Consider the following 115881-nt stretch of genomic DNA (forward strand, 5'->3'; position numbering starts at 1 on the left):
AGTAACAAGGATGACTCCCTGCTGTCCCCTAATCTGCACATCTTTAGAAAGTGGAAGGAAACCACTGAAGACAAGGAGAGAACATACAAACTCCACACACACTCGTAATGCTTCTTTAATGGCAGATTGTGTTTCTTTACTGGGTTGTAGTTCATTGTAGAACTATTACTTGATGAAGCACCATTTCATTTTATGATTGGTTATTTTCATATGAAACTTCCTAATACATGGAAAAAGATGCAAATCTTTAATGTATTGTATTCTACCTAGCAGGACACTAATAGTGTAAGATAACCTGGGGCCTCATGTATAAAGCTATGCATAGAATTTGCACTATAACATGGCGTAAGCACAAAAGCCGAAATGTGCTTACGCACAGAAAAATCCAGATGCAGGAATCTGTGTGTACTCCAACTTCCACATTCTTCCACTACATAAATCCTGGTCAGCGTGAAAAGTAACGCTCGTGCACGCGCCTTATGTCCTGCTCCAACTCCTCCCAGAATTACGCCTCTTTGAATATGCAAATCAATATAAATCGCCCTTAAGCTCAGCCTTCTGTGAAAAGACAATGGGAAAAGCACGGGGGAAAATATAAGAATTTCAGCAAATACCAAGTGGAGGCAAAGAAAAACATACTATTTGTTCAAATAAACCGTGGTATAATCAACAAAAGGAAGTTGATCGAATGACACAGCGTGTTGGAAGCTCACGTTCACAAAGTCGCACAGTGCCAAAATAAAAAAGAAGTCACATATCAAAGTCACCAGGAAAAGGCAAGTTGTAGCCCACCGTCTGATATTAGGGTACATATAAAAAAATAGGCACACAGTGGGAAAAAAGCACGAAATGTCAACTTCAATCTCGAAATTTCCACTTTAATCATGTAGTTTATTTTGTCATTAAAGTAGAACATTATAAACGTCATCTTAAAATTGTTTAATTAACCAGTTTCTCAAATCACATTATAGTTAAAGTAGCACGTTAAATGCTTTGTTTTGTATGTGATCTTCTATGTGCTCTATGTGTGTGAATCACTACTTGCTTCTTAAACTGGCTCTCTTCCTCCGACTGGACACCGAATCCATTACATTCGTGATATTACAGCTCTCTGAATGACTAAAATACTGAGATGTATACGTGATGTCATTTTCATGATGATAGGAGTTAAAGCACGTTATTAAACATGGGTTTCACGGTGCAGTGATTGTGTGCGACCTTCAATGAAATTATTTATTGTAGCAGTACTCATGGGCGGCTCTAGGCAGAGAAAGAATCGGTGGCCCCTTTGTCCGCCAATGTCAATATGGTATCTTATGCACGGTGGATGGCCATGTCCGTCACGAACACTGCATAGCCGCCTCGTGCTCATGACACAAGCATTTAACTTTTGTCGAAATTTGCCGCTGCGTTTTTAGCAGAGTCGTTATTTTCTCTTTCTGTTTTATATTCAGTATACAGTAATCCCTCGCTATATCGCGCTTCGACTTCTGCGGCTTCACTCTATCGCGGATTTTAAATGTAAGCACATCTAAATATATATCACGGATTTTTCGCTGGTTCGCCGCTTTCTGCGGACAATGGGTCTTTTAATTTAGGTTACATGCTTCCTCAGTTTGATTGCCCAGTTGATTTCATACAAGGGACGCTATTGGCGGATGGCTTAGAAGCTACCCAATCAGAGCATGTATTACATATTAACTAAAACTCCTCAATGCTAAAAGATATGCTTCCCGCGTGGCGCTTGTTTTGTTTGCTTCTTTCACTCTCTCTGCCTGACGGAGGGGGTGTGAGCAGAGGGGGCTGTTTGCACAGTGGCTGTTTGCCTAGAAGATAGGACGCTCCTCAACAAAATGCCGCTTTATCACGGTGCTTCTGTATACTTAAAAGTACGTATTGATTTTTTGATTGTTTGCTTTTCTTAGCGAGCACTCTCTCTGACATTATCTGCTCTTCACGGTGCTCCTTTGAAGATAAGATATGTTTGCATCCTTTTAAATTGTGAGAAAGAACTGCCATCTCTGTCTTGTAATGAAGCACAGTTTAAACGTTTGACTAAAGGGTGTTATTTCATGTCTAGAGGGCTCTAATAATGTTAACAGTTTATAAGGGCTTAAAATATATAAAAATAACCATACAAACATATGGTTTCTACTTCGCGGAAATTCATTTATCGCGGCAGAGTCTGGAACGGATTAACCGCGATAAACGAGGGTTGACTGTATATTGGTGTGGCCGACCCTGCAGTCCTTGCTTTTCTTTCTCCAAGTAACCGATCGCCACACAATCAGCTCTGTAATAGACGTTAAGCCATCTGTAAGCTTAGATTGCCGATTCTTCAAAACGTTTAAGGAACATTGAACTATCTTCGTAGTACATGTTTAATTATTGTATCCTTCACCCCAGTCTCAGTGAAAAATATGGATTATTGAAATGAAGTTAAAGTTTTACCTGTGTAATATAATAAACATATTTTGCTGCATTTCATCTTAAAAATTATATCATCATCATATGTAAATACGCGCTTTATAAAGTGGCTCAGGTTGTACAATATTATAACTGTAGTGCAAGTTTACAGTGAGGTGATTGTACTTATAAGTACAAACAGTTCTACAAGGTGCAATTGATTGACTACATTTAAAGTTCTTGGGATGAAACTGTTTCTGAACCACGAAGTCCGTACAGGAAAGGCTTTGAAACGTTTTGCCGTGGCTGAGGTAGCGTGTGCTTGATTCTGTATACCGATAATTCTCTTTCCGAACAGCTCCTGCTGTGATTCACACTCAGATACAGTGATATAAATACTCCGAGTGGTGCAGTGAGAGTAATATGGAAAAAGATGATCCGCTGTGGCAACTCCTAACAGGAGCAGCTGAAAGAAGAAGAAGATGGTGCAGTGAGAGTAACAACGCTAAAGCAGTTATGGTATTTGAAAAACTATGGCTATTCCCTGGGCCATTACATTGTTACAAGTAAATTACAATCAGATGCATTACACTAATAAACAATATGCAGTTAGTTTCAGTGTATTTTTAAAGCCGCGTCAGGAAAATAAAGAGTAACAATACAGGAACAGTAGCAATGCTTTGACGCTGGGTGCCGCCAGTCTGCAAAACCGAGTGGAGAACTTGCGTACTACAAGGTATGAGGTACCGTGGAAAAGTGCGTGGCTTTACGCCAAGTGTAGGTTTTATACATCGCGATTTGAACGTGGAAAAGTTCTTACGCAACATTTCTTTGCGTAGGCACCGTTTATACATGAGGCCCCTGGTCTTAGTCTGTATTATTGTATACATCAAGATTCCTTTTAATATCATGAAGCCATCATTATTTCACAAATCTGTTACCATCTATTCTTGGTTATTTACTCTGCCTGTTGCTGATCTAAATAAATAAAGGGTTCTTTCTGGAACCTTCACGTGGATGGGTCTTTCGGGACAGAAAAATGGTTCCCCTCAAGTACCACTCTGGCACCTTTACTTTTAAGAACTCGGGATACGACCACTGGTATCCTTAATGTTAGGCAGCAGGGCTACCACTGTGCCACCATGCTGCCCACCAGTCATGAGATGACACACTTAACTCATATACTGTAGGTATTGCTGTACCGGCTTCGCTAAACGGTGCACTCTCTATCACAATATATACATTATTTTTGGAGAACATGGAAAATAATAAAAATGATTAGCTTTTAAATGACAAAACTCACAAAATTGGTATAAAAATACATTTTAATATGAAACAATAGAAAACGAAACTATCCCGTCAATCTTAACCAAGCACGCTTCTCGTGGCAACTTCAAACAGCCTAGCAGGCTAAGACTGACGGTGTAAACTTAAATGACTTTTAACAGACTTTTCGACTGATTCCTAGAAAAATTGATTAAAGTTTGCATGGCATAATCAGCAGAGGCGGGTAGCAACGAGTTACATTTACACCATTACATTTACTTGAGTAACTTTTTTTTATAAAATGTACTTCAAAGAGTAGTTTTACTGCACCATACTTTTTACTTTTACTTGAGTACATTTATGAAGAAGAAACGCTACTCTTACTCCGCTACATTGGGCCACACTAGAATCGTTACTTTTTTTACTATATTTTTGCTATAGAGAAGTCACCAGTGGATCTACTTCATGACTGTTTCACCAATCAGACATAGCAACAATAATCACATGGCTCTGTTTCACCAATCAGATGTTGCAATGGTAATCACATGGATCCGTTTCACCAATCAGATGTAGCCATGCAGTCACATGACCACACACAAACTGTGGCAGCATAGCGGCACAAACTGCTCACAGACAGCGGACAGGGAAAGAAAGAATACATGAAAATGAGAGCCAACTGCTGCTGAAGCTTAACCATCACTTCACTGAGTGAAGAACAAGGACGTTTTAACACAACATGCACAGACACAGACAGTCAAGTTAAAGTGAGACTTCTTGATCGCGCACAAGCTGCCTTGTTCTAATGTTATTTTCTATCAGCTGTGCTGTTTGGAGGGCATGTGAATATGCAGTATCATACTGTCAGTGTACAGGAGATCTCGTCACTGTAAGTACTTTGCACTGCTCAGACATTCATGTTACCTATTGTAAGTATCAGCTTCAAATGCTTTGTTATGAAAAACTGAGATTTGGAACTCTGTGTTATTTGTGCGTCTTTATTTTGTAAAGATATTTATTTTTACTCATTTTTTATTTTATTATTTAGAAATAACAGAATTTGCACATTATTTTATATTTTTGTCTGTCTTATTAAAACATTTCTAAAAAATAAGTAACTTATTATGATCAAACAGTTACTCAATACTTGAGTAGTCTTTTCACCAAATACTGTTTTACTCTTACTTGAGTAATTTTTTGGATGACTACTTTTTTCGTCTACTTGAGTAATATTATTTTGAAGTAACGCTACTCTTACTTGAGTACAAGTTTTAGCTACTCTACCCACCTCTGATAATCAGTATTTATGCTGTAGCGCCCCATGGGTCCGGACCTCATGAGGGTGTGACCTCCGGGTCTTTTCAATACAATTATTAGGAAGTAATGGGCAACGACCCTGTCATACATATGTGGAGAAGGGAGCAAAAAAGTGTAACTTACAACATAGCTAATACTCCAATAGCAATAATAAGCTTCATACTGGCATAGCATATACGACACTGATGTGGTAAAGTGAAATTGAATCATCAACACGCCATCAGGACTGCAACGTCACATTCAGAATGTACTGCTTATACTCGCTCCTAGTATGAGCATCTGGGCTTACATTTAAAGTTGCGTTAAAACTTAAGAAAGCTCTTCCTCTGTTGTTTGCCTTCATTAATGACCAGATAATATTACTCTACACATTTGATATACGATGGACGTTCAAAAAGTTTCCGCACAATTTTTTAAAACTCTGTTTATTAAAGACTTAAAAAACAAATGACATCACTTTTCTACCTTGTCACCTTCGTTTGTGATGCAGTTTTCCCAGCGTCGTACAAATTTTTAATACCCAATTACTACTCCTCCCACTTTCACCGTTTCCAACAAAAATATAAAACTGCAGAAACTTTTTCAATGTCCCTCGTAACTGCATTTTTACCGTCGCGACTTTCCTATAGCACCGCTCCGATACTTCTCTCTCTCTCTCTCTTTCTTTATGGTGGTATATATATGCACTGGGTTCGTAATGCTATATCCTTTATATAGTAGTTAAGGTCGCTTGTAAATTAACGAGTGGTTCTCAAAATCACCCCCAAAACTAAAGTTGTATTTAAAACGAGCCACTATTTATATTTAACTTCATTCTTTATACTTTGCTTGCAATGCTATCTCAGAAAGACAGACGTTACCTTAACTAGATCACAGAAAACATTGACACTGTTATTTGAGCAGCATGATCAAGAACAATAATATTACTATTACTACTACTGCTACTACGAAACTAATAATACTAACTCTAATACTACTACTGCTACTACTACTACTTCTACTGCTACTAATACTAATAATACTAACTCTAATACTACTACTACTAATAATAATGCTGACTCTAATACTTCTACTACTATTACTACTAAAAATACTAACTCTAATATTACTACTACTGCTACTACTACTACTTCTACTGCTACTAATACTACTACTACTACTAATAATAATAACAGATCGATGTTCTGATATAAACAAATCAACACAATATTTAGAAAATATATGGATGGATAATGTAGGCTATAGCTTTTTGCAAAAGGTGCCCTTTCCATGTTTAACATCCATCCATCCATTATCCAACCCGTTATGTCCTAACTACAGGGTCACGGGGGTCTTCTGGAGCCAATCCCAGCCAACACAGGACACAAGGCAGGAACTAAACCCCGGGCAGGGTGCCAGCCCACCGCAGTAAAGCTGAATTGAATTATTTTTAAACCCCTCCTGTGTTTTATCAGTTACAGCAGCTGTGCCTTTCCCGTGTTATTACTTACTTCAAATGCCATTTGACTGCAGGTTGATAAATTTGGTTCTTTACAATAATAATCTGCAGATAATAATGTCCAATTAATTCAGTCTTATACTCTATGTGCTTACATAATTGCTTCCCCATTTATTTCTAGAAAACGGACTCTTTTTGTACTTTATTAATTAACGTACCTCAAGCACCAGGGGCCTCATGTATAACGGCGTGTGAACTCGCACTATAACATGGCGTAAGCACAAAGCCGAAATGTGCTTACGCACAGAAAAATCCAGATGCAGGAATCTGTGCGTACTCAAACTTCCACGTTCTTCCGCTACATAAATCCCGATCAGCGTGAAAACTAACGCTCGTGCATGCGCATTATGTAACGCCCCAAATCCTCCCAGAATTACGCCTCTTTGAATATGCAAATCAATATAAATCGCCCTTAAGAGCAGCCTTCTGTGAAAAGACAATGGGAAAAGCACGGGGAAAATATAAGAATTTCAGCGAATACCAAGTGGAGGCAAAGGAAAAACATACTATTTGTTCAAATAAACCGTGGTATAATCAACAAAAGGAAGTTGATCGAGTGACATAGCATGTTGGAGAAACATGAAAGCTCACATCCACAAAATCGCACAGTGCCGGAAATAAAAAAGAAGTCACATATCAAAGTCGCCGTGAAAAGAAGAGTTGTAAGCCCACTGTCTGAGTGTCATATGAAAGTTTATTAGGGTACAGAGAATAAAGGCACACAGTGAAGAAAAAGCACGAAATGTCCACTTCAATCTCGACATTTCCACTTTAATCACGTAGTTTATTTTGTCATTAAAGTAGAACATCATAAAATTCATCTTAAAATTGTTTAATTAACCAGTTTCTCAAATCACATTATAGTTAAAGTAGCACGTTAAATGAATAACTAAAATACTGAGATGTATACTTGATATCATTTTCATGATGATAGGAGTTAAAGCACGTTATTAAACATGTTTCACTTCGATGAAATAATTTATTGCAGCAGTACTCAGGGGCAGCTCTAAGCTTGTGGTGGCACTGGGTAGAGGAAGAATCGGTGGCTCCTTCGCCCGCCAATGCCAGTAAAGTATCTTATGCACGGTGGATGGCCACGTATGTTGCAGACACTAGCCGCCTCGTGCTCATGACACAAGCATTTAACTTTTGCCGAAATTTGTCGCTGCTTTTAGCTGTGTTGTTATTTTATCTTTCTGTTTTATATTCAATATATATTGGCGTAGCCGTCACTGCAGTCAGTGCTTTTCTTTTCCCAAGTAACCGATCGCCACACAATCAGCTCTGTAATAGAAGTTAAGCCATCTGTAAGCTTAGCGCCGATTCTTCAAAACGTTTAAAGAACATTGAAATATCTTCGTAGTACATGTTTAATTATTCTATCCTTAAAGACACTCCCAGTGAAGAATATAGATTATTTAAATGAAGTTAAAGTTTTATGTGTATAATTTAACAAACATATTTTGCTGCATTTCACCTTGCTGCAATGATATCGTCATCATATGTAAATACGCGCTTTATAAATTGGCTCAGGTTGTGCGATATTATAAGTATAGTGCAAGTTTACAGTGCGGTGATTGTACTTATAAGTCCTAACAGATCTACAAGGAGCAATTGATTGAGTGCATTTAAAGTTCTTGGGATTAAACTGTTTCTGAACCGCGAGGTCCGTACAGGAAAGGCTTTAAAACATTTTGCCGTGGCAGAGACAGCGTGTGCTTAATGCCGTATACCGATAATTCTCTTTCCGATCAGCTCCTGCTATGATTCACACTCAAATACAGTGATATAAATACTCCGAGTGGTGCAGTGAGAGTAATATGGAAAAAGATGATCCGCTGTGGCAACTCCTAACAGGAGGAGCTGAAAGAAGAAGAAGAAGAAGAAAATGAAGAAGAAGAAGAAGAAGAAGAAGAAGAAGAAGAAGAAGAAGGTGAAGTGAGAGTAACAACGCTAAAGCAGTTATGGCATTTGGAATACTATGGCTGTTCCCTGGACCATTATATTGTTACGAGTTAATTACATTCAGATGCATTACACTAATAAACAATATGCAGTTAGTTTCAGTTTATTTATAAAGCCGCGTCATGAAAATAATGAGTAATCACACAAGAAGAGTAGCACTGCTTTGACGCTGGGTGCCGCCAGTTTGCAAAACCGAGCAGAAAACTTGCGTACGACAAGGTATGAGGTACCTTGGAAAAGTGCGTGGCTTTACGCCAAGTGTAGGTTTTATACATCGCGATTTGAACGTGGAAAAGTTCTTACGCAACATTTCTGTGCGTACGCACCGTTTATACATGAGGCCCCAGGAGAGAGCCCTGCTCATTGAGCTGTTGGCACGTGTGCTCTGCTGAGTGAGTGGCTGTCAGACGACTAAAAGAGGAAAATTTACAAAACATACAAGTTGAAGCATCTGCTCTCATGGTGAAAGTGAAGTAGTTAACTCATTTCTAGTTGAAGTCGCACAGAACATAGCTCTGTTTTAAAATAGAGGAGTTTACAAATTCACCAATGCTTTTCAATGGGACATTCTGAAATTTTAAAACGTCATACAGCGCAATCTGTTTGAGAAATCTGAATGAAAATTGAAGTGTTTTTACAAATTTTATTGAACAATATATATGCCATTTCTCAAAACAACTGTTCCACATGGAGCCGTGTTGTTTTATGTTGCCAGACACTCAGATATTCATGTGCTATCGTAATAAGTGCTTTGTGAGTTATAAGTTAACACATCTAAAATGGAAAGGTGAGGGATTTTTTTGTATTGTTTGTATTTGTAAATATTTTTCTAATATAATAATGTAAGTATATGTATAATCATAATGTTTGAATAAAAATACATTTAGTAGTATTTATTAGAACAGTACACAGAGCTTTACCAATAAGAATGATAAGAATAAGGTTAACTGAACTGAATAAATGGACTGAGCAGAAGAAGCGAGCAGACTGTTGACTTGCTACTAAAGTATAATGGAGTTTTCTCAGGTTTATCCAGCAGGTTTCAGGAACTGAAAGTAAAACTGAAAAAGTTTAAAAGAAACAGTGGTGAGGAGTAAAATCAGCTGAGCTGGTTAGTGTTTTATCAATACTAATAAAAGGCAAAGCCCTCACTGACTGACTGACTCGCTCCTCGCTCATTACTAATTCTCCAACTTCCCATGTAGGTAGAAAGCTGATATTTGTCAGGCTTATTCCTTACAGCTTACTTACAAAAGTTAAGCAGGTTTCATTTTAAAATTCTACACATTTCGGTCATAACGGTCAACAACGTCCGCCATGTTAAACTTTCTTATTTATATCCCCATCTTCAGGAAATTTAGTATGCGGCTTCCCTGCGCTAACCGATACCGATGTACGTACTTATTTCGGTGGTATGACGCCACTGTTGGCCGCCATATTGAACTTTCCAATGGTCTTTGTTACTTATGGGCCCATCTTCAAGAAATTTGGTACGCGGGTTCCCAACGCTAACTGAATCCTACTTACGTACATATATATGTCCATAGACTGCAGCTCTGTCGCCGTGTGAGAGTTTTTATTCCTCGCATCCCCGTTATACCCTCTGATCCCCATTTCATTTCAAACGCCTCCAATTTCCAGTAGGGCTCTGCTTCGCAATGACAATTAATAAGTCTCAGGGACAGACCCTACAAAAGGTTGGCATTGATTTGAGGCAAGATTACTGTTCACATGGCCAACTGTACATTGCATGCTCAAGAGTAAGCTCAGCGCACAGCTTGGTCATATTGCAACCGGAGGGCCGAACTGACAACGAGGTATACAAAGAGATCCTTAACAAATAATTATTGGTATATTTTCTCTCAGTTTAAAAAGTTTTACTTTTCTTCTTAATAAAAATTTTAAAGCAGTACTTCGCCACTGTGATGTGAGGATATTTTGCTAGTAGTAAATAAAGTGAAGTTCTGTATTTGAATACATTCTTGTTCATCATGGCACTGAAGAGTAGCAATGAGTTGCATGTTTATGAAACAACTGAGGAGGACATTAGCGACTACTATGACTTCTACTTTCCCTACTACTACTACTAATAATAATAATATTAATATTGATTTTATGATTACTACCACTACTACTGTTTCTATAACTATTACTACTAGCATTACTACAATTACAACTACTTCTACTAAACCAAGAACTACTACTACTGCAACTACTATTAGTATAAAAATAATTCTATTGCTACAGGAACAACTACTACAATGCCAACAACAAATACTGCTACTACTACTACTATATTACAGCTAATACTACCATTTTTAATTATAATAAAACTAATACTTTTTGTACTACTACATCTGATGCTAATACTAATACTACACAATTGCTTCTACTACTAGAAATACTAATACTCCCCTTTATCTACTGCTACTAATATTACTTTGACTGCTACTACTTCTAATACTAATACTTTTATTACTACTTCCACTATCACTACAGCTAATGCTAAGACTGAATCTACTACAGTAACTCTAAGTTGGCAGAGGTTTTATGTGTGCCACTGTGATCTTTGAGGGTTTTTCTTACACGTTATTTTATTTACAATGGGAATCCAAACGAGAGAGTGAATCTGACAAGGAGATGAGATGAGGCACGTGATACACAATGCTGAAGTGCTAATGTGGCCTGCTAGGTTCTGATCAGTACTATGGCAAGAGTCATAATGGTCGGTGTCAGCTACTTCAGTGCTTTACAAACTGATACTGCCAAGCAAACAACCGCTGCAGTAACCTCCCCATGTTGGAAGGTTGCAGGTTCAAAGGGAAAGCATAAAAACTCAAACAACTGTATGGAACCCCAGAGCTCACCTACAGACGGATGGAAGACATCGCTCCTGCCTGTGTTTAGGACAAAAATTCTTTCCAGCACGCTGTCTCGATGTTGGACAAGTACCAATTGCAATAAACTCTGACTGCATCTGCTGTGGCCAAGTATAGCTCTTCTTTGACTATCATTTTATTGTGAGTGTTTAACCGATATTAAACAGAAGCTAAAGTATAAACTTCTATTACTGTTACTGACTCTTTCTTCTATTTAGAATCACCGCTGTACTTCTGTGAAATGATCTAAGATATATGTTAGTTCAGTCAAGTCTGCAATAACTAACTAACCTGCAAGATACACTAAAATACTACTGCTATTAGTAATACAACTATTAATAATACTACTAATTCTACAACTGTCACTACACTGGTTGCCTGTGTCATTCAGGATTGACTTTAAAATACTGCTTATGGTTTATAAAGCCTCAAATAATCTTGCTCCATCTTATATATCGGAATGCCTGACACGTTATATTCCAAATTGTAACCTTAGATCTTCAAATGAGTGTCTCCTTATAATTCCAAAACCTAAACTTAAAAGAAGTGGTGAGGCAGGTGGCCTTCTGCTGTTATGCACCTAAAATCTGGAATAGCCTGCCAATAGGAATTCGCCAGGCTGATACAGTGGAGCACTTTAAGACACTGCTGAAAACACATTACTTTAACATGGCCTTCTCATAGCTTCACTTTAACTTAATACTGATACTCTGTATGTTCAATTCATCACAATAACTATTCATAGTGGCTCTAAAATCCATACTGACCCCTACTCTCTCTTCTGTTTCTTTTTCCGATTTCTTTGTGGTGGCGGCCTGCGCCACCACCACCTACTCAAAGCATCCTGATGCACCAACATTGATGGACTGAAAGCCAGAGTCTACGTGACCATCATCATCAGGTCCTTCCATGAAAACCCTAAATACAAAGAGGACTGTTTGACTTATGTTAGGTAGATTGCCCAGAGGGGACTGGGCGGTCTCTTGGTCTGGAAGCCCTACAGATTTTATTTATTTTTTTTTTTTTCTCCAGCCTTTGGAGTTTTTTTTTTGTTTTTTCTGTCCACCCTGGCCATTGGACCTTACTTATTCTATGTTAATTAATGTTGACTTATATTTATTTTTTATTGTGTCTTCTATTTTTCTATTCATTTTGTAAAGCACTTTGAGCTACATTTTTTTGTATGAATATGTGCTATATAAATAAATGTTGATTGATTGATTGATTGAACTAATAATACTATCTCCACTGCTAATATTACTTATACTACACCTAATACTAGTTCTATTATGAAAAACAGTAATACTACTACAAGCACTACTACTACTACTGTGTTTCCCCACAAATAAGACCTACTTTGAAAATAAGCCCTAGCATAATTTTCAGGCTGCTCTGTTATATAAACCCTACCCCAAAAATACAGTAAGCCCTCGTCAAGATCGCCAGCTGAAAAGTAAGGCGCCTAAGGCCAGGTTTATACTTCATGCGATGTGACGTGTGTGCCTGAAACATCCAGTAAATTCCGAGGACACCTTGCCACAATATCTCTGAAAAGGATTTTTGATGCTTCGGGGAAGAGCCCATCCAGCAGCATCGGCACAAGACAGAAACTAAATCTCAGGACAGGGCAACAGCTCATCGTAAAGTGAACTCAAGCTCACACATACACTGCCGTCATTGTACCTTCACCAAATCCCCAAACCTTCATGTCTTATGATGGAAAACTGAGCACACTGTGGAGACCCAGCCGGAAAACTAGCAAACTCCAGGCAGGGATCACAAGGGGACGTGACTCCCTACGAGACAGCAGCGCTACCGCTCTGCCACCATTGCACCCCATATGTGTAACTGTTAGCAGTATTCATTATTTGAACAAAGTTAACAATTTATCTGTAAAATGTATCATACATACTTTTAATGTGCAGAGAGCTGGAATATTATAAATTGAATGTGTTCTGTGTGGCGATGCTGCTTGCCGCTGCTGTCAGGTCAGGAGGAAGCCCCAGAAGCAAGTAGTGATTTAATAAGTGCGTCGGTTTTAAGATGACGTTTACGACAGTCAGCTTTAATGACAAAGTAAACTATGAGGTTAAAGTGGACTCTTCAAGTTTAAAGCTGAAATTTCCACTCTAATCAATAAATAGAAATTTTCATTATGTCCTTATTTTTTTTTCTTTGTGGCTTCAATACGCCGCCGTACATTCTGATGGTATTGTGAAGGTGTGGAAAAAAAAAACGATGGCACAGAAGGTGGTATGTGAGACTTTTAAAATATATCATGTCATTACTTTGAGAAATATGAAATGCTTGAATATCAAAGCAGTACAAATGCATTTGTTTGTCGGCATTTTGCTTCACCACATTGAGCCATTCATCAAACATCAAACATCGAAGTACGCACATCAATCCTGGAGGATCCGAAAAGTGGCTGAAGTAGCAAGAAATTCAGGCTGAAATTCAGGGTTTGAATGTTGAGATTTATGACGATATGAAGATGACATGACTGTATTTGGATAAATGCGTATTGTTGTACATGAATATATGTAAGATATCCCCTGAAAATAAACACAAGTGCATCTTTGGGAGTAAAAATTAATAGAAGATCCTTTCTTATTTTCAGGCAAACACAGTACTACAACTAATACTGCTACTATGACAACTACTACTACAAATAATAGTAATAATAATTATAAAATGGCTATTACTACTGCTAATATTTTTACTACTACTGTTACTAATATTAACACAACTTGTACTGCTACAACAAAAACTACTACTACTACTACTACTAATAATAATAACAATAGTAATACTGCTACAGCGATTAAATCTACTACTACTACTACTACTACTACTAATAATAATAATAATAATGCTACTAATGTTGATACTTTTGCAACTAGTTTTATGAATATTAATACAACTGGTACTGCTGCAACAAAAAACTACTACTATTACTACTACTAATAACAACAGTAATACTGCTACAGCTATTAAAACTTCTACTACTACTGTTACTACTACTACTAATAATAATAATAATATGGCTGCTACTGTTGATACTTTTGCAACTAGTTTTATGAATATTAACACAACCGGTACTGCTGCACCAAAAAACTACTACTATCACTAATAACAATAGTAATACTGCTACAGCTATTAATACTACTACTTCTACTACTACTACTACTACTACTACTACTAATAATAATAATAATATGGCTTCTAATGTTGATACTTTTGCAACTAGTTTTATGAATATTAACATAACCGGTCCTGCTGCAACAAAAAACTACTACTACTACTATTACTACTACTAATAACAATAGTAATACTGCTACAGCTATTAATACTACTACTTCTACTTCTACTACTACTACTACTACTACTACTACTACTACAACAGCTACTACTATTACTACAAATGCTACTACTACTACTAATAATAATAAGGCTACTACTACTAATATTTTTACTACTACTGTTTCTATATATATGCAGAGACATTGAGGTGTGTTTGATTCTCCTTAAAATCAGGTCTTAGGATCAATACTGTTTAGAATTAAAAGCTTTCTTTTACTCTTTGAATAACTTTAATGTTATTAAATGAATGCCATATTTGCCCCATTGTGTGTGTGAGTTGCACTTGCGCCCAGTCCTGGTCTTGTTCCTGCCTTGCTCCCGGTACTTGCTGGGACAGTCTTCAACTACACTGCAGGCCTACACAGGATAAGCAGGTTAAGAAATTAACAGACAGATGGATGGATGGAATTCACAAACCAGACCAGCAGCAGTGCTAAATGTAATAAAGCCAAGTTTCTCATACATGTCAAATTAAGTAGGCTTGAGAATTTTATGTAAAGTAGAAACATTAAATTTATTCAGCCAAATGTGATATCCTAATATACCTTAGCTGTAACTCTTCAGTTGAAGTTTTATTTTTCAAATTAATATTTTTCACTGAATTGCGAAATGGGTTTTAAAAGTATAATTTCAGGTACATTGTATTAAAAGTCTCCACAGCTCAATGGTGCTAATATTATTTTGTGAAACATACATATTTTGTATATCTGAATAAAGCGTGACATTTTCTATTTTGGTCAGTTTATGCTGTAGATCCATAACCAAGTCAAGTCAAATTGGGGAGCATCCACTGGTACAGCGCATTGCCAGAGCCACCACACGACAAACAACTTGGGATCCTGGTTGGCAACCCCCAGGCAGACACACAGTCCAGTCCTACCTTCTGGAAATGATCTTCTATCTACTGTAGTCAGATGTTAAGTGGGCGACCCCTTGGTCTGGTCCAGCCACTTGGGTCCCCAACAATAAGGATCACCCTCGGGTGACACATGTAGTGCCATAACTGACTCTTCCTCACAATGGAGGTAATGTGCCTCATTCAGGATTCTGTGAGCAACACAAAGTCAAATCAGCCGTACCCAAGGATTCTCCGGAGAGATACAGTAATGAAGGAGTTCAGTCTTCATCTCAAGTTACTGGATAGCATCCATGTCTCTCAACCATATAGCAAGTCAAGAAGCACCAGGACTCAGAAGACTTGGACCTTCATCCTGTTCCAGAGATATGGGGAGGGCCACACACCCCTTTCCAGTGACATCATGACCCCAATCCTCTCCTAATCCATCTACAGAATTCATAGGAAGAGTCACCAGAGACATGAATGTCACTGACAAGGTAAGTAAACCTCTCGACGAGGTCGACACTCTCTCCACAGACAGACACACTGCTGATGGCTGTGATGAAGAGGTCATTTAAGGCCTGGCTCTTGGTTTTTATCAGGACGTTCACAGGACCAGACACTCAGACTCCTCACTCAGTCTCTCCAGAGCTCCCATCAGAGCCTCCATTGTGAAGATCACAGCATTGTCAGCAAAGTCAAGATCAGTGAATCTTTCTTCACTAACAGATGCCCCACAGCTGCTGGATGCTACAACCAGTCCAACACCCAGCCCATACAATCATTGAACTGAATAGGAGCAGATCACACCACTGACGAATCCCAGAATCAACTGGGAAAAACGCAGAGGTTCTGCCTCCACTCTGCACAGCAATCAAACTATAAGTGTACAGGCTGATCCATAACCACTGCATGCGTTTAAGCAATATTTTTCTTTCCCACACTTTATTAAATTAGCAAAAAATAAAAGTCTTTGTTGGTTGACTTAATTAATTTAGCTACACCTTAAATACACAATGCTGTCAGGATGGCTAGTGGTGCTCTCTCATGGCTCCTGTGCCTTTGGATCAGATGATCCTCATGTAGACTTTGTGTGTTGTTCCTGTTTCTGTGCCAGCGCCACCAGCAGCTTTTCAAAGACTTGCCAAGTAAAGAAACTGTGCCAGTGTGTGTGGGCATTGAGAGCTCAGTGACAGACTCAGGTCCTGTCCAAATGTGGTTCCTGCTTTCCACTGCATGCTTACTGGAGAGGTTCCAGCTTACTGTGCCCATGATTTAAAAAGCAAGTGTTATCAGTATTTTGTAAAATAAGCAAAGTAGATTTCCTTAACTCAGAGTGGCACATTATGTAGCAGTGGTACCTCACAGATCCAGTAACTCGTGTTTGAATCCTCACCCTGTCATATTCTGTGTCCACTTTGTATGTTCTCCCTGCATCTCAAGAGGTTTTATTCCAAATACCCCCTGCAGTTTTCATCTGTGAGTGTGAGTGCAGGGCCCCTGCTGTTTCCTCCCTTGTACTCAATGCTGGAGGGGTGGACTGGATTAAACAAAAAAAAATCATTAATTTGTTTTCTGAAACCTCCTTATTTGGTATAAAGTTTCATGAAGCAACCAAAAGTCATGAACCGTAGGTGGATGTGAGTCCCTTTTAAAATTGTAAAAGAGTTTAGCGAACATACCAAATCCAACGGGGTATACAAGAAAGGTGATGTGTACCACCACTCTGCATTGTTTGACCATTGACTATATGAATTTAAATTTAGAACACAATATTCCCTTTCCTTTAAGTGATTCTGGAAATGGTTATCTTAAATAGTTCAAATCTCGATTGTCTCATGCCCTCCATATTTCTGTTCTGCGCTTTTGTTTGTGATCCTCAGCCTCCTCTTTCGCACCGCACCGGCTTCATCCAGTGTTAAGATCAAACGTTCGAACGGTGAATCTCACCTCCGATAAGTCATTTCTTTAAGGGATTTTATCTTTTACCTCCTGCTATAAATAATGAATTATGTTTAAGTCGTATTAGCACATGAATAAAAATATCAGCACTTTTCATGTGTTAAGTGTCATTGATTGTTTTCTAAAGCCGCCTTCCCCTCGGTGTCCGACTCCATCCACCCGGTGTGCCTGCGGCAAGAGGGCGTGGCTACAGAGCTAACCGCTTCGCAGCAGACGGGGCGAGTCAGTTGTATATAAAGCACCCTGGCATCCCTGGAGTTCACACTGCTGATTGCTGACAGATAGACTTGTGTCGGTAGTTTCTCCAGGTCTGAACTATTCCTCATCTCAGACATGCCAGTAAGAGGAAGACAATCCTCCAGCGCTTCCTCCCATATCGTCAGTGGCGGGGGTGGGAGAATGTCTGGTTTAAGACTGGAAAGATCCACGGCTAGTGACGGTGGTGCTGGAAGTTATGGTTATGGAGGTTATAGTGGGGGTGGATTAGGTGCTGGTTTTACTGCTGTCAATGGTCTGGGAGCTAGTAGAGGTTATGGTTATGGAGATTTTGGTGTTGTTAGTGGAGATGGTGGTAGTGGTTTAGGTGGTGGTGCTGGTTTTGCTGGTAGTAGTGGTGGTAGTGGTTATGGTGGTGCTTTTGTTAGTGGTGGTGGTTTTGGTATTGGTGGTGGTTTTGCTGGTGTTAGTAGTATGGGTGGTGGTTTTGGTGGTGGTAGTGGTATGGGTGGTGGTGGTTTTGGTGGTGGCGCTGGTGGAGGTTTTTTCTCAAGTAGCAGCATCAGTGGTGTCCCGTTTATGTTAAATGAAAAGCAGCAGATGCAGAGTCTGAATGACAGACTGGCCACCTATCTCGATAAGGTGCGCACCCTTGAAGCAACCAACAAGGACCTGGAGAACAAGCTCAAGAATTTCCGCACGAGCAAAGTGGTCAGCAGGGATTTCACCTTGTACCAGGAGCAGCTGCAGCCCCTCCGTGACCAGGTATGCATACTGTGTGGATTGTCTGAATCCAAGACCTTACACCGCAGCTACAGGTTGGTTTGACCTCCTCAGGTTATAGGTAAATCAAGACTGATGGTTATTACGTGAAATTAGTGACCATAACCCTGGAGAACAGATATAAGTTTACAAGATATTATAATCACTGGCATAGTATTCAGTAAGGGCTGCATACAGATTAACTTTAATATCCCAAAGATATCTAATTGACCATGTTAGGCAGAACTTTTTAAATGTCTTTGAAACTATACAAACTGTAAATGCTTCTTATTTAATATTCTGTATATTTTCTTTAAGATCTCACCAGCAGCATAAAACAATCGTAATATACTCAATTTGTGTTTATTTTTTATATCAATACAAATTAGCTCATACAGGTTCATCCATCCATCAACAGAAGTGAGTCAGTCATTTTCTAATGCGCTTATTCCAGAACAGGGTCGTGGGGGTGCAGGAGCCAATCCCTGCTGGCATGGGGTGCAAGGCAGGAACAATCCCTGGATAGGGCGCTGCTCAGAGAAAGTTTATTTTTTATTGTTTTAAATGGTATTTTCATTGAATTGTTTGGTAATATTATTATTATCGGAATGCATACAGCGAAATGTATTATATCCGGTAAATGTGTTGTTTTTGACTCTATGATTTTACAACAACAACAACAACAACATTTATTTATATAGCACATTTTCATACAAACAGTAGCTCAAAGTGCTTTACATATTAAAGAATAGAAAAATGAAAGACATAATTATAAAAAATAAATCAACATTAACATCGAATAAGAGTAAGTTTCAATGGCCAGGGGACAGAAAAACAAAAACTCCAGACGGCTGGAGAAAAATAAAATCTGTAGGGATTCCAGACCATTAGACTGCCCAGTCCCCTCTGGGCATTCTACCTAACATAAATGAAACAGTCCTCTTTGGATTTAGGGTTCTCACGGAAGGGCTTGATGATGATGATGGTCACGTAGACTTCTTCCTTTTAATCCGTCCATCATTGTTGGAGCATCATGAAGCTTTGAGTAGGTGGAGGTGGCGCAGGCCACCACCACAAAGAAACCGGAAAAAGAAACAGAAAAGAGAGTAGGGGTCAGTACCGATTTTAGAGCCACCATGAATAGTTGTTATGATGAAGTGAACATACAGAGTATCAGGATTAAGTTAAATTACGATTAAAATGAAGTTATAAAAGGCCATGTTAAAGTAATGTGTTTTCAGCAGTGTTTTAAAGTGCTCTACTGTATCAGCCTGGCGAATTCCTATTGGCAGGCTATTCCAGATTTTAGGTGCATAACAGCAGAAGGCCGCCTCACCACTTCTTTTAAGTTTTGTTCTTGGAATTCTAAGGAGACACTCATTTGAGGATCTGAGGTTACGATTTGGAATATAAGGTGTCAGACATTCCGATATATAAGATGGGGCGAGATTATTTAAGGCTTTATAAACCATAAGCAGAATTTTAAAGTCAATTCTGAATGACACAGGTAACCAGTGTAGTGACGCTAAGACTGGTGTGATGTGTTCTGATTTTCTTTTCCTAGTTAGGATTCTAGCAGCTGCATTCTGCACTAGTTGCAAACGATTTATATCTTTTTTGGGTAGTCCTGAGAGGAGTGCGTTACAGTAATCTAGTCGACTGAAAACAAACGCATGAACTAATTTCTCAGCATCTTTCAGTGATAAAAGAGGTCTAACTTTACTTATGTTTCTTAAGTGAAAAAATGCTGTCCTAATGATCTGATTAATATGCGATTTAAAGTTCAGATTACAGTCAACAATCACCCCTAAGATTTTTACCTCCGTCTTGACTTTTAATCCTAATGTATCCAGTTTATTTCTAATAGCCTCATTGTATCCATTATTGCTGATCACTAAAATTTCAGTTTTCTCTTTATTTAACTTGAGAAAATTACTATTCATCCATTCTGAGATACTAGTCAGACATTGTGTTAGTGAATCAATAGAATCAGGGTCATCAGGAGCTATTGATAAGTACAGCTGTGTGTCATCAGCATAGCTGTGGTAGCTCACGTTGTGCCCTGAGATAATCTGACCTAACGGAAGCATATAGATTGAGAATAACAGCGGACCCAGGATAGAGCCTTGTGGAACACCATATTGGATATCATGTGTCTTCGAGTTGTAATTCCCACAATGTATAAACATATATAACTGTAAATATCACTCTAATATCTAGATCAGGGTGTCCAACTCTGGTCCTGGTGGGCCGCAGTGGCTGCAGGTTTACATTCTAACCATCTTCTAAATTAGTGAGCTGTTTTTGTTGCTGATAAACAATAATGAGACCCAAATCAACCACATGACCAGCTAACCTGAAAATAAAGAAAGGTGAAGGTCTCAGTCATGTTTGTCTGTTCAGATCACCAAAAAAACTTGACGGTGGTCTTAGAAAAAACAGAAAATCAATAGTCTGCTGTGGCAGAATGAGAACAGCAACAAGTCATGATATTTAATAACAGCTTTAATTAACAGCAAGACTTGGCTTCTCATTAAGAAACTGGTTGGAGTGGAATTGGCTGGAGTTTGATGTTCCAGTTTAGCCAGTCATCTGTTGGCTCGTTTCACATCACATATCTGCTTGGCTGCCGTTTAATTAAGAAATTAATCAAATGACAGGACTGACTCCTTAAAAACAGGGCAATTAAAATGAAGTGAAAAGGAGTTAATTAGCAGTTAAAACTGCTCGCTGATTAGGAAAAGGGTAAGAATGAAAAACTGCAGTCTCTGTGGCCCACCAGAACTGGAGTTGGGCACCCCGATCTACATAAACCTTGTAATTTATATTATTGCATTAATTTTTACAACTGGGATCTTGAATATCATAATCAAAACTTGAAAAATGTTCTTATAAATGCTAGTCATATAGGAGATCTCATCATACCATCACGTTAGATAATCACTTTGGATAGGTTTTTATTCTGAGTAGATTTCTTTCTGGTTAAGTTCGTTAACAAAACATCTTCTTTTGTAATTTTGTCTCTTTAATTCCAATAGACAGAAAAGCTTGATTATGTCATTTGTGTAGCTGGACTTATAAATGGATTTGTTACCAGACACCCGTAAAAAAGCCGTTAACGTACTCGCAGACTGTCAGAGCGAAAACAACCGAATACACCGTACGAACACCATTTTCCTTTAAATTTGAACTAGCCAACCCGCGGCGTAGGATACGCCACATAATCAGGCCACTTTTAAATGATTTTTAAGCACAGAGTAAAAAATAAACATTTGAAAAATCCGTAATTTAATAAACCACCAAGAAAAGTAACATTGCAACAATGTACGCTACGAACCAACATACAATTGTCCGTGACTGAAAACCGGAGGAGCGCCGTCACGCTTTCTCCTTCCAAAGCGAAGGACGGGGTTGAACAGCGCTCGTTCAGTACGCACTGGCCGCTTATGTGCCCGCCCCCAACTCCCTACCTGAGTCGCTTTCGTCTGTGTACAGTCCACACGCACCTGTGAGTCACGTTGACTGTTAATTTTCCAAACACCGCCTCAGTCGGTTTCCACGTTGATTTTTCATTGTTCTTTGCGGTTCCGGCTGCTTTTTTTTATATATAATCCACCAAGTCACCCGACCATGGGGGGCTTTACAAAGGGCAGGGACGTAATCAGTGCGAGTGTATGACCCGCACATACTGGGAATTTCTCGTTCGTGGGGAACAATTGGAAGCCACGGTCTCCATCACGAATGGGGTTTAACGGTTTACCCACGCCGGGTAGACACACGTTGATCCATTCAGTGTAGCGCGTGCAGTACCGGACATACAAGTGCATCACAGACCTGTTAATGCTCAATCTCATGTGGCTGAAAGCCACTTGTCCCTCTAAGAATTTGGACGCCGACCGCTGTTGGGTCGTGTAACTATTTAGCAGGCCTGAGTCTTGTTCGTTTTCGGAAATAACCAGCCAAATCGCTCCACCAACTAAGAACTGCCATGCACTACCACCCACAGAATCGAGAAAGAGCTATCAATCTGTCAATCCTGTCCGTGTCCGGGCCAGGTGAGGTTTCCTGTGTTGAGTCAAATGAAGCGAAAGGCTCCACACCTGGTGGTGCCCTTCCATCAATTCCTTTACGTTTCAGCTTTGTAACCATACTCCCCCCTGAACCCAAAGACTTTGGTTACCCGGTTGGCTGCCGGATCGCCTGTTGCGGGGCCTGCATTGGTGAAGCAGGTGAGACGGTAATGAAACAGAGGCACAGGGCTTATTGGTTTTTAAAGACTACTTCCTTCATTGGGTTTTACCCAATGCAGGAAACGAACCAACACACAATCGTCCGTGCGGCGCTCAGAGTGGAATGGGAGGAGAGGAGAAGGACATCCACTCCGCTCCCTCCGTCATGCTAGTCTGCTGATTTCTCGTTCAGTATACACTGCTTGCTCATGTGCTCACCTTCAACTCGTCACTCGAGTCGTTGTCGTCTTTGTACAGTCCAGATGCACCTGTGACTCACGTAGACTTTTCATTGCTCTGTGCGGTTTTGGCTGCCTTTCTATATATAATCCACCAAGACACTTGACCACGGTAGTAGCAAGGTGGGAGGGGGGTGTGTACAAAGTGCAGGAGCATCTAAGAAGACGCATGTTTGTCGCGGATGCGAATTGCTGTATGTAGTGTGTAAAACAGTTTGCTATAGTGCACGCGGTCGTGCGTCGTAACCGAAAACTCGTTTTTTAAAGACTGCTCACTTCATTGTGTTTTAACCTCTGTTGTAAAGGAACGTTTTAAGGATCCCATGTGATACCCCTCGCAAACAGTTTTACACGCCGCATATGGCGATTCACCTCTGCGAGAAACATGCCTCTATTAACAGTCAACGTGGGTCGGAGCTGCATGTGACCTCTACGACAGACGAATATAAATGACGCCGGTTTTTCTGTGTATTCGCGTCCGAGTTGGTGGGTGTGGCTCTGTGAGTTGTTGTCGTATCCAATGGTCTTGGAGTTGGTGGGCGTGGCTCCTTCCTGCGTGCGCCATAGGTGTCTCACTTGTTGGCGGCTTAGTGAATCCACGCCCCTTCCGGCGTACTTTCCAAGGTTGTCTTGCCTTAGTGAATTATATAAATAGATAATGCAAATGAAGCCCACTGCGACAACTTTGACTGTAATTCAGGATGGAAATCGACGAAACTGAAGAGGACGAAAGTCCGTCGGCCAGGGAGTCACTTAATCAAGTTAAAACCCATCCAAAATATCACGTCAAGCCCCTCAACACCAAATTGTTGAGCTTCAACAAAGTGTGGACTGAGGCGACAAAGAAGTCACGTTATTCGGCACTTTGGTACAGGCGGCATCGTCATTTAACTTTTTTTTTTATATTACAAAGTGATAAAACAAGTCTGTGCTAAAAGAGTTGCATAGACATACAATGCCTTATTTATACAAAACCATTAAAAATGGTGAGAAGTACTAGAGCGGTGCTAGTAAAAGGTCACGATGGTAAAAATGCAATTATAACGAGTTTGAAGAGTTTCACTTTTTAAAAAAACTTCGTCCGTAATGACACATTACTAGGTTGTGTGGTTCTCGTAGATCCGTTGCTTGAGAAAGAACCTTCTCAAGGGTTCTTTGCATCTAAATTTGGTTGTTTGGACTTTGAAAACGTTCTTTATATGTGAACGAAACAGAAATCTTTAATGTACAGTCGGCTAACGAGCAGGATACTGACAGATCAAGACCACCTGAATTTATGTTATTCTGTGTGACAGAGTATGCAGAGTCATTTTAAACTCAGGACGTTATTGATATTTCACAAATCTGCTACCATCTCTTCTTGGTCATTTTATGAACCTTTTCACAGATCTAAATAAATGAATGGTTCTTTCTGGAACCTTCATGTGGGCAATTCTTTTGGGAACCAGAAATGATTACCCAATGGAATTGCTATGAAGAACCACTCTGGCACATTTATTTTCAAAAGGTCATCAAGTCATTGATGATTTGGAACAACAGAGGACATGATTTTCGGAGTTTTAAGGCAAGTTTCAAAATAAGCCCATTTCACAGATGGTTATACTTGGATAAAAACAGTACAAATGTATTGAAAGTCTATCGTCTGAGCACTGCTGTCGTGCTGATTATTTAATGTTTCGTTGCCTCATCTATGTTACCTATTTGATGCCAGTATAATAATAACAACAACAATAATAATAATTATTATTATCATTATAATTATTAGTAGTAATAGTAGTCGTAATTTTATTGTTGTTTTTGAAGTTGCTGGATCATTATCGATGTTGTAATTTATACTTTTTTTCCCTTTCTCACCATATTTATGAAGGGTCGTTGCCTTTGCACATTACTTTACATTGTAACGATCTGAAGGGACACGCTCTTCAGGTCCGGATGCAGGAGCGCTTCAGTTTAAAAACTAATTGTGTCATTTCGTAAAAATTTGTTAATTTACCAAATCTGCTTAAGTTGTCATTCACAGTGTCTATTAAAATTCTCTTGTGTTTGCACTGAACGTGTTTAATTTAAAAGGCAGACACCTTTTGGCTTGCAGGACAGCCTGAGACGATTTAGAATTTGGAGAAACATGTGGGCGGAGGAGACAACCAAGTTTCATTTCGCAATCAATGGCGTTTAGTTCATTTTATTACTTTTATACCAATTTCAAGTGTTTAATTGTTTTAAAGGTGAATACTTTTATAGTTTTTACATTGTATTCCATAACGCTGAAAAAATCTATCTATCTATCTATCTATCTATCTATCTATCTATCTATCTATCTATCTATCTATCTATCTATCTATCTAATGCCTTTATTGTTAAACTAATTTTTTTAATCTTGCCTACTATATCATTTATTTATTTATCTATCATACGAAAATGGCAAAAAAATGATTAAAGGTTGGGGTAGCAGGAAGGTATGTATTGACAAGATAAAAATAACAGTTGAACAATGAGTTTTAAACAAATAAAAGTTTGCCACATAGGCCACTGTAAAGCAAAGACTGTTTCAGGTTCACAACCACTGTCACTCAGATGCTAGTCCCAAAAATTAAAGCTGACTTCAAAACAAGAGTAAAACAAAAGAGGTGGGATTTTCAGAAGGGGTGTGGAGAAAATGATGTCACTAGCCCTTAATCTTGCCTACTATTCTATCTATCTATCTATCTATCTATCTATCTATCTATCTATCTATCTATCTATCTATCTATCTATCTATCTATCTATCTATCTATCTATATCAGATTGCCCAGTTTTTTGAAGCCTACAACAACACCTACTGTTTGTGAGTTAAGCACATCATCTCGTGCCTGTTAAGGGTATACAGGGGTCGTGATGAATGGGGTGCAGCGGCACCAGAACTCTATTACTATTGTGAAGTCTTGCTGGTTTCCCAATCTTACCATTTAACAGCCCTGCTGGTTTGTGTGGCTATTCAACAACTCCAGACTGGCCCAGTGTTGGTGGGATTGTTCTCTGCAGTGGTCTTGACCTTTCTGTATGGCACCTGCTGCTGGTGGGATAGACTTTTGCTCTCTACGACCCTGTAAAATAAAAACAGGTTCAGTAAATGAGTGGCTGACCTTTAATGGTGGTGCTGTATTCTGTACATTAAGAGTTATATGACCACACCAGGTGTATTTTGTGTTCCTAAAATTGTAAGAATCCTAAAGGACTATTCAGTTTTAAAGTGTACCATGTGAGGAGTGTAATTCTTTAAAATGAAAAAAAAAAAGTTATAATTTTTTTTATCTGCTACTTTCAAATATAAGTAACCATTTCAGGTTTAACAGACCTGAACTCCCCTCGTGTTGCTATTGATGGCTTCTATTTTTACTCTTGTCAGATAATTGCTGCCATCATTGAGAATTCTCGCCTGGCCCTGAAGATTGGTAATGCTCAGCAGGCTGCTGAGGACTTCAGAAAAAAGTAAGAACCCTTGAAGTTTGTTCTTCTTAAATTGTTCATTTACTTACTTTTTGCAATTTTCTCCCGCAAGCAAAGATTTGTATTTTTTAGATGCAGCTGTGATAATTTACACTGTTGTATAAAATACTGTAACACCCTCAAAATTAGTTAATTGATTTTTATCAAAGGGGGGCACAGTCTACCCCTGGAGCATCAGGTTTTAAACAGGAAAGACCCCTGGATGGAGCTTCAGTCCACTGCAGAGCCCACCTTTCTACAAAAGTCACTCGCACAGGGCCAGTTTTTATAAGCTGGTGTGGTGAGGGAGTGAAAGCAGACTGGAAAGAGACCGACCCCCCCCACACACACACACACTTATGGTGCATGATGGTCCACACAGAGATGGTGAGCAGACCTTCTGGAGAGAACATCAGTGATGCAGCAGGTCTTACCACTGCACTACCATCCTGCTCAGCCTTTAACATGCAGAATTTATATACAGAATCTTATTAAACTCTCATTTGCATATTTTAATGAATATTTTGAGGGACTCTCAGAAAGTTTCTGCAGTTTTTTTAACTATGTTTATTTATTAAGAATTTCAAAAACAAATGACATTTCTTTTCTACATAGTCACCTTCATTTGCGATGCAGATTTCCCAGCGTTGTACCAACTTTTTAATGTCCAATTTCTTCTCCTCTCGCCTTCACTTTCTCCAACAAAAATACAAAACTTCGGAAACTTTTTGATTGTCTCATATGAAACCAGTTAATTATTCTTTATGGCTCAGTTTATTTTCTCACAGCCATTCTTAAAAGCAATCCAACAGCAATACCACTTTGTTCTTCTCAGATATGAGACCGAGTACCTCATTCGCCAGACAGTGGAGGCTGACATCCTCAACCTGAAGAGTCTGAAGGAAGAATACGATTCTCACCAAACCAGCAACAATCAGGAAGTTGAAGCCCTGAAAAAAGAGATTGAAGAAATGACAAAACAGCATGGAAAGGTATGATTAACAGAAAAACGACTATAAATCCACACTGTAATCTCTTCTTTAACATCAGGATGAATAATTTTGTTTTATATAAGAAAGTAGTATTGTGGTTTTCATATGATTATTAGAAGAAACAAACTGTTCCTGTATTGTCTCACTTTCCTTTCAACCTCACTTTCTACATGGACATTTCTCTCTGGTACTTTCCTTGGACTCTTGAATAACATAAGAGGTTTGACAAGCGAGAGGAGACCATTCAGTCCCGCCTGTTTGTTAAGCTAATAGCCGCGCCATCTCAGTATCTCATCCAGAACCTTCTCAAAGACTCTGAAGGTTTCTGCTTCAGATTCACAACTCAATGAGTTTTTCAGGATTCCCACAACTCTTAAAATAAAGAACTGCTACCTCATCTTCAGCCTTTAATGCATTTTGCCTTAACGTTTGGTGGTGTCATATGCTTTGATACAAATTTTGAAGAACTGAATTAGATGACCACATAGTTTACTCTTCTGGAGACTAAAAAGTTGAAATTTTCCAAGTCTGTCACAGTAGGACGTGTTTTTGGTTGTTCTCCTCATCACAGCTTCAAGTGCTGTTATTTCGGTTTTGTTGCATGGTGGCCACAACTGCACACAGTTCTCGAAATGTGATCTCAGTAGTACATAAAACAGTCTGAGCATAACATCCCTCGATTTATTTTTAATAGTTTTTATGGTATAAAGTAGCATGTACTCCATGGCCGTCTCAGTTTCCTCCTACCTTATGCCACTAATTTGGCTGCAGCTCTACAACTAAATCCAGGGGTTTATCAGTTGCTCTTTCTTCCAGTTTTATTTTTGACTATTGTTATAAACACAAGTTTTGATTGGACTGGTTGGTTGGTTTATTACTTAGCTGGGAAGACGTCTTAATGAAAGGATGAGGTGGACAGGCACCCCGACTGGGATGTTTACTGGTATCAACTGGTCAGGAGTCCATTGTAATGGATCGACATGGCAGACTGCTTCCTAGGGTCGTGTGCTCCTCCAGTACACTGGGTGCCAACATCCCTCTATATGGGAGTTGTAGATTTGGTGGGTAGCTCTTTATGGGGTCCTCGGGGTGAGTGGCTCTCTTGTCACTGGGAGGTTCTGCTGACCCAGAAGAGCTTCCTGGATGTAATTTAAAAGCTCTGGAGGTACGAACAGGTCTGGTATACAGGAAGCTGCTGTACTTCATCCACTTGGGGTTGGGAGTGGAGGACGACAAAGCTTACCTGGGGAGAGTGAAGGAAGGAACAGGAGAGAAGAGAATTGTATTGTGCTTCAGTTTAGCTGCAATTGTGACAGAAGAAACATATTGAAGATATTTTAGATTGCATTAAATTTCATATTTGATCCTGGGACGTGTCTGAGTTGCTGCAATGCCCCCTTCTTTTCATTATAAATGTGTTTGTGTGTGTATATATATATATATATATATATATATATATATATATATATATATATATATATATATATATATATATATATATATATATATATATATATATATATATCCATATGACGTACATATATATACATCTAAGTATATAGACACACACATATACATAAGTAAGAGAGACACAAACACAAAGGTATTAATCACACCTTTGAAACTGTATACCTATTTATTTAAACCAAGCTATTGCTGAAATCAACAACAGCATATAAATATTCATAAGTTAATGCTAGTGCTGCTAACTGATGTCACATTGCTAAGTTTAAATAGTGGACATCATGGATGTCATCATAATGCTTCCCACATTTTCTCTGCTCTTTAGAGTGTGAGTATCCTGAAAGAAGAGATGTCCGGCACCGTGAGTGTGGACGTCACCACCACTGAAAGCCCAGATCTGAAACAGATTTTAGATGACTTACGTGCAGAGTATGAAGACATCGTTCGTAGTAACAAGCAGGAGCTTGAGATGTGGTTCAACAAGCAGGTAAGTGGCAGACAAGTCCTCACAGTCCTGGTGTGCATTCTGTGGTGGCAGCTCTACCTGGGTTTGAAGACATTATTTTTCTTTTTTTAATTCAGCATTTACTTAAATTTCAACAATCAGTGAAATTTTATCCTCATCAGAATGACAGATCATGACATTATTGCTTTGAAGGAGCTTTTCCTTCAGGTCTTACCATATAACTCAATTTAGTTTTCTCTGTTGACCTTCTGCAAAAAAGTTTGTGATCAAGAGATCTGCTGGACTCGGTTTATTGTAATTTGACAGCTGATGGTTAGTCTTGTAGAGGCAACATAAGACATCTTCAAAAGTAATTAGATTATATATACACACATAACTATGAGAGACACACACAAACAGACACATACACAAATTATTGACACCTTTGAAATTGTACGCCCATTTATTTAAACGAAGCTATTGCTGAAATCAACAGTTGATTTTGTGCTGAATCTCACAAAAGCATAAGCCACCAATCCTGTCACTTCCTCAACCATCTAATTCAAAATGACGGTGACAAAGTGTTAGGCCCCTGGGAAAAGCAGGCCAGAAGGACAAAGAAAACAGGTCCTGGGGACAGACGGGAGTCACGACAAAGCCATAGCTTGTTACTGGGATACCTGAAAACCAAGAGTGAAAAATAAAATTAAATTTAAATTTGATAAACAGAAGTTGAACTTTCTTTGAACATGTAAGTAGTTTTATCTTATCTTTGTCTTATCTGCAAACTTGGAGAATCTAGAAGTAAATGTGGCAAAACTTTATACCTTCTGACCTTCAACATCCCACAGGTCACAGCCCAAATTTCACATTCACAACACTACTAAATGCCAAAATAAACTCTGTGATTAAAATAACATACAATGATAAATATAACATGTAGAAAAAAATGTTTCTCAATGTGGAAAAATAGACAAGTATAACACAGGGGTAAGTAAAAGGTATTATATGTCAAAATCCTGAAACTTTTGTAATCAGCACTAGTTGTAGTTGAACAGAGCAGAACCAAAATAGCTGAGGCCTCAGGATCTGACAATCCTGCCCTAAACCTGCCGCTGCTCCAGGGGTGCTGAACAAGAGCTGACCCTGCGCTCAGACCCCAAGGGGTATGCGATGATTACATTTTGCTGTACCTGTTCAATGACATTATTATTATTATTATTATTATTATTATTATTATTATTATTATTATTATGTTATTGGAGTTCTGCGATAAAATCCCACTGCCAAATACCTGTCTTAATCCAAGATTGAGGTTAACTCATAATATAATAGCATTTCAAAAGGCTTTCAATTCTTGGTATTCAGGAATTCATTTTGCAGCTTTTTCTTGACAGTTGAGTTTTGGTTCTTAAAAAGTATTTGACAAGACTTTTTGAACTCCAGGTTTTGAATTTGGATTTGTCTTCTCTCCTGATCCTTTTCTCTTTTTGCTCCAATGTGGTATACACTTAAATATACAAAAAACTTAAATTGCCAGACAGCGTCTCCCACAGAGCTAAGTATAGTTACACCAATGAACAAATAACGAGACATGCTGTCACACAACTGGGCCTCCATGTTGAGGTGCACACAATGCTCTGATGCTCACAGCCTCACAGACTTAGGGAAACATGAAGCAAGACAGAATATCTTCTAAAAATGTAAAAAGCTGAAGGTCTCTTTCTGTTTTATTACAGCATACAAATCTATATTGTTAAACTTGTCTCTGCCACATTTTGCAAATATTCTCCACTTGAATTTCTGATTCAAACTTTTTCCCCTTTGAGATCTTTATGTAATGATCTCACTTGAGCTTTATAATGGATGTAACTACAGGAGGAATTTTTTGAAACTTACCAAGATTATGGAAACTTTCTTTCTGCATTGGGTTTGATCATTGAAATGTTAGTTTAATGCTAAAAATTTTCCCCCCTGTGGAATTTATTTACAGACCTTATCTGCACTTTATTTTCCCTCAGGCAGTGTCAGGTAACCCTGCTGCAATAAAAATCAGGAAGTAAATCCCACTGTCACATACATATAAATAAGAAGTAAATAGCTAGACACAATGTCTCACATTTAGTGTCCCCCATTTCTAGAGTACACATTCACACAGTATACTCAACATCCATATCCACACTCCTACTGCTATATACAAATACACAAACTTGGACTCCAGCTATGTCACCTGATGACTCAATGGCGCCACCTCTCTGTGCTCTCCAGCTCCTGCACTCCCACTCAGTACTGTCCTGTTTCTTCTCCACAGGTGGAAACTAAGCAAGCTGCAGCCATCCAGGAAACAGACGTCAGTGAAAGCTCAAAGATAGAAGTGACGGAGCTTCACCATCAGCACCAGAGCTTACAGACAGAGATGGACACCTTGCTGGTCTCTGTGAGTAACTTATTGTGACTGCATGTCTCTGATGACTGAGGTGTTGTGGCCCATTTGTTAAAAAGGGTGGGCATTGTGTACTGCACTAGTTTGATATACGGACTGGGCTGTGCTGCTAGTGTGTTGGTACAGCTCCTCATTGTGTCACACTGAGCAAGTCATTTAATCTTTATATGTGAAAAACATTAAATATTTAGATAAATACATTAAATATTTAGATACATTACATTGGATAAGGTGTCAGCCAAATGTATAATAATAATATTTTAATAAGATTTGTTCCCTTTGATTACTATTAAAAGACATATTACCCCTACAGACAAATAAAGTTCTGTCTAATCTAATGTAATCTAATCTAATTATTAAGGACATCATGCAGTTTCGGCTCTTTAAAATTTAAATGAAGTCTTAGTGGACCCCATAACACCTCCAGCTTTTGCAGATGTCACCGGCCCATTCCAGGACACAGAGCTTCATTTTTTTATTATTTTATTTTCCATCCAGAAAGGCGCCTTGGAGGATAACCTGGCAGCAGTGAATGGCCGCTATCAGATGGAGCTTCACCGTTACGCTGCCTTGGTGGGCACCATGGAGGGGGAGTTGGTGAGCATCCGGAACAGCATAACCTCCCAGTCTGAGGACTACAGGAGCCTTCTGAACATCAAAGAGAAACTGGAGAAGGAGATCGCCATGTACAGGCAGCTGCTGGAAGGAGTGGAGCTGGGCACTGGTGGAGCCTCGTCTGCCGTGTGAGCTTCTCTTCTGTCTCCTGCTCTCCTCTGCCCTCTCTTTTACTTTGTTAGATATGGTTGGCACAGATACCATTTAGGAATGCACTTCTCTAAATTACACCTTCATGAAAACTGAAAAAAGAATATAATATATAAAATTGAGATTCTTTTCTTTTTTTAGAGCCAGAGATTTAAAGCCTAATGCCACACTGAATATGGTTATGGAAGGGTATTATGCATATTAAAAATATATTCTTTCTATAATTGTCAATAATTTTACAAGTTTTAGATGGTGGGGCTTTGCAGAACCATTTTAGTAAGTCAGGTTTTTAGAATCTTCTTCATCATGAGAAAGAAGAGAAGAATGCACAAGTTGTTTCCTTCTTCTGCATCTACATTTGTTTACACCTCCAGTCAATGTGCTCTGAGGACACCAAGACCCCTGATGTGTCTACATTATCATCCAGTGCCCACCAAGCCCATGACGCACTTGAGGTGGCTAACCTTCCACCCAATGCCAACACAGACCACATCACCCATTCACTTTTACTCGACATACAAGCACTTCATGAGACAGCCAGACTTTAGCCTGCTGCTGCCAACTCAGCACACATCAGCCTTTCTAATGAAGCCCATAGAAACTGAGACCCTTGAATTAGCTAAATGTCTGTCCACAACCACTTCACTTGATGCAGGAACAGCTCAAAAATCATTAAAGAGAGAAAAACTCCAGTTGACAAAATTTCGAGAAAACACCCCACACCATTGCAATGGCTAAACATCTGTCTGATGTCCTCAAAGCCCACTTTATTCAATGCTTACAATTCAGTGTTAAACGTCCACTTGTTGATTTCATTACACAGGCAGCGACAAACATATGTCACCCTCCAGAAGGTTAATATTCACACAATGCATCCCGTTACACTCAAGGATCCACTCAAAAAGAAATCAAACTGATGTCCACATGGCACTCAACACATCACATTTTAGTCACAAGAACCTGCACTACCCAATGCCTACAAAACAAACATTAGAGGACAAAACTTCCACCCAGTGTCCGCATTACAGGTGGGTCTCATTCAGCGACTTGGGGACTTAAAACAAAGAAGATCCATCAAACAGCCTGCCCATCTGTCCAATCCTATGAAACTTAATGGATTTGTATGTTTGCAGTGCTGTTGGCTGAAACTGGACAGAAGTTGGGAGCAACAGTTGGTCTCCTTAATATAGAGATACATTTTCTTAGCTTTAGTATGGCACAAAATCGCTGCTCTTCTCAACCTCCACCCACTTGTCATTTCTCATCTTTAAGTGAATTCCACTAAGTAAGCCGAGGGCTCACTGTGTGATATAGAAAGACTTTAAAATAAATAACTAAACAACTGCCAGTACACAGAATCCACATTGCTGTGCATACGCCAGTCTCACATTCACTTCAGAGATTTTTTTGGGTTCAACTTTAGACAAATGTTTATTTCTGAACCCAAAGCCCAAGACCCTGACTTTCCACCAATGAAATGAACCTCTAAAGATTTTTGTGGACTGTTCAATGTACTGAATCAAATTAGTCTAGTAACTCTGAAAGTGTATCTCTTTTTACTCTGGCATAGCGGGCATCCACATCAACTACAAGGTGGGAGGTCTACAGGCCCAACAGACCTTCTCTCCAGATCTCCACAAAGAAAGTTACAAAAGATATATATAATAATTAAAAAAAGAAACAAATATTTTGTGCATTTTAAGGCTGAAACGATTGTGTATTGTGTTAAGTGACATAATAGACAACAGACAGGCAAACTTGAGAAAATCCGCATTAGACAGTGAATAGAAAATGAAGAGAGTAATCGTGATAAGAAAATGACTTAGTGCTGCTGAAATCAAGCAACTGGCACAGCAAGCCATTCCCAAACTAGCACAGGCTTCTTCTGCTTGTCCTCCTTGACCACCTCCTCCCATTGACAATGACCTCAAGCTTATTTAAAATGGTGTGCCGAGCATCCTAACAGCTCCAGACTCAGGTAGAACAAGGATGTGCAGTACTTTAATAATAATAATATGTAGATAATAACAATGGGGCTCAAAATGTTTCATTGTTATGTGTTAATGCCACAGCAGTTTTACTCTGAACTGCAACAAATTGTCCAGTCATACTGCGGGTTTCCTTCTGAAACTGTAATGTGAATCTGCTTGAATGTTTTCTGATTTTAGTGAAGATGGAAATAAGTTTGAATTGCAGGAGAGCAGCCACGGAGTATTTATAGAGATGAAAGGATAAAAAGAGTGAAAAATTGTGAAATGCAGGAATTGGCCAAGCGTTTCTTAGAATCCTATTTTTACGGGGATGGGTTCATTGTATTGTTTTTCTTTGTTTCTCCAGATTTTCACAGCAGTTATTTTTCGGATTAATAATTATTCAGTGTGAAGTGTCCTAATCTTAAATATCTTTTTCTTTTTTTTCATAGCAGTGGCAGTGTTACACAAACCACAGTGGTAACCAAAGGTAAGATATATGTATGTAAGATGTATGCACTTATAATCTAATTGAATTTAATTTATTCTAAACTGAACTAATAATATAATATAATATAATATAATATAATATAATATAATATAATATAATATAATATGCACATTGGAAAGCAGTGCTTCCTCATGGGTCCAGTACGCTGGGTATTAATCTGTTATGTGGTCCGTGCTAATATAATATTTGTGTATTCTCCATATTTCTGTGTAGGTTTTCCTCTACATACTCAACTTTTTCTTTCAGATCCCCAGTGACAGGCATGTTAGTTTGCTTTGCTTTTCCAAAATGGCTTTGTGTGTGTAGGAGTGGGCTCAGTAATGGACTGGCATCTCTTTAGTGCTGCTTCCTAACTTGTGCCCATTACTGCTGAGACTGGCTATGGCCCCATTTAATTTAAATTAAGTTGGTTTGATAATATAATATAATATAATACAGACTATTACCTTCTTGGACACACATGGGTTGAGAGTTATGGAGGCTGACAGTCGTGACGCGGTGCTGGCAGTGAAGCTCCACAGCAGTCTGATGGTCGATTTCAGAAGATCTCAGTTGTTTCACCAGCATACGCAGCACAAACCTGACAAAGTGTCTAAAGCGAGCGGAGTTTTAATTATTTTATTTTGTTATGTAACACCAATGTTTTTGCCCTCCATTTGTTAATAACAGCCTTCTCAGACCTGCGTAATGTAATTGAGGAGCTTAGGGCTTTCATTTCTTAACACAGAAAATTCATTCAAACAAAGTAAATAATGAGGGATGAACAACACAGCACAGCATAACATTCTGAAATGTAAAGTATAAAAAGGTAAATAAGGAAGAAACAAATAAAATCTAAAATAATGACTAAATACTGCAAGGAGTAAAAGTCATCTTTTAAAGACAGGCATGGTATTTCTAAAGCATATGTACAGCCTACTGGGTTACACAGAAATCAAAATATAAATAAATAAAAAGATTGTGAATCAGCCAATGATTATCTGGTGTGATTCACAGAAAACACCCCTCTGTAGGCATTGTTAATTACAAAATAAAAAAAATAATAATGCAATGTATTTATTTGAATATCCAGTACTCCTCTATCAAGCCCCCTCTGTTCACCTTCAGACCCCTTTGACGTCTCGGCTGCTCCTCTAACGTTGTCTTTCTTTGCTGTTCACAGAGGTGAAGACAGAAGTCAAGGAATAACACAATGGAGACCTCAACACCATCATCAGAGAGAAGATGAGGCTCAGCGGGTGACTTCTTGGACCTTTAAAACAATTGCAACGCAGACAGAAAGAGAAGTGTCTTCACTTGGCTTGGGTTTTTAGATCCTACTTGGTTTGGGAAATTTTCTTGGCTCTTGTGCTACTTGGGAAGGCAATGCTTGAATCCTGTTTGACAATAAAGAATTATGCAGCATATAACGTACTGTCGATGTGTTTTTTCTTATTAGTGTGGAGCAGCATACTTTATACTGTTGAGCTTCTGTCAAAGTAGCTGCACAGGTAGTTGGTTTGTCTGCAAAGCCCTGCTGCTTGGTGTACCTCCATTGGTCCAGTTGGGGCAACTTCAAGCTCATCAGGTGGTAGCCCCCATAGATGTCTTGCCCTTTATCCCCAGAACACCTCCAGGTGGTGAGAAAGTAACAAGGACGACTCCCTGCTGTCCCCTAATCTGCACATCTTTAGAAAGTGGAAGGAAACCACTAAAGACAAGGAGAGAACATACAAACTCCACACACACTCGTAATGCTTCTTTAATGGCAGATTGTGTTTCTTTACTGGGTTGTAGTTCATTGTAGAACTATTACTTGATAAAGCACCATTTCATTTTGGGATTGGTTCTTGTCATATGAAACTTCCTAATACATGGAAAAAAATAAGGTAAGATAACCTGGTCTTAGTCTGTATTATTGTATACAGCAAGATTCCTTTTAATATCATGAAGCCATCATTATTTCACAAATCTGTTACCATCTATTCTTGGTTATTTACTCTGCCTGTTGCTGATCTAAATAAATAAAGGGTTCTTTCTGGAACCTTCACGTGGATGGGTCTTTCAGGACAGAAAAATGGTTCCCCTCAAGTACCACTCTGGCACCTTTACTTTTAAGGACATGGGATACGACAACTGGTATCTTTAATGTCAGGCAGCAGGGCTACCACTGTGCCACCATGCTGCCCACCAGTCATGAGATGACACATTTAACTCATATACTGTAGGTATTGCTGTAACGACTTCACTAAACGGTGCACTCTCTGAGTATCACAATATATACATTATTTTTGGAGAACAAAAATGGAAAACAATAAAAATGATTAGCTTTTAAATGACAAAGCTCACAAAATTGGTATAAAAATAAATTTTTAATATGAAACAATACAAACTAAACTTTCCCGTCAATCTTAACCAGTCACGCTTCTCGTGGCAACTTCAAACAGCCTAGCAAGCTAAGACTGACGGTGTAAACTTAAGTGACTTTTGACAGAATTTTCGACTGATTCCTATAAAAATTGTTTAAAGTTTGCATGGCATAATCAGCAGAGGTGGGTAGCAACGAGTTACATTTACACCATTACATTTACTTGAGTAACTTTTAAAAAAAATTGTACTGTACTTCTCAGAGTAGTTTTACTGCACCATACTTTTTACTTTTACTTGTGTACATTTATGAAGAAGAAGCGCTACTCTTACCCGCCACGCTGGGTAACACTAGAATCGTTACTTTTTTTACTATATTTTTGCCAGAGATAAGCCGCCAGTGGATCTACTGCATGTTTCACCAATCAGACATAGCAACAATAATCACATGGCTCCGTTTCACCAATCAGATGTTGCAATGATAATCACATGGCTCCGTTTCACCAATCAGACGTAGCCATGTAGTCACATGACCACACACAAACTGTGGCAGCATAGCGGCACAAACTCGTCACAGACAGCGGACAGGGAAAGAAAGAATACATGAAAATGAGAGCCAACTGCTGCTGAAGCTTAACCATCACTTCACTGAGTGAAGAACAAGGACGTTTTAACACAACATGCACAGACACAGACAGTCAAGTTAAAGTGAGACTTCTTGATTGTGCAGAAGCTGCCTTGTTCTAATGTTATTTTCTATCAGCTGTGCTGTTTGGAGGGCATGTGAATATGCAGTATCATACTGTCAGTGTACAGGAGATCTCGTCACTGTAAGTACTTTGCACTGCTCAGACATTCATGTTACCTGCTGTAAGTATCAGCTTCAAAAGCTTTGTTATGAAAAACTGAGATTTGGAACTCTGTGTTATTTGTGCGTCTTTATTTTGTAAAGATATTATTTATTTTTACTCATTTTTTATTTTATTATTTAGAAATAGCAGAATTTGCACATTATTTTATATTTTTGTCTGTCTTATTAAAACATTTCTAAAAATAAATCATTTATTATGATCAAACAGTTACTCAGTACTTGAGTAGTCTTTTCACCAAATACTTTTTTACTCTTACTTGAGTCATTTTTTGGATGGCTACTTTTTTATTCTACCTGAGTAATATTATTTTGAAGTAACGCTACTCTTACTCAAGTACAATTTTTAGCTACTCTACCCACCTCTGATAATCAGTATTTATACTGTAGCGCCCCATGGGTCCGGACCTCATGAGGGTGTGACCTCCGGGTCTTTTCAATACAATTATTAGGAAGTCATGGGCAACGACCCTGTCATACATATGTGGAGAAGGGAGCAAAAAAGTGTAACTTATAACATAGCTAATACTCCAATCTATATAATAAAAGCCCAGTGCGGTGTCCGTGTCCGAGTCCGCGTCCTTTTTGGCTGTATAGCCGCCTCGTAGTAAAGCCTCAGTCCGTCCCCGCTCAGAATTCCTGCTTACCCCTCTCCGTTCTTTCCCCTTTGCTTTTATTTTTCCTGTTCCCGAAAATCTTTTCAAAAGAAAAGTGAAGAAATAGACAGAGCGTCACATTAACGTCTTCTCCCCTCTGCCTATTAAATAATAAATGAAATGAAATAAAAAATCACGAAAGAAACAGAAACCATAACCATTATAGCGTCCACCGCGCTTCTGGCGTTACAGTCAACCACGTGGTGTATGCAGGTTATGAGGTGTGACACTAATTAACGCCCGTACTACAACAGATTATATTGTTGTTATACAGTACTATTAATTGTTTACAGGGATCAACTCTTTTGGGGAAGTTCATAACAAAAAAAAAAACTTAAATTATAAATAACATGTGTACTTGAGTATTTCGAGTCGGATGGCTCCCCTGGTCACCAATTCGTGTGTTGCACTATGCCTTTCTGTCTTAAGCTACCCATGTGCACTTGTATGGAGGAGACCTTACCGAACAATGCCGAAACGAAATGCAACTAAACCTGCTGCTGCGAGAGAGGACACATTACAGCGTGATCACGAAACAAAGAGGCAAAGGCGTGACAGTCGCTCGCAAGAAACGGACACTCAGCATTCACACAGATTAGCTCAACGACGCGTCTCTGCCACACAACGAAAGGCAACTGAAACCCCTACAGAGAGAGAAGACAGATTACGCCGTGATCGCGAAAGAAAGAGGCAAAAGAGTGCCAATGAGATACCCGACGAGAGGTCCTTACGATTGCAAAACAACCGTCATAGACAACATTTTTAAAGCCCTCTAGAAATGAAATAACACCCTTTAGTCAAAAGTTTAAACTGCTCCATGACAAGACAGAGATGACAGTTCCTTCTCACAATTAAAAGAATGCAAACATATCTTATCTTCAAAGGAGTGCGCATCAGGAGCAGAGAATGTCAGAGAGAGAGAGAAAAGCAAACAAACAAAAATCAATACGTGCTGTTAGAGCTTTTAAGTGTGCGAAGCACCACACAGAAAGCATATCGTATATCATTGAGGAGTTTTATTTAATACGTAATACGTACTTTGATTGGGTATCTTCTCAGCCATCTGCCAATAGCATCCCTTGTATGAAATCAACTGGGCAAACCAACTGAGGAAGCGTGTACCATATATTAAAAGATCCATTGTTCACTAAAATCTGCGAACCAGCGAAAAATCAGTGATATATATTTAGATATGCTTACATTTAAAATCCGCGATGGAGTGAAGCCGCGAAAGTCAAAGCGCGATATAGCAAGTGATCAATGTTTACTTTATATATTCATTAAGGTAACTTGTAAATTAACGAGTGTTTCCCGAAACCACCCCCAAAACTAAAGTTGTACTAAAAACTGAGTCACTATTTATATTTAACATTATTCTTTATAATTTGCCTGCAATTCTATCTCAGAAAGACAGACGTTACCTTAGCTAGATCACAAAAAACATTGACACTGTTATTTGAGCAACATGATCAAAAACAACAATATTAATATTACTGTACTTCTACTACTACTAAAACTGCTAATACTAACTCTAATACTACTATTAATAATAATACTGACTCTAGTACTACTACTACTATTACTAGTAATACCAATAATACTAACTCTAATACTACTACTACTACTACTAATAATAATAATAATGATAATAATAACAGATCGATGTTGTGATATAAACAAATCAACACAATATTTAGAAAATATATGGATGGATAATATAGGCTATAGCTTAGTGCAAAAGGTGCCCTTTGTAGGTTTAACATTCATCCATCCATTATCCAACCTGCTTTATCCTAACTACAGGGTCACGGGGGTCTGCTGGAGCCAATCCCAGCCAACACAGGGTACAAGGCAGGAAACAAAACCTGGGCAGGGGGCCAGCCCACCGCAGGCACACACAAACCTACTTGAATTTTGGGACGAACCCGGAGCACCTGAACGAAACCCAGGCAGACACGGTGAGAACATGCAAACTCCATGTAGGGAGGACCCGGAAAGCGAACCCGGGTCTCTTAACTGCAAGGCAGCAGTGCTACCCACTGTGCCAATGTGCTGCCCATAGCTTTAACACCTGCAGACAATCTGAGTGCATATGAAGTTTGATTGATTAACTTATTATGTCGTCAGTCACAACCTTGAGAGTCAGATGGTGAATCAGAGCTCAGTAAAAACAACGACAACAGCATCAGTTCAGAAAATTGTGCATCATTTTATAACAGAGCCATCCAAGAAGCCATCTCATAGGTCTCTATGCTGTTTTCCAGGCTGACACGAACCCCATGGATCACCTCAGTAATCAGCAATTAATAGACCAAGATGGGCTATGGAGAGGTGAAATAATGGATTTCTTTTATATGGTGCAAGACGAATTAGAAGGAGGACCATGATGGAATGTTGCCTTCAGACTTGCAGTGCAGTTTCTGACATGCCTTTTCTCGCATCCTGTGGCTTCCTTCACAGGGCCGATGATACACATGGCCTCAGCAAACCTTCTTTTTCCAGATCTGTGCATTGAGTGAACAGATTACCATAACACGCACAACAATCCCTGAGGATGTGGCTTTTAATCCCCCTACTGACACTGTGTGACCCTGAGCAAGTTACTTCACCTGCCTGTGCTCCAAGTGGAAAAACAAAAGAAATGTAACTAATGGTATCTCAAATATTAGTCACCTTGGATAAAATCTTCAGTGAAATAAAAAAATATATACAGTTTATAGTGCATTTCCTGACACTAAAATTGGTCTAAAATTGCATGTGCTGTGGCTGGATCGCTCGTCTCCTATTCACACTCCCAGCCCGCTGGAGCCCATCTACAGCTGCTGAAAAGGGATTTCTGTGTTAAACATCCCGGTCATATGCAATTGATCTTCGGCAGTTTATTAGCAGACATGCCTTTCAATTCTGGAATATGTCAGATGGCAAGGAATGTTGCATTTGCTGGTGGGCAGGTAACAAGGAGACAGTGCGTGCCATCTTTGCGAAAACCTGCTAACTGTTTTGTCAAGCAATAATTCTACGAAGAACCATACAAACTAGCAAAGAACCGCACAATTCCCTTAAAGAACCATTACTTTAAGAGTGCGCCATGGAGCCTGGCTCATGTGGAGTCTACATGTTCTCCCCTTGTCTGTGTCTATCCAGTCCTGGTAGATCCTAATGATGATGGATGGGCTGAATGACAATGCCGTACTGGCACAGTGTGGGTGTGAATGTTTTCTGTCTTGGTGTTGGCCTTCCTGTTTAGCACCTGATGTTGGTGGGATCAGCTTTGGCCTTCAAGGACCCTGTAAAATAGATTCAGTAAATGAGTGCTGTATACAGGACATTAAGTGTAAAATGACTCCCACTGTAACATTTATGAAGACTGACATTGTAAGCATCTTAAAGAATCATGCAGTTTGAACGTGTGCCATGTTAGGACTGACTGTTATTTCATTTAGACTATTTTAGGAGAAACAAGTGTTCTATTACAAAGCTTTAAACGGTCTTTTTTATCTGCTGCTCTAAAATATAAGTAGCAATGCTTGTAAACAACTCCAGCAATGAAAAAAATATGAACGCCTTTGGCACTGCTAATATCCTTTTTTATTTGTTTACTTATGTATTTTAATTGCTGTCATCACTGAGAATTCCCACCTTGCCTTGGAGATTGATAAAGCTAACCTGGCTGCTGTTGACTTCAGAACAAAGTAAGCACCTGAAGGCTTGAGAGTTTCCACTGCAAGTAAACTTTCTATAATAGTTGCAATAATCCAAATTGTGGTGTAAAACACTGCAACACCCTCAGACTTGGTTAACGGAATTCAGGGTCCCACGCTCTTTGAAATAAAGGTGCCCGAGTAGATCATCAGAACAATGCCATAGGGAAACCATTTCAGGAGCCCTCCATGAGAAGGTTTCAGAAAGATCATTTTATTTATTTAGATCAGCAATAGTCTGCATAAGTTTGGAACCAAGTTTGGAACAAAATCTCTCTCCTTGAGAGGCTGATGAATGAAGAGAATGAGAGAGAGAGAAAAGGCTAGATGATCTGGAGATTTTGAATCAGGAAGTGTAAAGAATTAGCAAGGAGGAAGTAAGGACAGCTATGAAGAGGATGAAGAATAGAAAAGCTGTTGGTCCAGATGACTTTCCTGTGGAAGCATGGAGGTGTTTAGAAGAGAAGGCAGTGGAGTTTTTAACCAGATTGTTTAATGGAATCTTGGAAAGTGAGAAGATGCCTGAGGAGTGGAGAAGAAGTGTACTGGTACTGGTTTAAATTGAAAGAAGTTTTTAAGAGTAAGGGGGATGTGTTTCATGCCAATAAAAAGCACCACAAATGCAATGTTTGCTCTGAGGATGTTGACGGAGAAGTATAGAGAAGGCCAGAAGGGGTTGCATTGTGACTTTGTAAACCTGGGGAAAGCATATGACAGGGTGCCTCGAGAGAAGTTGTGGTATTGTATGAGGAAGTCGGGAGTGGCAGAGAAGTACTATGATGTTTGCTGATGACATTGTGATCTGTAGTGAGAGTAGGGAGCAGGTTGAGGAGACCCTGGAGAGGTGGAGATATGCTCTAGAGAGGAGAGGAATGAAGGTCATTAGGACCACCACGACAGAATACATGTGTGTGAATGAGAGGGAGGTCAGTGGAATGGTGAGGGTGAAGGGAGTAGAGTTGGTGAAGGTGGATGAGTTTAAATACTTGGGATCAACAGTATAGAGTGAGGAAGAGAAAACATTATTATTTAACTCACAGATATCAAGGACTATGTTTTGAGTTGATCATGCTGCAGAGAGCTATATGATTTGTTCCTCATTTATGCAGAAAAGGAGTTGGGCTGTGTGCACAGCATTAAGGGACTAACTTTTATCATTTATAGGAAAGGCTGACCTCTGATACTGTCAGAGGACCCAGTGAAGAATGTAAGATCTTAATGGACTATAAGAATATTTAAATTGATTCTAAGTGTGCATAATTAGAAGGGTGTATTCTTTGGGAATGCAAATGGCTGTTTGTTTCATGTTTTAGGACATTCCAAGTCGGAAACAACGGAAGAACTCAAAAGAGTAATGGGGGTTCTGGAAGAGAAGTGAAAAAGAGAGTGCAGGCAGGGTGGAATGGGTGGAGAAGAATGTCAGGAGTGATTTGTGACAGACGGATATCAGCAAGAGTGAAAGGGAAGGTCTACAGGACGGTAGTGAGACCAGCTGTGTTATATGGGCTGGAGACGGTGGCACTGACCAGAAAGCAGGAGACTGAACTGGAGGTGGCAGAGTTAAAGATGTTAAGATTTGCATTGGGTGTGACGAGGATGGACAGGATTAGAAATGAGGACATTAGAGGGTCAGTTCAGGTTAGAGAGTTGGGAGACAATATTAGAGAGGCGAGATTGCATTGGTACGGACATGTGCAGAGGAGAGATGCTGAGTATATTGGGAGAAATATAAAGGATAGAGCTGCCAGGCAAGAGGAACAGAAGAAGGCTCAAGAGAAGATTTATGGATGTGGTGAGAGAGGATATTCAGGTGGTGGGTGTAACAAAACAAGAGGATGAAGACAAAAAGATATGGAACAAGATGATCTGCTGTGGCAACCCCTAACAGGAGCAGCGGAAAGAAGAAGTAATAGTCTCCATAAGTAACCATGCAGATTTGTAAAATACCAATGAGTTGCCAAGTTTAAAATGACTTTTTCTGCATACAGTAACACAGCACGCTAAGTTCAGAATTTCTTGATTTGTCAGAGTCCTTCTAGGCAGCAAACTGTCCATTAAAGATTGTTATTTTGTCCACATATTAGGAAACTTTTCAAACCCCAAAAGACCAATTTCTGCGTGCAAAGAACCCTTCTTGGAATGAAAGGGCTCTTTGTCAAGGAATGGAGCTACAAGGGATCACACAACCCTGTGAAATGTAATTTTAGAACTTTTGCTTGTAAGAGAGCAGGGAGACAGAGTCTACCTTTGGAGCACCGGGTACAAAGCAGGAAAGGACCCTGGATGAAAGTGTAGTCCATAGCATGGCCCCTCATGTACAAAACTCTCACACTTATGTGCGGTCTGTTTTTAATAGCCGGTGTGGTGTGGAATTTAGAAACCCACACTTATGTAGGTCCTGGTCCACAAGGCCCTTGAGAACCACTGCACTGGCATACCACGCTTTACACACATAAGTTTGTTCAGCTGTGATGACTTGTGTGTTTTGAATGCATACTCTTTATGAAACATGATCATTAATCTTCTTTGCCCAGATATAGTTTTGCTGCAGCTCTTTTTTGCTTTCTTTTATACATAGTACACAGAAAGCATAGGAATCGTGAAAAAAATCGACCTTGAGATTTTGATAAATCTTGACATTTTAGACCTTCTTGAATTCAAAAATACCATTTTTAAAATGATTTTTAAACACGATAACTCAAAAATGCTTTGCCCTCGGTCAATTAGATTTTGTACACCTGCTTTATGTCAAAAATGAGGAATCCTATCAACTTTTAGGCACTCTAATTGAATACTTTCTCAAATTTTCAAGTAAACTATGGTCATAATTACAGATAGATAATTCCAATTTTCATATACATATTTATAATAATAATAAGTAAACAAAATTAAATTTGAGAAAAATTATTCAACCAGAAGTAAGTATTTTCTTTTAACAACCATCCAAATTTTTGTATCATCTACTCTATATATTGTCACAGATGTCTGGGGTTCTTACCTGGCCAGGATGCCTCAAAGGTCTGCAAAGGGACAATTATAGCTTCCGGGCCACGAGGGGGCCACCGCCCTGTACTAAGAGAGGATCACGGGAGAAGAGGGAAAAGATTTTAACCCGTTGGGACCCATGGCCCCCACCAGGGGGCACCTTAAGTCTCGTTGGACCCGGAGAACTGTTACTTCCGCCAGACCAGGCAAGATGGCAGATGAACCTGCCAGGGACGCCCGGAGTGCTTCGGTGCAAAGGGAAGCACTTCCGCCACGCCAGGAAGTGCTGCCGGAAGGCCGTCATCAGCCACCTGGAGCACATCCAGGCGGGAATAAAAGGGGCTGCCTTCAGACAGTTGAGGAGCGTGGGTTGGGAGTGGGAGCAGGACAAAGCTCCCAGGAGGAGAGTAGAGGCGGCTAAGGACTGAGAGATAAACAAGTTCATTGTGGGGATTATTGCTGAGTGCGTTGTGTGGTGTTTGGGACTGTAAACCTGAGTTTATTGATGACAAATAAACGTGTGAGTTTTATTAAGATGTGGTTTCCGACTGGTGGTTTCCGGGCAAGTTTCACAATATATAAAATCCTAAGCCTATAAGTGCAACGATTTTATGTGACTTTTTATGTCACGTTTTTTTGTCACACTTTAAATCGGACTTATTTTAAAACCTACATATATATGTTTGGTATCATTTTTCAGAATTTATCAAACTTTAATGTGATGTTGTTAGATTTTCAGGTTCTTATTCCGTTTTTAAATTATACACTAAAAAATATTAAGAACTGACGTCCCGCGATATGAGAATTAACCAAGAGTGCTAAGAGATTTAACCACCTCCGGGGCCGGAAATAAAAGACAAAGAGTAGAGCAGCTGCTGTACAGGTTTTTAAATGTTCAAAGCGCCGCATGAGGTGCAGATCACGTAGCACGACAGCAGCAGCAAGCCAGCAGCTGATCGAGCAAAGAGGAGGCAAAAAAAAACCTGTATTTGTTTCCCATTGTATCACCGTTTAAGAGGGGGTTTCGGAGGAGCGACACGTCTCCTTGGGGTACATTCAGCCCCCCTCTTCACAACGCGAGCGGCAGACTGACCGCAACTGAGGGTTAGGGCTTACCTGCCTAGTAGAAATATAAATGTGCACATGATATTAAAAACTGTATTCAATATTACACATATTCTGTCAATAACTATTATTAGTTTCATTTTAATTTATACATCATCAGTTGAACAATAACACGTAAACATTAAACATGCCATGTAAATATAAAGATATAATGGGAACAATAAGCTTCTACATCCCCTTTGTGTTCTTGGTAGTATATTTAATTTTAGGATTTTTTTTTATTTCCGCCATCATTATCATAAATAAATGTAATTTTACCTATAGCAATTTATTGCAACAACTATTATATAATACTAACACTTTTTTTGTGATTTTAGGTGACTATAACTCTTTTTACTTTGCACATAATCTGGGTAATGCATACTTAATCATGAAAAATTTCCACCACCGTTTTCGTTCTCCCTAAGTGTGAAAAATTCATTTTAATATATTGGTTTAATTCTAAATATAGTAAAATGATTTTGTATCGATATTATCAAGCAGTTATGATGAGAAATAAAGAGATATGATATTTGAGAAATATTGCGCAACTGGAGGTAGTTCGGTGACCTTTTCCTCCATCACAGTATACGAGAAAGTCGAGGGGAGCACATTCGCGATTTTTAAAGTAATCCACTGATAATACCTTCTTCTCTACTATGAGACCGAGTACGTCATTTGCCAGACAGTGGAGGCTGACACCCTTAATCAGAAACGTTTGAAGCAAGAATAGGAATCCTAACTAACTGGTAACAATCAGGAAGTTACTGAAAAATGAGATTGAAGAAATGAAGAAACAACAATGGACAGGTATGCTTAGCACAGTAAACGAGACTTTAAATCAGGATCTGAATCTCTTCTTTAAGGCTACGTCTGCAATACTATCTTTTCAAATAAAATGGTGCTTTTAAAAGAGAAGGATTTCAGTCCACATATTCGTTTTCACGTTTAAAAAAGTATCTTCACCCACACTAAAATGACCTAAAATGCATGTCAGAGTCATTTGCTAGTTATTTAGGGCATGTTAAATTAATAGATGTGTTATCTTAGTTATAATAAATGTTTGCCTATAAATTAGTGCCTAGTCTATGGGAGGTTCTTAAAACCTGCTATGATGAACTTCAACCCAGTAAAGAAACACAATCTGCCATTAAAGAAGCATTACGAGTGTGTGTGGAGTTTGTATGTTCTCTCTGTGTCTTCAGTGGTTTCCTTCCACTTTCTAAAGATGTGCAGATTAGGGGACAGCAGGGAGTTGTCCTTGTTACTTTCTCACCACCTGGAGGTGTTCTGGGGATAAAGGGGCAAGACATCCATGGAGGGCGACCACCTGATGAGCTCAAGTTGCCCCAACGGGATCAATGGAGGTACACCAAGCAGCAGGGCTTTGCAGACAAACCAACTAACTGTGCAGCTACTTTGACAGAAGCTCAACAGTATAAAGTATGCTGCTCCACACCATTAAGAAAAAACACATCGACAGTACATTATGTGCTGCATAATTCTTTATTGTCACACAGGATTCAAGCATTGCATTCCCAAGTAGCACAAGAGCCAAGAAAATTCCCCAAACCAAGTAGGATCTAAAAACCCAAGCCAAGTGAAGAGGCTTCTCTTTCTGTCTGCGTTGCAATTGTTTTAAAGGTCCAAGAAGTCACCCGCTGAGCCTCATCTTCTCTCTGATGATGGGGTTGAGGTCTCCATTGTGTTATTCCTTGACTTCTGTCTTCACCTCTGTGAACAGCAGAGAAAGACAACGTTAGAGGAGCAGCCGAGACGTCAAAGGGGTCTGAAGGTAAACAGAAGGGGCTTGACAGGGCAATACTGTATATTAATTATTTTATTTTTTATATTTGTAATTAGCAATGTATATTTAGGGTTTTTGTCTGTGAAACACAGCACCAAATTATCACTGGCTGATTCACAATCATTTTATTTATTTATATTTTGATTTCTCTGTCACTTATTAAGCTGAGCATATGCTTTATAAATACCATGCCTGTCTTTAAAAGATGACTTTTTCTCTTCACATTTTTCAGTTATTATTTTAAATGTTCATTAATTTATTTGTTTCTTTCCTATTTAACTTTTTATTCTTTAAATTTCAGAATGTTATGCTATACTGTGTTGTTCATCCCTCATTGTTTAATTTGTTTGAAAAAAAATTTTTGTTAAGAAATGAAAACCTTACCCTTAATTAAATTACGCTTGTCTTATTAACAAATGGAGAACAAAAACATTGGTGTTACAAAACACCTAAAATAACTAAAACTCCACTCGCTTGAGACACTTTGTCAGATTTGTGCTGCGTATGCCGGTGAAACAACTGAGATCTTCTGAAATCGACCATCAGACTGCTGTGGAGCTTCACTGCCAGCACCGCTGTCACGACTGTCAGCCTCCATAACTCTATATATAATATAATATAATATAATATAATATAATATAATATAATATAATATAATATAATATAATATAATATAATACTAGTGGGTTACAACCTGCTCACTTTGCTCACCAACCCCCATGGCCTGGACTAGATGTCAGCCACTTCCTGTCTCTGCCACTCGCGTTGTGAAGAATGGGGCTGAACGCACCCCAAGGAGATGCGGCCGCTCCTCTGAAACCCCCTCTTAAACGGTGATACAATGGGAAACAAAAGCTTTTTTTTTTACCTCATCTTGCTCGATCAGCTGCTGGCTTGTTGCTGCTGCCGTGTTGCGTAATCTGCATGTTGCGCGGCACTTCAAAAATATAAAAGCCTGTACAGCAGCTGTCTTTATCATCTACTCTTTGTCTTTTATTTCCAGTCTCGTTAAATCTCTTGGCACAAATTCTTGTCTCGGGACATGAGTTCTTGATATTTTTAGATTATAATTTAAAGATGGAATAAGAATCTGAAAATCTAACAACATCATATTAAAGTTTGATAAATTCTGAAAAGAATATTACCAAATATATATAAGTAGATTTAAAAATATGCCCGATTTAAAGCATGACAAAAAACATGACATAAAATTGTCACATAAAATCGTTGCACTTTTAGGCTTAGGATATTATATATAGAGAGTAGGTAATATAATTTAATTTAATATATCATTTTCAAACTTACTCTAATTTAAATTTGGCCATATCCTGTTTTAGCATAAATGGGCACAAGTTAGGAAGCGGCACTAAAGAGGTGCCAGTCCATTACTGAGCCCACTCCTGCACACACAAACCCATTTTGGAAAAGCAAAGCAACTTAACATGGCTGTCACTGGGGATCTGAAAGACAAAGTCAAGTATGTAGAGGAAAACCTACACAGAAATATGGAGACATGAAAACACCATATTGGCACGGACCACGTAACGGATTAAAACCCAGCATACTGGACCCATGAGGAAGCAATGCTTTCCACTGTGCATATCATTATATTATATTATTATATTAGTTCACATGAATAAAAGAAATTCAAGTGCATTGTAAGTGCATAGCATAGACCACTCTTTTACACATATATATGATTTTATGTTTGTGTGTGTTTAATTTTAAGTATATATTACTGTTGTGATTAATTTGTGAAGTTCAGAGGAGCAGTAAGTGTTTATGTAATACAGCATTGATGCTACTACTTGAACTTGAAACTACTTGAATTTCTCCCTTTCTTTGAATACTTTTGAATTATTTTACTTCATTTTCAAAATACACGTAAACAAACAAAACAAACATCTTACCTTTGGTTACCACTGTGGTTTGTGTGAAACTGCCACTGCTATGAATAAAAGGAAAAGATGAGTAAGATTACTAGCATTCAGTCAAAGGCTTTAGCTGAGCAATATACACTCTCTCTATATATATAATATTTCAATACGTGTCCGCCATTGCTTTGGGGGCATTTGAAGGCCATGGTGTATCACGAAAAGATATGAAACATAAATCATCTTAGGGAAAGTATCACCAACGCCATTACAAGCATAACTCCAGCTGTGCTAATACATGTTGATCAGCAGTGGCGGACACGTATTGAAATGTGTTTTCAAAACAATGGCAGTCATGTAGAGCATATTATATAAATGAAAATGGTTTTTCATAAAAAATGTTTATTTTCCTATGTATGGAAACTTATGGCACACCCTAGATTTATTGGCCAGGTATGCACACACACAAGGAATTTAACTCCGGTTTTGGTGACAGAATCAACATACATACAACAATTAATACACACTCAGTTACAATAAATAAATAAATAAACAAATAAACACATACCCATGCATGCTATACTGCAGAAAAATAGATGTAAAATATGCTACAGTATATGCAATAGATAGGTATTGTACAAACAGTGTATATATAATACATATTCATAAATGTACACACACATACATATATACAGCATATATATATATATATATATTGTGATGGGCGGCTGAGTCCCACGCCCGGCCGGGACGTTCCTGCAACAATGGACAGCTCAATACCTCCCAGCCTCCCGCCTGGCTCCACAGCCTGGTTGGGAACTGGGATGGCTGCTAGGCGTGCTGCATGGTCTCAACAGCCCAGCTGGATGAATCTTCAGCCCCACCAGGAAGTGCAATTAGTACCAGGTGGTCAAACACCTAGAACGCTTCCGGGTGGGCTATAAAAGGGGCCAGCCACCACCACTCAGAAGCCAGAGTCAGGAGGAGGAGGACTAAGCTTGGTGAGGAGGAGTGGTGAACAAAGAGAGTGTTTTGGTGGTGTAATTGTGCTTTTGGGACTGTGTTGGGCTGTGTGGCACGGGGAAGACGTGTCCCACGGCTGAAGAATTAATAAAGCCTGTGTTAATTTTGTATGTGCCTTTGCATCAGTCTGTGCCGGGTCGGGCGCTATATAGCGGCATATTACTATATATATATATACATAGAGAGCAATAGAGAATATTCATTCTACATTTTGTCTTGACAAACATCATCTCCTTTTCAATGCCAAGCATAATTTATAGATGACATTTTTCATTCCAACCTCTTGAAGGCTAGTTTAATGTTCATCACACCCGGACCCCCTGTTTCTTGTCAATTTAAAGAGACAATAGCACAACACTGAATTTAACCCCCAAAAATGGAAAAAATAACCTGACTTACTAAAACGATTCTGCAAAGCCCCGCCATCTAAAGGTTGTAAAATTATTGACAATTATAGGAAGAATATATTTTTAATATGCGTAATACCCTTCCATGACCACATTCAAGGCGGCATCAGGCTTTAAATCTCTGGCTCTAAATTAAAAAAAAGAATCTCAATTTTATATATTATATTCTTTTTTCAGTTTTCATGAAGGTGTAATTTTCAGAAGAGAATTCCTAAATGGTTTTTATGCCTTCCATCTCTAACAAAGTAAAACAGAGTGGAGGAGAGCAGGAGACAGAAGAGAAGCTCACATGGCAGACGAGGCTCCACCAGTGCCCAGCTCCACTCCTTCCAGCAGCTGCCTGTACATGGCGATCTCCTTCTCCAGTTTCTCTTTGATGTTCAGAAGGCTCCTGTAGTCCTCAGACTGGGAGGTTATGCTGTTCCGAATGCTCACCAACTCCCCCTCCATGGTGCCCACCAGGGCAGCGTAACGGTGAAGCTCCATCTGATAGCGGCCATTCACTGCTGCCAGGTTATCCTCCAAGGCGCCTTTCTGGATGGAAAATAAAATAATAAAAAAATGAAGCTCTGTGTCCTGGAATGGGCCGGTGACATCTGCAAAAGCTGGAGGTGTTATGGGGTCAACTAAGACTTCATTTAAATTTTAAAGAGCCGAAGATGCATGATGTTCTTAATGATTAGATTAGATTACATTAGATTAGACAGAACTTTATTTGTCTGTAGGGGTAATATGTCTTTTAATAGTAATCAGAGTGAACAAATCTTATTAAAATATTATTATTGTACATTTTTCTGACACCTTATCCAATGTAATGTATCTAAATATTTAATGTTTTTTTCAATTATAAAGATTAAATGACTGGCTTAGTGTGACACAGTGAGGAACTGTACCACCACCCAGCACCACAGCCCAGTCCGTATATCTAACTGGTGCAGTACACAATGCCAACCCTTTTTAACAAATGGGCCTCAACACCTCAGTCATCAGAGACATGCAGTCACAATAAGTTACTCACAGAGACCAGCAAGGTGTCCATCTCTGTCTGTAGGCTCTGGTGCTGATGGTGAAGCTCCGTCACTTCTATCTTTGAACTTTCACTGACGTCTGTTTCCTGGATGGCTGTAGCTTGCTTAGTTTCCACCTGTGGATAAGAAACAGGACAGTACTGAGTGGGAGTGCAGGAGCTGGAGAGCACAGAGAGGTGGCGCCATTGAGTCATCAGGTGACATAGCTGGAGTCCAATATTGTGTATTTGTATATAGCAGTAGGAGTGTGGATATGGATGTTGAGTATACTGTGTGAATGTGTACTCTAGAAATGGGGGACACTAAATGTGAGACATTCTGTCTAGCTATTTACTTCTTATTTATATGTATGTGACAGTGGGATTTACTTCCTGCATTTTTATTGTAGCAGCCTTACCTGACACTGCCTGAGGTAAAATAAGGCAGATAAGTTCAGTAAATAAATTCCACAGGGGAAAATTTTTAGCCTTAAACCAACATTTCAATAATCAAGCCCAATGCAGAAAGAAAGTTTCCATACTCTTGGAAAGTTCCAAAAAATTCCTCTTGTAGTTAGGTCCATTATAAAGCTCAAGTGGGATCATTACATAAAGATCTTAAAGGGGAAAAAGTTTGAATCAGAAATTCAAGTGGAGAATATTTGCAAAATTTGTCAGAGACAAGCTTAACAATATGGATTTGTATGCTGTATTAAAACATAAAGAGACCTTCAGCGTTAAATATTTTAGAAGATATTCTGTCTTGCTTCATGTTTCTCTAGGTTTGCGAGGCTGTGAGCATTGTGTGCACCTCAACATGGATGCCCAGTTGTGTGATAGCATGTCTCGTTATTTGTTCATTGGTGTAATTATACTTAGCTCTGTGGGAGACGCTGTCTGGCAATTTAAGTTTTTTGTACATTTAAGTGTATCACATTGGAGCAAGAAGAGAAAAGGATCAGGAGAGAAGACAAGTCCAAATACAAAACCTGGAGTTCAAAAGTCTTGTCAAATCCTTTTTAAGAACCAAAACTCAAAAGTCAAGAAGAAGCTGCAAAATGAATTCACCTGAAAGCCCAGAATTGAAAGCCTTTTGAAATGCTATTATATTATGAGTTAACCTCAATCTTAGAAAAAGACAGGGTATTTGGAAGTAACATTTTATTACAGTACTCCAATGACATAATAATAATAATCATCGTCATAATCATCATCATCATAATGCCATTGAACAGGTACAACAAAATGTAATTATCGCAATCCCCTTGGGGTCTGAGCGCAGGGTCAGCTCTTGTTCAGGGCAGGTTCAGGGCAGGATTGTCAGATCCTGAGGCCTCAGCTATTTTCGATCTGCTCTGTTCAACTACAACTTGTATTGATTTTCCAAATGTTTTTGGATTATGATGTATAATATTCTTAACTGGCAACTGTGTTTTACTTGTCTATTTTTCCACATTCAAAAAATTTGTTTTCAGCATCTTAAAGGCTTGTCTCTTTGACTTCCAGATTGTCCAAGATTGCAGATAAAACAAAGATTAGAAAACACTAATTACATGTTCAACGAAAAATCAACTTGGCTAAAAGACTAAATTCTGTTTATCAAATTCAAGTTTAATTTTATTTTTACTCTTGGTTTTCAGGTATCCCAGTAGCAAGCTTTTGCTTTGTCTTGACTCCGTCTGTCCCCAGGACCTGTTTTCTTTGTCCTTCTGGCCTGCTTTGCTCAGGGGCCTAACACTTTGTCTCCATCATTTTGAATTAGGAGGTTGAGGAAATGACAGGATTGGTGGCTTATGCTTTTGTGGGATTCAGCACAAAATCAACTGTTGATTTCAGCAATAGCCTCGTTTAAATAAATGGGCGTACAATTTCAATAATGTCAATAATGTGTGTATATGTCTTTGTGTGTGTGTGTCTCTCTCATAGTTGTGTGTATATAATCTAATTACTTTTGAAGATGTCTTATGTTGCCTCTACAAGACTAACCATCAGCTGTCAAATTACAATAAACTGAGGCCAGCAGATCACTTGATCACAAACTGTTTTGCAGAAGGTCAACAGAGAAAACGTTAAATTTAGTTATATGGTAAGACCTGAAGCAAAAGCTCCTTCAAAGCAATAATGTCTTGATCTGCCATTCTGCTGAGGATAAAAATTCTCTGATAATTGAACCTGTTGTACATACTGAATTTAAAATTAAAAAAGAAAAGTAATATCCTCCAAAACCAACCAGAATGTACACCAGGACTGTGAGGACTTGTCTGCCACTTACCTGCTTGTTGAACCACATCTCAAGCTCCTGCTTGTTACTACTGAACGATGTCTTCATACTCTGCACGTAAGTCATCTAAAATCTGTTTCAGATCTGGGCTTTCAGTGATGGCGATGTCTACACTCACGGTGCCGGACATCTCTTCTTTCAGGATACTCACACTCTAAAGAGAAGAGAAAAAGTGGGAAGCATTATGATGACATCCATGATGTCCACTATTTAAACTTAACAATGTGCCATCGTCATAGCATTAACTTTTGAATATTTATATGCTGTTGTTGATTTCAGCAATAGCTTGGTTTCAATAAATAGGCATACAATTTCAAAGGTGTGAATAATACCATTGTGTATGTTTCTCTTAATTATGTATGTATATATATATATATATGTACAGTGGAACCTCAGTTTACAAGTAACTTGGTTTACGATTGTTTTGCAAGACGAGCAAAATTTTAATAAATTTTGACTTGATCAACGAGCGATGTCTTGCAATACGAGTAGTGTTGATACACTTTGTCTGCTGAGCGTCATGTGATCACAACTGAGCTGATGGTTCTTCTCTCTCTCTTTATCTCGCCGCCCAGCGCTCTCTCTCTCTCTCTCTTATCTCGCCCCCAGCACGTCTCTCTCTCTCTCTCTTTTGGCAATCGTCTCCCATTCTCCATCTGAGTCTGTGTGCCTCACTCATATAGTCAACATCCGTCAGCGTATACTGTTTACTACAGCATTGTGACTGTGTGTGCGCTGTGAAGTGCGAGTCCCCATCTTGCTCCCCAAAACACAAAGCTGAGTCTCAGTACTTTAACACCAGCTTTATTCAGCTTGAAACAGCAACAGCACTGTTATTTATTGTAGCGGGATCTTTATAATGTTCCTTGTATGACCCATTGACAACATAGCATGTCTGCAATCTTTTGGATGTGCTTATACGGCGAACTGCTACAGCGCTGGGAGACTGCGATTGCTTTGGGATGTTCTTCTGCGTGTCGTCCCGTTGGGTGGAATCCCAAGTTTAGAAATTTAGAAACTCACACCAGCCATGATTCTTTTAAAGGTAAAGTGCAGGTTAATTTGTATTATGTATTTTACTTTATATTTTGTATTAATCATTTTTATATGAATAGTTTTGGGTTGTGGAACGAATCATCTGAGTTTCCATTATTCCTTATGGGGAAATTCGCTTTGATATACGAGTGCTTTGGATTGCGAGCACGTTTCCGGAACGAATTATGCTTGCAAACCGAGGTTCCACTGTATACATTTATATAAATATATACGACAAAACACGTGTCACATACTCTTTCCATTATTTGACAGTAAATCTATTGAACATTCTATTATCTGCTTCTCGCAACTGACAGAGGACACCGTGGCAGATGTTTGTCGACTTGCACACCAACCACAGGCGTTACCTGGTAGGTAACCATCCATACAATCAGATTGTGATTCAGACTACAAATACCACGAATGTAATAACCCGATCTGTCAAATAAACAAACATAACGCCATGACAAACGTAAAGATGCTTCGCTGTTGACGTCCGAGGTTCAATTCCCTGAGATGGGGTGTAGTGAGTGTGTACGCCTGATGAGCCCAAAATTAGTGCGACACACGTGTCACGTACTCTTTAAATTATTTGACAGTAAATATATATATATATATATATATATATATATATATATATATATATATATATATATATATATATATATAAATAAATATATATATATATACGCAGACAAATACATTTATAATGAAAAGAAGGGGGCATTGCAGCAACTCAGACACTTCCCACGATCAAATATGAAATTTAATGCAATCTAAAATATCTTCAATACGTTTCTTTTTTCACAGTTGCAGTTAAACTCAAGCACAATACAATTCTCTTCTCTCCTGTTCCTTCCTTCCCTCCTCCCAGGTAAGCTTTGTCATCCTCCACTCCTAAACCCAAATGGATGAAGTACAACAGTTTTATTTACACCAGACCTGGTTGTACCTCTGGTGCTGTTCAATTACATCCAGCAAGCACTTCTGGGTCAATGGAACCTCCCTGTGACAAGAGAGCCTTCCTCCCGAGGACCCCATACAGAGCTACCCACCAAATACATAACTCCCATACAGCCATGACGGTTTCCAAATGGGAAGCATGGGAGAGCGATGTTGGCATCCAGTGTACTGGAGGAGCAAATGACCTTAGGAAGCTGTCTGCTCTGTCCATCCATTACAATAACCTCCTGACCAGGAGAGTCACCACTAAACAACCCAGTTTGGGGTGCCTGTCCACCTCATCCTTTCATTAACAAGACTTCCCAGCTAAGTAATAAACCATCCATCCAGGCCAGGATGACAAGCAGACCATGTAAAGATGACTTTTAAATAATGTTGTCTTTACAAAAGTTCAAGAAGTCCAAATATTTTACAACAAATAAGAACATCAATCCCTCTCACAAATACAAATGAAATGCAAAAAGAAGAGAAACCGTGAATTGGCTGAAGATAAGAGAGCAGTCACAATACGCGTTTTATAGTCTTTTAGCTGTAAGTATGAAAGAACTCCAGTATCTTTTCTTGACCCATTTTTGTTGAACAATTTGTTGTCTAAACGTTTTACAATATAAGACTCTGAGAATTTAAACTATTTAGTCTCGAGCAGAGAAAACTATGTGGTCACCTAATCCAGTTCTTCAAAATTTGCATCAAAAGTATATGACACCACTAAACATTAAGGCAAAATTAATTAAAGGCTGAAGACGAGGTAACAGTTCTTTGATTGACGAGTTGTGGGAGAGAAGGCACAGCTATTAGCTTAACAAACAGGCTTGGGGGACTGAATGGTCTCCTCTCGTTTGTCAAACATCTTATGTTATTCAAGAGTCCAAATAGTGTAACGGAGAGAAATGTACATATAGAAAATGAGGTAGAAAAGGAAAATGAGACAATCCAGAAACAATTTCTTTTAGTAATAATCATATTAAAATCTTAATGTTTGTGGCACGATTAAAACTGCTATGAAAACTCGAGTGTCAGCAAATACTTAAAAGTTGAGAAACACACATTGTCCGTGGGGAAGTAAAGTTTCCTTTTGTGGTGTATGGTGTCCTACGGGTGTGCCAGCTTATCGAATACATCCCACCATAAATCAGCTTCCATAACCTCAAAAAACCTTCAGCACGCAGGCAAAAATAAGTCTGCTAACTTAGTTGAAGTTTTTGCCTCCTGTTCAAAGGTATGCGTTTCACCAGGAACAATATGGTAAAGGCGTGTCCTTATGCAAATATCGTAACCGGCTTTACTGAAACAGAGATTTACAATTTTACATTTTACGGTTGTTTACCTTAGCTATTTAACAGTTTTACACTATACAATTAATACATTTTTTCAGTGTAATTGTAATGCATCAATAAATGGTATTTAGCATATTTTGAAGGTAGAAAAATATCGATTTTACAGAACTTGACTTTAAAAATAATGAAATCTATTTTTTAAGATATACAGGTAATTTTCAGTAGAACATAAGGTAAAAGGTCTTTTACTTTCACCATTTACAGTAGTTTTACTGTTATATTTACTGACATTTTTTACAGTGTATTATACATTGTAAAATTACAGAGTCGAAAACAACACATTTACCAGATATAATACAATTCGATGTATGTATTCTTACATTAATATTACCAAACAATTTAATGAAAATAGCATTTAAAACAATAAAATGTAAACTTTCTCTGAGCAGCGCCCTGTCCAGGGATTGTTCCTGCCTTGCACCCTGTGCCAGCTGGGATTGGCTCCTGCACCCCCACGACCCTGTTCTGGAATAAGAGATTAGAAAATGACTGACTCACTTCGGCTGAGATGCCTATTTATCTACACAGCAATCGTTTTAAATCACTTTGCACTAAATGTAAATTTAATTGAATAAATTAATAACCTACAAATATTTTGCCCAGTGTTTTAATTTCAATTTTCCTTTTCATGATTCTGAAATAACGTCTTTCACAAAATTAAATATCTCACGTTCATGAAATTCCACATTCAATCCCGTTCACCTGCATTAGAGTAAACTTATTTTTTTTGTTTTTTCCTTAATATAATGACGGAGTAGGTGGAGGCTAAATATTTCTCCCACGTTCCCCCAATGCACCAACTATGACATTGCGCCCCTATCAGCTTTGGTTCCTCACACCCTTCTCTTATGAGATCCCCCCAGTAAAGACACAGGTGGGGGTGTCCTTATACTTCAGTTACTTTTATAATCTTGGTGGTCTTGCATATCCAAGCAGAGCAGGTACAATACTGTATGAGTTTAATAATATTGATGTCAAATATAAATGCAAACTGGGTATATTATGACTGTTTTATGCTGCTGGTGAGATCTTAAAGAAAGAATATTAAATAAGAAGCATCTTCTTTACAGTTTGTATAGTTTCAAAGACATTTAAAATGTTCTACTGAGCATTGTGAATAAGATATCTTTGGGATGATAAAACTAATCAGAATGCAGCCCTTACTGGATAATCTGCCAGTGATTATAACATCTTCTATACTTACATCTCTTCTCCAGTGTTATGGTCACTAATTTCACATAACGACTGCCAGACCTTGATTTGTGTAAAACCTGAGAAGGTCACACCAACCTGTAGCTGCGGTGTGAGGTCTTGGATTTAAACAATCCACACAGTATGCCTACCTGGTCACGGAGGGGCTGCAGCTGCTCCTGGTACAAGGTGAAATCCCTGCTGACCACTTTGCTCGTGGAAATTCTTGAGCTTGTTCTCCAGGTCCTTGTTGGTTGCTTCAAGGGTGCGCACCTTATCGAGATAGGTGGCCAGTCTGTCATTCAGACTCTGCATCTGCTGCTTTTCATTTAACATAAATGGGACACCACTGATGCTGCTACTTGAGAAAAACCTCCACCAGCGCCCACCCACACCAAGCCCACCACCAAAACCCCTACCACCATCAAAACCACTATCAACATAAGAACGACCACTAAAACCTCCACCACCAGAACCAACACCAGAACCACCACTAAAACTACCACCACCAAAACTACCACCAGTATCACAACCAAAACCACCACCAACTAAACCACCACCACCACGACTAAGAACACTTCTACCACCTCCACTACCTAAACCTGCAAAACGTCCAAGAGCAGTTTCATCAGTACCAACATCAATACCCCCGCCATGGATGAGATGGGTGGCGACGCTGGAGGATTGTCGTCCTTTACTGACATGTTTGAGACCTGGAGAAACTACCAACACAAGTCTATCTGTCAGCAATCGGCAGTGTGAACTTCAGGGATGCCAGGGTGCTTTAAATACATCTGACTTGCCCGTCTGCTACAAAGTGATTGGCTCTGCAGTCACGCCCTCTTGCCGGGGGCACACTGGGTGGATGGAGTCGGACACCAAGGGGAAGGCGACTTTAGAAACCAATCAATAACACATGAAAAATGCTGATATTTTAACTCATGTGCTGTGTATACAGTAAAATTTAAACATAATTCATTATTTACAGCAGGAGGTCCAAGATGAAATCCCTTATAGAAATGACTTATCGGTGGTGAGATTTACCATTCAAACGTTTGAACTTAACAAAGGATGAAGCTGGTGCAAGGAAGAGGAGGCTGAGGATCAGAAATAAAAGCACAGAACCGAAAATGGAGTGCAGGAGGCCATCGAGATTTTATCGATTTAAGATAACCGCTTTCAGAATCACAGAAATTCGCTTCCCTCTGATGGAAAGGAAACTTTATTTTCTATATTTTATTCATAGTCAATGTTCAAATAATGCAGAGAGTGGTGATACATACGTCATCTCGCTTGTATACCCTGTTGGATTTGGCATGTTCGCTAACTTCTTTTACATTTTTAAAGGGGACTTACATCCGCTTAGGGTTCCCTTGGTTGCTCCATGAAACACTGCACCAGACAATGTGGTTTTAGGAAAAAAATAAATGAGATTTGCACACACAGATATACCTGGAAAACTGCAGGGGGAATTTGGAATAAAACTTCCAGAGATGCAGGGAGAACATACAAAGTGGACACAGAATATGACAGGGTGAGGATTCAAACATGAAATACTGGATCTGTGAGGTACCACTACTATATAATGTGCCACTCTGAGTTAAAGAAATCTAGTTTGCTTATTTTTACAAAATACTGATAGCACCTGCTTTTTGAATCATGGGCACAGTTAGCTGGAACCACTCTAGTAAGCATGTAGTGGAAGGGAGGAACAACCCTTGGACAGGACCTGAGTCTGTCACTGAGCTCTCAATGCCCACACACACTGGCACACCCTTACTTGGCAAGTCTGTGAAAAGCTGCTGGTGGTGCTGGCACAGAAACTGGCACAACACACAAAGTCCACATGAGAAACATCTGACCCCCAGGCACAGGAGCCATGAGAGAGCACCACTAGCCATCCTGACAGCATTGTGTACTTAAGGAGAAGCTAAATGAATTAAGTCAACCAACAAATACTTTTTTTTTTATTAATTTAATAAGTTGTGGGAAAGAAAAATATTACTTTAATATGTGCAGTGGTTATGGAGCAGCCTGTACACTGGTACTGTGATTGCTCTGCAACATGGAGGTAGAACCGCTCTGTTTTTTCAGTTCATTCTGGGGTTCGTCAGGGTTGTGTTCTGCTCCTATTCTGTTCAATGCTGGAAAGACTGGGTGTTGGGCAGGGTTGTAGGGTCCAGCGACTGTGGGGCATCTGTTGGTGAAGAAAGATTCGCTGATCTTGACTTTACTGACGATGCTGTGATCTTCGCGGAGTCAACAAATACTCTGATCAGGGCTCTCATGAGACTGAGTGAGGAGTCTGAGTGTCTGGGTTTGTGAACGTCCTGATAAAACCAAGAGCCAGGCCTCTAATGACCTCTTGGGCACAGCCATCAGCAGTGTGTCTGTCTGTGGAGAGAGCGTCGACCTCGTCGAGAGGTTTACTTACCATGGCAGTGACAATTGATTCTCTGGTTTCTCTTCGTATGAAGTCAAGAGACAGAGTGGGGTTCATGATGTCATTTGAAAGGGGTTTCCAGAGTCCTGGTGCTTCTTGTCTTGATATGGTTGCGAGACACGGATGCTTTCCAGTGACCTGAGACGAAGACTGTACTCCTTCGGTACTGTGTCTCTCCGGAGAATCCTTTGGTACCTCTGGTTTGACTTTGTGTTGCTCATGGAGTCATGAATGAGGCAAATTACCTGCATTGTGATGGAGCGTCAGTTATGGCACTTAGGCCATGTAGCGCGATTCTCCGAGGGTGATCCGGCTCATGGGATCCTCATTGTTGGGGACCCCAGTGGCTAAACCAGGCCAAGGGGTTGCCCACATAACACCTGGCTGTAGATGGAAGGTCATTTCTGGACGTTGGGACTGGACTGTATGTCTGTCTGGAGGGTTGCCAACCGGGATGCTGAGCTGTTTTGTCGTGTGGTGGTTGTGGTAACACACTGTACCAGTGCATTCTCCCCAACTAGACTTGACTTCACTTGGTTATGGATCTACAGTGTAAACTGACCAAAATAGGAAATGCCACCCTTTATTCAGACATACAAAATATATATGTTTCACAAAATAATATTAGTGCCATTAAAACCTTGGAAATCTTTAATAATATGTACTGGAAATATGTTTAAAACACATTCAAAAATAAAACTTCAGTCGAACAGTTACAGCTAAGGATTATTAAGATAACACATTTGACTAACATATCCATCCATCCATCCATCCATTTTCTAACCTGCTGAATCCGAATACAGGGTCACGGGAGCCAATCCCAGCCAACACAGGGCACAAGGCAGGAACCAATCCTGGGCAGGTGCCAACCCACTGCAGGACACACCCACACACCAAGCACACACTAGGGCCAATTTAGAATCGCTAATCCACCTAACCTGCATGTCTTTGGATTGTGGGAGGAAACCCACGCAGACACGGGGAGAACATGCAAACTCCACGCAGGGAGAACCCGGAAGCGAACCCAGGTCTCCTAACTGCGAGGCAGCAGTGCTACCACTGCGCCACCGTGCCCATTTGACTGAATATATTTAATGTTTTTACTTTACATAATATTCTCAAGCCTACTTAATTTGATATGTATGAGAAACTTGGCTATATTACTGTACATTTAGCACTGCTGCTTGTCAGGTTTGTGAATTCCATCCATCCATCTGTCAATTTCTTAACCTGCTTATCCTGAGCAGGGTTACAGGGTAGTTGAAGACTGTCCCAGCAAGTTCCGGGTGCAAGGCAGAGGGAAAAGATTTTAACCCGTTGGGACCCATGGCCCCCACCAGGGGGCACCTTAAGTCTCGTTGGACCCGGAGAACTGTTACTTCCGCCAGACCAGGCAAGATGGCAGATGAACCTGCCAGGGACGCCCGGAGTGCTTCCGGTGCAAAGGGAAGCACTTACGCCACGCCAGGAAGTGCTGCCGGAAGGCCGTCATCAGCCACCTGGAGCACATCCAGGCGGGAATAAAAGGGGCTGCCTTCAGACAGTTGAGGAGCGTGGGTTGGGAGTGGGAGCAGGACAAAGCTCCCAGGAGGAGAGTAGAGGCGGCTAAGGACTGAGAGATAAACAAGTTCATTGTGGGGATTATTGCTGAGTGCGTTGTGTGGTGTTTGGGACTGTAAACCTGAGTTTATTGATGACAAATAAACGTGTGAGTTTTATTAAGATGTGGTTTCCGACTGGTGGTTTCCGGGCAAGTTTCACAATATATAAAATCCTAAGCCTATAAGTGCAACGATTTTATGTGACTTTTTATGTCACGTTTTTTTGTCACACTTTAAATCGGACTTATTTTAAAACCTACATATATATGTTTGGTATCATTTTTTTCAGAATTTATCAAACTTTAATGTGATGTTGTTAGATTTTCAGGTTCTTATTCCGTTTTTAAATTATACACTAAAAAATATTAAGAACTGACGTCCCGCGATATGAGAATTAACCAAGAGTGCTAAGAGATTTAACCACCTCCGGGGCCGGAAATAAAAGACAAAGAGTAGAGCAGCTGCTGTACAGGTTTTTAAATGTTCAAAGCGCCGCATGAGGTGCAGATCACGTAGCACGACAGCAGCAGAAAGCCAGCAGCTGATCGAGCAAAGAGGAGGCAAAAGAAAAACCTGTATTTGTTTCCCATTGTATCACCGTTTAAGAGGGGTTTCGGAGGAGCGACACGTCTCCTTGGGGTACATTCAGCCCCCCTCTTCACAACGCGAGCGGCAGACTGACCGCAACTGAGGGTTAGGGCTTACCTGCCTAGTAGAAATATAAATGTGCACATGATATTAAAAACTGTATTCAATATTACACATATTCTGTCAATAACTATTATTAGTTTCATTTTAATTTATACATCATCAGTTGAACAATAACACGTAAACATTAAACATGCCATGTAAATATAAAGATATAATGGGAACAATAAGCTTCTACATCCCCTTTGTGTTCTTGGTAGTATATTTAATTTTAGGATTTTTTTTTATTTCCGCCATCATTATCATAAATAAATGTAATTTTACCTATAGCAATTTATTGCAACAACTATTATATAATACTAACACTTTTTTTGTGATTTTAGGTGACTATAACTCTTTTTACTTTGCACATAATCTGGGTAATGCATACTTAATCATGAAAAATTTCCACCACCGTTTTCGTTCTCCCTAAGTGTGAAAAATTCATTTTAATATATTGGTTTAATTCTAAATATAGTAAAATGATTTTGTATCGATATTATCAAGCAGTTATGATGAGAAATAAAGAGATATGATATTTGAGAAATATTGCGCAACTGGAGGTAGTTCGGTGACCTTTTCCTCCATCACAGTATACGAGAAAGTCGAGGGGAGCACATTCGCGATTTTTAAAGTAATCCACTGATAATACCTTCTTCTCTACTATGAGACCGAGTACGTCATTTGCCAGACAGTGGAGGCTGACACCCTTAATCAGAAACGTTTGAAGCAAGAATAGGAATCCTAACTAACTGGTAACAATCAGGAAGTTACTGAAAAATGAGATTGAAGAAATGAAGAAACAACAATGGACAGGTATGCTTAGCACAGTAAACGAGACTTTAAATCAGGATCTGAATCTCTTCTTTAAGGCTACGTCTGCAATACTATCTTTTCAAATAAAATGGTGCTTTTAAAAGAGAAGGATTTCAGTCCACATATTCGTTTTCACGTTTAAAAAAGTATCTTCACCCACACTAAAATGACCTAAAATGCATGTCAGAGTCATTTGCTAGTTATTTAGGGCATGTTAAATTAATAGATGTGTTATCTTAGTTATAATAAATGTTTGCCTATAAATTAGTGCCTAGTCTATGGGAGGTTCTTAAAACCTGCTATGATGAACTTCAACCCAGTAAAGAAACACAATCTGCCATTAAAGAAGCATTAAGAGTGTGTGTGGAGTTTGTATGTTCTCTCCGTGTTGTCAGTGGTTTCCTTTCACTTTCCAAAGATGTGCAGATTAGGGGACAGCAGGGACACGTCCTTGTTACTTTCTCACCAACTGGAGGTGTTCTGGGGCAAGACATCTATGGAGGGCTCCCACTTAATAAGCTTGAAGTTGCCCCAACGGGACCACTGGAGGTACACCAAGCAGCAGGGCTTTGCAGAAAAACCAACTAACTGTGCAGCTACTTTGACAGAAGCTCAACAGTATAAAGTATGCTGGTCAGCACTAATAAGAACAAAATCACATCAACAGTACATTATGTGCTGCATAATTCTTTATTGTCACACAGGATTCAAGCATTGCATTCCCAAGTAGCACAAGAGCAAAGAAAATTCCCCAAACCAAGTAGGATCTAAAAACCCAAGCCAAGCGAAGACGCTTCTCTTTCTGTCTGCATTGCAATTGTTTTAAAGGTCCAAGAAGTCACCCGCTGAGCCTCATCTTCTCTCTGATGATGGGGTTGAGGTCTCCATTGTGTTATTCCTTGACTTCTGTCTTCACCTCTGTGAACAGCAGAGAAAGACAACGTTAGAGGAGCAGCCGAGACGTCAAAGGGGTCTGAAGGTGAACAGAGGGGGCTTGACAGGGCAATACTGGATATTCAAATAAATACATTATTTTATTTTTTATATTTGTAATTAGCAATGTATATTTAGGGTTTTGTCTGTGAAACACAGCACCAAATTATCACTGGCTGATTCACAATCATTTAAATTATCACTGGCTGATTCACAATCATTTTATTTAGCTGAGCATATGCTTTATAAATACCATGCCTGTCTTTAAAAGATGACTTTTTCTCTTCAAATTTTTCAGTTATTATTTTAAATGTTCATTAATTTATTTGTTTCTTTCCTATTTAACTTTTTATTCTTTAAATTTCAGAATGTTATGCTATACTGTGTTGTTCATCCCTCATTGTTTAATTTGTTTGAAAAAAAATTTTTGTTAAGAAATGAAAACCTTACGCCCCCCTTAACAAATGGAGAACAAAAACATTGGTGTTACAAAACACCTAAAATAACTAAAACTCCACTCGCTTGAGACACTTTGTCAGATTTGTGCTGCGTATGCCGGTGAAACAACTGAGATCTCCTGAAATCGACCATCAGACTGCTGTGAGCTTCACTGCCAGAACCGCGTCACAACTGTCAGCCTCCATAACTCTATATATAATATAATATAATATAATATAATATAATATAATATAATATAATATAATATAATATAATATAATATAATATAATATAATATAATATACAATAATCCTCCTCGATCGCGGGGTTGTGTTCCAGAACCCCCACGGTAATTGAAAATCTGCGAAGTAGAAACTATATGTTTGTATGGTTATTTTTATATATTTTAAGCCCTTATAAACTCTCCCACACTGTTAATTTATTAGAGCCCTCTAGACATGAAATAACACCCTTTAGTCAAACGTTTAAACTGTGCTCCATGACAAGACAGAGATGACAGTTCTTTCTCACAATTAAAAGAATGCAAATATATCTTCTTCTCTTCAGGAGCAGAGAATTTCAGAGAGAGAGAGAGACAGCCGCAAAGAAAAGCAAACAATCAAAAATCAATACGTGTGCTTTTAAGTTTGCCGCTGCATTTTTAGAGGAGCATCAGGATCTTCTAAGCAAACGGCTTCTGTGCAAACAGCACCTCTGCTCACATCTCCTCGTCAGGCAGAGAATGTCAGAGAGGGTGAGAGAGAGGCGAGACAAGCAAACAATCGAGCAACGCGGGAAGCATATCTTATAGCATTGAGGATTTTTAGTTAATACGTAATACATGCTCTGATTGGATAACTTCTAAGCCATCCGCCAATAGCGTCCTTTGTATGTAATCAACTGGGCAAACAAACTGAGGAGGCAAGTACCATAAATTAAAAGACCCATTATCCGCAGAAATCCGAACCAGCGAAAAATCCGTGATATATATTTAGATATACTTACATTTAAAATCCGCGATAGAGTGAAGCCGTGAAAGTTGAAGCGATATAGCGAGGATTACTGTAATATAATATAATATAATATAATATAATATAATATAATATAATATAATATAATATAATATAATATAATATAATATAATATAATATAATACTAGTGGGTTACGACCTGCTCACTTTGCTCACCAACCCCCATGGCCTGGACTAGATGTCAGCCACTTCCTGTCTCTGCCACTCGCTGTGAAGAATGGGGCTGAACGCACCCCAAGGAGATGCGGTCGCTCCTCTGAAACCCCCTCTTAAACGGTGATACAATGGGAAACAAAAGCATTTTTTTTTTTTTTTACCTCATCTTGCTCGATCAGCTGCTGGCTTGTTGCTGCTGCCGTGTTGCGTAATCTGCATGTTGCGCGGCACTTCAAAAATATAAAAGCCTGTACAGCAGCTGTCTTTATCATCTACTCTTTGTCTTTTATTTCCAGGCCCGTTAAATCTCTTGGCACAAATTCTCGTCTCGTGGGACATGAGTTCTTGATATTTTTTGGATTATAATTTAAATATGGAATAAGAATCTGAAAATCTAACAACATCATATTAAAGTTTGATAAATTCTGAAAAGAATATTACCAAATATATATAAGTAGATTTAAAAATATGCCCGATTTAAAGCATGACAAAAAACATGACATAAAATTGTCACATAAAATCGTTGCAGTTTTAGGCTTACGATTTTATATATAGAGAGTAGGTAATAAAATTAAATCTAATATAAAATATCGTTTTCAAACTTACTCTAATTTAAATTGGGCACAAGTTAGGAAGCGGCACTAAAGAGGTGCCAGTCCATTACTGAGCCCACTCCTGCACACACAAACCCATTTTGGAAAAGCAAAGCAACTTAACATGGCTGTCACTGGGGATCTGAAAGACAAAGTCAAGTATGTAGAGGAAAACCTACACAGAAATATGGAGACATGAAAACACCATATTGGCACGGACCACGTAACGGATTAAAACCCAGCATACTGGACCCATGAGGAAGCAATGCTTTCCACTGTGCATATCATTATATTATATTATTATATTAGTTCACATGAATAAAAGAAATTCAAGTGCATTGTAAGTGCATAGCATAGACCACTCTTTTACACATATATATGATTTTATGTTTGTGTGTGTTTAATTTTAAGTATATATTACTGTTGTGATTAATTTGTGAAGTTCAGAGGAGCAGTAAGTGTTTATGTAATACAGCATTGATGCTACTACTTGAACTTGAAACTACTTGAATTTCTCCCTTTCTTTGAATACTTTTGAATTATTTTACTTCATTTTCAAAATACACCGTAGGGTTAAAAACAAACATCTTACCTTTGGTTACCACTGTGGTTTGTGTGAAACTGCCACTGCTATGAATAAAAGGAAAAGATGAGTAAGATTACTAGCATTCAGTCAAAGGCTTTAGCTGAGCAATATACACTCTCTCTATATATATAATATTTCAATACGTGTCCGCCATTGCTTTGGGGGCATTTGAAGGCCATGGTGTATCACGAAAAGATATGAAACATAAATCATCTTAGAGTAAGTATCACCAACGCCATTACAAGCATAACTCCAGCTGTGCTAATACATGTTGATCAGCAGTGGCGGACACGTATTGAAATGTGTTTTCAAAACAATGGCAGTCATGTAGAGCATATTATATAAATGAAAATGGTTTTTCATAAAAAAATGTTTATTTTCCTATGTATGGAAACTTATGGCACACCCTAGATTTATTGGCCAGGTATGCACACACACAAGGAATTTAACTCCGGTTTTGGTGACAGAATCAACATACATACAACAATTATACACACTCAGTTACAATAAATAAATAAATAAATAAACAAATAAACACATACCCATGCATGCTATACTGCAGAAAAATAGATGTAAAATATGCTACAGTATATGCAATAGATAGGTATTGTACAAACAGTGTATATATAATACATATTCATAAATGTACACACACATACATATATACAACATATATATATACATACATATATACAGTATACTATATATATATATATATATATATATATATATATATATATATATATATATATATATATATATATATATATATATATATATATATATATATATATATATATATATATATATTGTGATGGGCGGCTGAGTCCCACGCCCGGCCGGGACGTTCCTGCAACAATGGACAGCTCAATACCTCCCAGCCTCCCGCCTGGCTCCACAGCCTGGTTGGGAACTGGGATGGCTGCTAGGCGTGCTGCATGGTCTCAACAGCCCAGCTGGATGAATCTTCAGCCCCACCAGGAAGTGCAATTAGTACCAGGTGGTCAAACACCTAGAACGCTTCCGGGTGGGCTATAAAAGGGGCCAGCCACCACCACTCAGAAGCCAGAGTCAGGAGGAGGAGGACTAAGCTTGGTGAGGAGGAGTGGTGAACAAAGAGAGTGTTTTGGTGGTGTAATTGTGCTTTTGGGACTGTGTTGGGCTGTGTGGCACGGGGAAGACGTGTCCCACGGCTGAAGAATTAATAAAGCCTGTGTTAATTTTGTATGTGCCTTTGCATCAGTCTGTGCCGGGTCGGGCGCTATATAGCGGCATATTACTATATATATATATACATAGAGAGCAATAGAGAATATTCATTCTACATTTTTGTCTTGACAAACATCATCTCCTTTTCGATGCCAAGCATAATTTATAGATGACATTTTTCATTCTAACCTCTTGAAGGCTAGTTTAATGTTCATCACACCCGGACCCCCCTGTTTCTTGTCAATTTAAAGAGACAATAGCACAACACTGAATTTAACCCCCCACCGCCCAAAAATGAAAAAAAACCTGACTTACTAAAACGATTCTGCAAAGCCCCGCCATCTAAAGGTTGTAAAATTATTGACAATTATAGGAAGAATATATTTTTAATATGCATAATACCCTTCCATAATAACATTCAAGGCATCAGGCTTTAAATCCTGGCTCTAAATTAAAGAATAGAATCTCAATTTTATATATTATATTCTTTTTTCAGTTTTCATGAAGGTGTAATTTTCAGAAGAGAATTCCTAAATGGTTTCTATGCCATCCATATATAATAAAGTAAAAGAGAGCAGAGGAGAGCAGGAGACAGAAGAGAAGCTCACATGGCAGACGAGGCTCCACCAGCGCCCAGCTCCACTCCTTCCAGCAGCTGCCTGTACATGGCGATCTCCTTCTCCAGTTTCTCTTTGATGTTCAGAAGGCTCCTGTAGTCCTCAGACTGGGAGGTTATGCTGTTCCGGATGCTCACCAACTCCCCCTCCATGGTGCCCACCAAGGCAGCGTAACGGTGAAGCTCCATCTGATAGCGGCCATTCACTGCTGCCAGGTTATCCTCCAAGGCGCCTTTCTGGATGGAAAATAAAATAATAAAAAAATGAAGCTCTGTGTCCAGGAATGGGCCGGTGACATCTGCAAAAGCTGGAGGTGTTATGGGGTCAACTAAGACTTCATTTAAATTTTAAAGAGCCGAAGATGCATGATGTTCTTAATGATTAGATTAGATTACATTAGATTAGACTGAATTTTATTTGTCTGTAGGGGTAATATGTCTTTTAATAGTAATCAGAGTGAACAAATCTTATTAAAATATTATTATTGTACATTTTTCTGACACCTTATCCAATGTAATGTATCTAAATATTTAATGTTTTTTTCAATTATAAAGATTAAATGACTGGCTTAATGTGACAGACTGAGGAACTGTACCACCACCCAGCACCACAGCCCAGTCCGTATATCTAACTGGTGCAGTACACAATGCCAACCCTTTTTAACAAATGGGCCACAACACCTCAGTCATCAGAGACATGCAGTCACAATAAGTTACTCACAGAGACCAGCAAGGTGTCCATCTCTGTCTGTAGGCTCTGGTGCTGATGGTGAAGCTCCGTCACTTCTATCTTTGAACTTTCACTGACATCTGTTTCCTGGATGGCTGCAGCTTGCTTAGTTTCCACCTGTGGAGAAGAAACAGGACAGTACTGAGTGGGAGTGCAGGAGCTGGAGAGCACAGAGAGGTGGCGCCATTGAGTCATCAGGTGACATAGCTGGAGTCCAAGTTTGTGTATTTGTATATCGCAGTAGGAGTGTGGATATGGATGTTGAGTATACTGTGTGAATGTGTACTCTAGAAATGGGGGACACTAAATGTGCGACATTGTGTCTAGCTATTTACTTCTTATTTATATGTATGTGACAGTGGGATTTACTTCCTGCATTTTTATTGTAGCAGCCTTACCTGACACTGCCTGAGGTAAAATAAGGCAGATAAGTTCAGTAAATAAATTCCACAGGGGAAAATTTTTAGCCTTAAACCAACATTTCAATAATCAAGCCCAATGCAGAAAGAAAGTTTCTATACTCTTGGTAAGTTCCAAAAAATTCCTCCTGTAGTTACATCCATTATAAAGCTCAAGGAGGATCATTACATAAAGATCTCAAAGGGGAAAAAGTTTGAATCAGAAATTCAAGTGGAGAATATTTGCAAAATTTGTCAGAGACAAGCTTAACAATATGGATTTGTATGCTGTAATTAAACAGAAAGAGACCTTCAGCGTTTTACATTTTAGAAGATATTCTGTCTTGCTTCATGTTTCTCTAGGTTTGCGAGGCTGTGAGCATCAGAGCATTGTGTGCACCTCAACATGGAGGCCCAGTTGTGTGATAGCATGTCTCGTTATTTGTTCATTGGCGTAATTATACTTAGATCTGTGGGAGACGCTGTTTGGCAATTTAAGTTTTTGTATATTTAAGTGTATCACATTGGAGTAAGAAGAGAAAAGGATCAGGAGAGAAGACAAGTCCAAATACAAAACCTGGAGTTCAAAAGTCTTGTCAAATTCTTTTTAAGATCCAAAACTCAACAGTCAAGAAAAAGCTGCAAAATGAATTCACCTGAAAGCCCAGAATTGAAAGCCTTTTGAAATGCTATTATATTATGAGTTAACCTCAATCTTAGAAAAAGACAGGTATTTGGCAGTGGCATTTTATCGCAGAACTCCAATAACATAATAATAATAATCATCATCATAATCATCATCATCATAATGCCATTGAACAGGTACAACAAAATGTAATTATCGCATTCCCCTTGGGGTCTGAGCGCAGGGTCAGCTCTTGTTCAGGGCAGGTTCAGGGCAGGACTGTCAGATCCTGAGGCCTCAGCTATTTTCGATCTGCTCTGTACAATTGCAACTTGTATTGATTTTCCAAAAGTTTTTGAATTATGATGTATAATATTCTTAACTGGCAACTGTGTTTTACTTGTCTATTTTTCCACATTCAAAAAATTTGTTTTCAGCATCTTAAAGGCTTGTCTCTTTGACTTCCAGATTGTCCAAGATTGCAGATAAAACAAAGATAAGAAAACACTAATTACATGTTCAACGAAAAATCAACTTGGCTAAAAGACTAAAATCTGTTTCTCAAATTCAAGTTTCATTTTATTTTTTACTCTTGGTTTTTAGGTATCCCAGTAACAAGCTTTTGCTTTGTCTTGACTCCTGTTTATCCCCAGAAACTGTTTTCTTTGTCCTTCTGGCCTGCTTTGCTCAGGGGCCTAACACTTTGTCTCCATCATTTTGAATTAGGAGGTTGAGGAAATGACAGGATTGGTGGCTTATGCTTTTGTGGGATTCAGCACAAAATCAACTGTTGATTTCAGCAATAGCCTCGTTTAAATAAATGGGCGTACAATTTCAATAATGTCAATAATGTGTGTATATGTCTTTGTGTGTGTGTGTCTATCATAGTTATGTGTGTATATACAATCTAATCACTTTTGAAGATGTCTTATGTTGCCTCTACAAGACTAACCATCAGCTGTCAAACTACAATAAACCGAGTCCAGCAGATCTCTTGATCACAAACTGTTTTGCAGAAGGTCAACAGAGAAAACGTTAAATTTAGTTATATGGTAAGACCTGAAGCAAAAGCTCCTTCAAAGCAATAATGTCATGATCTGCCATTCTGCTGAGGATAAAAATTCTCTGATAATTGAACCTGTTGTACATACTGAATTTAAAATTAAAAAAGAAAAGTAATATCCTCCAAAAACCAAGGTGGAGCAGCCTCCCCAGAATGTACACCAGGACTGTGAGGACTTGTCTGCCACTTACCTGCTTGTTGAACCACATCTCAAGCTCCTGCTTGTTACTACGAACGATGTCTTCATACTCTGCACGTAAGTCATCTAAAATCTGTTTCAGATCTGGGCTTTCAGTGGTGGTGATGTCTACACTCACGGTGCCAGACATCTCTTCTTTCAGGATACTCACACTCTAAAGAGCAGAGAAAAGTGGGAGGCATTATGATGACATCCATGATGTCCACTATTTAAACTTAGAAAAGTGCCATCATCATAGCATTAACATTTGAATATTTATATGATTTCAGCAATAGCTTGGTTTTAATAAATAGGCATACAATTTCATAGGTGTGAATAATACCATTGTGTATGTTTTTCTTAATTATATATGTATATAAATATATATATGTACAGTGGAACCTCAGTTTACAAGTAACTTGGTTTACGAGTGTTTTGCAAGACGAGCAAAAATTTTAATAAATTTTGACTTGATAAACGAGCGATGTCTTGCAATATGAGTAGTATGGATACCCTTTGTCTGCTGAGCGTCATGTGATCACAACTGAGCTGATGGTTCTTCTCTCTTTCTCCTTACCTCGCTCGCCCAGCGCTCTCTCTCTCTCTCTCTCTCTTATCTCGCGCGCCGCCCAGCGCTCTCTCCTTCTCTCTCTCTCCTTATCTCGCCGCCGCCCAGCGCTCTCTCTCTCTCTCTCTCTCTCCTTATCTCGCGCTCGCTCGCCCAGCGCTGTCTCTCTCTCTCTCTCTTATCTCGCCGCCCAGCGTGTCTCTCTCTCTCTCTCTCTGGCAATCGTCTCAAATTTTCCATCTGAGTCTGTGTGCCTCACTCATATAGTCAACATCCGCATAAGCGTATAGTGTTTACTACAGCATTGTGATTGTGTGTGTGTGCGCTGTGAAGTGCGAGTCCCCATCTTGCTCCCAAAACACGAAGCTGAGTCTCAGTACTTTAACACCAGCTTCATTCAGCTTGAAACAGCAACAGCTGTTATTTATTGTAGCGGATCTTTATAATGTTCCTTGTATGACCCATTGACGATATAGCATGTCTGCAATCTTTTTGGATGCGCTTATACGGCGAACTGCTACAGCGCTGGGAGACTGCGATTGCTTTGGGACGCTCTTCTGCGTGTCGTCCGTTGGGTGGAATCCCACATGAGTTTAGAAACTCACACCAGCCATGATTCTTTTTAAAGGTAAAGTGCAGATTAATTTGAATTATGTATTTTACTTTATATTTTGTATTAATCATTTTTATATGAATAGTTTTGGGTTGTGGAACGAATCATCTGAGTTTCCATTATTCCTTATGGGGAAATTCGCTTTGATATACGAGTGCTTTGGATTGCAAGCACGTTTCCGAACAAATTATGCTCAAACCAAGGTTCCACTGTGTATATATATATATATATATATATATATATATATATATATATATATATATATAAATATATACGACAAAACACGTGTCACATACTCTTTCCATTATTTGACAGTAAATCTATTGAACATTCTATTATCTGCTTCTCGCAACTGACAGAGGACACCGTGGCAGATGTTTGTCGACTTGCACACCAACCACAGGCGTTACCTGGTAGGTAACCATCCATACAATCAGATTGTGATTCAGACTACAAATACCACGAATGTAATAACCCGATCTGTCAAATAAACAAACATAACGCCATGACAAAACGTAAAGATGCCTCACTGCTGACGTCCGAGGTTCAATTCCCTGAGAGGGGGTGTAGTGAGTGTGTACGCCTGATGAGCCCAGAATTAGGGCGACACACATGTCACGTACTCTTTGCATTATTTGACAGTAAAACTATTCAACCATATATATATATATATATATATATATATATATATATATATATATATACTTATATATATATACACACAAATACATTTATAATGAAAAGAAGGGGCATTGCAGCAACCCAGACACGTCCCAGGATCAAATATGAAATTTAATGCAATCTAAAATACCTTCAATACATTTCTTCTCTCACAGTTGCAGTTAAACTCAAGCACAATACAATTCTCTTCTCTCCTGTTCCTTCCTTCCCTCCTCCCAGGTAAGCTTTGTCGTCCTCCACTCCTAACCCCAAATGGATGAAGTACAACAGTTTTCTTTAAACCAGACCTGGTTGTACCTCTGGTGCTGTTCAATTACATCCAGCAAGCACTTCTGGGTCAATGGAACCTCCCTGTGACAAGAGAACCTTCCTCCCCGAGGACCCCATACAGAGCTACCCACCAAATACATAACTCCCATACGGCCATGACGGTTTCCAAAAGGGAAGCATGGGAGAGGGATGTTGGCATCCAGTGTACTGGAGGAGCAAATGACCTTAGGAAGCAGTCTGCTCTGTCCATCCATTACAATGACCTCCTGACCAGGAGAGTCACCACTAAACAACCCAGTTGGGGTGCCTGTCCACCTCATCCTTTCATTAACAAGACTTCCCAGCTAAGTAATAAACCATCCATCCAGGCCAGGATGACAAGTAGACCATGTAAAGATGATTATAAATAATATTGTCTTTACAAAAGTTCAAGAAGTCAAAATATATTACAACAAATAAGAACATCAATCCCTCTCACAAATACAAATGAAATGCAAAAAAAGAAGAGAAACCGGTGAATTGGCTAAGGATAAGAGAGCAGTCACAATATGGCGTTTAAAAGTCTTTTAGCTGTAAGTATGAAAGAACTCCAGTATCTTTTCTTGACCCATTTTTGTTGAACAATTTGTTGTCTAAAAGTTTTACAATATAAGCATATCTATTTCTCCTCCCGACTACACTTTACACAACTGTATTCATTGAACACAAAGCATATTAGGTTGGTGGCTGCCTTGTGTTCCCTAAAAGGCCAGTCTTTTGAACTTTGCCAATCGCTTACATTCATCTGTTATTTTCATTGATATGCTGGCCTTTCAATTAAAGCTTGTGTTTTTAAACTAAAGTTAACAAAAACTGAAAGAAAGAGCAACTGATAAACCCCTGGATTTATTTGTAGAGCTGCAGCCCAGTTAGTGGCATAAGGTAGGAGGAAACTCTCAGACGACAATGGAGTACATGTTACTTTATATCATAAAAACTGTTAAACACAAATCGAGGGATGTTATGCTCAGACTATTTTATGTACTACTGAGACCACATTTAGAGAATCGTCTGCAGTTGTGGCCACCATGCAAAAAAACAGACATAACAGCACTTGAAGCTGTGCCGAGGAGAACAACCGAAAACACATCCTACTGTGACAGACTCTGAGAATTTAAACTATTTAGTCTCGAGCAGAGTAAACTATGTGGTCACCTAATCCAGTTCTGCAAAATTTGCATCAAAAGTATATGACACCACCAAACATTAAGGCAAAATTAATTAAAGGCTGAAGACGAGGTAACAGTTCTTTGATTGACGAGTTGTGGGAGAGAAGGCACAGCTATTAGCTTAACAAACAGGCTTGGGGGACTGAATGGTCTCCTCTCGTTTGTCAAACATCTTATGTTATTCAAGAGTCCAAATAGTGTAACGGAGAGAAATGTACATATAGAAAATGAGGTAGAAAAGGAAAATGAGACAATCCAGAAACAATTTCTTTTTACTAATAATCATATTAAAATCTCAATACTGCTTTTCTAACAAAACAAAATTATTCATCCTGATGTTAAAGAAGAGATTACAGTGTGTATTTATAGTCATTTTTCTGTGTTAATCATACCTTTCCATGCTGTTTTGTCATTTCTTCAATCTCTTTTTTCAGGGCTTCAATTTCCTGATTGTTGCTGGTTTGGTGAGAATCGTATTCTTCCTTCAGACTCTTCAGGTTGAGGATGTCAGCCTCCACTGTCTGGCGAATGAGGTACTCATATCTGAGAAGAACAAAGTGGTATTGCTGTTGGATTGCTTTTAAGAATGGCTGTGAGAAAATAAACTGAGCCATAAAGAATAATTTACTGGTTTCATATGAAGGACAATCATAACGTTTCTGCAGTTTTGTATTTTTGTTGGAGAAAGTGAAGGTGAAAGGAGAAGTAATTGGGCATTAAAAAGTTGGTACAACGCTGGGAAATCTGCATCGCAAATGAAAGTGACTATGTAGAAAAGAAATGTCATTTGTTTTTCAAAATCTTAATAAATAGACTTAAAAAAACTGCAGAAACTTTCTGAGAGTCCCTCATAAAATATTCTTTAAAATATGCAAATGAGAGTTTAATAAGATTCTGTATATAAATTATGCATATAAAAGGCTGAGCAGGTTGGTAGTGCAGTGGTAAGACCTGCTGCCTCACAGATGTTCTCTCTTTAGGGTCTGCTCACCGTCTCTGTGTGGACCATCATGCACCATAAGTGTGTGTGTGTGTGTGTGTGGGGGGTCTCTTTCCACTCTGCTTTCACTCCCTCACCACACCAGCTTATACAAACTGGCCCTGTGTGAGTGACTTTTGTAGAAAGGTGGGCTCTGCAGTGGACTGAAGCTCCTTCCAGGGCTCTTTCCTGTTTAAAACCTGATGCTCCAGGGGTAGACTGTGCCCCCCTTTGACAATAAATCAATGAAGTAAGTTAGAGGGTGTTACAGTATTTTATACAACAGTGTAAAGTATCACAGCTGCATCTAAAAAAATACAAATCTTTGCTTACAGGAGAAAATTGCAAAAAGTAAGTAAATGAACAATTTAAGAAGAATAAACTTCAAGGGTTCTTACTTTTTTCTGAAGTCCTCAGCAGCCAGCTGAGCATTACCAATCTTCAGGGCCAGGCGAGAATTCTCAATGATGGCAGCAATTATCTGACAAGAGTAAAAATGGAAGCCGTCAATAGCAACACGAGGGGAGTTCAGGTCTGTTATAACTGAAATGGTTTACAAACATTATTACTTATATTTCATAGTAGCAGATAAAAAAATATTATAAAACTTTGCAATAGAAAACTGGTTCCTCCCAAATAGTCTGAAATAAAAGTACACTCCTTCCATGGGAGTTTTTAATGCTAAATAATCCTTTAGGATTCTTACAATGTTAGTGTCACAAAACACACCCGGAGCAGTCAGATAACTCTTAATGTACAGAATACAGCACCACCATTAAAGGTCAGGCACTCATTTACTGAACCTGTTTTTATTTTACAAGGTCATAGAGAGCAACCGCCTATCACACCTGCAGCAGAGGCCATACATGCAGACCAAGACCACTGCAGAGAACAATCCCCCCCACACTGGGCCAGTCTGGAGTTGTTGATAAGCCACACAAACCAGCAGGGCTGTTAAATGGTAAGAGTGGGAAACCAGCAAGACTTCACAAGAGTGTCGCTGCCCCCCATTCATCACGACCCCTGTATATCCTTAATAGTCACGACATGAAGTGCTTAACTCACAAACAGTAGGTGTTGTTGTACAAGCTTCACAAAACTGATCAATCTGAACTAGATAGATAGATAGATAGATAGATAGATAGATAGATAGATAGATAGATAGATAGATAGATAGATGTGAAAGGTACTATATGATAGATAGATAGATAGATAGATAGATAGATAGATAGATAGATAGATAGATAGATAGATAGATAGATAGATAGATAGATAGATAGATAGATAGATAGATTTTTTAGTGTTATGGAATACAATGTAAACACTATTAAAATATTGAACTTTAAAACAAGTAAACAATACAAACATGAAATAACAAAAAGGGGGGCGCGAAGATGTGAAAAAAAGAAAACAAGAATCAAAAATATGAAAACACATCTGTTGAAACCAATACAAATTAACTTAAACTACATTCTGACAGCAGAACAATAAATATAGAGTTAGATAAATGTCAATAAAAGTTAAGTAAGTATAATAAAATATGCATCTACATTTCCAAAAAATGTTTGTGGCACGATTAAAACTGCTATGAAAACTCGAGTCACAAATACTTAAAAGTTGAGAAACACTGCATTAGAAACTATTGACAGGGTGAAATCCAAGTACACAGTTTGCATCAGTAAAGTAACAACAACCAACAGCAAACATGTACCATTTAATTATACAGATTGAAAACAATTCAATGCTTAAGGAATTTATGGCACATTGTCCGGTGGGGAAGTAAAGTTTCCTTTTGTGGTGTATGGTGTCCTACGGGTGTGCCAGCTTATCGAATACATCCCACCATAAATCAGCTTCCATAACCTCAAAAAACCTTCAGCACGCAGGGAAAAATAAGTCTGCTAACTTAGTTGAAGTTTTTTTGCCTCCTGTTCAAAGGTATGCGTTTCACCAGGAGCAATATGGTAAAAGGGGGCGTGTCCTTATGCAAATATCGTAACCGGCTTTACTGAAACAGAGATTTACAATTTTACATTTTACGGTTGTTTACCTTAGCTATTTAACAGTTTTACACTATACAATTAATACATTTTTTCAGTGTAATTGTAATGCATCAATAAATGGTATTTAGCATATTTTGAAGGTAGAAAAATATAGATTTTGCAGAACTTGGCTTTAAAAAATAATGAAATCTATTTTTTAAGATATACAGGTAATTTTCAGTAGAACATAAGGTAAAAGGTCTTTTACTTTCACCATTTACAGTAGTTTTACTGTTATATTTACTGACATTTTTTACAGTGTATTATACAATGTAAAATCACAGAGTTGAAAACAACACATTTACCAGATATAATACAATTCGATGTATGTATTCTTACATTAATATTACCAAACAATTTAATGAAAATAGCATTTAAAACAATAAAATGTAAACTTTCTCTGAGCAGCGCCCTGTCCAGGGATTGTTCCTGCCTTGCACCCTGTGCCAGCTGGGATTGGCTCCTGCACCCCCACGACCCTGTTCTGGAATAAGAGATTAGAAAATGACTGACTCACTTCGGCTGAGATGCCTATTTATCTACACAGCAATCGGTTTAAATCACTTTGCACTAAATGTAAATTTAATTGAATAAATTAATAACCTACAAATATTTTGCCCAGTGTTTTAATTTCAATTTTCCTTTTCATGATTCTGAAATAACGTCTTTCACAAAAATTAAATATCTCACGTTCATGAAACTCCACATTCAATCCAGTTCACCTGCATTAGAGTAAACTTATTTTTTTTGTTTTTTCCTTAATATAATGACGGAGTAGGTGGAGGCTAAATATTTCTCCCACGTTCCCCCAATGCACCAACTATGACATTGCGCCCCTATCAGCTTTGGTTCCTCACACCCTTCTCTTATGAGATCCCCCCAGTAAAGACACAGGTGGGGGTGTCCTTATACTTCAGTTACTTTTATAATCTTGGTGGTCTTGCATATCCAAGCAGAGCAGGTACAATACTGTATGAGTTTAATAATATTGATGTCAAATATAAATGCAAACTGGGTATATTATGACTGTTTTATGCTGCTGGTGAGATCTTAAAGAAAGAATATTAAATAAGAAGCATCTTCTTTACAGTTTGTATAGTTTCAAAGACATTTAAAATGTTCTACTGAGCATTGTGAATAAGATATCTTTGGGATGATAAAACTAATCAGAATGCAGCCCTTACTGGATAATCTGCCAGTGATTATAACATCTTCTATACTTACATCTCTTCTCCAGTGTTATGGTCACTAATTTCACATAACGACTGCCAGACCTTGATTTGTGTAAAACCTGAGAAGGTCACACCAACCTGTAGCTGCGGTGTGAGGTCTTGGATTCAAACAATCCACACAGTATTCCTACCTGGTCACGGAGGGGCTGCAGCTGCTCCTGGTACAAGGTGAAATCCCTGCTGACCACTTTGCTCGTGCGGAAATTCTTGAGCTTGTTCTCCAGGTCCTTGTTGGTTGCTTCAAGGGTGCGCACCTTATCGAGATAGGTGGCCAGTCTGTCATTCAGACTCTGCATCTGCTGCTTTTCATTTAACATAAATGGGACACCACTGATGCTGCTACTTGAGAACAAAACTCCACCAGCGCCGGCACCCACACCAAGCCCACCATGAAAACCACTACCACCGCCAAAACCACTACCACCGCCAAAACCACTACCACCACCAAAACCATAACCACTAAAAGAACCACCACTAAAACCACCAGCACCAAAACCACCACCAGAACCACCACTAAAACTACCACCACCAAAACTACCACCAGAACCACCACCAAAACCACCACCACCACCTAAACCACCACCAAAACCACCACCACCACCAATAAGAACACTTCTACCACCTCCACTACCTAAACCTGCAAAACGTCCAAGAGCAGTTTCATCAGTACCAACATCAATACCCCCGCCATAGATGAGATGGGTGGAGACGCTGGAGGATTGTCGTCCTTTTACTGACATGTTTGAGACCTGGAGAAACTACCAACACAAGTCTATCTGTCAGCAATCGGCAGTGTGAACTTCAGGGATGCCAGGGTGCTTTAAATACATCTGACTCGCCCCGTCTGCTACAAAGTGATTGGCTCTGCAGTCACGCCCTCTTGCCGGGGGCACACTGGGTGGATGGAGTCGGACACCAAGGGGAAGGCGACTTTAGAAACCAATCAATAACACATGAAAAATGCTGATATTTTAACTCATGTGCTGTGTATACAGTAAAATTTAAACATAATTCATTATTTACAGCAGGAGGTCCAAGATGAAATCCCTTATAGAAATGACTTATCGGTGGTGAGATTTACCATTCAAACGTTTGAACTTAACAAAGGATGAAGCTGGTGCAAGGAAGAGGAGGCTGAGGATCAGAAATAAAAGCACAGATCAGAAATATGGAGTGCAGGAGGCCATCGAGATTTTATCGATTTAAGATAACCGCTTTCAGAATCACAGAAATTCGCTTCCCTCTGATGGAAAGGAAACTTTATTTTCTATATTTTATTCATAGTCAATGTTCAAATAATGCAGAGAGTGGTGATACATACGTCATCTCGCTTGTATACCCTGTTGGATTTGGCATGTTCGCTAACTTCTTTTACATTTTTAAAGGGGACTTACATCCGCTTAGGGTTCCCTTGGTTGCTCCATGAAACACTGCACCAGACAATGTGGTTTTAGGAAAAAAATAAATGAGATTTGCACACACAGATATACCTGGAAAACTGCAGGGGGAATTTGGAATAAAACTTCCAGAGATGCAGGGAGAACATACAAAGTGGACACAGAATATGACAGGGTGAGGATTCAAACATGAAATACTGGATCTGTGAGGTACCACTACTATATAATGTGCCACTCTGAGTTAAAGAAATCTAGTTTGCTTATTTTTACAAAATACTGATAGCACCTGCTTTTTGAATCATGGGCACAGTTAGCTGGAACCACTCTAGTAAGCATGTAGTGGAAGGGAGGAACAACCCTTGGACAGGACCTGAGTCTGTCACTGAGCTCTCAAAGCACACACACACACTGGCACACCCTTACTTGGCAAGTCTGTGAAAAGCTGCTGGTGGCGCTGGCACAGAAACCGGAACAACACACAAAGTCCACATGAGAAACATCTGATCCCCAGGCACAGGAGCCATGAGAGAGCACCACTAGCCATCCTGACAGCATTGTGTACTTAAGGAGAAGCTAAATGAATTAAGTCAACCAACAAATACTTTTATTTTTTATTAATTTAATAAGTTGTGGGAAAGAAAAATATTACTTTAATATGTGCAGTGGTTATGGAGCAGCCTGTACACTGGTACTGTGATTGCTCTGCAACATGGAGGTAGAACCGCTCTGTTTTTTCAGTTCATTCTGGGGTTCGTCAGGGTTGTGTTCTGCTCCTATTCTGTTCAATGCTGGAAAGACTGGGTGTTGGGCAGGGTTGTAGGGTCCAGCGACTGTGGGGCATCTGTTGGTGAAGAAAGATTCGCTGATCTTGACTTTACTGACGATGCTGTGATCTTCGCGGAGTCAACAAATACTCTGATCAGGGCTCTCATGAGACTGAGTGAGGAGTCTGGGTTTGTGAACGTCCTGATAAAACCAAGAGCCAGGCCTCTAATGACCTCTTGGGCACAGCCATCAGCAGTGTGTCTGTCTGTGGAGAGAGTGTCGACCTCATCGAGAGGTTTACTTACCATGACAGTGACAATTGATTCTCTGGTTTCTCTTCCTATGAAGTCAAGAGACAGAGTGGGGTTCATGATGTCATTTGAAAGGGGTTTTCAGAGTCCTGGTGCTTCTTGTCTTGATATGGTTGCGAGACACGGATGCTTTCCAGTGACCTGAGACGAAGACTGTACTCCTTCGGTACTGTGTCTCTCCGGAGAATCCTTTGGTACCTCTGGTTTGACTTTGTGTTGCTCATGGAGTCATGAATGAGGCAAATTACCTGCATTGTGATGGAGCGTCAGTTATGGCACTTAGGCCATGTAGCGCGATTCTCCGAGGGTGATCCGGCTCATGGGATCCTCATTGTTGGGGACCCCAGTGGCTAAACCAGGCCAAGGGGTTGCCCACATAACACCTGGCTGTAGATGGAAGGTCATTTCTGGACGTTGGGACTGGACTGTATGTCTGTCTGGAGTGTTGCCAACCGGGATCCCGAGCTGTTTTGTCGTGTGGTGGTTGTGGTAACACGCTGTACCAGTGCATTCTCCCCAACTAGACTTGACTTCACTTGGTTATGGATCTACAGTGTAAACTGACCAAAATAGGAAATGCCACCCTTTATTCAGACATACAAAATATATATGTTTCACAAAATAATATTAGTGCCATTAAAACCTTGGAAATCTTTAATAATATGTACTGGAAATATGTTTAAAACACATTCGAAAAATAAAACTTCAGTCGAACAGTTACAGCTAAGGTATATTAAGATAACACATTTGACTGAATATATTTAATGTTTTTACTTTACATAAAATTCTCAAGCCTACTTAATTTGATATGTATGAGAAACTTGGCTATATTACTGTACATTTAGCACTGCTGCTTGTCAGGTTTGTGAATTCCATCCATCCATCTGTCAATTTCTTAACCTGCTTATCCTGAGCAGGGTTACAGGGTAGTTGAAGACTGTCCCAGCAAGTTCCGGGTGCAAGGCAGGAACAAGACCTGGACAGGGCGCAAGTGCAACTCACACACACAATGGGGCAAATATGGCATTCACTTAATAACATTAAAGTTATTCAAAGAGTAAAAGTAAGCTTTAATTTAATTCTAAATTGTAAGGACCCTAAGACCAGATTTTAAGGAGAATCAACACACTCCAGTGTCTCTGCATATAAATAGAAATAGCAGTAGTAAACATATTAGTAGTAGTAGCCTTATTAATTATTATTATTGTTATTATTATTATAAGTAGTAGCAGTACAAGTAGTAGTAGTTTATTCTTGCAGCAGTACCGGTTGTGTTAATATTCATAATATTCGTAGCAAAAGTATTATTAGTAGTAGCCATATTATTATTATTATTATTATTATTATTATTATTATTATTATTATTATTATTATTATTATTATTAGTGGTGATTGTAGTAGTAGTATAAGTAGCAGACGTTTTGTGGTAGCAGTACTGGTTATGCTAATATTAGTAACAGTAAAAGTATTACTAGTATTAATATCCATTTTATTATAATAATAATTATTATTATAATACGTAGTAGTAGTAGTAGTAGTAATAGTAGTTTTGGTAGTAGTATTACTGTTATTCATAAAAGAAGTAGTATTAGTTGTAGTAGTAGTGGAGGTAGTATTATTAATTGTAGAAGTATTAGTATTATTAGTAGTTGTATTACTAATAGCAGTAGTATTATCGTGTATCTAGCAAGGGGCACATGCTCCCTGGGAGGAGGTTAGTTAGAAATTGCAGCCTTTACTGAACTAACATATATCTTATATCATTTCACAGCAGTACAGCAGTGATTCTAAATAGAAGAAAGAATCAGTAACAGTAATAGATTATTCTTTAGCTTCTGTTTAATATCGGTTAAACATTCACAATAAAATGATAGTCAAAGGAGAGCTATACTTGGCCACAGCAGATGCAGTCAGAGATTATTGCAATTGGTACTTGTCCAACATCGAGACAGCATGCTGGAAAGAATTTTTGTCCTAAACACAGGCAGGAGCGATGTCTTCCATCCGTCTGTAGGTGAGCTCTGGGGTTCCATACAGTTGTTTGAGTTTTTATGCTTTCCCTTTGAACCTGCAACCTTCCAACATGGGGAGGTTACTGCAGCGGTTGTTTGCTTGGCAGTATCAGTTTGTGAAGCCCAGAAGTAGCTGACAGCGAGCCTAGTGCCCTTGCCATAGTACTGATCATAACCAAGAAGGCCACATTAGCACTTCAGCATTGTGTATCACGTGCCTCATCTCATCTCCTTGTCAGATTCACTCTCTCGTTTGGATTCCCATTGTAAATAAAATACTATGTATGAAAAACCATCACAAATCACAATGTCACACATAAAATCTCTACCTACTTAGAGTTAAAGTAGTAGATTCAGTCTTAGCATTAGTTGTAGTGATAGTGGAAGTAGTAACAATAGTATTAGAAGTAGTAGTAGTCGAAATAATATTAGTTGCAGTAGATAAAGGGGAGTATTAGTATTTCTAGTAGTAGAAATAATTGTGTAGTATTAGTATTAGCATCAGTTGTAGTAGTTGAAATAGTATGAGTTTAATTATAATTAACAGTGGTTGTATTAGCTGTAATAGTAGTAGTAATATTATTTGTTGTTGGCATTGTAGTAGTAGTTGCTGTAGCAATAGAATTTTTCTACTAATAGTAGTTGCAGTAGTTGTAGTTGTTGGTGTAGTAGAAGTAGTTGTAATTGTATTTATACAAGTAGTAATAGTTAAAGAAGTAGTAGTAATAATGAATACATCATTATTATTATTATTATTATTAGTAGTAGTAGTAGTAGTAGTAGTAATGGTATACATATTAGAAGAAGTACTTTTGTTGCTTGCGTTGTAGTAGTAGTTGCTGTAATAATAGAATTTTTTCATATTAATAGTAGTTGTAGTAGGAGGAGTGGTTGTTATTGTAGTAGAAATAGTAGTAATTGTATTAATAATAATAGTAATAATTATAGAAATAGTAGTGTTAGTAGCAATGGTAACAGCAATATTATTATTATTATTATTAGTAGTAGTAGTAGTAGTAGTAGTAGTAGTATTATTAGTATTATTAGTATTATTAGTATTATTATAATTAGTAGTAGTAGTAATAGTAGGGATATTAGTAGTCATAGTAGTCGCTAATGTCCTCCTCAGTTGTTTGAAAAACATGCAACACATTGCAACTCTCCAGTGCCATGATGAACAAGAATGTATTCAAATTCACTTTATTTGATATAAAACACCAACCAGCTCAGCTGATTTTACTCCTCACCACTGTTTCTTTTAAACTTTTTCAGTTTTACTTTCCGTTCCTGAATCCAGCTGGAAAAAAAAGAGAAAACTCCATTATACTTTAGTAGCAAGTCAACAGTCTGCTTGCAGCTTCTGCTCAGTCCATTTATTCAGTTCAGTCAACCTTATTTTTATTATTCTTATTGGTAAAGCTCTGCATACTTTTCTAATAAATCTTACTAAATGTATTGTTTCATTCAAACATTATGATTATACATATACCTGTACATTATTATATTAGAAAAAATATTTACAAATACAAACAATCCAAAAAAATCCCTCACCTTTCCATTTTAGGTGTTCACTTATAACGCACAAAGCACTTATTGCGATAGCCCATGTCTGTCGGTCTGTCAGTCTGGCCACATAAAACAACAAGGCCTCATGTGGACCAATTTTTTTGAGAATTGGCATAGAAATTCCTCAATGAAATTTGTAGAAATTATTCAATTTTCATTCAGATTTCTCAAACAGATTACGCTGTATGAAGTTGTAAACTTTCAGAATTCTGTTTTGTGGCTGTTTATTAATTTATTATTATGCTGTTACTTTTCATGTTTTTCTGTTGGTTTCGCTTGTAGTTCTATAATTAAATTCTACTTTCCATGCTCCTTGTAGGCGTGGCCACCCAGATGTCACTGCTCCTGAGTCCTCACTCTGGCTATGTAGGAGCAGGAGATCATTTGTTAAGTGTAGATTATATTCTTTTCTTTGATGGATTGCTTTCCTGTCTTCTGATTATTTCTCTTTCTGACTATGGGTGCTGACTTGTGGATCTATTTTGTCAACTTGTTTCTTTAGGATTGCCCTTGGAGGCAACTCCTTGTGCCTCTCTTTGCTCTGTTGAAATTTTTTTGTATTTTTCTAATTTCATTAATAAAGATTTTTTTCCACGTATTTACAAACTCAGGTTTTAAAGTCTACCAAATTGTTAATATTATAAAGTTGTTTCTCCTCTTGTGTGTCTCTTCTTATATTTTGTAGATTCCCAGTTGTTTGGCCACCTTCCCATTTTCTGGCCTAATCCAGCTGAGGCAAGCAGGTAATATTAGAGGACTGGCTGGGTTTGGGTAGAACTCTGCTGGGCTTGAACTTGGTGAAGACTCCACGTCATAATTCAAATTTTAACAAAAAATTGTAGTCAGATAAACACAGTCACTAGATTATTTGCTTTATATTCAAAAGCGTGAAACACTTAAAAGAAACTGAAAAGCTTGAATGGTGAATTACTGCATGCTGTTGGTTTATATATCATTGTAGTAATAACATCAGCAGGCACAACCTTCATGGCCATGCTCACGCAATAACTGCATAATGTGTCGTGGCAACGGGACCACAAAATGATGGCCTTCACAAAGAACAGAATGCCACTGTGGTTTACAATACAAATGACACTTGACATCAATAGACTTACATATCCACAACAGTTCAGTGTCAGGAGCCAATCCAGCAGGAAAGGGAACAGCATCATCCCAAACGCATGGAGAGGATTCAAGAAAGAGGAGAGTCTGTTAGAAAAGACGAATAAAAAGAAAACCAATACATGCTGTTTTGTGCTTGTGTCGACTCTGAAGAGCGTGATGGCTGACAGCAGAAAGTGACAGCTCATCTAGTTTTCATTGATTTAGCATCTTTAAGACCTGCTTGTGTCTGCCATGTTGTTAACTGTCCCAAGATAGATAGATAGATAGATAGATAGATAGATAGATAGATAGATAGATAGATAGATAGATAGATAGATAGATAGATAGAAAAAGGCACTATTTAATAGATAGATAGATAGATAGATAGATAGATAGATAGATAGATAGATAGATAGATAGATAGATAGATAGATAGATAGATAGATAGATAGATGTGCAGCATTGTTGAAAATGACACTCAGTTTTGTCATTTTTCCACCTCTTATATTTGCAGGGGGTCCAAAATGTGTCCCATAACTGACTCTTCCCTTTCTAATCATTTGTCGATTTTCTGAAGCTCTCTTGAAGTGAAGTTACCAGCCCAAAACACCACAGTGTAGAAAATTGCACTGGCTATCAAAATTTTAGATAATGTAATGGATGTCACTATCTACATTAAGGAAACGATAGTCTCCATTGAAAAGCATCCTGCTTTGCCTTTATTTTTCTTGTTCTTGTGTATCAGTATCATGTATAGAACAGGATCATCTCCAGACAGAGGAGCAGCTTCAGCAACAGACTGCTGTCACCATCCTGCTCCACTGACAGACTGAGGAGATCGTTCCTCCCCCACGCTATGCGACTTTTCAATTCCACCCAGAGGGATAAATGTTAACATTATACAAAGTTACTCTCTGTTATTCCTGCATTTTTATCACTCTTAAATGTATTTATTTATTTATATCAGTATGCTGCTGCTGGAGTTTGTGAATTTCTCCTTGAGGAATAATAATGGGGGGCAGCACGGTGGTACGGTGGCGCAGTGGTAGCGCTGCTGCCTCGCAGTTAGGAGACCCGGGTTCGCTTCCCGCGTGGAGTTTGCATGTTCTCCCCATGTCTGCGTGGGTTTCCTCCCACAATCCAAAGACATGCAGGTTAGGTGGATTGGTGATTCTAAATTGGGTGTGTTTGTGTGTGTGGGTTGGCACCCTACCCAGGATTGGTTCCTGCCTTGTGCCCTGTGTTGGCTGGGATTGGCTCCAGCAGATCCCCGTGACCCTGTATTTGGTTTCAGCGGGTTAGAAAATGGTTGGATGGATTAATAAAGTATCTATCTTATGAGATCAGTCTAACCAGCCCAGGAAATAATGTGGAACCTCAAGTAATTGTAGCCCTGCCAGCTAAAAATGTGCTGCCTGAAAAAAACTGGTGATTATAAGGAGGTTTAACCATTAACTCAGAAATTTTGTATTATCTTTTTGTTTCGATTTCTTTCTGTCACGATTTATAAAACATGCTACATTAGACATATGAGTTTCTGTTTTGTTTCTCGCTCCCCAAACACCTGCATTTCTTATTCCGTGTAGCCACATCATAGACATTGTACCTCTGGCTGAGTGCTCATTCATTGTCTGCTCTCTCGTACCTTCAAGCCCACCCCTATAATTTTGGTTTTTTTTTTCTGAGTGATTCTAAAACTGGTTGGACTGAACTGCTGGATATGCCAGACTACATAACAGTTATTCACAGAAACTTGTCATGACTGACTCTGAGTTCATCACACTCACTAAAATTATGGTCATGAAGTGTGAGACTGAAAATTTTTCTAAGTGTCTTGATCCTTGTGATATGAAATGTACAAGTACTGTGTGGTTTTGAATGCATTGTAAAACTTTTCCAAGGATTTAGAAGTCAATTTGTTTCTGATAGAGTGGTATGTGAAAAACGTCACATGAATACCAAAGTTCTTTAGGATATCTCCGATTGATAAAACAAATAATGCCATTGTTGCATTTGAATAAACACAAATCACGGACCTTCCAGCCAGACCTTATCTTCACGATGCTGCGCTCACATGGTATGGGACTGCTTGCCTGTGATGATAACGAGCCATCTCTCATAAAGACACGAGCAGACATGAAACGGCATCTGCTATGACATTCACCGAAAATGTTGCCGCTGCAAGTTTTTTGTCAGTCAAGACACGCAGACTGTCATCTACTCTATTCCTTTTACACAGTTGTTAGTCGCCACTGCTCTTAGTGACATGTGCCTTCATCGGTCAGTGTCAGTGTCCTGCAGTTACTGAGTTGTCTGAGGTTGTGCCTCAAGTCGTACCTCACGCACGCGTTGCCTTTAGTATATCGCCATAGTTCTCCTGAGAGACATGTCGTGTGAACGTACCGCCGTTGTCTTCCTATCAGCTATAGAGTGCATAACCACACCACCTCTTGTCGTGATATGCATGTGCAGCAGTTGATATCTTGTTAGCCATGGCTTCGATGGTGAGAGATGGACCTAAAGCTTCCGTACAAACCAATTCATGTTACGGTGGCGTGGCGGTAGAGCTGCTGCCTTGCCATAAGAGGGTTACGTCCCAACTCTTGCCTGCTTGGAGATTGCATGTTTTCTATGTGGGTTTACTCGATATGCTTCAATTCTCTTCTTCCGATTGTATATTTGTTGAAGCTATATTGACCCCACGTGTGAGCTCGTATTCACCCTCCCATGAGCTGGCACCCCATCCACGGATTGTTGCTGCCTCTTGCACTATGACTGCTGGTACGGGCGCGACCCTGCACAGCAGGTCTGAAGGCAACATTCCCAAATGTTCCTCTTCCCAATTCATCCAGCACCAGACCAAGGAGATCTATTATTTCACTTCTGCGCAGCCCGTCTTGCTCTATTAATTCTTGATTACTGAAGCGATCAATGGGGTTCGTGTCCGCCTGGAAAACAGCATGGAGACCTCCTATGAAATGGCTTCTTGGACGGGTCTATTATAATTATAAAAAATGCAATTTTTTTTTAACAGCTGCCGTTGTCGTTGCTCATACTGAGATCTGACTTTACCTTCTGACTTTAAAAGATGTGGCTGATGACATAATGAGTTGACCAAATCAAACTCGATATGCAGTCAAATTGTCTACAGGTGTTAAAGCTGCAACGGGCACCCTTTGCACTAATCGATAGCCTACAACAGGGGTGCCCAATGCGTCGATCGCGATCGACCAGTAGATCTCAAAGGGAGTGCAGGTAGATCGCTTTGCATTAAAACAAAACAAAACAAAAAAGTTAGTCTATCATATATATTCCCTATGGCATTTGCCACTTGATTGACATACAGGGCGGCCAGTCTGAGATCTATTTTCTTCTAACACACTGGTCATCCTGCACACACGATCAAACGTGCTTGCTACTGCAAAACTCCGGCTGTAATCTAGTTAACCTTCCAATTTATATCGACTAAAGAAGGGATTAAAAAAATGTTTGAGGAGGGTATGGGCTGAATGTGGAATTGGAAGAGGATTTTTTCTCACAATGTCACAAATAAAGTGCTTTTGTCTGACGTCCGAGGTTCAATCACCGATGAGGTGTGCAGTGGAGTGTGTACGCCTGATGAGCCCAAAATAGGGCGAAACATGTGTAGCGTACTCTTTGCATTATTTGACAGTCAACTGTGTAACATACTATGATCTGCTTCTCGCAACTGAGAGGCAGTGCAGGATTTACGTATAAACTACACAAGCTATAGCTTAGGGCCCACGCCTTCTTGGGGGACCCCAAAACAAATCATATTTGGCACTTACATAGAATATCTGGACTTATAAAGGGCCCCATGTCTCAAATAGGTTAGGGCCTTATCAAGTCTAGATCCGGCCCTGCTGAGAGGGCACCCGTGGGGAATGTTTGCCGACTTGCATACCAACCACACGTGTTACCTAGTAGGTAACCACCCATACAATCAGATTGTGATTCAGACTTCAAATGCTATATATATATATTGTAAAAGACTCAATATGAGGCAGCAAAAAGGTTTGGGATTTTCCGGCCCCGTATATTGTCTACAATCCACAATTCAGAACTTCAAAAAAATCAGGTCAAAAGTATAAACAAACAGTTCATACGCGCGATGCCATTCTAGGCGTCAGCAGCCATTTTATAGGGGAGGAGCCGGAACTGGAGGAATGCTGGGAAGGAGGCGTGAGGGATGACGGGACTGCTGACGTTAGGGAAGATGGCGGAGGAAGGGCAGAAGTGGACGTACTGCGGGAAAGGTCCTATGGCGGAGCGTCTTTAGTTCTGGAAAACAAAGGAGAAAGGTTAGTACCCCGCCACTCCCTGCCGGCGAACGTCTTTCGATGTGTTTTAAGGTCCATCCGCAGCCTCCTACTCGCGCATGCGTGACACGACCCCTTAGCCCGAGACCGTCAGGACGGGCGGACCGAACCGAGAGGTCGTGAATACGAGAGAGGGCATCGGCGTTGGCCTGAAGGCCGCCGCGCCGATAAGTGACCGTGAACTTATAGGGCTGTAAATCCAGAAACCACCTGGTGACCCGCGGGTTCGACTTTTATGAAGAGACATCCACTGCAGTGCAGCGTGGTCAGTCACTAGAGTGAATTCGCGTCCCAACAGGTAGTACCGGAGATAAGTCACGGCCCACTTAATGGCCAGGGCTTCCTTCTCCACCGCCGCGTACCGGGTCTCCCGGTCCAGCAGTTTCCGGCTCAGGTACATCACGGGGTGCTCGACACCATCGATGCTTTGGCTCAACACGGCACCCAGGCCTGTGTCCGAAGCATCGGTCTGGAGAATAAATGGTAACCTAAAGTCAGAGGTCCTTAATACAGGTGCCGACGTTAGGGCCTTTTTTAAGTCATTGAATGCGTGTTCCACCTTGTCGTTCCATACCACATGAAGGGAAGCGCCTTTCTTTGTTAAGTCAGTCAAAGGTGCTGCCCTCTCGGAAAAACAGGGTAAGAACCGGCGGTAGTACCCGGCCAGCCCCAAGAAAGCTTGCACCTGTCTCTTGGTACTCGGACGGGGCCATTCCAGTATGTCTTTAACTTTGGAACATTGGGGTCTCACCTGTCCTCGTCCCACAAGGTAGCCTAAATACTTAGCCTCCTTTAAGCCAAAGAAACACTTACGGGGGTTGATACGGAGGCCGGCCTTAGCCAGTGTCGCGAGGACAGCCGAGACCTGCAATAGATGTTCCTCCCAGGTGCCGGAATAGATGACGACGTCATCCAAGTAGGCGGCACTATAGGACTGGTGGGGCTTCAACACTCTATCCACCAGACGTTGAAAGGTCGCTGGGGCCCCGTGCAGCCCAAATGAGAGGACCTTATACTGCCAATGTCCGCTAGGGGTGCTAAAGGCCGTTTTCTCTTTCGCGGATGCCTTTAAAGGAATTTGCCAATACCCTTTCGACATAACAAGGGTAGTCAAGTATCAGGCCGCACCCAGCTGCTCGAGTAAGTCGTCAATGCGGGGCATCGGGTAGGCATCGAACTTGGAGACCTGGTTTAGACGTCTAAAGTCATTGCAAAACCTCCAGGAGCCGTCTGTCTTGGAAACGAGGACGATAGGACTGGACCAGGGGCTATGACTTTCCTCAATGATGTCCATATCCAACATTCGTTGCACCTCCAGTTCCACTTCGGCGCGTTTCGCCTCCGGGAATCTATAGGGCCACTCCCGGACGATAACTCCGGGGTCCGTGGCTATATCATACGCAATCAGGGCGGTCTGGCCTGGTGACTCACTCACCACTTCAGGGATGGCGTGGATGGCCTGGGTCATCTCACGTCTCTGTAAGGGTGTCAGCTCGTCCCCGAGGTTAAGGGCAGATGTGCCGGCGAATAGGGAGAGGGACCTACGGGTGTTTGGAGACTCTTCCCTGTCCTTCCACGGTTTTAGCAAGTTGACGTGGTAGATCCTCTCGCTCGGTCGACGATTAGGCTGGAGAACCAAATAGTCAACGAGTCCCTTTCTTTCCTTAACCTCGTATGGCCCCTGCCAATGAGCTAGCAGCTTAGAGTGGGAGGTGGGAACGAGCACCATCACTCGATCCCCCGGGCGGAATTATCGGAGGACGGAGTTGCGGTTGTAACACCGGGACTGCGCTGCCTGCGCACGAGTCACATGGTCTTTAAGGATAGGCCTGATTTTAGCGAGCCTGTCGCGCAGTTGCGCGACCTACTCCAGTATATTGGAGGAGGGAAGGGCCTCTGCCTCCCAGCCCTCTTTTAGTATGTCTAAAAGTCCCCGGGGTTGTCGCCCATACAATAATTCAAAGGGGGAGAAACCCGTAGAGGCCTGGGGCACCTCCCGGTAGGCAAAAAGCACGAGCGGTAGGAGCTGGTCCCAATTCCTGCCATCGGCGCTGACTACCTTGCGAAGCATCTGTTTAAGCGTCTGGTTAAAACGTTCTACCAGCCCGTCTGTTTGAGGGTGGTAGACAGACGTCTTTAGGTGCTTTATCCGGAGTAATTTGGCAACCTCCCTGAACGTATCCGAGGTGAAGGGAGTTCCCTGGTCCGTGAGGACTTCTTTGGGGATACCCACTCTTGAAAATACGTTGACTAATTCCCGTGCGATATTTTTTGTGTTAGCGGAGCGCAGGGGAACCGCCTCTGGGTATCGGGTTGCATAATCAACCATGACCAATATGTACTTGTAGCCACGGTTTGAGGGTTCGAGGGGTCCTACTAGGTCGACCCCTATTCTGTCAAATGGAATGTCTATAAGGGGAATAGGAACAAAAGGAGCACGGTCCCTCCTGGGAATCTGGCGAATCTGACACTCCGGGCAGGACTGACAGAAGCGCCGGACCTCCTCGTTAATCCCGGGCCAGTAAAAGCGGAGTTTGATTCTCTCCAGTGTCTTCTCGGCCCCGAGATGGGCGCCTAGGAGGTGAGCGTGTGCTAGTTCACACACCTCCCGGCGGAAGGTACGCGGCACTATCAGCAATTTCCGCACCTCACCCTCATGGGTTGCTACCCGATACAACAGATCATTCTCCAGTACAAAGTAAGGGCTCGCGTGGCATGGAACCGTCAGCTTGTGAGCTGCCTGGAAGAACAACCGCATTCCAGGCAAACCGCAGGGAATCGTCATTCCACTGCTCCCTTTTAAATGAGGCAGGCGTGGACCGAAATTGATGGTACAAATTGCTCAGTGGGTCTTGTGAGCGATTCTGCGGGAGTGTTCCCTGGCTTGTCCCTTCCCCGGCGGATACATCCGGGTCAGAGTCCATTGCCCGAGAAACGTCCCCCGACGTGCCTGCGCCATCTTGGCTTGCCCCCGAGCATGGCGTGGAGACCGCGGGAAGGGTGCCTCGTCCCCTCATAGCTAGACCTAGGGGGGCTTTGTGTGTGGTGTTCGTCTTACCGCAGATTGTTTGCGACCAGTCTTGTCCCAAGATTACCGGATAGGGGGGTTCGGGCAATACTGCGACCATCAAATTGGAAACCTGCCCCTTCCATGTAATGAAGCACCGGGCGGAACGGTAAGACTTGGTCTCCCCATGCACACATGTGACTTGCAAATGCTGCGTAAGCCACTGTCGCGGTAATACGTAACGGCGAGCAACAATGGTGATGTTGCTGCCAGAGTCAAACAAAGCCACCACCGAGTGCCTATTCAACAACACCACTCCCATATTTGGAGTTGCCAGCGGGTGCAACGGAGTACAGTACCTTTCTTTGGAGGCCCAAGTGCAGTCCATAGGCTCCGTTGCTGTGTTGAGGGGACAGGTCGGCAGTAGGTGACCGGTCTCCCAGCACTTGTAACAGCGCGGAGAGGCCGGATTTTCTTTGGGTTTCAGTGACGCTTCCGCAGCACGTCGAGAGGGCTCGGGGTGGGCCACCCATCCCTGTCGGTTCCCGCGTGCTTGCCTTTCGGACCCCCGGCTTGGTAGGCCGCGAGCTGACGCTCCAGGACCTCCAGGAGTCCTGACATGTCCTTGTATGGGTGGCGCCGGACCTGCTGGGCGAGGGAGCTAGGTAGGGCGTTAACCAGGCCCTCACAGGCCACCTGCTCCACTACCTTCCTGGCTTGGGGACCTTCGGGCCGTAGCCATCGCCCCATTTTCCCCCAAAAGTCGAAGGCCTGCGCTCAGGCTGGATACTCTGGGTCAGACTGCCAGGACCTCCATTCAGCCGCCTGCTGGCCCGGCGTTATGCCGTAGCGTGCCAGGATCTCCTGTTTCAGGAGGTCATAATTCGCGGCCTCCTCCTCAGGGAGATCGTAATAGGTGCGATGCGCGGGTCCCTTCAGGTAGGGCGCGATAATAGATGCCCACTCGGACCGCTGCCAACTCTACATCGTCGGCCTCGGTCATAGTCACCAGAGGCGGGGGCGTAGGACGAGGTGGATCAGGTCTTACTCTCCGGGCCTCGGCCAGCTGGGTCCTCGTTTGCTCCAAATCCCTGTTGGTAGCGGCTTGAGCCTGTTGTAGGGTGACGATCTGTGCATTCATCCCCTGAAGTACTGTGTTCAAGTCCTGTCCTTCAGTCATCTCTTTCGGACAAATATCCTGCTGGCTACGCCAATGTAAAAGACAATATGAGGCAGCAAAAAGGTTTGGGGTTTTCTGGCCCCGTATATTGTCTACAATCCACAATTCAGAACTTCAAAAAAATCAGGTCAAAAGTATAAACAAACAGTTCATACGCGCGACGCCATTCTAGGCGTCGGCGGCCATTTTATAGGGGAGGAGTCGGAAGTGGAGGAATGCTGGGAAGGAGGCGTGAGGGATGATGGGACTGCTGACGTCAGGGAAGATGGCGGAGGAAGGGCGGAAGTGGATGTACTGCGGGAAAGGTCCTATGGCGGAACGTCTTTAGTTCTGGAAAACAAAGGAGAAAGGTTAGTACCCGCCACTCCCTGCTGGCGAACATCTTTCGATGTGTTTTAAGGTCCATCCGCAGCCTCCTACTCGCGCATGCGTGACAATATATATATATACATCGATCTATTATTATTATTATTATTATTATTATTATTATTATTATTATTGCTCAAAAACAAACGTCAGCATTTTATGTAATCTATTTAAGGTGACCTCTGTCTTTCCGATATAGAATTGCAGGCAGAATGTAAAGAATGGAGTAAAATATAACCAATGGCTTGGTTTACTTGTTATTTTACGAACGAGATTAAGTACTACTTTAGTTGGGTGGGTATCTGGAAACACTTAATTAACGAACGACCTTAATTACGAGATAACAAAGGATTTAGCTCTACGAAGCTTTTGGGAAGCGCACCCACTGTCTTCTTCATAAACCACGCAAAATAGTGGAGTTTTGCTGCAGAAAAGTCGCTGTGGTAACAATTTGCAATTAAATCATTTGTGAAGAGTAGAATTACATAGGCAATTATGATTGCGGGTAGCAGACGAAGAGTTTTGTGGTGTGTTAACACAACTTATAATGTAAGCCACTTTGGCCAGATGCTTATACTTGTGTAAGAAGGAGTTCATGTCAGGAAGTTGTAATAAAGTTAATTGATGGATTATTTAAGGCAGGGGTAATGTGGGGCGTGGTAGAGAGAGAGAGAGAGAAAAAAAAAAAAGTGTTCTTGGGTAGCTCATGCTGTATCTCCACCGTTGTTTTATAAAAGAAATAAAATATAATTGGGAAATAGTCCACAAACTGGGGTGGTCATCTCTGTGTGCCTTTCCAAACATCGAAGACTTCTACGTTACCGAGGTCATCTGCAAGCCAAGAAGAACCGACGCCGGATTCTGCTAAGGAGAGTAACGAACTTTTTTCATAACTTCCGGTTGAGTGAACGCTGGCGGGACTGGTTGCTGCTTCTCGCCGGTAACTAGAATATTGATTTTTCTAGACTAGTGATTTTGATGGTATTTCTTTTGCCATATTGCTGACATCTCTGTGTGGCTATATATGCTATATACTATATGCTGTGTCTGCATTTAGCTTCAGCCTAACCTCTGTTTCGTTTGAAACTTATAGGTTTATTTTCTGGACGTCTGAGCTGCCTGCGGCCTCCTCGCCTACAATGTGAACTGGTAGGATATCTGCTTGGTTGTTTGTTTGGAGTCTTCTGTCGCTCGTTATTCAACCTGCGACTGGCCTCCTCCAGTACCCAGCTGCTTCGACTGCGTCTTCTCCAGTCTGTGCCTCTGCTGTCGGTGCTATATTTCGACCCGGACGTCATACTTCTCCCTCGTCGGAGATACATCCATCGTGGGTCCCGCCGAGATTCCGAGCGGACGCCTCGAAAGGAATTAACTCTTTTTGGTCTGATTTTCGGCACCCTCCACATAACACAGATAGGAACGCTGACCATAGCGTGTTGGCCAGCTTAGCTCGGTCGACTAACACCACTGTCAAATGCGACAGCAACATTGTCAGCTTTGGTCTATTGAACATCCGCTCACTTACGAGCAAGGGACATCTCATTCAGGATCTCCTCATTGACCGTAAGTTTGACTTTCTCTGTTTAACTGAGACTTGGCAGCAACCTCAAGACTTTTCACAACTTAATGAATGCACCCCCCCGGGGTTTGTTTACACTTGTCAACCCTGTGCATCTGGCCGTGGAGGAGGTGTCGCGATAATTTATCGCAAGAAGTGGAAAGTCCTGCCATTGCCTGCTCCTGCTGTTAGCTCTTTTGAATCGACTGTATGTCAATTGTCTGGGCCAGTTCCAACCATCATTGCAACTGTCTACCGTCCTCCTAAGTCTAACAACAATTTTTTGAACGATCTTGCTACCTTCCTTACCAATCTATCTGTAATTACTCCAAATATAATTCTGCTGGGGGATTTTAATATACATCTGGACAATACCAATATCCCTCTCACTAGAGACTTTTTATCTTGCCTGGAGAGTTTTGGATACCAGCAGCACACTGATGTTCCTACCCATTGTAAAGGACATATCTTGGACCTGATTTGCTGCTCTGGTGTTGTTCCTTTTGATCTTACAGCAGATGAACTCACTATAACCGACCACTTTCTCCTCTCATTCAACGCTAAACTTACCTTTTCTGTTCCTAAGCTTCCACGTCTTATAGCCTTTCGTAACATTAAGAATATCAACTTGAATTTGCTGTCTTCTAGAATTGATTTGCAAATGGACTTTTATAATTTATCCTCTCCCATAGAACTGGTCTCATATTATGACACTTGTCTTAATGGTATTCTTAATTCTCTGGCCCCGTTAAAAACCAGATCTGTTTCCTTTTCCTTTTCTGCCCCTTGGTTTACGCCTGAACTTCGGCTTCTGAAAGCTAAAGGCAGGCAACTTGAAAGGTTGTTTAAAAAAAACAGACTCTTTGTCCACAAAGAAATGTATAATAATCATATACTCCATTACAAGGATTGTATAGCTCAAACCAAATCTAATTATTACACTCAGTTAATTACTAGTAATACAGGTAACACCAAGTCTTTGTTTTCTTTACTTAATAATGTTACACAACCTCCAGACTCTTTACCATCTCACCTTCACTCAACTGCCTTCTGTAATTCTCTTATGTCTTTTTTCAATGAGAAAATCCAAAAGATACATCAGCACCTTGGTCCAGATCCTTTCTGTATTTCTTCTGAACTACACTCACCTATTCACTCTTTCTCTTCTTTCCAGCTTCCCACTTCCTCTGAAATCTCAGATCTCATCTGCAAATCCAAGTCATCTACTTGTCAGCTGGACCCCCTGCCTACAGTTTTGGTTAAAGCCTGCCTCCCCTCTCTAGTCCCTCTTATTTCTGCCATCATTCACTCTTCTCTTACTACTGGTATTATTCCCTCATCTTTCAAAACTGCTGCTATAACCCCAATATTAAAAAAACCTGGTTGTGATCCTACTAATTTCAATAATTTTCGCCCCATTTCTAACTTGCCCTTTATCTCCAAAATTCTTGAAAAAATAGTAGCTATCCAACTTCACACCCACTTGTCTCACAATAATCTATACTAGCCAACCCGCGGCGTACCATACGCCGCATAATCAGGCCGGTTTTTTAATGATTTTTAAGCACAGGAGAAAATTAACATTTGAAAAATCGGTAATGTAATAAATCAGCAAGAAATGCAACATTATAACAATGCACGGAACGAACCAACACACAATCGTCCGTGACTGAAAACTGGCGGACCAATCTTGTTGATGTGAGTGAAGGAAATGTAGACGCACACCTTCTGTTGTGACTGATGCATCGACGATGTATTGCTGGAAGAGTTTGCCACTGGAATGCAAGACACTAAATGAAGATCTCATGGCAAGCCTGAAAGCATAAAATTGGAGCTGTGTGACTCGTGTTTTTTTCGCGGTTCACTTTTACTCAACATGGGTTAATTGCATGTGCCAGTCTGGATCTCCGAAAGGGAATAGCAGTGGAAAAACCATGGGGTCACAGTTCATATTGAGAACAGAGATACGCTTGCAAGCATCTCCCCTTGGATTTATGCAAATGTCGCGTTGTGCGGTAGGTTATCCGTCTTCACCTACAAAGCAGCAACATCAGTTTGACAGGACGGGGCATTATACCTTCTCATATCCAGACCTGGATTTTTCATGAACACCATTCGTACAGCAGTAACAGAGTAACCGTGAGTGATAATGTCATGCAATTGCATGTAAGACTTTGCGAAGGGATTAACCTGGCGTATCATGTTGTCTAGTTGAAGCAGCAAAATGTCACTGCAAGCGCTATTACATTCCTTTTGCAAACGTTGACTGGTAGCCTCAGCAGAATCGAAGATATATAGCTGACCGTATTGTGGTGACATGTCAGGATTGTTATATAAAGGAGAGACTTGGTGATAAATTTGACCGTGGATTCTGAAAGCATACAGTCGTTGTCCAGATGGTTGAGCGATGTGTGCGCCCATTGACGCGAAAGCTAAAGTAGAGTTGTATTCCCTGATATGATCACAGTAATTTCGGGACAGTGGGTTCTTGCCAGTCAAGAGGTCTTCCAATAAAAGAGGGGGCTTGGACAGCGGTGCCAAAGACACCTTGCCGGCATGACAACACTTAGTGTAATGTCCGGATTTGTTGACCTCTGCTGGCCAATGAAAAGCACTGCAAGAAGCACATAGTGCGGTAGGTAGGCCAATGTTATGTTCTTGGACGTGAAAGGCGGTATCTTCTTGAAAAGCTGCAGAAAAGTGAATGCGATGTTTGTGCATGAACGATTTAGTGCTGTGTTGACACTGAAGGGAATTGGAATGAGTTGTGTCGAAGCATTGCGGGCAATGTTCACATTGCATAATTCGTTCAGTGGAGTGTGTTTTTAAATGCATGTTGAGAAATCTCTGCACTCGGAGCGTTTTGAACAAATCGTGCATTCAAAGATCTTTTTGGAATGCGTTCGTTCAGTGGAGTGGGTGTGTAAATGTGCTTTGAGATATTTCTGGCGTGTGAAGGTTTTGGAGCAGTGTTGACACTGAAAAGAATTCATCAGGGAATGTGTTTTGCGATGGTTAGTAAGGTATCTGCGTGCGTGAAAGTGTTTGTCGCAAATTTTGCATACAAGTCTTTGCGTTGAATGGATCTGCATATGGTTGTGGAGATCCATCTCACCTGTGAAGTCCTCTTTACAAAATGTGCAATTGAAGGTAAGAGTGGAATGAGTTCGTAAGTGTTTTTTGAGAGCGCGAGTTGTCTTGAAGCATTGTTGGCTATGTTCACATTGCATCATTCGGTTAGTGTTGTGTTTTTTCAAATGTGCGTTCAGATATCTGTGCACTCTGAAGCTTTTGGAACAAAAGGTGCATTGAAAGTCCTGTGTGGAATTCGTGTGTTCAGAGGAGGGTGTCTTTAAATGTTTTTCAGGAAGAGAAGAGTGGGCAGGTGACGTCACATTAGTGTGGTGAGCAAGTGGGTGTGCACGCTGTGTGCACATACCGACAGAGTCAAAAGATGTCACCAGAAGGTAATCACATGGGTATTTGAGAGGCATGAGAACCTCGTAATGCATGATCCAAAGGACCGCTAAAGAGCAGGGATATGAAGAGACGCTGGGCCAGATTGTAAACTCGAGGAGAGGCATGAGGACGTTCTTGAAAGTAAATACTGATAGTAGCTGGAAGGATTTGGGACATTGCCACAATTTCTGCATCGCCACCATAGACTCCGGACGTATTCATGTAATCAGCGTATTGTTGGGCAGACTGTATAACAATGCCTCTGTGACTAAGAACAACGGACACCACGTCACCGAAGTTATCCCAATGTTTCCAAACAAAGCTAACAGCCATTTTACAAAGTTTGAGAGCAACAGTTTCGTCAATGAAATTTCTTCAAAAAAACCCGACTGACAGAAACAAACAGCTACCTGAAGCAGGAATTTCTATAACGGGGCTTCGTTGTTCCTTTCGCATGGTTTTTCATGGTGGACGCGGTCGGGTGTCGAAACCGAAAAGAATAATGACAAATCAACGTGGCTTAGATGTGCATGTGGACTCCTAGCACAGACGAAAGGGGCTAACTGGGTGGTCGGTGAGTTTTTGCTGGCACATGGGCAGGTAGTGTGAATGCCTAGAGAGCGAGGGTAGAAGCGGGCTGGTGAAAAAGGAGTGTTAGTGGGCAGGAAGCGTCTTCCGTATTTCTGCAGGAGCATCTAAGAAGACGCATGTTTGTCGCGGATGCGAATTGCTGTATGTAGCATGTAAAACATTTTGCTATGGTGCACGCGGTCGTGCGTCGTAACTGAAAACTCGGTTTTTAAAGACTGCTTACTTCATTGTGTTTTAACCTCAGTTGTAAAGGATTGTTTTAAAGATCCCATGGGATACCCCTCGCAAACCGTTTAACACGCTGCATATGGCGATTCACCTCCGCGAGAAACATGCCTCTATGAACAGTCAACGTGCAGGTGCATGTGGCCTGTACGACAGACAAATATAAATGACGCCGTTTCTTCTGTGTCGTCGCGTCCGAGTTGGTGGGCGTGGCTTTGCGAGTTATCGTCATATCCAATGGTCTTGGAGTTGGTGGGCGTGGCTCCTTCCTGCGTGCACATTGGTGTCTTACTTGTCGGCGGCTCAGTGAATCCATGCCCCTTCCGGCGTGCTTTCCATGGTTGTCTTGCCTTGGTGAATTATATATTATATTATATTATATTATATTATATTATATTATATTATATTATATTATATTATATTATACCATTTTCAAACATACTTAATATAATTTAAATTGGGCCAGCGCCTATCTCAGCACTAAGGCACAATTTAGGAAGTCCATTACTGATCCCACTCATGCACACACAAAGCCATTTTGGAAAAGCAAAGCAACGTAACATGCCTGTCACTGGGGACTGGAAAGAAAAAGTGGAGAACATACAAATACCTCAATGGCCTCATGTATAAATGGTGCGTACGCACAAACATGTTGCGTACGAACATTTCCACACTCAAATTGCGATGTATAAAACCTAAACTTGGCGTAGAGTCACGCACATTTTCACGGTAGCTCCAACCCTGGTGTACGTAAGTTCTCCGCTCGGTTTTGCAGACTGGTGCCATTCAGCATCACAACAGTGCTACTGTTCCTGTGTGGTTACCTTTTCTTTTTTAGATCCACATCCCTGATGCGGCTTTATCATATACACTGAAACTAACTGCATATTATTTATTAGTTTAAGGCATCTGATTGTAATTAACCTGTAACAACATAATGGTCCGGGGAATAGCCAAACTATTTTAAATACAATAGCTGCTTTAGCGTTGTTATTCTCACTGCACTTTCTTCTTCTTCTTTCAGCTGCTCCTGTTAGGGGTTGCCACAGCGGATAATCTTTTTCCATGTTACTCTCACTGTACTACTCAGAGTATTTATATCACTGTATCTGAGTGGGGAATCACAGATCTACAGCGGCTGACTGGAAAAAGAATTATCGGTATACAGCATCAAGCACACGCTGCCTCAGCCATGATGTCTATTGAACTGCTCTCATATGGCAGACACTTCAGAGCCTTTCCTGTACGGACCTCAAAGTTCAGAAACAGTTTCATCCCAAGAACTCTAAACACACTCAATCAGTCCATCAAGTGCTCCTTGTAGAACTATGTGTACTTATTAGTACAATCACTTTCGAGTTTCCTCCGACACTCTGTCACTCGATCAACTTCCTTTTGTTGATTATTCCACTGTTTAAACCACCAAATAGTACGTTTTTCTTTGCCTCCACTTGGTATTCGCTGAAATTCTTCTATTTTTCCCCATGCTTTTCCCATTGGCTTTTCACGGAACGCTGAGCTTAAGAGCTATTTCTGTTGATTTGCATATTCAAAGAGGTGTAATTGTGGGAGGAGTTTTGGCGGGACAGCAGGCACGTGCACATTCATTACTTTTCACGCTGACTGGGATTAATGTAGCGGAAGAACGTGGAAGTTGGCGAACGCACAGATTTATGCATCTGGATTTTTTTATGCATAAGCACATTTCTGCTTTTGTCTGTACACCATGTTTTAGTGTGAATTCTTTGCACGGAGTTATGCATGAGGCACCAGGTGAGGGATTAAAACTCAGCATACTGGACTCAGGAGGAAGCAGTGCTTTTAACTGTGCATATTATTATATTATATTATATTATATTATATTATATTATATTATATTATATTATATTATATTATTGTATGCTTGGTGTGTGGGTGTGTGTGTGTCCTGCGGTGGGCTGGTGCCCTGCCCAGGATTGGTTCCTGCCTTGTGCCCTGTGTTGGATGGGATTGGCTCCAGCAGACCCCCGTGACCCTGTGTTCATATTCAATGGGTTGGAAAATGGACGGATGGATATTATATTATATTATATTATATTATATTATATTATATTATATTATATTATATTATATTATATTATATTATATTATATTAATGGGCGGCATGGTGGCGCAGTGGTAGTGCTGCTGCTTCGCAGTTAGGAGACCCGGGTTCGCTTCCCGGGTCCTCCCTGTGTGGAGTTTGCATGTTTTCCCCGTGTCTGCGTGGGTTTCCTCCGGGCACTCCGGTTTCCTCCCACAATCCAAAGACATGCAGGTTAGGTGGATTGGTGATTCTAAATTGGCCCTAGTGTGTGCTGTGGGTGTGTTTGTGTGTGTCCTGCAGTGGGTTGGTTCCTGCCTTGTGCCCTGTGTTGACTGGGATTGGCTCCAGCAGACCCCCGTGACCCTGTATTCGGATTCAGCGGGTTAGAAAATGGATGGATGGATATATTATAGTATGGGCAACATGATGTCCTGCAGTGGTAGTGCTGCTCCTTCATAGTAAGGATACCCAGGTTTGCTTCCCAGGTCCTCCCTGCGTGGAGTTTGCATGTTCTCCCTTTTTCTATGTGGGTTTCCTCTGGATGCTCCAGTTTCCTCCACAGTCCAAAGACATGCAGGTTAGGTGCATTGACGATCCTAAATTGTCGCTTGAGTGTGCTTGTTGTGTGGGTGTGTGTGTGTGCGTGTGCCCTGTGGTGGGCTGGTGCTCTGCCTGGGGTTTGCTCCTGCCTTGCGCCCTGTGCTGGCTGAGATTGGCTGCAGCAGACCCCCATAACCCTGTGTTAGGATATAGCGGGTTGAGTAATGACTGACTGAGTGAGCTCTCAGAGCACACACTGACGCCGTTACCTTACTTGGCATGTCTTTGAGAAGCTGCTGGGGGCACTGGCACAGAACCAAGAACAACACGCAAAGTATACATAAGGAATCTGATCCCAGGGCATAGGAGCTCTGAGGCAGCACCATTGACTATCCTGCCAGCATTGTTTATTTAAGGTGTAACTAAATGAGTTAAGTCAACCAACAAATACTTTAATGTTTTAATAATTTAATTAGGTGTGAGAAAAACATCACTTTAGTACATGTAGTGTACAAGTGCTGTAAGGTTCCTGATGTGTGAAGCTAAAGAAAAGCAGAAAATGTCACCCATTAATCAGACACAAAAATCTTTATGTTATACAAAATAAGAGTACAGCCATACAACCTAGGAGATTTTAAATGAAAATGTAGTAAAAAATCAATATTTGAAGCACATGTTATAATTTAGTAAAACACATGGAAAATAACATATCAACTGAACAACTAGAGCTAATGCACAGTAGCGTAAAATTAGTTTTTATTATTTTACATAAAATTCTTCAACTTGCTTAATTTAATAAGATGTGTGAAAAAACTTTGCTCTAGTACATTTAAGACTGTTATTTGTCTGGTTTGTCAAGCTGTGGAAGAATGGCAAATGTCACCCTTTAGTCAATAAAACAAAAGATTTATGTTAACCATCAGTCCAGCCATCCATTTCCTGACCTGTTTATCCTGAGCATGATTATGGGGGCAGCTGGTGCCTATCCCAGAAAGCACTGGGCACAAGGCAACAACAACGCATGGATAAGGCGCCAGTCCATTACAGGGTTAATACAAACACACACATAAACACACGCGCACACACTATTGGAATTTATCATTTCAGGATAATATTCAGATATACAAAGTACAAAATTAAAGCCTTTAACTCATAAGATTATGGACTCTACATAAGAATTTAAGAAGAATCAAACACCTGTCAATGTTTGGCATAGACATGGAAACAGCAATAGTATTTTTAATAGAACTAGTGTCAGCACTAGTGTAAGTATGAACAATGGTAGTATTAGTATTAGTTGTAGTAGTAGCAGCAGAAGTATTAGTAGTAACAGTATTATTATTAGTAGTAGTATTAGCAGAAGTATTAATAGTAACAGTAATTATTAGTAGTAGTAGCATTAGCAGTAGTAGTTGTGGTAGTGGTTGTAGTATTAGTAATAGCAGAAGTAGTAGTAGCACTAGTACTGGCAGCAGTGTTATTAGTAATAACAATACTAATATTGTAGTGATCCAGCTGGAGATTCAGAGGGCCATGTGGCTGGACAGATAATGACCACTGTGCTTTCAGAAGGTGCAGTGCTTTATGCAAATGAAACCTCAGCATGTAGGAGAGGTCTCTGGAAAATGGGTGGAAGGAGTGCAGGAGACAGGATGAAGTATGGAAGGTGCTGGAACGGAGATGCCCTGTCTCGGCATTGGTGTGAGAGAGGCGGAGAACACACTGCGTAGGAGAGGCACGCTTGTGAAGGAGAAAGAGCAGCACAATGTGCAGGAACAACGTACTGTAGAGTGAACAAGCAAGTAGAGAAGAATGAGAGTGAAAGAGAGGTGTGCTTCTGGGCTGCAACACTGAAGCAGAAGACAAGCAGTGTAGAGGAGTTAAATGAGTCTGGTTAAAAAGTTGAGGCATCTTCCAAGGCCAGAAAAGTGGAAGTTTAGTTGGAATGCAATCAGTAAAGGCTCATCAGTTTCAAACCTCTGAAACGTTTACCGGTGTCCTTCCTCCCTGTATGGCTGTGGGTGTTACATTATTATTAGTAGTGTATGTAGTATTACTAGTAGTGGTGGTAGTGGTATGGTAATAGTAGTAGTAGAAGAAGTATTAGTAGTAATGTTAGTGCTACTGGTAGTTGTAGTAGTTGTAGCAGCACTATCAGCAGTAGTAGTATTTGTAATAACAGTATTATTATTAGTTGTAGTAGTAGTATTTCTATTGGTATTAGCAATAGCAATATTAGTTGTAGTGGTGATGGTAGTAGTATCAACAGTACTAGAAGTACAAGCAGTAGTAGTATTATCGGAAGTAGTATTACTAGTAACAGTGTAGTAATTTCAGTTATTTTAGTAGTAGTAGAGCCAGTGGTACAAATAATAGCAGTACAAATAGTAGTGGTAGTAGTGGTACTGGTAGTATTAGTAGTAGTAGTATTGGCAGAAGGAGTTTTAGTAGTAACAGTAGTATTAATATTAGCAGTAACAGTAGTGTGAATATTAATTGTAGTTGCTCTAATAGTAGTGGTATATTTCTTGCAGTAGTAATATTATTAGAACAGAAGACAGAACAAGAATTCATACATACGAGAGTGGAGGGTATACTGCTCAAAAAATTAAAGGCACATTTTTTAATGAGAGTATAGCATCATATCAATGAAACTTCTGGGCAACTGATCTGGTCAGTTAAGTAGCAGAGGAGGTTGGTAATCAGTTTCAGCTGCTTTGGTGTCAAGGAAATTAACAGCAGAGCATTAGAGGGGCAACAATTTGATGACCCCCAATACAGGAAGGGTTTAACAGGTGGAGGCCACTGACATTTTCCCCTCCTCATCTGTTTTTTCACTAGTTTTGCATTTGTCTGTGGTCAGTGTCACTACTGGTAGCATGAGGCCATACCTGGACCCTACAGAGCTGGCACAAGTAGTCCAACTTCTCCAGGATGGCACATCAATATGTGCCATTGCCAGAAGGTTTGCTGTGTCTTCCAGCACAGTCTCAAGGGCATGGAGGAGATTCCAGGAGACAGGCAGTTACTCTAGGAGAGATGGACAGGGCCCCTCGTAGAAGGTCCTTAACCCATCAGCAGGACTTACCGGTATCTGCTCCTATGGCCAAAGAGGAACAGGATGAGCACTGCCAGAGCCTACAAAATGACTTCCAGCAGGCAAGCCACTGGTGTGAATATCTCTGACCAGACAATCAGAAATAGACTTCATGAGGGTGGTCTGAGGGTCCGATGTCCTGCAGTGGGCCCTGTGCTCACTGCCTGGCATTGTGGAGCTTGATTGGCATTTGCCATAGAATATCAGAATTGGCAGGTCCACAACTGGCGCCCTGTGCTTTTCACAGATGAGAGCAGCTTCACCCTGAGAACATGTGACAGACGTGAAAGGGTCTGGAGAAGCCGCGGAGAATGTTATGCTGCCTGTAACATCGTTCAGCATGACCGGTTTGGTGGTGGGTCAGTGATGGTATATCTGGGGAGGCATATCCATGGAGGGACACACAGACTTGTACAGGCTAGACAACGGCATCTTGACTACCATTAGGTATTGGGATGAAATCCTTGGATCCATTGTCAGACCCTATGCTGGTGCAGTGGCTCCTGGGTTCCTCCTGGTGCATGACAATGTCCAGCCTCATGTGGCGAGAGTAGGTAGGCAGTTCCTGGAGGATGAAGGAATTGATACCATTGACTGACCCCCACGCTCACTCGCCTGACCTCAATCCAATAGAACACCTCTGGGTGGGACATTATGTTTCGGTCCATCTGACACCTCAGACTGTCCAGGAGCTCAGTGATGCCCTGGAGATCTCCCAGGACACCACCCGCCATCTCTTTAGGAGCAGTTTGTATGGGTTACATACAAACTACTGAGTACCATTTGGAGTTACTGCAATGAAATTTCAGCAAAATGGAATCACCTGCTACATTATTTTTTCACTTTGATTTCCGGGGTGTCTTTGGATTCAGCCCTCTGTTGGTTGATAATTTTAATTTCCATCAAACAATGTGGCATCATTTCGTTCCTAACACATTACCAGTCCATATCAGTAGAGATATCCAGCAGGATTTTTTTCCCCATTGAGATCTGGTGTGTTTTCAAAGTGTTTCTTTAATTTGTTTTTTAATTTTATTGCTTTTCAAATGTGTTCTGTGGAAGGACCTTATGGGAAAGGTCCTACAAATGATCTGACACAAAACAAAAGGACCTAACACAATACTCTCAAACCAGCTTGACCTGATTTAAGCTTACGGGGAATTGTCACAGCAACAGTTGACAGGTAAGAGCTGACCACCACTGGGCCCACTCTTTCTCACCCCCACCCAAGGCCAAATTGAAATTGCCCTTGAATCTAGCACGCCTGCGGAGGTGTAAAAGGATAACAACAACATTTATTTATATAGCACATTTTCATACAAAAAGTAGCTCAAAGTGCTTTACATAATGAAGAAAAGAAAAATAAAAGACAAAATAAGAAATTAAAATAAGACAACATTAGTTAGCATAGAAAAGGAGTAAGAGTACCAGGATGAAGCCTCATTCATTCCTGGAGAGAGCATGCAGACTCCACACAGACAAGATACAGGAACAGAATTTAAAAACTGGACACCTAACTCCAAAAAGATACTGCACATGTGTTAAAATTGGCCAATCCGAGCAGCTCCAGAGACACAAATGATTGGAAAGTCAGTATTCAGAAAACAACATGGGAATCACAGTGTCCTAAAAATACTTTTTGACTTGAAATAACAACAGTTTAAATTAATGAAAGTGAATCCCTGCTTTTCATTTACACAGCATGGCCAAAAGTATGTGAACACCCCTCCAAATTACTGAGTTCATGTGTTCCATCTGCACCTGTGCATTAAATCGAGAACATAGCCACGCAATCTCCAATGACAAACATAATGGATCGTATTGAAGAACCTCATTTCTTTAGGCGTGGCACACTTATATGAAGTCACCTACGCCACAAGTCAGTACATTAAATTTCTGCTCTGCTAGATCTGCCCTGTCAGATGTAGTATAAGTGCTCTTATGCTGAAGTGGAAACATCGAAGAGTAACAACAGCTAAGCCATGAAGTGGTAAACCACGCAATCACACATAGTGGTGTCGCTGGGTGCTTAAACACAAAGTTGCATATAATTTACCTAACATCACTCCTGGCAGAGGTCCAAACTGCCTCCTGAGGCACCATCAGCACAAGAACTGTGTGTTAGGAGCTTCATGAAATGGGTTTGCATGGCCAAGCAGCTGCACACAAGTTGGATCAACTGGAGACAACTGGAGTTGTGTAAACCAAGCCGCCATTGGACTCTGGAGCAGTGGAAATGTGTGTTCTGGAGTGATGAAGCAAGCTGGAATATCTGGCAGCCTGATGGACAAATTTGGGTGATGCAGATACTAGAAGAGCATTACCATCAGGACTGCATAGTGCCTGCTGTAAAGTATGGTGGAGAAAAGATAATGTTCTGGGGCTGTTTGTCAGGGTTTGAGCTTGGCTCCTTGAAAGTACTGTTGATGCTACATGCATACAAAGACATTTTAGACAACTGAGGGTTTCTAACTTTGTTGGAAAAGTTTGGGGATGTCCTTTATTTTTCCCTACATGACATTGCCTGTGTGCACAAAACCAAATTTATACAGACATGAAAGTCAAGTGGACTGCACAGAACCCTGACTTCAACCCTACTGAACACCTTTGGGGTGAATTACAATGCTGATTGAGTTTCAAGTCTTCTACTCCAGCATCAGTACCTTACCTCAGCAAAGTGTACTTGGTTGAATCAGTACACAATTCTGCAGACTCACTCCAAAAAACGTTGTGGAAAGTCCTCTCAGAATAGTGGAGGCTGTTTATCAACAAAGGGTTTTTTTTGGACTGGAAACTCTGTATTAATGCCGAAGGGTATGGAATGGCATGTCAAAGAAGCTCATAGAGCTGTGATGGTCAGGTGTCTGCCAATTGTTGGCTGTACAGTAAACCCTCGTTTATCGTGGTTAATCCATTCCAGACTCTGAATTTCCACGAAGTAGGATTCTTTATTTATAAATTGAATATTTTAACAGTTAGAGCATAGAAAACCTGTTTACGACCATCTAAATATATTTTCTAACATTATTAGAGCCCTCTAGACATGAAATAACACCCTTTAGTCAAATGTTTAAACTGTGCTCCATGACAAGATAGAGATGACAGTTCTTTCTCACAATTAAAATAATGCAAACATATCTTCCTCTTCAAAGAATGCGCGTCAGGAGCAGAGAATGTCAGAGAGAGAGAGAAAAGCAAACAATCAAAAATCAATAGGGCTGTTTGGGCTTTTAAGTATGTAAAGCACCACGATAAAGGGCCGCAAGGAAGGGATCAATATGAAGGTAGTCTTTCAGCTTTTTTTAGAGGAGCGTTCGTCTCCTCTGTGCAAACAGCCCTTCTGCTCACACCCCCTCCGTCAGGAGCAGAGAATGTCAGAGAGAGTGAGAGAGGCAGAGAAAAGCAAACAATCAAAAATCAATACGTGATGTTAGAGCTTTTAAGTGTGCGAAGCACCGTGAGGGAAGCATATCGCATATCATTGAGGAGTTTTATTTAATATGTAATACGTACTCTGATTGGGTAGTCTCTCAGTCATCTTACAGTAGCGTCCCTTGTATGAAATCAACTGGGCAAAGCAACTGAGGAAGCATGTACCATATATTAAAAGACCCATCGTCCACAGAAATCCGCGAACCAGCTAAAAATCTGTGATATATATTTAGATATGCTTACATTTAAAATCCGTGATAGAGTGAAGCCACGAAAGTCGAAGCGCGATATAGTGAGGGATCAACTTATAGTAAATTCATCAATTAATAATGGATACACTAGATAGTCAGATAAATAGATAGTGAAACACATTAAAATAGATAGATAGATAGATAGATAGATAGACAGATAGATAGATAGATAGATAGATAGATAGATAGATAGATAGATAGATAGATAGATAGATAGATAGATAGATAGATAGATAGATAGATAGATAGATAGATAGATAGATAGATAGATAGATAGTGTGGTAGCCGACCCGGGCACAGACAGGCAGACACATTCATGTCACCTACAACAAGTTTATTTACACTACTATATACAAGTAATAAGTGCCCCACAACCACAAAGTCCTGGCCAACAAAAAAGCACTGCCTTTTCTCTTCAGGCCGCCTCCTGGTCTACTCCCAGACCTCATCCGTCTTCCACCCGACTATAGTCCTTGTATGAAGGGAGGCAGCCCCTTTTATGCTCCCCCGGATGTGCTCCAGGTGTGTCCCGGCAATCTTCCGACACACCCCAGTGTGCATCCCCTGAAGCACTCTGGGGGTCCCTGTTCCTCTTTCCCCCAGCACTTCTGGGCTCCAAATGCATAGGGGCCCCTATAGGGTTGAGCTTCATAGCTCTGCACCCGTGGCCCCCAGGGCGGTCACACCCACATGATCTGGGGAAGGCGTAAGCCCACCTCCGGTCATCCTGGGCGTCCCGGCTGGGTCGCCCCCCCAGCCATCTCCAACAATAGATAGATAGATAGATAATTCACTATATACAGTATAAAGGTAGATAGATACAAAAGTCACTATATATCGATAGATAGATAGATAGATAGATAGATAGATAGATAGATAGATATTAATTTTAGTATAGTAGGCAGGATAAGATAGATAGATAGATAGATAGATAGATAGATAGATAGATAGATAGATAGATAGATAGATAGATAGATAGATAGATAGATATTAATTTTAGTATAGTAGGCAGGATAAGATAGATAGATAGATAGATAGATAGATAGATAGATAGATAGATAGATAGATAGATAGATAGATAGATAGATAGATAGATAGATAGATAGATAGATAGATAGATAGATAGATAGAAGTGTATTGCTGTTGGTTTAAAGGACCCCAGTATCCCCTACTGTTGAGTGTGGTCACAGGTATTTTGAAAGTCTTATCAAAGAATTAAAATGACTTTTTGAAGGTATTTTTTACGTTTCAATGAATAAATAAATTTCACCATTGGTAGCCCCTATTGTAGTGTCTTTTAACACTTTAGAATTGGAATTTTAAGAACTTGCTAGAACTCCATTAGTCACTAACTGCTACACAATACAAAGACTTTAGAGTCAAAATTTACGGCAGAATCTCACAACGTAGATTATCAAAGAATTCCACACCTTTTTCTTTCTGCATAATTCTACATCTGTAAGGTCCAAAGAAAAACAATTCAAAAATAACTAGTGAAAACAAAACAAGCAAATTTTTTTTTTTGATTACTACTACGGCTAAAAAAAGGGTAATAAATGAGAATATTAAACTTTCAGGGGCACAAAAGGAGAAATCATTAAAAACGAGATGGAAATTGCAAATAAACTGAACAATTCTTTCACCCAAGTATTTGTAAAGGAAGAAACAAATAGAATGCTCCATGCAGAACTAAACACCAACTGTGAGTTTGAAGATTGTTAAACAGAAGAGTCAGATGGGCTTCAAGCTCTCGATACACTAAAGACTAATAAAAACTCCAGACTTGATGGGAATTTACCAGTTGCACTGAAAGAAGTGAAAGACGTCATTTAGAATCACTTCTCGGCTCATTTGAGAAGTCACTTGAGATGGGAGAAGTACTGGAAGACTGGCCTCAAATATTGTGAAATGTAAGAAGCTTGGAACCACCAGAGTCTTCTTCGAGTTGGCCAACCTTCCAAAGTGAGTTAGCAGGCAAGAAGGGCCCAGGTCGGAATGGTCACCAGGGACCCAGTGGTCGCTCTAACAGACATTCAGAAGTCCTCTGCATTTGGATCACAATCTTGTCTTTAAAGCAATACTGAAACTATTGAAATTGTAATGAATGTAAGCCTTGTGGTGCAAGAACTGGATTTGAAACATAGTCATGGATTCACTTGTTCTATCTGGCAGGGGTATTTGCAAAATCAGCCAAAATTCCAACTGTTCAATTTAAAGTGTGCTTGCTTTGAAAGATATTATACAAAACAAACTATGAGGCTCTTCACTATTCAGAGTAAGTAAGATTTAAAAAACCAAGTCCAGTGAAGATGCTTCTCTTCCTATTTGATTTTTTTAAAATTAATTTTATTGCAATCATTCCATACAAATCAATCAATTTTTACAAAAAGTAAAATTGAGTTAAGAACAAATCGACCCCACCCCTGAGAGAGAGTGCAAGGCAAACAGCGTAAAATTTAAGGCTTGTAAACATACCTAAATTAATGAGTTTGATAAGCCAATAGAGATGAATGCAGAAGACAAAGAAATACGGAAATAATTGCTTCCTCTGTGCTTTAAGAGCTTATTTTAAAATATTACTGATTAGATCCTGCCATGTTTTGAAAAAAGTCTGTACAGATCCTATAACTGAGTATTTGATTTTTTCCAGTTTCAAATAGTATAACACATGGTTTCCCACTGACTTAAAGAGGAGAGTTTGGGTTCTTCCAGTTTATCAGAATAAGTCTGCGTGCCAAAAGTGTAGTGAATGCAATCACAATTTGTTTGTCTTTCTCCACTTTAAGCCCATCTGGGAGAACCCCAAACACAGCTGTTAATGGGTTAGGAGGGATTGTGAGTCCAAGACTGTCTGAGAGGTAATTAAAATTTTGTTCCAGAATTATGTTAATTTGGTACAGGCCCAGAACATGTGACCCAGTGAGGCTGGGACTTGATTGCAGGTTGGATCATGCCCTGGAAACATTTTGGAGAGTTTTAGTCGAGACAGATGTGCTCGATATATAATTTTGAGTTGTATAATTGTATGCTTTGTGCATATGGAGCTCGAGTGAATTCTCTGCATTGCTACTTTCCACTCCTTTTCTGATATATTAATTGAGAGATCTTTTTCCCAGTGTCCTCTTGGATCTTTGAAAGGGAGGGATTGTAAAATGATTTTATATATTGCAGAGATGGTGTCTAAGTCCTTGAGATTGAGCAATATTTTTCCAGCATGGATGAGGGTGCAAGATGAGGAAAATCGGAAGGTTCTGTTTAACAAAGTTCCTAATTTGAAGATAGTGAAAGAAATGTGTAGCTGGAATGTTAAATTTGGAATGTAATTGTTCATAGGATGCAAAGA

The 115881-nt window shown here is 40.0% G+C and overlaps 4 protein-coding genes across 6 annotated transcripts; 1 reads left to right on the forward strand and 3 right to left on the reverse strand.

The window, feature by feature from the left end:
* Nucleotides 1–17761: 17761 nt before the first annotated feature.
* LOC120541362 (keratin, type I cytoskeletal 10-like) lies at nucleotides 17762–36401 on the forward strand. 2 transcript variants are annotated; one of them, XM_039772912.1, is made up of 8 exons: nucleotides 17762–18472; nucleotides 26323–26405; nucleotides 27238–27394; nucleotides 29184–29345; nucleotides 31615–31740; nucleotides 32245–32489; nucleotides 34934–34971; nucleotides 36155–36401. In XM_039772912.1, exons 1-8 carry the CDS (start codon nucleotides 17825–17827, stop codon nucleotides 36178–36180), a joined length of 1485 nt encoding a protein of 494 aa, XP_039628846.1. In that variant the 5' UTR covers nucleotides 17762–17824; the 3' UTR covers nucleotides 36181–36401. The 2 variants fall into 2 exon arrangements, with proteins under 2 accessions (XP_039628846.1, XP_039628848.1); XM_039772914.1 differs by having other exon boundaries at nucleotides 34937–34971.
* An 11743-nt stretch (nucleotides 36402–48144) lies between these two features.
* Nucleotides 48145–55198, reverse strand: LOC120541366 (keratin, type I cytoskeletal 18-like). Its single transcript, XM_039772921.1, has 5 exons — nucleotides 55042–55198; nucleotides 52782–52907; nucleotides 52053–52297; nucleotides 50370–50407; nucleotides 48145–48386 (listed from the first exon to the last, which is right to left on the reverse strand). The coding sequence occupies exons 1-5, from the start codon at nucleotides 55114–55116 to the stop codon at nucleotides 48361–48363; spliced, it is 510 nt and encodes a 169-aa protein (XP_039628855.1). The 5' UTR covers nucleotides 55117–55198; the 3' UTR covers nucleotides 48145–48360.
* A 4530-nt stretch (nucleotides 55199–59728) lies between these two features.
* Nucleotides 59729–60864, reverse strand: LOC120540500 (keratin, type I cytoskeletal 10-like). Its single transcript, XM_039771340.1, has 3 exons — nucleotides 60860–60864; nucleotides 60621–60673; nucleotides 59729–60316 (listed from the first exon to the last, which is right to left on the reverse strand). The coding sequence occupies exons 1-3, from the start codon at nucleotides 60862–60864 to the stop codon at nucleotides 59733–59735; spliced, it is 642 nt and encodes a 213-aa protein (XP_039627274.1). The 3' UTR covers nucleotides 59729–59732.
* A 4940-nt stretch (nucleotides 60865–65804) lies between these two features.
* On the reverse strand, nucleotides 65805–82075 carry LOC120541365 (keratin, type I cytoskeletal 10-like). Of its 2 annotated transcripts, none has more exons than XM_039772920.1 (8): nucleotides 81404–82075; nucleotides 78397–78479; nucleotides 77412–77562; nucleotides 73693–73854; nucleotides 71407–71532; nucleotides 70678–70922; nucleotides 68867–68901; nucleotides 65805–66041 (listed from the first exon to the last, which is right to left on the reverse strand). In XM_039772920.1, the coding sequence occupies exons 1-8, from the start codon at nucleotides 82010–82012 to the stop codon at nucleotides 66016–66018; spliced, it is 1437 nt and encodes a 478-aa protein (XP_039628854.1). In that variant the 5' UTR covers nucleotides 82013–82075; the 3' UTR covers nucleotides 65805–66015. The 2 variants fall into 2 exon arrangements, with proteins under 2 accessions (XP_039628854.1, XP_039628853.1); XM_039772919.1 differs by having other exon boundaries at nucleotides 68867–68904.
* Nucleotides 82076–115881: the final 33806 nt, after the last annotated feature.

This window comes from Polypterus senegalus, chromosome 12, assembly GCF_016835505.1.
Source record: "Polypterus senegalus isolate Bchr_013 chromosome 12, ASM1683550v1, whole genome shotgun sequence".
NCBI lineage: Eukaryota > Metazoa > Chordata > Cladistia > Polypteriformes > Polypteridae > Polypterus > Polypterus senegalus.

Bases quoted from the DNA above. Each gene is read 5' to 3' on its own strand.
- LOC120541366 (XM_039772921.1), bottom strand. From the start codon at position 55,116: ATGACTTACGTGCAGAGTATGAAGACATCGTTCAGTAGTAACAAGCAG. The intron at 52,908-55,041 runs GTAAGTGGCAGA...TCTTATCCACAG, and splicing joins AGATGTGGTTCAACAAGCAG to GTGGAAACTAAGCAAGCTAC. The intron at 52,298-52,781 runs GTGAGTAACTTA...TTTTCCATCCAG, and splicing joins TGGACACCTTGCTGGTCTCT to AAAGGCGCCTTGGAGGATAA.
- LOC120541365 (XM_039772919.1), bottom strand. From the start codon at position 82,012: ATGTCAGTAAAAGGACGACAATCCTCCAGCGTCTCCACCCATCTCATC. The intron at 71,533-73,692 runs GTAAGTGGCAGA...TCTTCTCCACAG, and splicing joins AGATGTGGTTCAACAAGCAG to GTGGAAACTAAGCAAGCTGC. The intron at 66,042-68,866 runs GTAAGATGTTTG...TGCTGTTCACAG, and splicing joins AACCACAGTGGTAACCAAAG to AGGTGAAGACAGAAGTCAAG.
- LOC120540500 (XM_039771340.1), bottom strand. The intron at 60,317-60,620 runs GTAAATCTCACC...GATTGCTGACAG, and splicing joins TAAGTTCAAACGTTTGAATG to ATAGACTTGTGTTGGTAGTT.
- LOC120541362 (XM_039772912.1), top strand. From the start codon at position 17,825: ATGCCAGTAAGAGGAAGACAATCCTCCAGCGCTTCCTCCCATATCGTC. The intron at 29,346-31,614 runs GTAAGTGGCAGA...TCTTCTCCACAG, and splicing joins AGATGTGGTTCAACAAGCAG to GTGGAAACTAAGCAAGCTGC. The intron at 31,741-32,244 runs GTGAGTAACTTA...TTTTCCATCCAG, and splicing joins TGGACACCTTGCTGGTCTCT to AAAGGCGCCTTGGAGGATAA.